The 144,179-nt window shown below is 32.5% G+C and overlaps 12 protein-coding genes across 19 annotated transcripts; 5 read left to right on the top strand and 7 right to left on the bottom strand.

The window, feature by feature from the left end:
• Positions 1-39,921: 39,921 nt before the first annotated feature.
• Positions 39,922-41,397, bottom strand: LOC115704440 (uncharacterized). The gene has a single exon (XM_030631649.2). It carries the CDS (start codon positions 41,093-41,095, stop codon positions 40,556-40,558), a length of 540 nt encoding a protein of 179 aa, XP_030487509.2. The 5' UTR covers positions 41,096-41,397; the 3' UTR covers positions 39,922-40,555.
• A 4,101-nt stretch (positions 41,398-45,498) lies between these two features.
• Positions 45,499-52,485, top strand: LOC115704441 (zinc finger protein BRUTUS). The gene is made up of 14 exons (XM_030631650.2): positions 45,499-45,868; positions 45,975-46,214; positions 47,306-47,500; positions 47,599-47,861; positions 47,971-48,190; positions 48,406-48,574; positions 48,664-49,635; positions 49,756-49,879; positions 49,990-50,211; positions 50,290-50,427; positions 51,206-51,440; positions 51,526-51,585; positions 51,847-51,999; positions 52,076-52,485. Exons 1-14 carry the CDS (start codon positions 45,614-45,616, stop codon positions 52,310-52,312), a joined length of 3,483 nt encoding a protein of 1,160 aa, XP_030487510.2. The 5' UTR covers positions 45,499-45,613; the 3' UTR covers positions 52,313-52,485.
• Positions 52,486-53,032: 547 nt separating this feature from the next.
• Positions 53,033-57,339, bottom strand: LOC115706120 (uncharacterized). Of its 4 annotated transcripts, none has more exons than XM_030633654.2 (5): positions 56,867-57,339; positions 56,123-56,240; positions 55,571-56,004; positions 54,921-55,266; positions 53,033-54,315 (listed from the first exon to the last, which is right to left on the bottom strand). In XM_030633654.2, exons 1-5 carry the CDS (start codon positions 56,899-56,901, stop codon positions 53,251-53,253), a joined length of 1,998 nt encoding a protein of 665 aa, XP_030489514.2. In that variant the 5' UTR covers positions 56,902-57,339; the 3' UTR covers positions 53,033-53,250. The 4 variants fall into 4 exon arrangements, with proteins under 4 accessions (XP_030489514.2, XP_060963800.1, XP_060963795.1 ...); XM_061107817.1 differs by having other exon boundaries at positions 54,921-55,290; positions 56,123-56,228; positions 56,867-57,307; XM_061107812.1 differs by having other exon boundaries at positions 54,921-55,290; positions 56,867-57,305.
• A 93-nt stretch (positions 57,340-57,432) lies between these two features.
• On the top strand, positions 57,433-65,632 carry LOC115706121 (protein GLUTELIN PRECURSOR ACCUMULATION 3). Of its 2 annotated transcripts, none has more exons than XM_061107839.1 (16): positions 57,433-57,590; positions 57,674-57,771; positions 58,468-58,606; positions 58,725-58,753; positions 58,871-58,967; positions 59,056-59,111; positions 59,208-59,315; positions 59,429-59,485; positions 60,925-61,016; positions 61,864-61,948; positions 62,508-62,660; positions 63,310-63,410; positions 64,112-64,270; positions 64,383-64,486; positions 64,672-64,762; positions 65,400-65,632. In XM_061107839.1, the coding sequence occupies exons 1-16, from the start codon at positions 57,529-57,531 to the stop codon at positions 65,472-65,474; spliced, it is 1,506 nt and encodes a 501-aa protein (XP_060963822.1). In that variant the 5' UTR covers positions 57,433-57,528; the 3' UTR covers positions 65,475-65,632. The 2 variants fall into 2 exon arrangements, with proteins under 2 accessions (XP_060963822.1, XP_030489515.2); XM_030633655.2 differs by having other exon boundaries at positions 64,112-64,291.
• Positions 65,633-65,698: 66 nt separating this feature from the next.
• Positions 65,699-67,134, bottom strand: LOC115706122 (uncharacterized). Its single transcript, XM_030633656.2, has 4 exons — positions 66,589-67,134; positions 66,293-66,403; positions 66,091-66,171; positions 65,699-65,932 (listed from the first exon to the last, which is right to left on the bottom strand). The coding sequence occupies exons 1-4, from the start codon at positions 66,832-66,834 to the stop codon at positions 65,858-65,860; spliced, it is 513 nt and encodes a 170-aa protein (XP_030489516.2). The 5' UTR covers positions 66,835-67,134; the 3' UTR covers positions 65,699-65,857.
• Positions 67,135-67,972: 838 nt separating this feature from the next.
• Positions 67,973-70,038, bottom strand: LOC115706725 (DNA-directed RNA polymerases II and V subunit 8A). 3 transcript variants are annotated; one of them, XM_061107859.1, is made up of 3 exons: positions 69,886-69,983; positions 69,509-69,619; positions 67,973-68,736 (listed from the first exon to the last, which is right to left on the bottom strand). In XM_061107859.1, exon 3 carries the CDS (start codon positions 68,617-68,619, stop codon positions 68,185-68,187), a length of 435 nt encoding a protein of 144 aa, XP_060963842.1. In that variant the 5' UTR covers positions 68,620-68,736; positions 69,509-69,619; positions 69,886-69,983; the 3' UTR covers positions 67,973-68,184. The 3 variants fall into 3 exon arrangements, with proteins under 3 accessions (XP_060963842.1, XP_060963835.1, XP_030490306.1); XM_061107852.1 differs by lacking the exon at positions 69,509-69,619 and having other exon boundaries at positions 69,886-70,038; XM_030634446.2 differs by having other exon boundaries at positions 67,973-69,619; positions 69,886-69,970.
• A 3,039-nt stretch (positions 70,039-73,077) lies between these two features.
• On the top strand, positions 73,078-78,946 carry LOC115706138 (uncharacterized). Its single transcript, XM_030633674.2, has 3 exons — positions 73,078-76,519; positions 77,557-77,867; positions 78,175-78,946. The coding sequence occupies exons 1-3, from the start codon at positions 73,647-73,649 to the stop codon at positions 78,543-78,545; spliced, it is 3,555 nt and encodes a 1,184-aa protein (XP_030489534.2). The 5' UTR covers positions 73,078-73,646; the 3' UTR covers positions 78,546-78,946.
• Positions 78,947-81,157: 2,211 nt separating this feature from the next.
• On the bottom strand, positions 81,158-81,931 carry LOC133033856 (secreted RxLR effector protein 161-like). Its single transcript, XM_061108897.1, has one exon. It carries the CDS (start codon positions 81,929-81,931, stop codon positions 81,158-81,160), a length of 774 nt encoding a protein of 257 aa, XP_060964880.1.
• Positions 81,932-87,176: 5,245 nt separating this feature from the next.
• On the bottom strand, positions 87,177-89,338 carry LOC115707792 (small ribosomal subunit protein uS14m). Its single transcript, XM_030635862.2, has 2 exons — positions 88,887-89,338; positions 87,177-87,516 (listed from the first exon to the last, which is right to left on the bottom strand). The coding sequence occupies exon 1, from the start codon at positions 89,257-89,259 to the stop codon at positions 88,936-88,938; it is 324 nt and encodes a 107-aa protein (XP_030491722.1). The 5' UTR covers positions 89,260-89,338; the 3' UTR covers positions 87,177-87,516; positions 88,887-88,935.
• A 2,851-nt stretch (positions 89,339-92,189) lies between these two features.
• Positions 92,190-100,889, bottom strand: LOC115706141 (uncharacterized). 2 transcript variants are annotated; one of them, XM_030633677.2, is made up of 5 exons: positions 95,942-100,889; positions 94,744-95,831; positions 93,261-94,553; positions 92,714-92,831; positions 92,190-92,602 (listed from the first exon to the last, which is right to left on the bottom strand). In XM_030633677.2, exons 2-5 carry the CDS (start codon positions 95,581-95,583, stop codon positions 92,373-92,375), a joined length of 2,481 nt encoding a protein of 826 aa, XP_030489537.2. In that variant the 5' UTR covers positions 95,584-95,831; positions 95,942-100,889; the 3' UTR covers positions 92,190-92,372. The 2 variants fall into 2 exon arrangements, with proteins under 2 accessions (XP_030489537.2, XP_060963765.1); XM_061107782.1 differs by having other exon boundaries at positions 94,744-100,889.
• Positions 100,890-126,038: 25,149 nt separating this feature from the next.
• LOC115706142 (neutral/alkaline invertase 3, chloroplastic) lies at positions 126,039-131,478 on the top strand. The gene is made up of 7 exons (XM_030633678.2): positions 126,039-126,464; positions 126,955-127,745; positions 128,092-128,257; positions 128,357-128,568; positions 130,021-130,514; positions 130,605-130,653; positions 130,922-131,478. The coding sequence occupies exons 2-7, from the start codon at positions 127,035-127,037 to the stop codon at positions 131,246-131,248; spliced, it is 1,959 nt and encodes a 652-aa protein (XP_030489538.1). The 5' UTR covers positions 126,039-126,464; positions 126,955-127,034; the 3' UTR covers positions 131,249-131,478.
• A 5,886-nt stretch (positions 131,479-137,364) lies between these two features.
• On the top strand, positions 137,365-140,360 carry LOC115706143 (serine/threonine-protein kinase D6PKL1). Its single transcript, XM_030633679.2, has 2 exons — positions 137,365-138,317; positions 139,357-140,360. The coding sequence occupies exons 1-2, from the start codon at positions 137,731-137,733 to the stop codon at positions 140,171-140,173; spliced, it is 1,404 nt and encodes a 467-aa protein (XP_030489539.2). The 5' UTR covers positions 137,365-137,730; the 3' UTR covers positions 140,174-140,360.
• Positions 140,361-144,179: the final 3,819 nt, after the last annotated feature.

Here is a 144,179-nt window from a genome sequence, read left to right as displayed (position 1 = left end):
TGTACCAAACGCCACCTAATTAAGTGCTAAACACATTTGAGTAATTCTAATTGAACTAGCTAACCTAGTTAATTAATTCGTTAAAAGTATATAGGAATCGCTATAAATGTAAAAAAAAAAAAATGCTTAAAAATACTAAAATACCATATTGTATTTAGTAAATTTAATGTTAAATTAGACCTCACCTGGACTACTTATTAAAACAGCTTACAGAGAAGAGAAGAAATACAAATAAACAGACTCGATCCTAGGTGGCTTCGCCTCTAGTGGATCAAGATCTAGTAGTTAGTTACAACCGAAATTGTAACTAACTCCTAGACCTTGATCAACCCTAAACTACAACTATAAAAGGAGGACAAGAGCCTTACCAATCTCTTAGTTGAGAGATACCAGAAAACAGAAGCCAGATTTTTCAGATCTGGAAACCAAAAGCTCCAGAAGTTGTAGATCCAAGTGTTCATGCAAAGAAAAAAGAAAAGAGAGTTAGTGAGATAGTGAGAAATCAAAAGAAAAACACAGAAAAGAAATATTGAGTGAATATCAGAAATACCAGTCGAGATTGTGACTTGGATTTCTCACCTGTTTGTAATACTCTTCTCCAAATAGTGCAGATCCTGAGAAACGTCTTCAAGGCGAGCTCAAAAGAGGACGTACCCCTGATTTAGGGCGAACCTCTATAATTTTTGTGTTCTCTCTCTCTCTCTCTCTCTCTCTCTCTCTCTCTCTCTCTCTCTCTCTCTCTCTCTATTTCCTCTCTTTATTGTTTGTGTGTATTGATCTATGTGTTTGAGTGTTTATGGTGTTGTTTGATCATGGATTCTGGGTAAGATCGATCTGTTGATCGAGTGAGATCTCTGGTTCTAGGGTTTGAGAACCAGAGAGAAAGGAGAGAAAGAGAGAGAGTTTGAGAAATGTTCGAATGAGTGAAATGAGCTAGGGTTAGCTCTGATTTCACTTAGTTTTGTTCAAGGCAGAACGACAAATCGTTTGATTGAAACGATTTGTCGTGCAGGTGAATACGACAGAGTCTCTTTGTCGTTTGGTACAAATCTTTAATTAAAATTTTATGGGACAAGTTTGTCCCTGTCGTTTTGATTGAATGCTTGAGTTGGTGTAGGGCATTCTTGGAATTTCACCAAGAAAATTCCTACATTTAAGTATAGACTTCTTCTATTATACAAAATAACAATAATAATAAATATATTAAATAATTTAATTTAATAATTATTATAAAATATCGCTAATTAAATTATCATTAAGTACCACTAATACTTAATAATTATACTATTTTTTAAGGTGTCCATATACATATATAATGACTATTTTTAGAATTTAATATTAGCTAGTCTCATTTATATTTTAATTTAATAAAAATAAATAGGCTTTTTTAAGTTTTATCCAAAAAAAGGTAAAAATATTATAAAAATACTTCTAGCTGGCCAAATAAATAAATATACAGTTCAAATAAAAAAAATTACACAAATACCACTTACATTGAAACCTTCATCTGATGCAACCTTCGGGCTACCACGCAGCAACCCAACGCAACTGAAACGAAATTTAACCGGAAAGAGAATCACCATTAATTCCAGCGACTTCACCTGAGAAGACGACCCGAATAAATCAAAACATGGCCTGTTTCGAATTCATGAAAAAAAAAAGTGCAGAAAAACTACTACGAATCTAAAATTCAACTAGAAATCTAGTTTAATTCACATAAAACTAATGTCCTGACTTTAATTTTCAAATCTATGAAATGTAGATCTCAAAAAGTTGAACTTGAGTTCCCAAACAATCCAACTCAAGTATAATCCAGAAAAAATTACATCAATACTATAATTAAATATTTTATCCTGGTGTATTTTTGTTATTTTTTAAATTTCTAATGGTGAATTTGTTCATATTAAATCACGAAGTGACATGTAGATAGAGTTATGCACGTGAAAATACTGTTCTGATTTTTAATTTTTCATAACAGTTGCATAAACATTTTGCTAACAGTTATTTCTCCACATATTACTATTAAGGTACAAGTAATTATCGATCAGTGACAAAAAAAATATTACTGACAAATAGTTTCTTACATATACACATTTACATTTTGCATTTTTAGTTGCAATTAAGTTGCACGTTAGTTGGCTTGAAACATCTATAACTAGGATTGAACAGATATAAGTTGCACATTTTTAGCTGTAATACTGTTGCATTACAGTTTTAACAACAACCCACAATCCATGCTTCCTGGGATTGAAACCTTCATCTGATGCAACCTTCTGTCAACCACCCAGCAACCTTCGTTTGATGCAACATTCGGTCAACCACCCAGCAACCTTCGTTTGATGCAACCTTCAGTCAACCACCCAGCAACCTTCGTTCGATGCAACATTCGGTCAACCACCCTAGCAACCTTCGTTTGATGCAACCTTCGGTCAACCACCCAGCAACCAGCTAGCAACCTTCGTCTAATTGTGTAAGTGATAATATAAGAGGTATTTTGGTTTTAAAAGCACAAAAAAATATCAATATTATTCATACCTTATGAAAATATTTTTGTAAATAAAGTGTCAATTTGTATTTTGGGTAAATACTATTTTAGACCATGTGTTTTGCAAAAGTTACCAATTGGACCCTCTGTTTTGTTAAATGACAAAATGGACCTTGTATTTTTCAAAATGGTAAAAATAGGACCCTGAGCTTAATTTTTGACAACTTTTTTTTTCAATATAACCAACTTGAAGACAATTCTTAACATGAATAGATACAAAAAATGTAAACAGTTTTGTCATAACACCTTTAGATCGGATTATTATTAAGTTTTATTTTAATAAAAAATCAGTTCATGGTCTTATTTGTACCATTTTAAAAAATACAGGGTCTATTTTGTCATTTAACAAAACAAAAAGTTCAATTAGTAACTTTTGTAAAACATAAGGTTTAAAATGGTATTTACCCTTATATTTTTCATATAATAATTTTAAAATAAATTATACTAAAAAGTACTAACGCTTATAAGTTGCTAACTTTTGTGATATTGTCATATTGAGTAGTAATGCTCGTTCTCACAAGGATCCAGTGGTAGTGAAGTATTGAGTACACAGCTCAACCTTTTGTTTTAATTTAATGGTTTTCTTTTCTTTTGGTTTTGCTAATCAAGCAAGTACTTATATCATGATTCGTTGTCTAATATATACCCAAAGTTTAGTTATATGATTTATCTTTTCAAAAAATCTAATAAAAGTGAGTGGTGCCCATGTTATCCTTACTTTTGTCTAAAAAAAATGGAAAGAATATGCAGTCCATCCATGTTATTTAAAATCCTGACCATACTACTAGTACTGTACTAACCCTATTGAATTATATATTTGTATTTTGTACAATTCTAATTCTACCATAAGAAAATATATATAAGATACTCTTACACCAGACACTTGTCATCAATTTGAAACGCATGTTACATGTTCCTCATTTCTGGGCCTAAGATTCAGATGGGATTCCTTCTCAGACCCATCAAAATTAAATTAACTAGTCATACTAGTTAGTACACACTACACACAAATTTACACTGCAAATTCAGCAAAAAAAAAAAACTTATATTATAAGTATAAGTTGCTTCTAAAATACATCTTGTTAAACAAAATGTACTGATGTATTATTTATCTATTTTGGCATTTAAAAAAATTATTTAATTTAATTTTTTTATAATTATATACGATATAAATATTTAAGATATTACATAAAATTTTTAAAATTTCAAAATAATTTATAATACAAAATATAATTTTCAAATAGTTTTTATTTTCTCACGTGTATAAAATAAAAGAATCTTGTGTACAATAGACTGCTTGAACCGTATTTTAAACGTGTTAAATTATTTTAAATTTTTTAAAATTTTGCAGGATCCTTTAAATAACTACAACGTACATGACTATAAAAAAAATAACTTAATTTTTTTTTTCCTAAATACCGAAACATATATAGAGATATATTTATACATCATTTTTGAAGAAATGCATTGTAAAATTTTTTTAGTTATGTAATATGAAAAAGTAATGTGCATCATTTTATGTAAAGTAATATGCATCATCTACTTAGTTCCAATAATTAATACTGAATTTTTAATAAAATTTCTCTTCGATTTTTATTTTAATAATTAAATGTAGGAAAAAACAGTACTCTCTTTATTTATGCAAATATATAATTGTACTTTTTTTAAGATAAATTAATTCTAATACAACTTTTTATGAAATAATTTGTTAGAAAATTTAAATTTGTAATTTATACTTTTTAAAATATTAATTTCTTTATAGTTTCAAAATATATTTTTTTTTAAAAAAATGAAATTACATCGTTAAATTTTTTGATTTATTTGAAAGAAATGATATTTAAATTTTTTTAATAAATATTAGAAAGCATACATTAAAAAGAAGCAAGTAACATGTTCCTTCAAAAAAAAAGTGAGGGCATCATTATTTATCAAAATAAACTTTTTTTCAAAGGATCAAAATAATCTTTCACCAAACTAATTAAAATGTGTTCAAGAGGGTGTTTTTTTTTAAAAAAAAGTATTTTGTATTGCTGCATAAAAAATAAAAAAGTAAAGGGTATTTGTATTATTTAATAAAATACATATATTTAATTTTTTTTATTGTAAAACACAAAAGTATAACTAAGGTAAAATTATATGTATTTTTTTGTTAATTATAGCTAAAATAAATATTGTCATAATTTTTAATGTATAGGGTATATTGGCGTAACCACTTGAAGCTTGGCTATAAGAGAGTGTATGTGTGTTGAAGTTTATAAATTCAAGTATATTAAGTATTATAATATATAAACGCTTAAATAAAATAAAAATATATTGACGTAACAATAGCATTATTTTTTAATTCATATAATTAGAATGTGTCACTATTAAAAATAATATATATTTTATGCCTATTGTTGTTACTTAATATACGATTTATTAATATGATAATAATTAATTAAGTAAAATTATTAGAACACAACTGTCACTGCAGTGTTAAACTAATTAATTTTCTTTATACACCTAAGAATACCAAAATATATAACAACACAAATAAATGATTTTATTAATTATCATATAAGTATTGCTATTAACATTTTAATTAAGGTCCGTATAATAATACTTTTAATTATAAGAAAATAACTAAAAAAAAAAAGAACTTGCGAAAAATTCGAAAGGACATAAGGTTATTGACGAAAACGGAAAGATATCTTATATAATTGTTTAACGATTTCTTATTTATATATTAAATCAAAATATATAAAATATCGAATATATATATATTAAAATACATAATGATATGTTACTTATAGTGTTTGACTTATTGCCAATTATAGCATTTGTCAATTTAATTGAGAATAATTTTAGAAGTTATATATAGTACTAATTTTCTATATATACTATACAACCCATTGTCGTGTGAGTTGTGAGCATATTATGAGATGGAACCTTATTTACAGTTTAGCTTATAAATCTTTATCACATCATGAGATGAAAACGTTATTTACAGTTTAGCCAATAATTTATCATATAATTTCAGACCTATTGGAAAATGGATAATCACATCATATTTTCCAACCCCAAATATTTAAAAAAAATAAATTAAGTATTTTTTTTCATTTAAGAAAAAAAAAACTTCCTTTCCAACCTTTTTTACCCCTTTCAAAAAAAAAAAAATTTAATAATTGAAGTTTTTCAATCCAAATAAGCATGAAACTTGTCGAGATGCACAATAGTTTTTGGAGCATCTGCATTACTCGGATAGCGCCACCTAATAATTTCGTCTGTTTTTCTTTTTTCCGTGATATTATTATTATTATTATTATTATTATGATTTAGCTAAATGATTATGATTATAATAATCAAAGGATTGTGTTGTGTTGTGTTCCATTGAATAATTAAGATTTGAGATATATTGTGTAAAACCATGAGTGTCTCCCTCACTCATGATAATGCATGCATTAATTCATGTGGTTTTTATTTATTGGAAAAACAATGATAATATTGTTAAGAGGCTAATATCTAGGCACGAAGCCACTAAATGAGGCCATACAAATTATTATTTCTATTTATCCTAAAGCCTATAAAAATATATATTTAGGGTACGTAACATAAATTAGTTAGTAATATTAATATATGCATTATGCAAAGACAGCTTATTACATTATTTTAAGCCTTTTTCTATAGAAACAGAAAATAATAAAGTAAAAAGTTATATATATATAAAAATAAAAATAAAAAATTAATTAAGCACAATATCTTCATATAAATATTGGTTAATTAAGATGGATCATTAAGGACAATTACCGAACTACTGATAATTGTGGTGGTTTTTTAAGTTTAAAAATCTAATAGGCTCGTTGTTGTTAACTTTATATAGGATGGATCACTCTCTCAAAATATCTTATTTTAAAAGAAAAAGTGAGAAAATATCTTGAAAGAGTTTGATAATTATAATAGGTGGAGAAAGCCTGTCATGTTGTAGCTGACCTGGAATCATATTGATTTTTTTGGTACTCATCATATAGATAGGACCTACAAAAACTTGTGTTTATTAACTAGAATATCACTTATTGGATTACGAATGAGAGTCAGTAATCATGACTTTTATTTTTTAAGAAATGAGAATGAAATACACAAGTTTTACAGTACTTATTGATTTACCATTTGAAGTTAGTTCAAGTGACCATAAAAAAGTATGTGTGTTGAAAGTCTTGGATTCGAGTCCCAAATCATGAATGATTATAATATATAAACGCTTAAATAAAAAAAATATAATACTTATTGATTTGTTTCTCTCATTCATATTTTTGTTTTAATGTATTGTCACTTTTATTTTTAATTAAATAATCCAAATATACATATATTTTTAATATGTATTATATATATTTTAAAGTAAATTATGTGGGATAAATTAAATGTATAAACTGAAACATATATGATTAAGTATAAAGTGCGGAATTAATAAATCATATATGCACTATAATTTAAGGATCGAAACACCTCCAGCCATTAAATCTTTGAGCTTTAGTCCCACATAAGCATGATCTGCAAAAGAAACCGATTGATGTGGGTAATCGGGCTTCCTCGCTCTCTCAACTCTCTTTAGATGAAATTTGCTGTTATGAACAGAATGAGTGAGAAGCTCGGGGACCGAGACCCTATATTTATAGGTGAGATACTCCATCAGTATCTGCGCCACATTAATTGTCAGAATATTTTGACAATTAATTCAGGAAATCAAATCAGGTAATGAATATAGAAATCTGACCATATATAGAATATTACATAATTGATTTTGTCCAGATTCAATGAATATAAAATATTCATTTATCAGAAAATCAATTATTTATTTATTTCCTTAAATAGAAATTTATTTCTTTAAATAGAAATATATTTCTTTAAATAAAAATATTCTTATATTCTCCCACTTGGTCAGCATTTAGACTAAAACATTCAAACCCAAACGTTCCTCATTATATAATAAACATATGAATCATAGTGACATGTCCTCATTATAAGTCGAGTATTATCTTCCATGTATTACAATATATTTATTATATAACAATGTACTTAATGTGGCAATGTACTTAAGTGAATAAACCCTAACCCTTATGTTTATTCAGGTCCTCTTACGATAATTTTCTCAGATGAAATTAAGGTGCACATAAATATGAGAAAATATCAAAATTAGAGTTTCATTGAATAATTTTTGGTTGTACAAATATAAAAAACTGCATATAGGTTAACTGAATCCCATATTTACTTTATGATCCTTGAATTTGTGTTACGGTATGCCTTAAGTCAAGGATGTGCGATCACCCAATTCAGTTTGCGTGATTAATGACCACTTATCACGCCTTTTTATGGCTAAATACTTAATGTCGATATGCTAGCTTCGACCAGTACTCTTATAGTTATTAGCCATAAATATTGTAGCTGAATTTATCGCAAAATTTTCTTAATGGCCTAATGAAACTGTAATTCTGAACTCTAGGCCTACTATGAAACTCTATAATACATTATACGAGATGTATCCTCAAAACAATAAATGAATGTGACTTCTATAGTGGAAATAACAATCAAGATTCTCCACAATATAATCTTACTGGTAATCTTAAGGTTGTAATAAAATATTGATTTACGTGAATCAATACAACCAGTGAAGTACGTTAGAATCTGATTGGTTAACTATATTTCCAGATGGTCAATTCATCTTAACAAAATATGTATGAATATGATTTTTAGTATCTTAAAGACACCTCATCACTTTGTATGAAGAATAAAGTGGTTTTAACTTTAGTTATTCTGATACTACTTAACGATCCTGAAACAAATGTAATGCAAAGTCTTATTCAGACTCTTAGGCATACATTAGGCTTCTAAAATAGAAGCAAATGAATGTTCTTAATTTATTCTCACTCCAGATCATTTTTCAGATGCTGGCTCGAGTTGAATTTATCACACTTAAAGATAAAAGTTATATCAGATGAATAATACATAATTTTATTTAATCAGAGATGTTGTGGCTACTCTCTAATTAATTAAAATTATATATATTATTTATATTCCTTATCTCAAAATAATAATTTGAGATATGAATTATTTCAACTTATATAGAAAACTTTTATCATCATTTACAAGTAACATGTTGTCTGCGTATAAAACAAATATTACTCCCACTAACCTTCTGGTATATAATTATTTCCATAATTCTCTTTTCAAACCTTAAGGAAAAGATGATATAATACCAATTTGTGAGATGTTTGTTTTAATCTATAGGTAGACACTTTAAGCTTGCATATGTTCACCACTTATTAGAGGAAAATTATGGCAGTCTGTATACCTTCTCCTCTAGTTCACTGTTTGGAATTGATTAATGAATTAAAACAAGCAACAAATGCCAAGGTCTATAATAGAATCTTTTATAAAAACAAGTGAGAATGTAAATCTCCTTTATTATTGATTCTTATTTCAAAATGAACTTCTTAGCAATGAATATTCTTTTATATCTTTATGTTTCTCAATGTTGCCTAATGAATATTATTGGTGAAAAAACTTATGCTTAATTAATGTTCTCCACCCCATTAGGCAACTTTACTAAAGATAAACTTTATTGCTCTTTAAGATATTCATTTCTTCATTCATGGCATGTTGTACTACAACTTCAATTCTTTATCATTCTATAATTTAATTTGTGTCTCAAATTAATATTGTAGTTGAACTCTTATTGTACAAAATGTAATCACTAGAAAATATTGATCTTATTGTTCTAATAAGTCATCTTAAGGATGGACCAACAAACTCTTAAAAGAGCAAATGGTTCAATATGCATGTTATTTTAGAAATTATAAGCAATTACTAAATAACATAACTTATTAGAATTTTATCAATGACTTGTAGACTATTAATAATTAGTTATGAATTCTCAATAACCATTAACCTTAAGGGTTGTTGTACTAAATCATAATTAATCTAATACTTGAGGTGGAAGTTAATTTGAGAAAATATGAATGATCTTTCTCAGAAACTAGGTTCCTAGATTGATCACTCCCACTAATCAAGTCAATTCTTAATTCCACAATTCTAGTATTGTGAGATGGATAATAAAATATGTAACCCTTAGACCTTATAGCTTTTATGATGAAATGCTTATTTATGGTATTTGGGCCCAGATCTTTTCTTTGACAATTGTACTCTAACTGTATATGGGTATTTATAAAATGTGTATATGTCATCAAGTCGGTTTTCAACCTTATCACAACTCAAAATATTTTTGAGAAACAACTTTGGTTAGAACACGATTCGATATGTACACCCCATTGAAGAGTACCAATAGAGAAAGATTTAGGAAAGTTCGGAGTTTGCTATGTAGGCTCCACCCCATGTCCAAAAAATGCTTAGTTTCTTAAATCTGTCACACACTATGATTTAGGTGTACCAGACATATGTATCGGGCAATGAACCCATGCTTTTAAAGAAACTTTGCAAATGGACTGGGAGTTTATCCATACTCACGAATTTTAATGTAGTATTCTCCATTTTATATTTGATCTCACTATCTTAATATGCAAAATGCACTATTTCTCTACTTAAGATTTAAATGTCTTTGAAACATATAAATCTATACTTTTGTAGAAATATAATTTATGTGAGTAATCATTAAAAAAGAGATGCAAAATTTAAGTCCATGTCTTCAAAATTAATTGACTTGTATGATTTCTAATATGATAGAATTCTAATATGCACCGATTTTGACTTGTTGGAATACATATTCTTAATGAATTTCACACAAGTTCTAATTAAAGTTAGTAAAATCAGTGTAATGAATATCCCCACCATTTACTAACATTTATTCCATTTATAGATATATGTTCCATAATTTTTGGTGCTATAATGTAGAAGAATTCTTATTAACAACACATTTTTTATTGTCAGATTGAACTTGCATATCTTTATGAGTGACATCATTTTGTAGTAAAGACCTCTAAATGTGTCTAATCAAGTTTCAATAGAATCTTGGAACATAAAGGTCTTTGCCAATTTTAAAACAAAGTCACTACTATATTGCTTGTTCCTTAAACTTCTAAATGTGAGAACTTATCTTGTCTGTGGATAAGATTTGCTCACAGTTACTGACTTTCTCAGATTTATTTGTAAACCTTGCAAGAAATTATGAATGTGGAATAACAATCTAAAATAATCCACTGTGTGTTAATGATAATCACATCAACTATATTAGAATGAATTCATACACAATAAATTAAAATTTATTGGTGATAATAGAGTGTGATTTGTTTTTCTTAATTATACAGTGAAAACTGTACATTTTAGATGAAGTTATCAGAATAAATTTTGGAAATTTCTACTGGTATGGAAGAAATTTATGAATAGTGATGTAATAAAATTACATATATAGTTTTGAGGTTTAAATGAATCATGTTTTTACCAATGAATAAACATGCTTAAATATGAAATCTTATTAAACAAAAATTGCCGGTGGGCTAAATTTTTAATTTAATAAGATTAAATTTAGATGTAGATTATGATAGATTTACACAATTTATGAAAAAACTTAAAGTTTAATATTTCTATCTCATTGAAAGGTATGAAACACTTATAAATGTTTCAAAATTTTATACTTTATGATAAAATTATTAAATTAAATCTATATAATTCCCTGTGGGATAAATTAAGAGAATTTAATTTAATATATTAATTATGTAAATATAATTGTAGCGTCCCCGCTTCAAGCCTCCATTGGGCCCTTACACCCACGGAATGAATGACTCTTATACACGAGTATGTCACTTTGGCTGCTTCATGGACTGACAACTGACCCTACAGACCAACAGGAGTGTTTCCAGCGTGCTTTGTCCTCACTCACACGCTTCCTGGGAAGACTTCCCAGGAGGTCACCCATCCTAAAATTGCCCCAAGTCAAGCACGCTTAACTGTGGAGTTCTTTCAAGATGGGCTACCGAAAAACAAGATGCACCTTGTTGATATAGGTAGTACCAATCAATCCATTTAAGCTCTCTTCAACTGTGTAGTCGCATACCTACACAGTCTCAGAATCATCCCACTTGACCTTCCCCAGGCGATGTGGTATTGCACAGCTTACTCGGTATTTCCCCTTACGGATCACGGGACTACTGACTGTCACAATAATAAAATCCATGTAGGGTAAGATTATTATGTTCACATAATTTATGTCCATTATGTGATCTCGATCCACTTAATATATATAATTTTATATAATTAAGGATGCTGTGGCTACTCCCTAATTATTTAAAATTATGTGGTTCATTAGACACCAAAGTATAAACTGAAGATTAAAATTTTACTAAATCTAAAATTGCCTGTGGGCTAAATTTTAAATTTAATAAAATTAGATGAACCTTATGATAGATTTAATTAAACAATTAGTTTAGGAAAATGAAGGTTTATTATCTATCTTTAATTAAATTTGTGATAACACTATTAAATTAAATCCCCATAACTCCCTGTGGGGTAAATTAAGAGAATTTAATTTAACATATTATCCTAATTAATTACACAAATATAATAAAATTCCTGTGGGGTAAAATTATTATACCTATATGATTAATTACAAGTTATGTCCATTGAGGTGAACTTTAATTAATATATAATTTTATATAAATAAGGATGCTGTGGCTACTCCCTAATTATATAAATTATATTTTCACTTTGACATTAGGTATTGGGCTCTACCTAAAAGTAATTTCGTTATTAACATAATAGACAATCACTGAGATTAGTGCTCCTAGTGTGGTCGTCCGAAGATCATTAAAAACCGTTCTAGATATGAGCATTTGTCCCAAGTTCATGTTTTCTTATGTCAAACCACAAAATTACTTACATTTTATTCATATTTTATTCATTTTAGGAAGTTTTATGAATATTTTATGAATAATTTTATAAAGTTTTATGAAACTTAATGTGCCATATAAAATATTCAACCTATCTTAATGTTTGAATATTTCTAAATATATCTAGCACTATAAAAGGAATTTATGTATAGCATTTAAATCATACAAATCAAAATTAATTGTATTAAAAATAAGTTTGCCAAATAAATACAAATTAATACAATTACTGTATGATAATAAATTAAATGCTTAATTCCATAATATATAATTAATTATGCATTTATGACCATATAATATCTTAAATATTTGCACTAATAATTAATTTGTATAAATAAGGTAAATATACAAATTAGTATAATTAATTATATGAAATGAATTAAATGCAAAATTAAAGAATGTACTTAATGGCAGATTATCAATTAATTCAATCAGTAAATTACATAATTGGTAAATAAATATAATAATTACGCACTTGATTGTAGAATAATCAAATATTGACATTCTTAAAATATCACAATTATTGTAATTACATGTAAAAATAAAGCATGTAATTAATTTACCAAGTTAAAAACTTTCCATAATAATTTATTACTAAAGAACATATAATATATAAAGATATATGTTAAATAAGAATGGAAAGTTTAAACAAATGTAATTTAATTGACTAAATCAACAAAAATAAGGAAATAAAATAAAATTCCAAAAATAAATCAAAATAATAAAATTTCGAAATTTTCTTAAATTTTTCTTAATTTTCTTTTTTTTTTGTTTTGAAAAATCTGCCCTGAAAAACGACACGTCGTTTTTTCTACAATGAAGGCTGGCTGCTCACACGGGAAAACGATACGTCGTTTTCCACAAGAGGAAAAACGACACCTCGTTTTATGAATCTGAAGTCTGCCTTAGAAGACGAAAAACGACATGTCGTTTTCCACAGGGGAAAAACGACATGTCGTTTAAATAAACGACAGCAGCAACAATACTTGAAAAACGACACGTCGTTTTCCACAAGGGAAAAACGACATGTCGTTTTAGCAAACGACAGCAGCCCAAAAACTTAAAAGCGACATGTCGTTTTCGAGAAACGACACGTCGTTTGGGTCGTCTTCTTCAGCCAACCCGAGTCATTTTGACCCGTTTTTCTGCACGTGGGTCCGACGGACCCAACCCAAACCCGATCGGTGAAGAGAATTTTGGCGACCAAATTACGTATTTTTAATCCCGAAATGATCCAAATGAAAAAATAAAGAGATCTATGTGGATTTTATGCATCTAAAACACGTAAAAGTCGATTTTAATTCCAATGAAAATGAGTTGGGTCGGCCAAACGTGTTCTTCAATTTTTTTTTTTTTTTAGATTTTGATGTTTATTCAAATCTTTTTCATGCACGAAATCACTCTATAATTTCATATGAATGTGATATTGTAATAAAGATTTAAAATACACACCAAAAATATATATATATATATTTTAAGAAAGAACGAAACTTAAAACTTTATGCATATATACATATATACGTATACAATATATATCACATAAAATTATCAATCCAATATGAAATATATATAATGAAAATATATATAACCATACATAAATATATAAATGTATATATGAAAGATGTATATATATATATGAATATCTTTTATGTATATGGATATATATATATGTATGTATATGAAAGTATATATATATATATATATGAACTTGAATATGAATGAGTATATATAAAAATAAATTGAGTACGAATATATATAATCGGGATTATATAATATGAAGGTATTGTTAGCCCAAGATATGTTTCCAAGAGGGGGGGTGAATTGGAAATTTATACTAATTTCGGTAAATCAAAACTTTTAACACAAAATTAAGCAATTAGCCACTTAATCAAATAAAAGCAAGTAATATGACAAGCAATATACTATGACAAATAATCAAACTTGTAAAGTAAAGAGTTTAAGGATTAGAAAATGCAAACTCTCGATTTTTACAAGGTTCGGTAGAACTATCCCACCTACGTCCTTGGTCTTCAAAGCTATGGACCTAGGTTTGAGTTCCAATATCGAGCCAAGTTAACGGGCTTGACTAACCCTTACAACCGGGGAGTTTTTCACCAAGGTTTTTCCCAAACCTCTCACAATAGTTTTCTTCCAAGGACTATCAACCTCGCCGGATTGTTGAAGTGCCAATCTCACTTTTCTTGGGTTGTTTACAAAACTGGTGTCAACCTCACCTACAACCGAGTTGTTTTTCTACCGGTGCCAACCTCACCTCTCAATACAATGAATATGTAATTTTGAAATACAAAGCAAACTCTCTATAATAAGATGGAAACAATGTAAAACCCTAGAGAGAATTGCAAGCACACTAGAGAAGATAAGAACAAGTTTGGCTCAAGTGTGTGTGGTTGGTGTGTTTATGAAAAGATGATAACTCTTTAGTTTAGAACACTTAGAATGATGTTATATGATGAATAGAAGCTCAACCAACTTGAATTTTTGAGTGAAAAACAAGTTTATATAGTGTAGGAACAAAAACTAGCCGTTTATAGCCGTTAGCACATTTTTCAAAAAGAATCCTGGGAAAAACGGACTACCTATTTTAAAACGGACTACCTATCTGCAAAAAACGGACTACCTATTTTCAATAGGTAGGCCGAAAATCAGGCAAGTTCAAAACTTGCATTTTTCGGCACTAAAACGCGCATAACTCTTTACTCGATTATCCGATTTCAAAAATTCCAATTTTGTTCTCTTAGTTAAAAAAAAATGTGATTTAGAAATTCAATCAAAAGAAATTTTGGACTATCGTGTGAGAAAACTTGTTGCACAAGTTAGTGAGTGGGCCAAAACTTGTACTTATAAACCCTAGTATACTATGCAAATCACTTTAACAAGACTAAAATAAATTTATACCATGTGATTGTTTGTAGTCTTGATGTAGATGAGCTTCCTAACTTGATTTGCATGTTTTGATCCAAAGTTGACTTTTTCCCGAGAGTTGACTTTGACTTTGACTTTCGGGTTGACTTTTGACTTTTAGTTTTTGAAGTCCTCTTTTGGATAGGGTCTTGGATTCTTGATCTCTTGATAAAACTTTTGATCTTATAAAGTATGAAGTAGTTGATATACTTGTTGAATCCACTTCTTTGATTATGTTTGACTTTACCGAGCAAATATTGATACTTTGTGAATTTGCTTGCAAAATGGTCAAGAAAAGATTAGTAACAAATAATAATCAAATATTTGTTTATCATCAAAATAAGTGAGTGATTGACTTTTGGTCAACATTCTCCCCCTTTTTGATGATATCAAAATATTTGATTATTTTAAAGGAAAGAAAAAGTAAATTTAAACATGTTCAGTTTAGCTCCCCCTTAATATATGCATACATTGATTTATACCGTTTTACCTTTGCATATTTATTGTTACCTTTTCTTAACTTGACAAAGCTCCCCCTTAATCATATACTCAATAAACTTGGTAATACTTTAAAGCATAATATGATTAATGCCAAAATAATCAATTCCGATGTTTCTCCCCCTTTTGATTTCATCAAAAAGGGTGGCATAGGAAGCAAGGTCAAGCTAAATATATTTCTTTCCCTTAATCATACAAGATATGACTTGTATCAATGAAGCACAATAGGCAAAGATGTAATATCCAATTTAAAATAGTATTTAATTTTTTTTGTTTGGATATTAATTGTGCGAGGATAATTATCTCATTTATTTGTGTTGTTAGTGAGTTGATATTATTGCTTAGAGTAGTTGTACCAATTTTATAAAGAAAGTTAAAGTTGTATTAACTACGAAAGTAAAATATTATGATATTTTCACGAGTAAGTAATGTTTAATTCAAGCCCGATATGAAAGTCCATTACGTTTTTATAATATATTTATTAGATTTAATTAATTGTACATATAAGTGGTATTAAATAATATTATTATTTGATTAATGTTAGAAAAATCGTAAGTTTAGAGAAATTCGCAGGTTTAGAAACTGTTTTACTAAAATGACCATATCTAGAGTTTTATAACTCCGATTGAGGTGATTCCAGTGGCGTTGGAAAGATAATTTAAAGATCTATAAATTTTATAGAAATAGCTATATCAGAATTCGTAATTTTTCTAGGTCAAAACTAAGGCCTAAAGTTACGAGATTGAGAGCTTACAATTTAAATTTAAAAGTTAGATATTTGTTTATTTAATAATTTATCATATTATTATTGTTATTATATTAATATTATTATTATTGATAAAACTAAACGAGTCAGATAGTATAGGTTTCAACCCTAAAATTATATCGTTCTATTCTTCCCACCTGAGCAAGACTAACCCTAAAATTTTCAAGTCATCTTTCCATTACATCCTTAGCCAAATCTGTACCACTCTTCACTCTCATCTTTGATCACCATCATCTTATGTCTATCGATCCAAGCAGCTTGATGTATTTGAGGTAAGAAACTCTACATTTACTTATTTATTGATCACAATAGGAGAATATTCGTAGGTCTCCTTTTCTTATTTTTCAGAATAAAACATGTCTCAGTAAAACTGCCATATCTCTTTAAATACTCATCCGATTCTCACAATCTTGGTGTCTATAGAAAGCTTATTGAATTTCCCATAATTCTTATGAAGAAAGGTTTTACTGAATCGAAATTTATCTATGTCAAAAATAACTATTTCTATGTTGTTTGTTGTAAATCGTTTTTCATATTTTCTATATAAGTTGTCTCAGTAAAATTCAAATATCTCCCTGAATAATGATCCGATTCTAGCGATCTTAGTACCGTTGAAAAGATAATTCAATTTTCTAAATGTTTTATGAAGAAACCATTCACTAATTATTGATTATTCTAAGTCAAAATTATTGTTTTATTGCTGTAGTTCGAAATCCATTTGTTTCAGGATTTCTAGAAAACTGTTTCGGTATAATACCTATATCTCTTACGTTATGACTCCGATTTTAAAGATTTTAGTGTCATTAAAAAGGGAATTCGATTTTCTAAAACTTTTATGAAGATAGTATTCTCTAATTTGGAATATTTTAGTATCAAAACTTTGGATTTCCGATGTCTACTGTGATTCGTTACTTCATATTCCTTCTCAGAAATAGTTTCAGTAAAACTATCATAACTCCCTCAGTTTTAATCCATACTTCGTGATCTTTATATCATTGGAAAGATAATTGAATTTTCTATAATTTTTATGAAGGAAACTTTTACTGAATTCGTGTAGTTATTGGTCAAAAATAGTATTCTTTCTGCTGTACTGTAAGAGTGTGAATTTTAATGTTAGGGCCTTGACCCATGTGTTATTATAGGTATTAGTGACGAGATAACAAGTTTAAGCAGCGGGATTTGAGGTAAGGAAATTAGATAGTTTTATATGTGTTTATCTGCATAAATTTGGATTCTTTGTGTACTGAAATATGAGTTATGATTATTCAAAAAAGAAATATGAGTTATGATTTGTTATTATAAGTCTATATATGGTACTGAGAATGTGTGGTATGGGCACAATGTTGGTAAATTGATATATAAATTATGGTTGTTATGACTTGTATAATGTTGTATGTTGTATGATGTGTATTGTATGTTGTATGGTGTATGGTGTATGGTGTATGGTGTATGTTGTATGTTATATGTTGTATGCTAACGTCTCAGGTAAAGTGAGGGACCATGGTGGGGTATGATACGGGATAAGGCCGTTGAATGTAGAGATACCTTACCCTACATTTTACTGAGTCGTGTATGAGATTGTTATGGTGGGTATGATACAGTGATGTTACTGTTGAATATAGAGATACCCTATCCTATAACAATAGTAAGGCTGCATAGGCCCAGGTTATTATATGGGCAGATTAGGCCCAGGATATTGTAGGGCCAAGCTAGGCCCGGATTATGTAAGTAATGGCTATGATATGCCAATATTATGGTAATGGCATTATTATTCATAGTATTGATATGATTATGTTATGAATGTGATACTGAGTTATGATCTCTGTATATATGTATGGTGTGAACAATTTTTATGGATCTATATGATAAAGGTTTCTATGTATACAGTTATTTGGTTATGGTTATAAATAAAGTGTATGATATTGCTAAAACTTAATAAATACAGTAATGGTATGTGTGATATTATATGGTATTTTATGATAAGCATTTCCTTACTGAGCTTTTAGCTCACCCCCTTACTTTCCCCCTACAGGTATTAGACAGGGAAGTATGTATAGTGAGCAGGGTCAGTTCTGGTACGTATACTGTGAGTGGCTACGGACGGGCAAACGATCTAGAACGCCGGTGGTGCCTGTTTTATTTTAAGCAGTTGAAAAATCTAAACACAATGAAAATGTATTATTTTAAAATTATTTACTTATCGTATTTTGTTTTACAAATGAAGGATCCTTCTCTTTTGCATTTTGATTTCTAAAATCCATTGTTGTATTTAAAGGATTTTTTTTTCTTTTCAAATTATGCATTTAAAATGGTATTTTTGTAAAGTAAGGCAAATATCGGGGTGTAACAGTTGGTATCAGAGCCGATCGTCCGTTAGCCCGAAGGATACTCACGGTATACATACAGAAGACTGAAAAAGATCCCTCTCACTATTATGTAAGTGTTAGTTTTAATTTTCTTGTTATTGCCATTAATAGTCTTATATGTGATACATATAATTAGAGCCTCATTTGAGGTGGTGCTTAGAGACACCAATAGTACCCTCTATCTCTTATGATTGATTACACTTTTTAGGAAGAAGATGAATATGTTTATATTTCTTCATTGTCTTGAATTGAACTAGGAAGGACCGTGTTCCTTTCTTGAAAATTTAGAATAAATTATATTAGGAGTTCATAAGACTTTATTTGATAAATAGAATATTACTAGTTAAGCTTGACAACATTAAGTTTAGATATGTACATAGAATCTTCTCTTCCAATAATTGAACTCTTTTGTTTCTATTAAATCAACCTTTCTTGTAAGAGCTCACACATGAAACTAGAAGAGCAGTTAGAATCAATGTGAAAGGAACGACCAGTAGAGGTGGGGGCTAAGGATGTGTGTTCCGCTGACCCACAAATGGTTGATGTTCCAGATCGAATCCAATAGTAGTTAAGGCTAACAATCTAATAGAGGCATTGGAAGGAATGTGAGCATGACTAAGACGATTTGTTGAAGAGTTTTCACAGGCTCAGCGCAATAGATCACCAACACTAGTAGTGGAACTTGAAGCACATAATGAAATGTACCAATAGCCAACTAAGTATCGATGCATAGAATTGCACCTGTCTACAAATGGTTAAAGATGAAGTCTCTACACCTAGTTATGAAAGGAAGCCCAACCTATAGGGAGTAGGGAATGATTTAAGATAGTGGATGCTATACTAGACTAGATATGGTATTTTATGAAACTCACTTATTAAGAAAGATGAAAGAATAGACCTATAAGGAGCAAGTACTATCTTGATGGATATTCTATGGATACACACCCCTAAGTTAGATGGTAAGAAGTATGAATATTGTATATGAAGACTTTAGAGAAAAGTCTATTATACAAATTAGTCCAAAGAGGACTATGCCATCACGTAGAAAGGAGTGTAGCACACTGAACAGAATCTAGAATAAGAAGTTAGAAAGAGACCTGATATAATTTTTTTTAAAGTAATGACTTATGAAGGTATCTTGAACACCAAGAGATAAGTAGAGCATCAACAAATATTAGATTACCGAAGGAAAATTGTAAGATTCAAACTCAAGGTCAGCTACTTTGTGAGGAGACAATAAAGTAAAATGCGCATGGTTTCGATAAAGACAATTTCAAAGGAGGAAGAAAAAGAAGATTTAGACACGACTAACAATTTGGGTACAACATGAATGAGAGTCAACACAGAGGACAACTATACAGAACAATTCAAACTGGACAACTTAGAGATCATAGATACATCTTTGTAAAGGATGAAAAAATAAACAACTATAGAAAGTAGATCATAAATTCAAGACTTGAGGAAGAGGGGAAATTAATATTCAAGGGTGACATCCCTAGATTCTAAATACCCATCGATACAACAACGGTGTAGATCATAACTCAAGGAGAAGAGGTTAGGAAAGCCTCACTCAAAGGCAAGAGACAAGTGAGACACAACTAGGACTAATGTGATACATCTACAAGAATTTCATGGAACGACAAGGACCATACGAGTTTTTGTGAAGTGTTGGGATTATGAAATGATCAAGCAACATAAAAGGCACAGAGTATGCAAATGATACTACAATCCACTCATGATTTGCTTTGTGGACAATAGTATGAGTATGTTTAAGTGAATAGAAGCAAATAAAAAAAAAAACTTACAAAAGTGTTAATGTTGGTCAAGAGAGGTGGCATTTCTATGCTATATAGTGTTAAAGGAAAGAATGACATCAGATCTGCCAAAAGTTAAAGTTGTCAAGAGCTAAGAATTCAGACAAATATTTGAAACTTTCTCGACCCAGAGGGCTAGTAATGGAGCAATATCCTAGAGGAACATACTAAGATGGAATAAGACAATAGCCATCGTTTGGAAAATAAATAAAGTTTATCTAATTGGAAGTGAGGAACTTATAAGGAAAGAGAAATGGATGTATATGATTGCATTCATATATGGAATGAAGATGCTTAAGTGAAGTATGGACTTATTTTTTAGGGTAGTTTAGGAAGTACGAGTCAAAGAGCCCTGGCTAAATAATTATAAAAAGTGAGTCTCTAGTAGCAAATCAGATACAAGTGGGGTGTAGGAGGTATAGTAACGATGAACAGAGTAAGGTCTGTTCGGCATGATTTGCCAATTATGTATATAGTATCCTTACCCCGACAACTTGGTTGATTGATATATTATGAGATTACATGATTAACCTATGGTTAAATAGTAAATGATAAATAAATAATTGGGCTACCTAACCTATGTTAGGGTTGAACTCGTTTTAAAGGGTTATTAATGCACTTACGATATTTTAGCATATATGATCTTACTTAACTAAAAGTAGATGGTCTGTACTCGAATGTAAGTTGGTTTTAGATTTTGGAGGTCTTAACAGTGCAATTAAGAAGTTGGGATTTATTTTGTGAGCTATAGAGGTCTACAATATGTAAGACATAAATATGGTTAGAAAAATATATGGTATCATAAATATGAAAGTGATGTTATACCCAGAAGGTTAGTATAATAGAAGAAACGATCATTGAACACAATTACACAAATCTATCAGCATTGCAGATTTAGACTTCATAACTATAGCAATGTAACACCACCTGATGAAATGTGGAGGAAAGTAGGACAAATGGCTGATACTACTGGAAGGATTCCTCTTTGGATAATAGGTACTGTAACTGGTGTTCCGGTGATCGGTTTACTCTGTATTTTCTTTTATGGTTCATATTCTGGATTAGGTTCATCCCTTAGTTAATATTTAGTTAATAAATGATAAAATGAAATATAGATGCTTATGGGCGATATCTAATGAAACTGTCGCTGGAATTGAGATCTCATTCAAAGAGAAGGATACCAAATATCTGGAGTTTCCTTTTGTATATTATATGGATGATCCGATCCGCGAGGACCATGATTGGGAATTGTTTGATCGTCTTTCTCCGAGGAAGAGGCGAAACATAATCAACTTGAGTTCGACATAGCTATTTGAAATCTTAATAAGACTGAATTTGTTATCTCATGTTTGCCTAGCAGAAAAAAAAAAGTTAATGGGAAAAACAAGATAATCTCATAATCAAGTCAACTTGATTGAAAGGAGTAATGGATGACCAAGCAGCATAGGAGAGGTTAGCGAAGAAAATACAATAGAGTGATACAAGAAAGAGACTACAAAAGAAACCAACATCAGTTACCTAGGAAAATGAGAAGGCGTGACGAGTGCAATGAATACATGGATAAATGATATCAAGAAGTGAATGTGAGACAAAAAAAAAAAAGAAGGTCGAAATGGATCATTAAAATATTTATATATAGAAGACCTTTTTTTAGAGCTTACATGTTTATTTCCAAGTGTCATGGAACAAGTGTCTATCGATGAGTGAGTAACATCTATGAAATTGAAAGAATGACACTGTGTAATGTATTGTATAATGTGTTCTCAAGTGACATGTAAGGATGTTCATTTAGAGAATAAATAGTTTTACTCTTAATGGCATGTAAAGATGCTCATGGAAGAATAAATAGTTTCACTCTTAATGTCATGTAAGGATGGTCATAAGAGAAGAATTTTTTTTATAATATTACGAGCATGCTATTGCAAAACTTATGTATTTAAAGCATGTATATGTAATTTATTATGATAGAGTATGTTTTGATATTTAAGTAATGTATAGAGAAATAATAATGCTTAATTAATAAGTTATTTGTATTATATGTTTTATGGATTGATCGACAAGATATAGGTTAAATGCATATTTGTTGGCTCCATATAGTAGATAAGGAGGTTATGCGGTAAGTGGTGAAAGACATGAAGACTCAACACCCCGAGTGTTGGTAAGTTAAATTTCGGGGACGAAATTTCTTTTAAGGAGGGTAGAATGTAATATCCAATTTAAAATAGTATTTAATTTTTTTTGTTTGGATATTAATTGTGCGAGGATAATTATCTCATTTATTTGTGTTGTTAGTGAGTTGATATTATTGCTTAGAGTAGTTGTACCAATTTTATAAAGAAAGTTAAAGTTGTATTAACTACGAAAGTAAAATATTATGATATTTTCACGAGTAAGTAATGTTTAATTCAAGCCCGATATGAAAGTCCATTACGTTTTTATAATATATTTATTAGATTTAATTAATTGTACATATAAGTGGTATTAAATAATATTATTATTTGATTAATGTTAGAAAAATCGTAAGTTTAGAGAAATTCGCAGGTTTAGAAACTGTTTTACTAAAATGACCATATCTGGAGTTTTATAACTCCGATTGAGGTGATTCCAGTGGCGTTGGAAAGATAATTTAAAGATCTATAAATTTTGTAGAAATAGCTATATCAGAATTCGTAATTTTTCTAGGTCAAAACTAAGCCCTAAAGTTACGAGATTGAGAGCTTACAATTTAAATTTAAAAGTTAGATATTTGTTTATTTAATAATTTATCATATTATTATTGTTATTATATTAATATTATTATTATTGATAAAACTAAACGAGTCAGATAGTATAGGTTTCAACCCTAAAATTATATCGTTCTATTCTTCCCACCTGAGCAAGACTAACCCTAAAATTTTCAAGTCATCTTTCCATTACATCCTTAGCCAAATCTGTACCACTCTTCACTCTCATCTTTGATCACCATCATCTTATGTCTATCGATCCAAGCAGCTTGATGTATTTGAGGTAAGAAACTCTACATTTACTTATTTATTGATCACAATAGGAGAATATTCGTAGGTCTCCTTTTCTTATTTTTCAGAATAAAACATGTCTCAGTAAAACTGCCATATCTCTTTAAATACTCATCCGATTCTCACAATCTTGGTGTCTATAGAAAGCTTATTGAATTTCCCATAATTCTTATGAAGAAAGGTTTTACTGAATCGAAATTTATCTATGTCAAAAATAACTATTTCTATGTTGTTTGTTGTAAATCGTTTTTCATATTTTCTATATAAGTTGTCTCAGTAAAATTCAAATATCTCCCTGAATAATGATCCGATTCTAGCGATCTTAGTACTGTTGAAAAGATAATTCAATTTTCTAAATGTTTTATGAAGAAACCATTCACTAATTATTGATTATTCTAAGTCAAAATTATTGTTTTATTGCTGTAGTTCGAAATCCATTTGTTTCAGGATTTCTAGAAAACTGTTTCGGTATAATACCTATATCTCTTACGTTATGACTCCGATTTTAAAGATTTTAGTGTCATTAAAAAGGGAATTCGATTTTCTAAAACTTTTATGAAGATAGTATTCTCTGATTTGGAATATTTCAGTATCAAAACTTTGGATTTCCGATGTCTACTGTGATTCGTTACTCCATATTCCTTCTCAGAAATAGTTTCAGTAAAACTATCATAACTCCCTCAGTTTTAATCCATACTTCGTGATCTTTATATCATTGGAAAGATAATTGAATTTTCTATAATTTTTATGAAGGAAACTTTTACTGAATTCGTGTAGTTATTGGTCAAAAATAGTATTCTTTCTGCTGTACTGTAAGAGTGTGAATTTTAATGTTAGGGCCTTGACCCATGTGTTATTATAGGTATTAGTGACGAGATAACAAGTTTAAGCAGCGGGATTTGAGGTAAGGAAATTAGATAGTTTTATATGTGTTTATCTGCATAAATTTGGATTCTTTGTGTACTGAAATATGAGTTATGATTATTCAAAAAAGAAATATGAGTTATGATTTGTTATTATAAGTCTATATATGGTACTGAGAATGTGTGGTATGGGCACAATGTTGGTAAATTGATATATAAATTATGGTTGTTATGACTTGTATAATGTTGTATGTTGTATGATGTGTATTGTATGTTGTATGGTGTATGGTGTATGGTGTATGGTGTATGTTGTATGTTATATGTTGTATGCTAACGTCTCAGGTAAAGTGAGGGACCATGGTGGGGTATGATACGGGATAAGGCCGTTGAATGTAGAGATACCCTACCCTACATTTTACTGAGTCGTGTATGAGATTGTTATGGTGGGTATGATACAGTGATGTTACTGTTGAATATAGAGATACCCTATCCTATAACAATAGTAAGGCTGCATAGGCCCAGGTTATTATATGGGCAGATTAGGCCCAGGATATTGTAGGGCCAAGCTAGGCCCGGATTATGTAAGTAATGGCTATGATATGCCAATATTATGGTAATGGCATTATTATTTATAGTATTGATATGATTATGTTATGAATGTGATACTGAGTTATGATCTCTGTATATATGTATGGTGTGAACAATTTTTATGGATCTATATGATAAAGGTTTCTATGTATACAGTTATTTGGTTATGGTTATAAATAAAGTGTATGATATTGCTAAAACTTAATAAATACAGTAATGGTATGTGTGATATTATATGGTATTTTATGATAAGCATTTCCTTACTGAGCTTTTAGCTCACCCCCTTACTTTCCCCCTACAGGTATTAGACAGGGAAGTATGTATAGTGAGCAGGGTCAGTTCTGGTACGTATACTGTGAGTGGCTACGGACGGGCAAACGATCTAGAACGCCGGTGGTGCCTGTTTTATTTTAAGCAGTTGAAAAATCTAAACACAATGAAAATGTATTATTTTAAAATTATTTACTTATCGTATTTTGTTTTACAAATGAAGGATCCTTCTCTTTTGCATTTTGATTTCTAAAATCCATTGTTGTATTTAAAGGATTTTTTTTTCTTTTCAAATTATGCATTTAAAATGGTATTTTTGTAAAGTAAGGCAAATATCGGGGTGTTACAAAAGAGAAATTTTAGAATGGATAAAAAGATGAAAGTTCATATAGGCAAAACAAGTTTAAACATTCAATCTACCAAAAAAAATATGTCAAAGACCTTGAAAGGAAGAGATACTGGTAAATAATGGCATAGTTATGATTTCAAATATTTTCTCATACCTCAAGATGATAAAACAAATGTGTTCATGCACTTAAATCAATTAGATGACAAGAATTGAGACTTTTTGGTAAGTTTTTCAAAAATTTAAGCAAAAACAACATATGTACCCAAAATTAGTTTTATGCATCCTTTTTGAAAAATTCTTTTTCCATAAGCTTAAACATGATTAATATGAAGTGTACAAGCTGGAAAAACAGAAAAAGCTTCAAAAATGAGAGATTTTGGCAAGTTTTACTCGTTTTGGTCATAGAAGGTCATTTTAAGCAACTTACTTACCAAAAATTGATTTTATGCAAAATTTTCATGCAAAATCTTTTTTGACAACTGATAAATGATGAAACAAACATGTTCAAACAAGAAAATTAGAAGAATATCAAAAATCCTAACTTTTCGGTAAGCTTTTCAATTTGCTTAAAAATTAGAAATCTACCAAAAATGAGTTCTATGCAACCAAATTGAAAAATTCTTTTTTCAGTAGTTCAAGAATGTTAAATGTGAGGTGTACAAACTTACAGAATTGAAAAATATTGAAAATTGATCAAGTTTGGTAAAAAAAACACTCTTTTAGGTCTTAAAAAGTCAAAATTATGCAAGATAGTACCAAAATCAAGATTTGAGCATTATTTTTGAAAAATTATTTTTGAGACAGTTTATATATGAGTATTTAAACATGTAAAAGCTTTCAAAACAATAATTTTCTCAACAATATGAAATTTTGGCAAATTTCACCCATTATGGCCTTAAAAAGTTAAAAATAAGCAAATGACATACCAAAATTTTGTTCAAAGCATATTTCAATCAAGAAAAACCTTTAGGCATGCTAAATACACTCATTTGGACATGTTCAAACATATAAACATATATACTAGCCAAACATGTAAAAGTTCACATATTCACTAGTTCAAATGTATGTCCAAAGTTCACCAAAAATTTGCATAATGACCTATAATCTGAATTTTTCAGCATGTATAGTTCAAGAATGTCAAAACTCAACTAATCAAAACTTTTATTCATAGAAATAGTATGTGAAATACCAATTAAGCATGTATGCATAAGAGAATGAACAAGAAGGATCAAAAGCAAGTCAATTAACCAAACACGTCAAATTTCATTTTCTTTTCATCTGGGCATCTTAATCTCATCAAAATAAGTAGAATGAATAAGAATGATATTACCGATTTCCAAATTTTTTAATTTGGGTTGTGTTCAAGAATTGACACGCTTTTTTTCAATGCTTTTTGAGACTTGTTGGTAATGTAGGAACTTGGCATTCTTCTTTAAGCATCAACACCCAACAACCAACTTTGGGTTCCTCTTTATTGATACCTACAAAACAAACTTATATCTTTCTTTTTGGTACCCACATAACTTTGGGTCCTTTGATGTTAGTCTTTAAAAACTTTGGTATCCAAATAGCCTTACCAAAATAGGCATTCTTTTTCACATGGCAATAGGATTTAGTGTGACCATCTTGGTTACAATAAGTGCAAGTTAAGTTCAAATTACTAGATGATTTGACAAAGAAATTCCTAAGAAATTTTTGTTTCACACTAGTGTTATATCCTATACCACTTTTTGAAAAAGCACATTTTTGACTCCCAAGCATAATTTCAAAATTTTCTTTTCCTTTTGTAAAATTGTAAACCACCTTGTTTAAATCATCAACTTTAGCTTTCAAGTTTACAACATCTTTTTCAAATAAGGAACAATTTTTGCATTGAGTTTCAATCAAAAACTCATTTTCTTTGACTTTCAAAGCCTCAACTTCTTCAAGCAATAAACTTATTTTCTTTCTTTGAGTTGAGTTCTTAGCAAGCAATTTTTAAAAATCAACAAACAAATCATTGAAGGATTTTGATAATTCATCATAAGACATATCAAGTGCATCATCATCACTTTCACTCTCAAAATCACTTGTATGGTTAGGATTACTTACCTTATCATCAATGGCCATAAAGCAAGTGTTGGCTATCTCATGTTGTTCATCTCCAGAACTTTCTTTCTCGCTTTCACTCCAAGTAGCCATCATTGCCCTTCTTCTACTCCTCTTTCTCAAAGGACAATCCGTTTTCATATGACCGGGCTTTTTGCATTCATAGCAAATAATTTGATCATCTTTTCTTGAGCTCTCCCTTGAGTTACTCCCTTTGTAAAATCTATTTGCATTCTTCTTGAACTTCAAAAACTTCTTAAAGTTCTTTGTGAGTAGGGTTATATCCTCCATATCACTATCACCATCCTCACTAGCTTCACTATCATCATGTGAAGTGGATTTGAATGCAATTGTGTTCTTCTTCTTTTTATCAACTTCCTCTTCTTCTTGAGCATTCATGAAAATCTCATGATTCATGAGAGAACCAATGAGCTCTTCCAATGGTAGAGTTGAGAGGTCCTTGGCTTCTTGGATGGCAACTACTTTGCCTTGGTAGGCTTTGGCGAGACTTCTCAAAATTTTTGTCACCATTTCCTTTTGTGTAAGTACCTTGCCAAGAGAGTTCAAACCATTAGTAATAGTTGTGAAACGAGTATACATGTTAGCAATGGTATCATGTTGTAACATCTTGAAATTTTCATATTGAGTAACTAAAAGTTGAATTTTAGTTTCTTTCATGGCACTAGTTCCTTGATGAGTTACTTCTAACATTTTCCACATGTCATGAGCCGAGGAGGCATGCTCAATATTTTTAAATATATCTCTATCTAGTCCACATATTAAAGCATACTTAGCCTTAGCATTCTTAGACATCATCTTCTTATCATTTTCATTATATGCATCATATTTCTTTATAGTTTCTACACCATCTACAACATGCATAGGAATGTAAGGACCATAACATACAATATGCCACAAATCATAATCAATGGATTGAAGATACGTTTCCATTCTAATTTTCCAATAAGGAAAGTCTACCCCATCAAAGAATGGTGCTCTACTTGTGCTTAAACCTTCTAGCATGTTATTGTGTGAATTGCTTGGAAACGCCATGCTCTAGATTGTGAAATCTAATCAAATAATTTGAGCCCTTGCTCTGATACCAAATGTTAGCCCAAGATATGTTTCCAAGAGGGGGGGTGAATTGGAAATTTATACTAATTTCGGTAAATCAAAACTTTTAACACAAAATTAAGCAATTAGCCACTTAATCAAATAAAAGCAAGTAATATGGCAAGCAATATATCATGACAAATAATCAAACTTGTAAAGTAAAGAGTTTAAGGATTAGAAAATGCAAACTCTCGATTTTTACAAGGTTCGGTAGAACTATCCCACCTACGTCCTTGGTCTTCAAAGCTATGGACCTAGCTTTGAGTTCCAATATCGAGCCAAGTTAACGGGCTTGACTAACCCTTACAACCGGGGAGTTTTTCACCAAGGTTTTTCCCAAACCTCTCACAATAGTTTTCTTCAAGGACTATCAACCTCGCCGGATTGTTGAAGTGCCAATCTCACTTTTCTCGGGTTGTTTACAAAACTGGTGTCAACCTCACCTACAACCGAGTTGTTTTTCTACCGGTGCCAACCTCACCTCTCAATACAATGAATATGTAATTTTGAAATACAAAGCAAACTCTCTATAATAAGATGGAAAACAATGTAAAACCCTAGAGAGAATTGCAAGCACACTAGAGAAGATAAGAACAAGTTTGGCTCAAGTGTGTGTGGTTGGTGTGTTTATGAAAAGATGATAACTCTTTAGTTTAGAACACTTAGAATGATGTTATATGATGAATAGAAGCTCAACCAACCTGAATTTTTGAGTGAAAAACAAGTTTATATAGTGTAGGAACAAAAACTAGCCGTTTATAGCCGTTAGCACATTTTTCAAAAAGAATCCTGGGAAAAACGGACTACCTATTTTAAAACGGACTACCTATCTGCAAAAAACGGACTACCTATTTTCAATAGGTAGGCCGAAAATCAGGCAGGTTCAAAACTTGCATTTTTCGGCACTAAAACGCGCATAACTCTTTACTCGATTATCCGATTTCAAAAATTCCAATTTTGTTCTCTTAGTTAAAAAAAAATGTGATTTAGAAATTCAATCAAAAGAAATTTTGGACTATCGTGTGAGAAAACTTGTTGCACAAGTTAGTGAGTGGGCCAAAACTTGTACTTATAAACCCTAGTATACTATGCAAATCACTTTAACAAGACTAAAATAAATTTATACCATGTGATTGTTTGTAGTCTTGATGTAGATGAGCTTCCTAACTTGATTTGCATGTTTTGATCCAAAGTTGACTTTTTCCCGAGAGTTGACTTTGACTTTGACTTTCGGGTTGACTTTTGACTTTTAGTTTTTGAAGTCCTCTTTTGGATAGGGTCTTGGATTCTTGATCTCTTGATAAAACTTTTGATCTTATAAAGTATGAAGTAGTTGATATACTTGTTGAATCCACTTCTTTGATTATGTTTGACTTTACCGAGCAAATATTGATACTTTGTGAATTTGCTTGCAAAATGGTCAAGAAAAGATTAGTAACAAATAATAATCAAATATTTGTTTATCATCAAAATAAGTGAGTGATTGACTTTTGGTCAACAGGTATATATATAAAAATATACATAATTTATATTATAAATGAAAAACCCCGTATGTATATATATATATGAAACTCAAAATAAATCAAGGCAGAGATATATAATCCGCTTTGATACCATCTGTGGGATAAATTAAATGTATAAACTGAAACATATATGATTAAGTATAAAGTGCAGAATTAATAAATCATATATGCACTATAATTTAAGGATCAAAATACCTCCAGCCATTAAATCTTTGAGTTTTAGCCCCACATAAGCATGATCTGCAAAAGAAACCGATTGATGTGGGTAATCGGGCTTCCTCGCTCTCTCAACTCTCTTTAGATGGAATTTGTTGTTATGAACAAAATGAGTGAGAAGCTTGGGGATCGAGACCCTATATTTATAGGTGAGATACTCCATCAGTATCTGCGCCACATTAATTGTCAGAATATTTTGACAATTAATTCAGGAAATCAAATCATGTAATGAATATAGAAATCTGACCATATATAGAATATTACATAATAGATTTTGTCCAGATTCAATGAATATAAAATATTCATTTATCAGAAAATCAATTATTTATTTATTTCCTTAAATAGAAATTTATTTCTTTAAATAGAAATATATTTCTTTAAATAAAAATATTCTTATAAATTATTCTTTGATTAAAAAAAATAAATTAAGTATTATTATTAGGGTTTTTTTATTTTAGTTTTTACATTTCAATACAATTTTTTTTTTGTATTTTTACAGAATTTCACATAAAAACTCGTATAGCTTTTAAGAGAGCAACTTAAATCGCAACTAAAATCCACATAGATGGGATAATATTCTTTATTATTATTACTCTTTATAATTAAATATTTTAATACATTTTTTTAGGGAAATTACCTTATAAACTATTTTTTTTTTTTAATTTGCGATTTGGGTAGTTCTGGTGGTTTCTATATGTTTTGCTATATGAATTTTGGTTGCGATTTAAATTGTTCTATTAGTTGCTAGATAGATTTCTATATGGAGTTCTGTAAAAATACAAAAAACAAAAACTATTTTAAAGTGTAAAAAGAAGTTTTTTTTTTATTTTGATTCAATAAAAAATAAATATATAAGTTAAAAGTATTTTGTAAAGCCCGCTTAGTTAATTTGGAAATTAGCAGTTGTTTATGATTAATTATGAAATTATTTATAGCTATTTAAATAATTTATTATACTGTTATTTATGGAATTCAGAAATGCATGGTTATGTTATTCAGTAGTTTTCATATTTTGCATTTCCGGTGCCCGGTATTTTGGAACTCGGCGTTTGGCTCAGTAGAAATCACAACTTAGTATGTTAGTAGTTTGGGGACGGGTTTTAGACATTGGGAATGTCGGGAATGGCCGGGAATTTAGAATTTCCCAAAAATACCCCTTTAGTATAATTTATGTGGTTTTAAGGTGGAGGGGCAAAATGGTCTTTTTGCCCCATTAGTGTTTTGTCTTTAGTGACTTGATTATTTGAAAAATAAATGTTATTTGTTTAATTAATGGCTGAAATGAAATAGTATATGTGGCTTTGTTTTCATTTACTCATTTTCACAAAAAACTCAACACTTAGAAAATTTGAGAAAAAGCTTTCAAAACCTCTCTTTCTTTCCTCTCATTTTCGGCCACTTTGGAGCAGCTTGGAGTTGGCTTTTCCTTGAAGTTTTACTTGTGAATCCATCCCTCTTTAAGGTCCATTTCAAGCTAGGTTAGCTCTTGTAACTTCTCTTTATGTTTTGTTGAATTTTGATGAAAAGTTGGTGATGCATGCATGAATTCTTAGTTGTTGTTACTGCTGGGTTTTATGGTTAATTTCTGGGATGTATGTATGTATGTTATTTTGAGGTTAATTAAGCTATTAGAAATGCATGTATAGTACCTTGTTTCAAGTTTAGAATTTCTAGCTCAAAAATGTGATTTTTGGTGAAAATGTTGTGAATCTGTTGCTGTGTTGTTGTTATTGTTTTTAATTGTTTTCAGAGGCTTAGATAAGCTTGATTAAGTAGAATTAAGCTAGTGGAATGCATGATTAGGTGGTTTTGCTCAAGTTTGAGTTTAGAACTCAAAGCTTGAGCTCTAATGGCATTTTTCGTGTTTGAGGTTTCTGGGTTGTTTTGATGCCTTGGATATGTTCTAGGGAAGGTATAGAACAGGTCTGGAAAGTTTGAATCAATTTGGGGTTGAATTGGTTGAGATATGAAAATTTGATTGTTGCTGCCTGCGAGGAACCGGAATTCCGGTTGTGCATCCGGAATTCCGGATGGGGGTCCTGAATTTCCCAGAACCGGAATTCCGGTTGGGCAACCGGTCTACCGGTTGGGGAATTTTCAGAAACCCTAGTTTTCCTCGTTTTTATGTTTTAGGGGGTATTGCCATGCTTTTTATCGATAGGGAAACTTTTAGTTCCTAGTTTTAGTCTCCGGGAAGTGATTTAGCGTGTCACTTATAGCGTTGTGATTTTTATGGTTTAGGAGCCTGTAATCCGCCGCTCAGCTAAAGTTCCAGTCAGGTTGACCGTCACACCTGAATTCGGAATCCAGGTAAGATTAGTATAACAGTATGCATATGTAGATTACATGTTTAGCGTGCATGTAGGAAGCCTATTAGATTACATTAGTTATGTATGTTGGCTTCGAACCATCCAACCCTGTCACGTCGGTACAGGCTGGAGTATGACCAGCAGCCGGAGTATGACCGGTTTGACCGATCAGGCTGACACTTGGTTGGTGGTTCCGTACTATTGACGTATCCCGTCGGTACAGGCTGGAGTATGACCAGCAGCCGGAGTATGACCGGTTCGGCCGTCCCGGAGGAGGATATAGTAACACGTCGGTACGAGTGGAGTATGACCATCAGCCGGAGTATGACCGGTTCGACCGATCAGGCTGTTACGTGTCAATAGTACCGTCCCTATGAACGTTCAGAACTCAGTACCATGTTGGACATGGCAGTAGTGGCTCAGTACCGTGTTGGACACGGCAGTAGCGGGACTCAGTATCATGTTGGACACGGCAGTTAGGGTTATGATCAGGGGTATGGGCGTCTGATCATAACCGGGATTATGTATGAGTATTATTATGCTTTTCTTACTGAGTCTGTCGACTCACAGTTCTACGTTTATGTGTAGGTAAAGGCAAGGCTAAAGCTGATGGACCGTGAGCGAGCTTATGAAGATTGTACATGTCGGGGCGGTTAGGCCTGGAGCGTACGATCATCGGGACAGCGAGGCTGATTTTTGTAACTGGTCGTTAGACGACTTTTATTTTGTGTATCAGTTAAACAGTTAAATCATTTTGTAAATAATTTTATAATCGGGATCCCGAGTCTTTTGTAATATTGTTTTATAAGTTTAATTAAAAAGCAAAATTTTAATTAATCACGTTTTTCCATAAACCTCGTTGATTAGCAACGAGCTGCACAGTATGTTTAAAAATCACGTAATACGCCTATGTTAGTTAGGGTGTTAAATATTTTTTATTTTATTTTATGTATTATATGCTTTTAGGGTGGATTTAGATATTATTTGGAAGATTATATCATTTCTAGTCATATACATATGCTCTACAAAAAATCTTACATTTAGTGACAACAAAACTTGTGACTAAGTGAAAAAATTGTGACTAATTATAAATCATGATTCCTATGGTGTGACTAAAAGGTCCGTGACTAAAGATATTAATCGCAAAAATTACTATTTGTTGTGACTAAATGTATTTTTAGTCACAATACTTATTGTGACTAAAACTAAATTAGTGACAGCTTGTAACTAAATACTATATTTTAGTTACAAGTAACATTTTGTTGTGACTAAAAGTCACATTTAGTCACAAAAAAATTATGTTGTAACTAAAATATTTTCACTAAAAGTAGCAGTTTTTTGTAATGATGCTATTGTTGTAAATGATTTTATTCATTGTTATATAATAGCTATTCTCTCTAAAATATATATATATTGTATATAATTTAAAATTTAGAAATAAAAAATATTTTATTTTTTTAAAATTTGCTACAAAAATCAAATGATTATCTAAGTTAAAGTTATACTTTATTATAATATTATTTAATTAAACATAATTCGTTTAAAAAAGTTTTACATAGACTTAAAATTTTAATTAACGGTATTGGTATTTTTATAGCTTAAAATAATTTATTTTGGTTCTAAAGTAACATACTAACACATAAATGTTAATACTGCTACAAAGAATATTTATATTTGATTATTCTCATTCATAATAAAGTTTTTAATCTAATTTATTATTTTAATCTAAATTGTAATATTACAATAACTATTATTTTTATTGTTTTAATTATGTTTTAAATTTGTTATTTTTATACGGTGTTAATACAAATTTCAAATTTTATAAAAGTTTTTGTTACTGTTAAACTAATTAATTATATAGTATATGTTGATTAATTTTTTTAATTTACTAATTATTGGTAATTTAAGTTTATTTGGATTATTTTTTTTATGTTTGTATATGTTATGTTATAGTATAGTACTTTTTGTTTTGTTTTATTTGTTTTACTTGATGACTATTTATGGATGTTTTCAAGGTCACTTTTGGAGTTACTTACATGAGATAAGTTTTTATCTTTCTTTGCTTTCTTTATGATTGTTTCCTATAGTTAGTTTACTTGATGTTACAAGATATTTTGTAAGAACTCATTCTTTGTTTGGTTATTTTTGTAGGAAAATTTTCAGTCATTGAAGCAGAGAACAGCTATTTTGATGGAAGGAATAGATTGGTCTCTCTTGTTTGTTGGAGATCTATTCATTTTAAGAGTCTGATTGTTTAGTTTTGATCTCAGCTTATTCTAAGTGTTTCGCTTGATATAATGATTTAGACGCTTTCTTAGTTGATTAATTTGGCTAGTTTACTTTCCAGTTTTCTTGAGGCATCTTTAGTTCATGTCTCTGTTCATGAATTAGTTGTGCATACATTTAGGATGGATTGTGAACGAGCTTGGATTAATAGTTTCTTATCATTTTCTATTGATGTATTAAAATCTGATTATTATTAATAAGAGTTTAATTTAAAAAAAAATAGTAATACTGCTTATTCTGATTTTGATTTTTGCAAGTAAATAACTTATTATAGTTTTGATTCATTAATTCGATTGAGAGTAAATTCGATTCGAAGTCAATCAATTCTTAATCATTACGATTATATATAAATAATATTATGATATTTTTAGTTAGAAATATACTCAAAGTGGCATTCTGAAGTTTAGGTGTTTGGAACTAATATGGCCCATTTGAAAGTATGTTAGTGGTATTTTTGGGGTAAGTTGAAAAATACCTTACCAATGATGTATATTAACGGTTTCTATATATTGTTAACTAAGAACAACTAAATTAAAGTATATCTATTCTATATAAAGTGTGCCTATATAATTAAAATTTTTGGTTTATGAGAAATTTATGGGTGATTTTTTATTTATGAGAAATTTATGGGTGATTTTTTATTTTTATTTAATAAAATAATAAAATATTATTTATATATAATAAAATAATAATAAAACCAATCTCATTAATATTTGAACTAATATTTAAGATTATGATGTTTGTTATTTTAATCTTATACTTTTAACTGAATTTAAATGTCTCAAGTATATATATTATATAATGACATATATTTTACTCTCACCGATTAATCTTTTATTGTTCCTCATAAATATAATAGTCTGCATTATTTTTTATTATTATTATAAATTGTTGTCGTTACATATTGAATTTGTATTTGACTTGACTAATCTCAGTGATAGTGTGGTAGTGGCTTTCTTGCAATAATGTACTTGAGGTCGATAGATGATCAATGTGTGAGTAAAGAGCGAGTACAAATAGTATAGGTATTCTTTCTTTTCTCTTTATCTCTTCATCTCCTATCTCTTTGAATTATATTTGTATTTATAATTTTTATTAATTTATTGCAAATTTCAGTGATGATAACATTGGGTTCGAGATGCTTGAGGTTGTATTTTGTTGAAAATACAATAAAGAATAAGAAAAATTGTTACAAATGTTATAAAGAAGACATTTATTTAGTGAATCAATTATAATTTGTGTGGAAATCTCAAATTTTGAGTTATATATGTACTTTCTTTCCATATATAGTTATTCTTCATTAATCTAGTCCTTATATTTATAATGATTATATTTAGTACTATTCATGAAATCTCCATTCTCCCTAAGCAATACATAGTTTATTAGTTTCTATAATTTTGTGCTAATTTTATTTTATATTTTTATGTGCCAATTATAAAGTGGTAATATATATATCTCATATTTTCTTAAGGTAGAGTTTATATTCAATTTCATATATTGGCTAATTGTTGGTACTATCTGGTTCTTTTTTTTCGTAATTTTTTGTCTTATTAAACTAATTATTATACTTTAAGTTACTCATTGAGTAAGGTAAAATAATTACCTTAACCTCTGAAATTTATACTTAGTTATGAAGATTTTGACAACAAAGCTCAATACAATTTAAGTAAAATCTTATTTTCAAGTTTAGCAACAAAATTCAAAATGAAGAAAAAAAAAGTTTGAGCATGAATTTAGTGAAACTATGAAAATTCACAACATATACTGCTAAGATATTTTTTGAAACAATAATAATCAATTCTTATTTTTCAAATTAAAACAATAATTCAATTAAAAAATTATGATAATAAAAAATTAAATTAAATTTAAATGTAAACTATACTTAAGATATTTTTCAAAAAATATATAACTTTTATTTTTTCTCAAATTATCTTAAGAATTATTTTAGAATATGTATATATTTTCACATTATATATGTATGACTAAGTTTTTAAATTAATTAATATAGCATATTATTATTAATAAAATTAACTACGTTAAATAATAGGTATGGTTATATATGTAGAATATTATTAAAACAATTATTCTATAGATTTTAAAATAAATATCAACAATAATTATTATAATATATAAAATTGATTGTTATATCTATTTTCTATATAAAGTGTGCCTATATAACAGAATTCTTGGTTTATGAGAAATTCATGGATGACTTTTTATTTATATTAAAAATAAAATGGTTTATTAATAAAAATAATATAGTTTATGAGAAATTCATGGGTTACTTTATATAATGAAATAAATAAAATAAATCTCATTAAATCTAAAAAAATATAATTGGGTTTTTGCTTTATATATTATATATATATATGTATATATATTGCTAAATAATTTTTCTATTTGTTTTTTTGGCTCGATCAGGTTATAATTGTTTGCCTCCACATCTAAATCTAAATATATAAAATGTGGCTATATAAACGAATTCTTGGTTAATGAGAAATTATTGACTGACTTTTTTTAAAAATATTATCTTTTTTTATATAAAATGTGGCTATGTAACAGAATTTTTGGTTTAATATTATTATTTATTTTTCTGTCAAAATATTAACAGAATATTCTAATATTTGACAGAATATTCTGATTAGAAAATGTTAATTATAATTGATTAATTTTAGATAAATAATCCTACCAAAATTTAATCTAACAAATTTCTCTCTCTAAAGCAAAAATCCCAGCCTCCAACATAACCTTTACCAGTTTATAACCTTAGTTATAATTTCTTAAGCTATATTTTATAATTTTAATTTTCATATTAAAATTTAAAAAATACTAATGAAGACAACATGCTACATGCTATTATACAAAAGTATTACATTTATATATCCCACGATGTTTCAAAAATACTTTTGAAAGTTCATCTTGAATTAATTATTAATATGTAATAAAAGATATTAGTTATTATATTATTACTTCAAACAAAGGAAAGTTCTAGCGGTGCTTTTACTTTCTAATCATCTCTTGGTTTCGGGTAGAAAGTCATATTCATGTGTTATGTGTATGTTAAATTTTTGTTAATAGGCTAGAAAAGAGAGTATAGTCTTACAAAACTTGAAATGTGAACCTGAGTTGTCAGCATATACATAACCTCAATTTTGGCTTCTTTAACCAGCTGCCACACACAAGTTACTTACTCTAAATTTATAACCATTTACAATTTTTTAACACTCAAAAAGTTACCAAGTTTGTTTTCTATAGCTCTACTTATTAAGGTAGAAAAATATTTTTAGATTGACTCCTCTATTCCGTTTATTAAATGAATTGTTTTCAAGTTGACACATTAACTTAAAAATGACACAATAATGACCTACTACAAAGTATACACTTATATTCATTCTATTTATTGAGAATCAAAACTTCAATCTTCTCCACTAGATTAGCCAGACACACACAATATTATTTGGACATAAACACAGGACACAATATTATAACTCAAACTCATAAATACTTAGTCGAAACTTGAATGAATAATGTCACTCTTTTAAGTTTTAAGACTGTATATGACTAGGCAATTTTGGTTATTGTATTATTATTGCTGCTACATAGTTGATCATTTTTAGATTTTTGATGTGAAATTTTGTATTGTGAGCTTTTTACAGTTTCTAATAGACTTCAATGAGTAATAAATTTATATAATTATACTTGGAATAAATTTTGATAATGTTGTTTGGTAGATTCCTATTTTGTTATTAGGTAACATAATATTATTATTCGTTAGGTCTGTCACAATTATTAGAATGAATCAATTTAAAATTCTTTCACTATATTGAAAGGTGAGATTGATTTTAATATGAGCTTAATTATATATTTTATTTTGTATATCTATTGTTTTATTTGAAAACAGGTGAATAAATAACTACACTATATACAACAATTAAGGACATCACTCCAACTACAGAAAGTTGGAAGAATAAAATGAGAGTGTTAGAAAAATTTGAAAAGCGGACAAATAAGAGTTCACCACTCAAATATCAAATACTTAATGTTAGCAGACAAAAAAGTATACAATCAATTAATTTACTGTTGAAATTGTCAATACTCTACTAATAAATGCTATATTTTCCGAATTTTTTCTATACACCCGTTGCAACAAATTATTATTTCATAAATATATATTTTTTTCTTAAAAATGAACACAGGATAATGATGTTGAACCTAATAACTAATAGTATATATATATTTTATTTTTAATTGTATCACTTTTTAATAACGTAAAAAAAAACTAACAAAAAATTTAGTATACGTGCCTCGCACGTAACTTTTTATTAGTATATATATATATATATAAGACTCAATCCATAATTAAATTGCACTACTAGTCATATAATATCTACTTTGTGATGTTAAGCACTTTAAGATGTCTTTTAATTAATATTTCTCAACAGATTAGATGATTATCCATTTCTACATTTTATATAAACTCAACCAAACAGCAAATACAACATTATTATTGTAGATACGTACATTGTATTAATTAAATAATATACAGAGATAATAAACAAACAGAAGAAGATCTTGATAATTAACATCACCCACTAATTAATTTCAATCACAACATACCTAACACATGAACTGATTTTGCAAATTAATTTAACATCTTTTTCTTAAATAATCCTCTTGCAAAAACAATAAACAAGGAGGAGTAGTATTATATAGCATATAGAGTAACATATAGGAAAACTTATTAAAATATTGGAATTTGAGTTAATTTTTACAAAAATACTTTCACACGGAAATTTTTTCAAAAATACTGTGTGTTTATAAAACACTAACTCAAAACAACAGTAGAACAACTAAAAAACACTAATAGAACAACAGTAAAAACTTAACACAGAATATTACAGTATGAAACTTATAAAAAAACACAGTAAAAATATAAAAAATACCGTCTGAAAGTATTTTTATAAAAAAATTACAAAAATCAATATATGTAAATTTTCTTAATATATATGATATGTGAACTAAAATATATTATATACTCATCACCTTTTAAAAGAATAAATCCCAATTTAGATAAATATGATAGTTAAAAATAAAAAATTAAATTAAAAAACAAACCATTAATTAGTTTCCAATTCCATAAGTCAGGTATGGCCCAATCATTTCGAACCACCGGCGGTGTCGGACTTAGTTTCAGCACCGCCGGTGTTAATTGTCTTAACCTTGATCCACTCATTCCTCAAAGGTGGTGGCTCAAATCCTCTAGTCCCCACTGGAGGAGACCGGGGAGGCGAGCCGAGGCTGGAGCTCCTCTTGAGGGTGACAACCCGGGTTTGGATATCATTACCCGATTTGACTCTCCACAATTTGGTGCCTGAGTTTTTTAACACCTCAAAAATGTGATGATCTTGAAATTGTGGGAAGGTTTCCTTAAACAACTCCCTCCTTCGAAAGTAAAGCTCCCTAAAGTATTCCACCACAGCTAACAATCTTGGGTCGGATAATATCCCAAGCTTTGACTCAAAATTATAGTAGCAATAATAATCTTCATCATCATTATTATTGCTATTATGACCATAGTATTTTCCCAAAGTAGCACTTTTTAATAACGACATGTCGTCTTTGACACCAGGCGGGAACCAAGTTCTGTCATCTTCTTCTTGAAGTACCACTTCTGGATACCCTTCCGGCTTTTCCATACAAAGAATATATTTATATAAGCTACTATATATAGTTTGAAAAGATATAACAGATCGATGTATCTCTATATAATCTTTACTCTATAGAATGATCAGAAGAGTAATAAATGAGTTGTACTTGATGATATATGGTTTGTGGAAATATTGAAGATTTTCCACACATATATGTATGTAAGAATTTAATCAATGGAGTGTTATTAGGAGTGCATATATTATAGGAAACGTGAATCCATGTTGTGTTTATAGTATTGAGATTATTAATTTGAATTGGATCGAATTAATTAAGTTAATTATAGAAGATTTTTCAAGCAAGTAATTAAAAAAAGAGTGGGCCAATTCAAGAGCTAGCAAGCTAGGCTACGCGTATAGCAGAAATGAGATCATTATATAGAATGAGTTGCAGATATAATTTGGGTTTCAGCTAAGTCAAATCATACATATCGCCATTATACATTTCTTAAAGAAGTGGCTCACCCTTATAATCTCGAAATGCATAATATTATTACTTGTATAATTTAATATTAATTAATTATTTATAAAATACCAGCTTATAATGGTGTTAGGCACCTAATACCCATAGCAATGCCGTTACAAATTTAGTGGCATATATATCTTATTTTTGGGAAGACTTGGGTCCCTAGAAAATGAATTTTTTCATATTAAAAATTAATAAAAAGGATGTACTCTATGACAAGACAAACCTTCTAATTTCTAGACATATTATTATTATTAATTATTATATCTCCTCCGGCCTCCTTCCATATTATTATTCTTAATGTTTTTTTTTTTTTCTGAGAAAATTATTCTTAATGTTTGTACCTTATATATTACTATTATTATAAAAAGTGTTTGGTATTTTATAACATCAAACACCAATATAATATTCGTGTAAATAGTCTATTAGTTTTTGAAGTCTTAAGTCTCAAACTTTAGTAATACTAATAAACAAACTTCTATATATATATATGTATACTTGAGATATGAATGACTAGTCTTTCGTGCCAAAAAAAAATAAAAATAAAAATAAGAAGTGGTGTACGCAACAGATGACGCATAATTATTGATTTCACTAATAATATATATGCCTGAAGATACATAGAATCAAAAACTTGTTTTTGTTGGGTATATAGACCAGAGATATATATAATTCCAATCCAATGTTTAATGCTGGTGCCTAATATTATTAGAAATATATAGGAGATGATGCATTTATTATTGATAATTTTTTATAATATATAATTATTAATTTATGTAGAATTATTTGATATTAAATTGCACAAATAATGACACTTCAAGAAATAATATTAGGAATCATTTATAAATTATAAGATTGAATTAATTAATGTAGATTTCATGGAGATTGTTTTGGACTGGACACCCATTCAGTACTTTTAAATACCAACCCAAAACCACTAGATCATTTGTACAAGAGATTAAGATCAGTACTACTCTATAAATCAATTCTGACAACCTACGAAATTGTTAGGGCATATCCTTCTTCTGTCAAATAATTAAATCACTTGACAATTATAAAAAAAACAGAATTTCATATATTAATAATTTCGTGCAATCCATCGGCAACCCACAACTCCCATTCCCAATATCACTGCCATTAATGAATTACAAATCAGATTGCTAACTCACACGTACGTTAGCTAACTAGGTGATCAGAGTTGAATTGATCAATAATTTTTGCAGTCTTATATATAATAATAAAAAACAAATACTAATTTACTTAAAGTTGATTTTTCGTGATTATTCCAATATTCTAAATAGGAATATTTGCGGCAGCACTTAAAATTACAACTTTAAGTACACAATATAAAATTGTAATTTTGGTTAATTACGTCAGTATAGACTCCATATAGTGTTAAATTTATAACTAATTTTAAGTTTTGAATTTATTAAAAGAATATTTAAAAAATAATTGATACTATATAATTTCATTCAAACTCAACGAACGCGTTTATGTAATTAAGTATCAAAATAATAAATGAGTTTATGTAATTAATTGTTAAAAATAATAAAATTCATGTGATTGTATGGCTAATATTCTAAATTATATAAAATAACAAAAACCAAAAAAACAAAAGAAAAAAAACAACCCCTAATATAAATAGCTAGTCAAACACATAATGATTCATGAATTGGTCGAATCACTTTTTTTAATTAGTGAGAGAGATCAAAGAAGAAAGAGTTACAAATACACACTTAAACTAGTAATTCTTTTTTATCATCGCGGTCGTTTCATTATTAAAAACAAAATGATAGAGATTTTCTTTTAATAATGCATTAATCATATATGACCATTTATATAGTATAATATAACAAAAAGAGAAGACAATAATCTCATAAATATATAAATAATTCATGATCATCCCGGTGATCTTTATCCTCTTTACCAACTAATAAATTAAAATATTCATCAATTAATTTGTTTCATTCTTTCACATATATTCTCCATCTTTCCTTAGTTCTCTCAATTATAGTACTATATTGGTAATATATATTAGTCAAATATCAATTGACATGTGATTTGACATCGCAGCTAACTACCAAGACCAAGACCGATCAAACTAGTAATGGAGTTCAAAGAAAGACACTATTAATATCATCAAATCGAAAAAAAAAATTAGTGGTATACCATAGTTAGTATGTAAATATCTTAAAGAAATTCTGGATCAAGAGTCGTATGAGGGAGTGCACATTTGAGGAGATAATAGAGCCACGCTATTTTATAGTATATTTATATAAATCTAGTACTATATATATATATATATTGTTTGGTTATTTATTATATGGGTTTTTAGCAGCTTGCTTTGAGCTTCTTGCTCTTGGATTGTAATTTATGAGTCCAAAAAAGTAGTTTCAAATTAACTTATTTAATTTGGAAATTTATACTAAAATTTAATATCCACGCCTTATTCATCAAAAATTTTATTAATCAACTTCCAATAATAATGAAGCCACATATATGCACGTGGCTTTTCTCTATATAAGAACTTTTATTATAAAACCACAAACCATTTTTGAGGTTAAGGAATAAAAAAACCAATATTATCAATTCCCATGGCTAAAGTGCCTACATTTTAGTCAATTCATGGCTACTATATATGATTATGAAAAAAAAGTTGTAACCACTTATTATTTTCAGGATTAAAAGCATTATCATTAATTAGTTTTCTATTATCATTATTCATATATATAAAAGTTTATATATAGATATAAAGTTTTTGGATGGATACATATACATAAATATAATAATTATAACTTTAAAAATTTGCGAGTCCTAAATTATAAATTCTTAATTTGATCAATAATTTCGATCTCTATTCTATATATTTTTTTTTTCATAAATCAAGTTTTTTTTTTCTTAATGGAAAATTTAACTTTATTAAACTCACTTATATGTTGGTAACAAATCAGGCATCTCCTAAATTGAAAAAAGATCATCAGAATATATGGATGCTTTAGCAAATCATATTAGTTAACTCAACAAACCTTTACGTACAGTAAACATTTTGCAACTCAAGTTTTTCATTTTTGATTTGACTTTATGTGTAGTGATAATCTACTTGAAAACTTCATGTGTAGTAGTGTGTCTATATATTTTAAGAAAACAAAACACAACTATCACTTTCGAATGTAATCTTCAAATTTAATTAGCTCGATTATCGTCTTCTTAACTTATTATAACTACTCCATTTAATTTATTTCACTTTCAATTCGTTAATTATTAATCTTCAAATTATTAATGAATCAAATGTGAACTTACTTTTCATTTCGATTCCTAATACAAATGACAACATAATAATGAGAAGTGAATCAATGGCAAGGTTCATGCATAAGACCAAATTAAGACTTTACACGTCCTCATATCATATATAAAAATCTCAGATAATTAATAATATTTGTTATACATATATAAATGTGTTTTTGGTATTTGCTTTTGTTGCTACTACAAAAAACACAATGGTATTAAATTGACTTATTATGCCGGCCGGTACGTATCATCCATGGCAAGACCCATGCACCCGACCGGAAAGTTAGTGCCACCTATCTAATATTATGTACGTAGCTAATTAATATGCCCTATTCATTTCCTTTATTAAAATCTGTTATTATTATTCTTTATAGATAGATAGATAGATAGGTTTGTCGTTTTGTCTTATTTTCTTTGTCCATCATTTTATTAAAATTTTCTCTGTTTTACCAAATCAGCATGGAACATAGCCATGATGAGATCACTTTATTATCACCTTATAAACATTAATATATATAATATTATTTATTAATTTCACAAATATGAGCACACATACATCTGCATCCACTTTATATATAGAATATATAGCAATATATATCCCATAAGTCTCCTATATATATATGGACTACCACTCTTAGAATTGGACAGTCAATATTCAGAGCTACATATATATATACACATATATATATGTACTACTGAAGTTTAATTCCTAGAGACCCCAAGAGAGAGTTATATTTATTCGACCATCTAAATATATGGCCTCATCATCATCATCATTATCATCATCAGCACAAGGTTTGCAGTTTAGGAGTACTATTATTAGTACAGATGATGATTCTCCAATTTTGTTTTTCCTTATTTTCCACAAAGCCATTCGTAATGGGCTGAATGAGATTCATAAATTGGCAACGGCTGGTACCCGTTCTAATGTTGAAATAATTCAAGCCCTTTTGGGGCCTACCCATTTTCTGGGATCAATTTTTATGCAATATTTAAAAGCCAAAGATAAGGTATATATATACATATATAATTAGCATGCATGGTTAAATTTTGGTATTTTGTTTGGTTAATTTGATGAGAAAATTTATATATATATATACATGTTATATATTACAGGTGATTTTTCCAGCTGTCGGTGCACGTGTGAAGAATTTAGATGAAACGTCGTACTTGGTTGTTCAAAACAAGGATGAAAATGATGTTCTTGCTAAATTATTCGAGCTTCTTAATTCTAGATTAACTTTAATGGTCCAAATCCAAATCAATCATGAAGCTACGTTCCAAACAGAGTTAGCTTCCTTGACAGGTGTCTTGAAGTTATTGGCTGTTCAGAATATGGCTAAAGTTGAGGAGCAGGTAAATCATTTGATAATGTGTCTTAACTCTTAAGTAATCTTTAACGAAGTTTATTATCTATTGTTTTAATTTTATAGAGGATATCCAAATCTTTAACTCAAATTAAAACATATATCATATAGTTCTAAACACAAAATGCCAAAATCGATAGACCGAACAAAACACATGATTCCCTCACATTATATGCATGTTTGTGTCTATATATTATATAATATATATATCTACGTACGTAATATCCTACATCACTAAATAAAGTCAACGAGCTTCCCTCCAAAAAAAGTCAACGAAAGAAAAATTAATAAATTAATTGCATGAAAACTTTGTGTTATGTAAAAGATGTACGTACAAGGGTGATGACGATGTAAATTATTACCAACCGATAAAACTTGCATATAGAGTCCAATTTATGGTATATCAAACCATTTTTTTTTTGTAATAATGTTGTTAATATTGATACTTTATTGCCTTTACTATATTCTAATTTATAGTGAGATTTATTTTCGGTAACTATGAAAAACGATCTTCAGAATACAACAGCTCCTCTCAATAAATAAATTATTTATAAGATAAGATCTTATAATTGTTCTCTAAATTACATGATAGAACTCATCTTAATTAAAATATTTTTGAAATTATATACATGCTATAGTTGTATATAATTATAATAATATTATTATACTTCTGAAAAAAAAAATTAATAAAATGCTTTAATACATATTCGAGGAATTTACAAATCAACTATTTTGACTATTAGACCACATTCAAAGGTAAACAACCATTTAACAAAAACAAAAGTTTGAACATCATTTGGTCTATTTTTTGTACTTAATTATAGAATAAGTTTGCTTAACATAATTTGATTTTGAATTTAGAAACTATAGAAGAAATATTATTTTCATTATTATAGTGAGACATAAATTATAATCTTTCTATATTCAATCGCCAATTAAACATTTTATTGATTGTACTCTAATATCAGTACTTTTTTCTATTTGTGTTGACTGATCAATCATTTTTCTCTCTTAATTATTACCTGATCTATTTATCTATTTTGGTAATGAGAACTTAATGAGTTTTAATCATCATGTTAGGTGTTTCCCTTGCTTATTGAAAGTTACTCTCGTAAAGAGCAGGCCTCTTTGGTATGGCAGTTCTTGAATGACATGCCCACATATGTGCTAGCGAAGGTACTTTCATGGCTATCTTCTTCTCTTTCAATTGATGAATACCAACATCTGCAAAACTCATTAACCGGAATTATCCCAAAGGAAAAGCTTCTTCAACAGGTAAAATTTCAAAATTATCCCCTACAAATAAATGAAATTATTTCATATTCTTTATTAAAGCAAAGAGCTAATTATGTACATTAATGGTTTGTGTGAAGGCCATTTTCAACTGGATTAAAAGAAAAGATTTTGATCATGACACCATTTTGAATAATAATACTTTAATGGAAAAAGCAAACTGTGAAAGTGAAACTAGTTCACATCCAGTAGATGATTTATTGCTCTGGCATAGGGCTATCAAAAGAGAGTTGAATGAGACATTGGAGAAGATCAAGAGGATGTATGTTTCTGGCGATTTTTCTAATCGATCAGTTTTCGATGGAAGGCTAAAGTTTATTGCTGAAATTTGCATTTGTCACAGGTATTCTTTTATTTGTATATGTACATGCTTAAGATGAGGATTGTTGGATTGGAATTTCTTCCATGGATTTTGTTCTGGTAGTTTGAAAGTATTGTATTTTTGGTTGCAGCATTGCTAAAGAAAAAGTCTTGTATCCAGAAATATATGGTGAAACTTCAATTTTCCATCAGCATAGTGAAGTAAAGAGTAAATTTAATGAGTTTTGTGATTTGATTGAAAGTGGTGGAGAAAACTCTTCTACTTCAGCTGAGTTTCTTTCAAATCTATGTTCTTGTGCTGATCAGATAACAGAAACCATAAACAAACACTTCTACATTGAGGAAGTACAGGTAATTTTTCCTTAAAGACTCAATAATTTTCTAAATAGAATTAATTTCCATGGTCCAAATAGTAAATGGTTGCGAGTGTTCAAATAGATTGCTAGAGATTCATAATTCTCATAGTTGAAGATAATAACTTAGAAAAAAATTATTGAAGACACTATTTTTCTGAGTTAACATACCTCTTTCATTCCTGAAATTGACTGATCTCTCTGTATGTCTAGGTTATTTCACTTGCTAGAGTGAACTTAAATGTCAAAAGGCAACAAGAAATTTTGTATCAAAGCTTGTGTATGATGCCTTTGAGATTGATTAAACAAGTCTTGCCATGGCTGATTGGAGTGATGACTGATGAAGAAGCTCATAACTTCTTCAAGAATATACAGTTGGCAGGTCCTATATCAGTCTTTTGAGATTTAGACATAATATTCAAAAAACTAATGTTATTTTATTTCTTACACAAGTTTCATTCTTTCATTCAGCACCAGCATCAGATGCTGCTCTCGTAAAACTCTTTTCTAGTTGGGGTTGCAGGGCGAGTAACCAGAGTTTAACTTCATCTTCAAGAGCAAACAGTTTCTATCCTACCGAGAAATTCTTTGATGTTAATGGAGAAGAAACTTTTCAATCACTCTCACCATTTCATATTGCTTTGCCTACTGGAGTAGTCTCCCCTGTTTCCTCCAAAGATAGCAACTCTTTAAGATCTTTAATGATTTTGGCAGATAGAAGTGAGGAACAACCAATAGATATTCTGTTTAAAGTGCATAAAGCCATACGCCGAGACTTAGAATATTTAAGCATTGAATCTGCCAGAGTTAGTGATTATGATGAGACTTTTCTGCATCAGTTCATTGGAAGATTTTCTCTATTTTGGGGTTTGTATAGAGCTCATACTGATTCTAAGGATAATATAGTATACCCTGCATTAGAATCCAAGGAGGGACTCTATAATGTGGCTCACTCATACAAGGTAGATCATAAGCAGGATGAAAAAAAGTTGGAGCATATTTCATATCTTCTTTCTGAAATCTCACAAATTCATACAAGCTTGAAGAGTGTTCGTAATGAAAAGGACTCGAGTCTAAGTACTTTCGGAGACTATGACATTGAATGCATCAGACAGTACCACGAGCTATGTGGTCGGCTTCAATACATGTGCAAGTCCTTAAGAATGATGATAGATCAACATATGTCAAGGGAAGAACTTGAAATGTGGCCATTGTTTAGAATTCAGTTTTCTAGGGAAGAGCAGCATCGGATTATTGGGTTCATGTTAGGGACAACTAGTGGTGAAGTGCTTCAGTTACTGCTTCCATGGGTACTTTCTGCTCTTTCACAGGAGGAACATGATCAAATGATGGAAACATTAAAGCATGTAACAAGAAATACAATGTTCAGTGAATGGCTTAATGATTGCTGGAAAGACACTTCAATAAGAACATTCCCAAATGGTATATTAAATTCTGATATGCATTGACCACTAGAAGAAAGAAAATGTGGCACTTACATAAGATTTATCACTATTTGCTGTATATAATAACATTAATTCTTCTTAACTTTGTCCAATTCAGGTGAATTTCAAAGAAGCATGGGGATCAGTATGTTAAAGCCTCGTAAGAATGGCACTGGAAAGGTTTGTCTAGACTCGGATTCTGAGAATGTGACAAAGAAATACCTACAGAACAGTATGATCAGGTTGGAGCCAAAGAGTTTAATTTCCCTGAAGTTTATTTCACTACTCATACTTAATTAGCACTGAGTTGCAGCTAACTAAAGTTGTGTAATTTTAAATGTTCTACTTGTAGTTACTGGATGGGTGCTCAGCAAAGACTTCCTCAATCATTGAGTTGTAAAGATTGCACAGGTGAAAACTTAAAAGGAAGATTCCCATCGTTTCGAGATCCTGAGAATAAGGTATTTGGTTGTGAGCACTACAAAAGAAACTGCAAAATTCGGGCTTCTTGTTGTGACAAGCTGGTTACCTGTAACTTTTGCCATGACAGTATAAGTAACCATGCAATGGACAGGTAAATTCTTACATTAACTATTAAGCATCAAGTTTTGACAACTTCCTATCTCATTTTATTTTTTGGTGGGGCTTGCAGGAAAGAAACATCAGAAATGATGTGTATGAGATGCTTGATCATTCAGCCGATCGGGCCAATATGCAAGACGCCTTCATGCAGTGGATTTCCAATGGCGAAGTACTATTGCAATATATGCAAACTTTTCGATGATGAAAGGTACATAAATTTGTGATTGATTGGTTCTTTCATTCTCAAGTAAATTCTCCACAAACAATTGCCAAAAAGTAAAAACACCTAAATAAATTGATAACAGTTTCTCTAAGTTTCAAAAGCTATGCCTTATAGGAAGCCTTTGGAAGAAACCCACTAGCCTAAACAGTATGCATAATGTTATAGCAAATATTTTATGCAATGTGATATGGTCATTGATGATAAGTGTAAAGCAAAGCAAACTTGTATAAGAACTGGTCTTAGGTTATAAAGTCTCAGTTTTTTTCATGCTACTAACTCATTAATCTAAGCATTGTTTTCTCGGCACAATAATTAGACGGGTGACTTTCTAATGTATTTGTTAAAGAGAGCAAAACAAAAAGATTTTTTCCCTTAACTTCATAGTTTAATGGTTACAATCTAACTAAAGCCAACATTTTGATATTATAACTTCACATACTAAACCTTATTAGCAATCTGGAATGATGGTTTGAGAAGAAGTGAAAGTAAAACAAGAAGAGGGTGAAAGAGATATTATAACACTAAAGACAGCTTTTTCTGTCATGAAGAACATAGTTTGAGAAGATTAAAAACTTCTTAAAAACAAAGATTTCTGATCTTAAAAGCTTAAAAGAAGACATATACCCTCGCATAAGCTTTTAAACCATTTTTCATGTCTTTCAAGTAATGATAAATTGTTGTAATTTTCTGCTGTTAGCAAAACTGACCTTTCATAAAATGTGAGAGCTTGCATGAAGTTTGCAATGATCTTTTGTCACTACAGGGAAATTTATCATTGCCCATTCTGCAATATATGCCGGGTTGGGAGGGGGCTCGGTGTTGGCTATTTTCATTGTATGTCTTGCAACTGCTGCCTTTCAATAAGATTATTGGATCATGAGTGCAAGGAGAAATGCCTAGAGACCAGCTGCCCGGTCTGCGACAAGTTCTTATTCACATCAACTACAGCAGTCAGAGCTCTACCCTGCGGCCATTATATCCATTCAGCTTGCTTTAAGGTGGTACCTATGTCTGTCTCAAGGCTGATTTATAATATATTTCAATAGAGCACACTCTAATGCATTGTGTTATGCTATCTGCTAGGCATGCAATCCAAGTCCTTATACATGCTTGATCTGCAACCAATCTTCGGGAAATACCATGGTAAAAGAATTAAGTTTATTCTTATTTTCAAAATCTGTACTACTTTTGCATGAAAGGAATTTCTAGCAGAGTTCAGTATTCATTGTTTATTGCCCTTTTGCACAATATCACATGATTCTTCACCAAAAGAAGCATTTTAAATCTTTGGGCAAAATGAGATATCAGTTTTACAAATTTAGACTCTACATTAAGGTTTTGGCATCTATTTTGATTTGCTTAGATGTACTAACATCCATAAAAACGTATTTAACAACAATGCAGAAAGCACCAGCAGAATCAAAAGTTACCGTGGGTGGTGATGGTCCTGATTGGAATATGAAACCATACAGTCATATTGAAAATGGGAATAAGGAAACCTCGCCATGGACTGAGGCAAACTCTCAGAAGAAGGATTTTGGATTAGCAAGGTTTTGGGTAAGGAAAACTGGCTCATTGGATTGTAAATAGTTCTTCTAGTATAACTGTTTAAAACTTTCCCTTTTACTTGCAGACAAACAGGTTATATCCTCTTTTGCTATGGTTTGTAACACCATTTTTCATCACGGGAAAAGCTCAAAAGATTGGAAAAGATTTCCATAGTGCGGTTGAAGGGAACAAAGCAAAAGACAGATTCTTTCTATGTTTTGTTATGGTTTGCTCTTTAGTGGTGTTCTGTGTCATGAGCAGCCTCGTAGTTTTGCTTTGTCTTAAGATTGTGGGACAAGACAAGTATGTTTTACCATGGTAGATTAATTTTCTGTTCGTATCCCAGGAAACTGAACATTTTCTGGTATTCCTGTTTGTTTTTTCAATAAAGTCTAAGAAGAGAAGAGAATAAATGTTAGAGAACTGCTATATGGAATTTGCTTTTGAGATTGTCACCTTAGGAGTAAGATAATGCATTAGTTGTCTTTTTTTTTTCACTCTCTCTTTTCATATGGGTTCTCAGTTCTCACATCACACCTCAACTCAAACTACTAACTCATCATAAAAACAATTCGTAGTGTGAACTATTAGCTCAAACTTTAACTTGATCTTCAATACACGTTGACAGCAGTATTATGTGCAAATTGATCAAAAAGATTATAGCTATGATCATCTGATCTCTACTAATAATATTAGTAAATTTTAGAATAACCAGATACTGCCACATCTAACAAGAATTTGTTATTCCTGTGAAGTAGTTTCTAGATGTTGCAATAGATCATTTTCCATCACTAAGTACAATTTCTCTGATGCATATGTACTGAATTGCATGAATTTAATATATAACTATTGCTTCGTTTGAGTTTATACTTTCATATATGCATCTAGATAGCTACAGTTGCATATCACACCTTCTATAGTCAGCTGCTAAAATATTAAAACCAAGTTAAATCACACCTTTATAGTTCAGCAGAGTATTCATCCACAGAAGAGAATCCTCTGAGAGTTAGTCCAAGCATCACTATGGTTACGCACAAAGGGGAAAGAAAAAATTGATAGTCACAGTAGAATTAAATATTTATATCAGAAATTAGAATCAAAATTATGATGCAGAAACATAAACATGATACAACAAATGGTTTCACTGTGTACAAAAACCTTCTCCCTCTAATGGAACAGAAACTAGAACCTATCTATAAAACCAATAACCAATTCTAAGATACAGTTGGAAAAACTTAAAAGAGTAGATATAGTATAATACTACCTATACATATTAGGTCCAGCTTGATCACTATATAATGGTGATCCATCTACAGGTGACTCATATGGCCTACTGCTACTGGGAAAGGGTCTTAGTAATCCTTCATCTGAGGGTATATGCCGCATTAAATCAGGGAAAGGGGGATAGGGGGGATGGGAAGTATAGTTGTATCTATTGAAACCATTATTCAAGTAAGGATCGTAACGTGAATTTAAAGTAGAAGCTCTTGACCCAGACGGTAAAGAGCCACTTGAGAAGAAGCGATCATCGGTTCGAAATCCTGCTTGATTTTCCATGTAAGGCGTTGAAACAAATCGATCAGGAGCAGTTACTGCAACTCTATTATCAGGATAATATGGTGCTAAGTGAGATCCAGAACTGAGAAAGTTGACTCGTGTATTTACTTCAGCAGAGAAATCAGTTGGTAATCTGAAAAGTCCACTACACCCAGTGGGGATCTCTGTTCTGTCCCCGATTCTTGTATCAAATGGAGATTGTTCAGTGGATTTTTTAACAGTAATTCTGCCGTCTGGTGGCAATCTATTGATTTTCTGATGTAGTGATAACTTTGCCTGTTTGAGTGCATCCAACACACCACCTAAAGCATTAGGTTGGTTGTGAGGTACTAATGCATAGTGATCATTTTGGCCTTCTGAAGCCTCTCTTTCATGGGAACTGCTGCCTAACTCGGATGAATTGCTAACTAAAGACCGGTTGCTCAGTGGCCCATGCAAAGATGGGTCCTGGCAGAGGATTTCTGATGGTTGACAATCATGGTTATCCTCACTCTGTTGGATTCCCCTTTCGCTAGCTGTAGGAAATGCAAATTCTTGAGCTGGAGATCTGGAACCAGCAGAATTGGTTCTGCTGCTTGTTTGATCCTCTACCATCTCAGCATGTGAAGGTGCTAAAATACCATTAGGCTGCAGTTTGGATAAATCTATTTCCTTTGGCTTTGCCTCTTCAGGTTCTGAGATATCTGTCTCATTATTGGGAAGTGTTTGAGGCTTGACCTCATCTCTTTCCTCAGTTATATCTGAGTGGTTTCCAGGGTCATATGAATCCTGCATGTCCCAATAATTAGACAGATATGATTATAAAAGATCCCAAAATGACTGATAACAAAAAGCATTGAAGTTCTTTATTTATCATTACTAAACACTTAATCCAGAATAGAAGCACCAAACAGATGTCTAATTCAAAACAGGGGACAGATATAGATCTTCAGTTGAAAAAGGTATAAATGCATGCATTGCATGGCACCACTTGCCTAATAATATGCTTATGCTTTTAAGTTTCCTTGCAAGAGATAAACTGAAACCAAACGAAAAAGAAAAGGCTGCCAATTGCTGCTTGGAAAAAGAATTCAAAATATATCACATCCAAAGTGCACTTATCCCATTTTGCATTTATTCTTGGTCAGAGCGGAGAAAAAAAATACACTAATATGAATAGATTTATTTGTATTGTCAACCCCAACAGCCCATCGCCAGAGCATATAAATTTGTTTTTATCAACATCAATAAATTTCAGGTGTCATGAGTTCAATTATATGTGTTATGCCTATGTAAGATCTCTGACTACATTAATTTGATTTCTTAATAAACCAAATTTCAGAAAAGGGTGAAATAATAATTATTATGTCATAAATGGTCCTGATATAGCTTACCGGTGTGCTAATGTTATTTTCTCTGAACTTCTCTTCCCATTCATTTTGAGCCTTTTCCATCTCTTCATATTGGTCAATAAGATGTGCCTGGTCTTCTAATGCTTTTTTCATGTCTCTGTCCTTCCCATGGCCATTGACATCAATATGATTATTGATTCGTTGACTTTCTACACCACCAGAAAGAGGACCCTCTGATAATACCTTCTTGCTTTCAGAACATTTTCTCACTGTTCCTGATCTTGAATCTGAGCTATCTAGAACATCTTCTGGTGGGGTAGCACTAGCAAATCCATTGTCTTGAGAATCAAACTTGATAGGCTCTGTTTTGTGCTCCTCAACCACTGTCCTGTGAAGACAAAGCAGTAAACCACTGGAAATTTTTAAGACTAATCAAGGGATGCCGCAGAGCAGAAATCTTGTGCTCAAAGATGAATTTTTTAAATAAAATCTGGTGCTCAAAACGAAGATTCTCTTTCCCAGTGTTTAACACTCTTTTTTATTCATAGTAGAAGCTAGAAAGGCACCTATTACACAAGGGATACTGGAAATTTATAAAGGTCCCATTTAAAGTCTAAGTTCCAGTTACTAGCCTACAGCACATATGACACACTAGCTAAAATCAGTGAAAGAAAGAGAGAGGTCAAACTAACCTTGTTTCTCTGCGTCTTATTTGGCGGCAAGATTTACCGAAATGATGTCTCGAAGAAGAAGAAGAAGAGCCCAGGGATGAAAAAGCATTCCGCCTTCTTGTAGATGGATTCTTGTATTTTTCGTGGGAACGTGGAGACTTACTACGACCTTTCCAAGACAAGCTTCTACCAGATACCGGAGATGCATCACGATCAGAACCAGAAAACTCCTCCAAGTTACTTTGTCTCCTAGAAGTGAAGTGCTCCTCTTGAGTTGGGTAATGATCACCCTCATGGGATTCCCGGTGGGCTTCCTGATCAGAACTTGAATCAAATGCCTCAGAAGTGTCACTAATTCCCTGATTCTCCAAAATGGTGAGGACGTCTACTGTGGCTTTCTCAGCCATTCTTCTTTGAATAGAAACAATTCTAAGTTGTTCCTCCAGCTCCTCTACCTAAGTTGTAAGAAAACAAACAAACATTGTAGCACATGAAGCAAGAACAGAAGTCCATTTCTTTGAGCATCAAATAAAGGTAACTTCGTAGAATTTCCTAGAAAAGCATTCAGCATACCCTTTTTGCGAGTTCTTCAGCTCTTTGTCTAGCACTTTTCGACACAGACCTCTCGGCAAGCAACCGTGCACGGAGGAATTCAATTGTCATAGAGGAATCCTCCATACTAGAATTACTCCTGATTAGTAAACACCCAATTTATTCAAACAAAAGAAAAAACAAAACCAAATACATTCAATAGGCAATCTGAATGCACCACCAAAGGGGGTATATCACAGAATTTACTTTTCTAATCACATGTAAAACCTAACAGAGACATGGGGAAGTCCAGTCCTCCAAAAATAAATATGCATCTTTCTTCATGTATCTATCAATCATGAGAAGACAAAAAATAAACAGTAGAGTATGAAAAGTGCAGAAACACACACACACAACAAAAAATAAATAGTAGAGTATGAAAAGTGCAAAAACACACACAGAGCAAAAGATTAAGAAAAGGTGTTCTGAAATATTGTTTCAAAGTTTAACCATTTCCCAGTTGTCCTAAGGCATGAGTAGCCGTTTAATACACAGAAAATCAACACACATGAGTAGCCGTTTAATACACAGAAAATCAACAAACTTTACAAGAAACATAAGTGTTCACACACAACTAAAGCCACAAAACTACATAACCCAAAGTCAATACAAGGATTTTAGCAGGAACACTTAGAACATGTGTACAAACAGTTCAGAGTATAAAAATAAAGAAAGAAACAAAAATTGCTAAATTAAAGAAAACAAAGATAGAGAGATGATCTATACCTTTGATCTTGCTTTTCGTGATTGGATTTAGGCATTGTCAAGAATTAAACAAAAAAGTCAAAACTCCCAGCTTGAGAAATCAGCGTCTACAACACCAACAAATAAAAGGCAGAATCACTTTGAACTACAGTGAATTCAGCCTCGGAAACAGAAAATTGAACTGTGTAAGAGTCTCATGAAAAGGCAAAAGCAAAAGCAAAATGGAAAGAAGAGAGGATTTGGCCAATCTTGCAGAAAAAATCAAAATAAAAAGAAGGGATATAGACCAATAACCCTAACGGGGTACCCTGTTTTACTCTACACACTATTGAGTTGAGATTGAGAAATAAGACAAAGAGAGAGAGAAATAGAAAGAGTTTGGGTTTGGGTTTTGGGGTCCGTTGAGAATGAACAGAGGAAGCTTCTGTGGGTGACCAACCATTGGAACACATCAATGATGGGGCCAATGCCAGCTAACCAGTGGCAAAGCAGTCAGGTCTTTTGATGTGGGCACACCCCCCCACATTTTATTAATACACTCATCTATTTATTTATTTTATTTTTGTTATAATATAAATATTTTTATTTTCCTATTTGAAAAAGAAAAATTACACTAAAGTCATCAGCTTTGGCAAAATTCATCACTTTTAACCTTATTTCCTCTTGGAGAGTGACACAGGAAAATGCATCACTGGGTTCGAGCTTTGGCTTCTGACTTCCATGGAAATCTTCCACAACCTCGCAGGTAATCCCTTCTCTTTATTGTTCCTTTCTCTCTCAGATTTTTGATCTTCTCGCTTGAAATGATCTTCTTCTTTGGATTCACAGTGGTCATACTGCCGTCAATATTGGAAAATCGAAGATCGTCGTTTTTGGTGGCCTCTTCGATAAAAAATTCCTTAGCGATATCATTGTTTATGATATAGGTACTTCGTTTTTATCTGCCTTTGTAAACGATTTTGCATATTCTTGATTCAATTTTACCTCGGTATGGACTCTTGATTGGCATTGCTCTTTTGACTCTTTATTAGTTTGTATAATTTCTTAATATTTGAATATTTTTATGTATAATTGATTTAATTTAGTATTTCTGGAGTATGCAGTCGAGTTTGTTACTCACTATCACTAAAACTTAACTGCATTCACAGTCCTAATAGTTTAATACATTGACTGCAATTTGCCTAATTCATCGTAAGTGCACGTTACACTAATGTCGACAATTATATCATTGGATGAAAATTGCAAAATGATGAACAAATCAAGTATGGTGATATATTGATTTAGCTAAAATGTAACTGATGTTTGCCAATTTCTTCTAAACTTTATCGTCTAGTGAAAATTCCACAATTATAAACTAATCAAGTATGTGATTTATTGCTTTAGCTATTTTCTCTGAACTAAGTTTTAGGTACTTGTGTTTTTAAGCATTCCTTTGTATTTGTTTTTCTATTCTTTTGAGCAACTTAAATGCCTTAGTTTTTAAACTTTGTTTTCAGGTAATGAAAGTTTAATTTAGTAAGAGGGATAATCCTCTTGTTTTAAGGCAATGTTGATTTAGACTCCGTTAAATGTTTTCTCACTGTGAGGTTTAGTTGGTTTTTGATCTTCTTATTGTTTATCAGAGAAAAGATTATGGTTTCACCCAGAGTGCACTGGCAGTGGCTCTGATGGACAAGTAGGCCCAAGTCCACGGGCATTTCATGTTGCTGTTGCTATTGATTGTCATATGTTTATTTTTGGTGGTCGTCTTGGTAGCAACAGGTATGTTAATATCCTCTATATTTTCTGCTCAAAACTTTTTATCCCTTTTTTTCCCCTCTCCCTCTCTTTGCTTTCATTGAACCGGTGTTAATAACAAGATTGCATATTCACTATTTAGGTTCGGTGACTTTTGGGTCTTGGATACTGGTAAGAATATATTTAACTTAACATGCAAAAGAAAAAAAAAAAGCCTCTCCTTTACAATTTGACTTAATTCTTTTAAGCATCAAGGATCAATTGAATTTGATCTTTTTTTTCTTCCAGATATTTGGCAATGGTCAGAGTTGACTAGTTTTGGAGACTTACCATCACCAAGGGACTTTGCAGCAGCTTCTGCTATTGCAAATAGGAAAATTGTCATGTGGGTATTCATGTATTACATGGTTTTACTTATAAGTTGTTGTAAGGATTCTCTAGTATTTACTTGTATAATTTGTTTTAAATGTCAGGTATGGTGGCTGGGATGGGAAGAAGTGGCTGTCAGATGTATATGTCTTGGACACAAGTAATTATTTTCTCTGTCGCTTTTGATACATGAAGGAGTATGCATATGATCATGGATCTGAAATTAGTTTCTGTTATGCTCTTCTTTATTTTACAGTGTCACTTGAATGGACGGAGCTTCCTGTGACTGGAACATTACCGCCGCCTAGATGTGGCCATACAGCTACCATGGTTGAGAAACGGTTACTGGTTTATGGTGGAAGAGGTGAAGTAGCATAATATTTACTTTTTGGACTTTCATTCATTTAACTAATATAATACAGATTAAGATGGATTCCTTTAGGTTTATACCTCACATGGCTAATGTTACTGTGGTAGGGGGTGGAGGTCCAATAATGGGTGATTTATGGGCTTTGAAGGGTCTTATTGAAGAAGGTTAATAGTCAAACTCCTTAATTATTGTATTTCATTAGTTGTTAATACATGCAAAATTTTCTTTATGATTTTGTGAATGTAAGAATTCTTTTGGTAGATGCATATCTCGTTTTCTTTTGCTAATGTTTTGCTCTGGCTGTTATATGCATCATGCACATATATCATGCAAATACTCTTGTCACAGAGAGCAATATGTATCGTCTATGTGGTATTATGTGTACATTGCACAAATTTGGATATGAATAGCTGTGTTAGCTTCATTTAGAAATTGAAGAAGTACATTTTTTTTTTTGTTTGACTCTATACTTTGAAGGAATTACTTGTGAGCAAGAGTAGGACCAAGGGAGTGCTGACCTCTGGAAGTTCAGGTTCTAAGGTTGTCTGTTTGTTCTTATACAAGTTATTAAGGAATTTGTTTAAATTGTGATAAATATGGTCACGGGGAAGTATATTAGATGAAAACCAGACAATTTGAGCCTTAGATTTTATAAATTGGATTCTAATAGTAGAAAAAAAACATTTGGAAAATAATTTAGTAGGATTATCTTGTTGGTTAGCCTTTTTTTTCCGCCCTATCTTTTCTGTCTTGTCTTGTTTTATTTTTGTTGTTTACACGTTCATTTTATAATGACATTCTTTTTTCCCTTGTAACAATTACATTGACAACCCTGATTTATATTAAAATAGTAAAATTACAAGCAACAGCTGGGCAAAGCTTATTAATAATACATCTCTTAGTGCTGAGAAAAACCTTAAAAATCAATCAAAATTTCACCACCTAGCTAAAATTCATTATTAGGCTATGTTTGGTAGGAAGGGAGGGAGAGTAGGATGGATGGAGAGCTTAAAGAGGATTAGGAGTAGGAGGGATGGAGAAGATAGATCTCCTTTGTGTTAGAATGATGGAGAGAAAATTAATTAGTAAAATTACAAAATTATCCTTTTGAATATAAATATTTATTACCTTTTAAAGGATAATTGTTATATTAACAAATTTGATTTTGTCTAAGGGAGAATGTCTCCCTCCATCTCTTCTCTCCTTCCTTCTCTTCCTCTTGCCAAACAAGAGATTGTGTCTCTCCTTCCATTACTCTCCCTCCACTTCTCTCCATCCGCCCATCCGCCCATCTCTCCCTCCTACCAAACATAGTGTAAATAAAAGTTTTTTGGTCAAAAGCAAAATTTTAGACATATTTAGCCTACAGTGTGTGTTTAATAGAATTTATTTGGTGTTTAACATCAATATTTTTAGCTCACGGAGTATTACTTTAGATTTCATTAATCAGGTGAGGTCACCATGTCAGCATAATTTCCCTATTGTATATGATCCAACTTGCTCTTTTAAGAATTAAATTGAAAAACGAATTGTTTCTTTTTGATACCTACATGTGTCTATTAGTCAACTAAGTCATTTCTTTGAACTTTGTTGTGGAAGGAAGATAGTGAAACACCTGCATGGACACAACTAAAGCTTCCAGGACAAGCACCTTCTGCACGTTGTGGCCATACAATTACATCTGGAGGACATATTGTAATTGACATTTCAGAACTCTTACTATTTTTTTTTTCTCTGCTTATTACAATTTAATTTTGCTTATGTTAATTACATCGAAAAGGTAAAAATTGTGTTATGGTTAGGTTGCAATGATTAATTAAAAGTTTTTAACAGTAGTTTTGGTAAGATCTATAGTTCTTTTTCTGACATAGATATATCTGCCTTTTAAGCATTCTTCATACAACCGTGTAGGCCAGGATAATGTACACTGTTTATGCCTCTTTTCTGCAAGTAACTCGGGCAATAAGCATCAACTATTTTGTTGACCATATAAAATAATCATCATAGACTGGACTGAATTTGAATTTTGTTATGCTTAATTTGCCCTAATGAATCTCTGATTTTATTTAGCCTGCCTAAGGCTGAAATGTTTCAACTTATTTCTTAACGGAAGAGGAAATGTTTGTAATAACTAACCTTTTATGTACTTTGGATGGTGGTATAGTAATTTCTTAGATCCAATCTTAAAACTAAAAGGGAAGAAAATAAAATCGTATAATTAGTGGGGTGGGAGGGCATTAGGTTTATATTACTAGAAAATGATGAACCATGCTATATAATTCCCCACACTTTATGGAGGATAGGAGGAAAGTCATACTAAAGCCTAATACCTATTACCTATATCAAACCTGGTAAACAAATCTTTCTATAAAACTTATCTAGCTTTGTTTAGTCATGTCATGTCACTCTACCAAGTGGTTGGAAACTATTATTGAAGATCGTGCTAATCTTTTTATCATCTATTCTTTTTAAAATGTCACCCGCAAGTGTGTACGCTTGTTAATCTACTGTAACAGAACTTGACTATAATCATTCCTTGCAGCTGCTATTATTTGGAGGCCATGGGACTGGTGGTTGGTTAAGTCGTTATGACATTTATTACAATGACTGTATTGTCCTAGACAGGGGTGAGTAAAATCCATATGGTAGAATTCTGGAAGGTTTTGTGCCTTATATGCCGTTACAAATTTTAATAGCTATCTTTGAATACATAAAGTTCTCAGCTTCCTATATATGCATACATTTTTCATTTATGTATACACACTTATTTATGTGTATAATCTGAATGCAGAAAGTGATTTAAATTGTGCAATAATAGCGAGTATGAAACGCAATTATGCAGCATATGAATTCTCTTTGCATCATTTGTTCTGCTGTCCTTAGAAAGTGGCACACGACTACAGGCCACAGTTAAATGAACAAAAACTTAAAACAGTAATAGAAAGGATAGAAACCTATTGTATTGAAAATGTTAATGCAGCAGAAGTGTTCATCACTTTTCTTATTGGAAACTAGACATTGGTGTGTGCAGAAGATAGTTTTAATGTTCTTTGCTTGTTAATACTCATTGAGTTAATTTCTCTCTTTCTCTTTAGAATACAACTCGTTCTGACTATTAACACAATACTTTTAATTAATTTTGACTTTCCATCTTCTATCTTCTCTTATCTTTCCCTATGTTTCCAGTATCTGCACAGTGGAAGCGCCTATCAATTGCGAATGAACCTCCAGCTGCTCGAGCATACCATTCCCTAACTTCTATAGGTTCACGTTATCTGTTATATGGTGGCTTTGATGGGAAAACAACGTTTGGTGATCTATGGTGGTTGGTACCTGAAGGTAAAAAATGCTTTCCTAATGTCTAATCTTGAATTTGTGTAGACTTCAAATGAGATATTTGACCCTTGGGAGTTTTTACACATGATATGAGGTGTGCCAAGTTTTTATTACGCCTTTAGGCTGAAACCTTGGAAAGAAATTCTTCATTCACTTGATTCTTAGAATCTCAATGGCTTATTTTTTTCTAGCTATTGCTATTGTTGTTGAAGATTCCTAACTATATCTTGTCAATATTAGAAATAAAGTTATGGGAATCATAATTTAAAAAGCATATTTTTCTAATGGATTTAAAAAGTATTTAGTTTACTGGGAGAAAATTCTACATCAGCTTGATTCATTAAATGCTTTAATACTTATATTTTTCAGCTGATTATATGATGGTAATGGTGATGATGATTTCCTTATTATCAGTGGAAATGAAAAGGTGTTTTTAATGAATAGGTCTATCTTTCAGAAGCATATATTAGATAAGATAAAACTTGGAGGAAATATTCACCAATGGTATGAAATAGCCAAGCGTGGTACTTGTTTGGAGGGAGGGATTGTTCAGTTTTAGTGTTGTTTGGTTGCCAATGGTAGATGATTTGGAATTTAGACTCAACTTCAAATAGTTTCTCTTTGTCAGTTATTTTATTTTATTTTTATATAGGGGACCCTATTGCTAAGAGATGGACGTCAATACCAAACAATGTTCCTCAAGATCAACCTGTTGCAACTGGAGAGAATTATGACATGGCATCTAGAATGAAGGTTGCTGCTTTTGATACATAATTTTCTTATTGACTATTAATTAATAATTGTACTGCTCAATAAATAAATAAATATTACTGCTGCTTCATATTTAACTCATAGTTGCTTCCATTTCACCGGATATCTTGTTTTCCTATGAGTTAGAATGAATTTAAGCATTTTTTCATGATTTTTTAAAAAAAGAAATGGAAGTAACGATCATCTTTTTTGCATGATTGAAATCTGATTTTGCAGATTTCTATGATTAAATAATGACCAATCCTAAGCTGAATTGTTTATTATAATAATTTGTTGGTCTGACATAGTTTAACCCATATTCTCATTAATACAACTACTTATTCACAAACCTCCTGTGGCTAGCAGTTTCATTTCCCATCACATGGAAGATCTTTTTTGCTCCGCTTGCTCCTATCTCTCTCTTTTGGCATTGCACCATATTGGCAGATTTGATGTATTATTCTAACTTTGTAACTGATTTTACTTCAAATTTGCCGATTTCCTATATAAGATTTTGAAGTTTTAAGTACCACATAAAGATAAAGATGAAGTTAAGTTGGGTTTTACATTACTTCCAATATACTTGGACCTCAACAATTGCATTTATTTTATGTACACTGTTTGTGCTGTTATTATCCAAAAGGTCTACACTAAATATACTGTTGGTGTTGATTTTCTGAGATGACCCTCTTTTCATTTAACAGGAAGGCCAGCAAGGGCAATCTGCCATCTCAGAGTTACAACGAGCATTAGGGATATCAGCTTCACTGTCTTGTGATAGGGATCCAATTGTAGATGAACTAGAAGATAAAGAATTTACTGAACTAGCATCTAGTTTGGTTGGAGAAACTGTTTCCAGCAATGTAAAACTTTTGCATATTCAGGTTTGTTTTGGTATACATTTATCATGCATCTAACCATCTAAAATTAACTTCAACTTACACCCTTCTTTGTGTGAATATTATGGCAACTCAGGCTCTACGTGAGCACTGGAGAAAAGCTACACCAAGTTCAATACGACTTAAAGAGCTAGGGCCCTTGCTTCGTGACTACCAACGATTGATTACTCGCCACCATTTGTAAGAACAACATCTCTCAGTTCTATTTCTTCTTGATCGTATATGATTTTTGTTGTTGCAATGTTTAAGGAGGGAAAGCCAACTAAGTTCTGGGAACCTTCTGCTCTTTTTCTTTCAATCTTTATTATTAATTTCTACTTATAATTTTATTGATTAATTTTCTTTTTGACAAATCACATTCTCAGCCCAAATGGTGGATCTCAAATGCAGTCCTCTGTGATTACTCTTCCTGAAAAAGAGGCTTATTGCTTCTATCATATCAGAAATGTTCAGCAGGTACAAATTTCTTGGCCTATGTATGTAAATTATTTTCGCTGCTTTATCTAATTACATCCCAACTTGAACATGTTTCTACATGTACATATGCAAACATATACTCAGAACTTTCCGTTACAATAATTTGTGTAGTCACTCATAAAATTTTTCATCTCTGCTTAAATATGTGTCCAAATTCTGTACTTGAAATGGACAAGTTGCTTAAATATGTGTCTGACCATATACAAGTTGCTACAAGTTCATCGGTACTTAATTCTAGTTTCTCACTTTTTTTTGTACTGGAGAAATATATGTGTGGTTATGTAGCCTTAATAATAACATATCACCCTGTACTATGTTTCGAATTCCCCTTCCCTAGTCAAAAAAAAAAAAAAAAAAAAAGAATGCCCCTTCTGTACTTGTTGAGATCAACTTTTTTCTACGAAGTTTACCGTTTGAGCATTTTTTTTAAAAGCTTTCCTTTTTACCATTTGCTGTGTTATTACTGAATGGAAAATAAACTATCAATATAATATTCTTAACTACATACTTGCATACTGATATTTTTCTTTTGTCCCCATGCCATGCACTCGTTCATTTTTATTTTTCTATTTTGCTCTTTACACATTCTTACTGATCAAATTATGGTGGTTTCCAGTTACGAATGGATGACATCAAAAAGCTTCTGGCAGAGTATAAACAGCTGCAACCAGATTTGAGGGTAGAAGTATGAGTGTCTTGAAAGTTTACTCTCATGCTTGACATTTCTATAGATCTTGTACATGTAATATTTGTTCTTTCTACATACTGGCCTTGTTATGGCTTCTACAAATCTTTTACAAACTAAATTATAAATAATAAAGATATCAATATATCAAATCTTTTGATCCATATAGATGCTCCATTTTTTTTTTTAAAAAAAAAAGGTCCTTATAGATGTTAGGCTGAGCCTGTGAGTGAGCCAAACGAAAATTGTATGCTAAAATTTCAAGACAAAAATTTAAGCAGGGAATGTTTGCTCTGCATGCATATGTCCAATTTATTTTTCTGAAACAACATATAATTAAAGAATCATAATCAACACACATCTGAAATGAATAAAATGAACATGTGATCTCATTTTAGAGATGATACGTGCTTGCTCAGCTCCTCTAGCTGCACCATCCTCAGTCTCTCACTCTCAGCCAACAGCTGGTGAAGAAAATTTAATCAAAACAAAACCATTAGCTAATTTCATATACAAAGAAAGGAGTCTTCAGAAATTTGTTGATAATGGAGTCTAGAAAATAGACAATATATACAAACTACTCACACACATATATATTATTTAGAAAGAGAGAGAGCTTTACCTCCTTTAATGTGCTGACAAGCTGAGCCTTTTCTTTACTTTTCTCATTGAACATATCTAATACTTCTTTATATTCTTTCTCCTGTACTCACAAACAAAATAGCATTTTTTTTCATTAAAAAAACAAAAGAAACTTCTCTAAATTTGAATCAAAGCAAGCATTATTATAATTATCAAAGATTTAGTGAGTTTAATTCACTCACCTTTTTCTGGCAGCTTAGTCCAAGAGGCTTTAGCTCTCGATTCGCCATGTCGATTTTCTTCCTCACATTAGCAACTTCCTTCCTTAATGGATCTGTCATTTCTTCTAGTTGCTGCATAATTAACATTCCAATTTCCACTACTTCAAAAACACTACATTCAAATTTAATCTCTAGACTTGACCAAAGTTGCTACTACAAAAGCATAATTGACTTCATCACTATGTGGAACTAACTTGACTTAAAAAAGAAAAAGTCAGCAAAGAACAAAGCTAGAAAATATTGTGTAGTGAACTTACTTCCCAAATCCTAGCTAAGCGTTTAGTTTCTTCTTCAGCACGGCCTAACTGAAGCTCAACCTTTTCCTTCACTTCCATCTTCCTCCTCTCAATCTCTTCCTCTCTGGCTTGAAAAGTTGAAATGGCCAATCTTGATATCTCTTGATCATCATCCTTGATCTCCTCCACTGATTGTCTCCCATTGCTACTCATGTTTCCAGCACTACTGCTACTACTACTACCACCAAAGTTGTTCATTTTCTGCATTTTTTGGGGGGTTTCTTATATAACTCTCAATAGCAATTTAATTAATATCAGTTCTTAACTTAACATCTGTTTCCCATTTTGTGTGTTGCTTTTGCTTCACTATTTAGCATACTTTGTAAAGCAAAAGAAAGATATATCATAAGGCAATTAACAAGTTATATAGTTCAAGGCCTCTTAAGTGTTGTTGTCTTTATCTCTTGAACTTCTTACCTTTTCAGAAAATCCACTACTAAAGTACTTTATAGAACTAACCATCTGATTACTTTTCTCAGTTATTCTTTCTTTTTCATATGTTGAAAGGTGGTTGAAATGTCAAGTAGTTCTGGTTAAGGGAATTTTTATTTATTTATTTATACATATATATAGGTAGGTGGGAGTATAATTTAATGACTGTTCAAGATATGCTTGAAGCAAGAGGAAGTCATGTACATGTTGTAGCTTGACACTTGGTCCTTTTATATTTTCTTTGATTCTTATGCTTGATAGAAATTTAAATAAATAAAAATGAAGTGTATTTCAAGCAATAATATCTATGGTGGGTATAGTTGCACACTAGGTATATATATAATTCCAGTACTAGCTTTTGTTGTTCAGTTCACACATGTCTATATAGCTTGATAATTACTCTAGCTTACTTTCTTTTACCAATTAGTGGGGTAGATGTAGTAAATTTTCCACTGCAAGGTCGATTCCACTAATGTCATACTGCTTCTTGTCAAATTCCACTTATGTTATATTGCTCCATGTCAATTTTTTCATAATATTTGGCCTAATATTTTACTCGATCCAATTCAAAGATAAATCAAATTTTAGAAATCTCCATCCCATAAAACCCAATTATCATATAATTGCTCAGTTTCACATTTTTATTAAAAAAATCCAAGATGTTTGTTTCATGTATATGACATTATTTTCACATACATACATTTAACTAATTAGTCTTCCTCAATAGAATAGAAACATTCCCATAAAAGTCCAACAAAATTAGTTTTCCCATCTACTTTTGCTTCTTTCCTAAATCCCATGCTCAATGTAAACTCCTCCAGTTTTCTTTACAACCTAGTTGAGGTTAATCTAGTGAGTAATTGAGTTAGTCAATAGACTAGTGAGATGTACAATAATCTTATGACACTAAAAAGGCACTTAAAAGAGGATATTGCTTTTAATTAACATTAAATGTGAGTAAGAGAATGAAGCCATTACTCAATATGTCACCAGCTTAAACTTTTCATACAGCACAAACAGAAACTTTGGCATAAACAAGTTTTACACCTTTCTTAGGAGAAGAAACAAAAGCGAACCAAGTTCAACTATTCATTCCAAGAGACCATTATCTTAAACTACTGAATTTTACACCTTCCTCATGAGGAGAAATAGCCTCTGATCAAGTTCATACTTCTTGAAATAAGATGGATCACCCTTCATCATCATCAACAGCCCGCCAAATGAAGCATCTATCTCTGCCTTACCATGATGTCCTTTACCTTCAGAAATCTTGAACAGCTTCCCTTGCATGACATATTCATAGTTATCGGCAAGTGTCTTGCGATTGCTTGGAGTGAAGTAGGCACTGTCAGGTGTTCCATCCTCATTCAGTGTGGGGCTCAACGCCATTGAAAATTTCTCACCTTCCTTCAGTGGGTACACTTCTGTGTTCACATCTAGGTGCATGAACATATCAAACTTCTCACTCTTTGCCTCTATTCTAGTGACTTTGTCAAACTTCTTCCCATCGGGGTTCAGTCGATCAATCTTGAAAACATCTTCAAAAAGAAACTCTGCCATCCTTGAGAGTATTTTCTGATCGAGATTTTTAGGGTAAGATGGTACTTTGGGTGTGGATAGACCAGACTCCCTCAGTAATCAGTTGTTTCTGTGAACCACACTAGACACTCACTTTATCTGATGCATACAGGAAATTTAACATTGACACTTCAGATTACTTGTTTTCACACTTTCTCAACAACTAAACAGATATCATAGTCAAAATACAGTTACTTTCATTGAATAACAAGTCAAAATAATCAATGAGAGAGATATAAATTAGATTCCCCTGCTTAATTGGTATTTTTTTTACAGGTTTCCTGCTTTTTAAAACAAAAACACAATATTGAAGCTGAACATTCCCAACCAACTGAAATAGAAATTGACGAAACAACACAAACCAATGTCCATATGCAACAAATAAACAATTTACAGTTGGTTCTTAGATAATTACACACTACCCAATAACCCATGAAAGGAATACGCCCAATTACAAATACCAACAAGAACAACAAACACAGAAAACAAACCCAAAACCATAAACACTTGAATAGCATTTCTTATTGATAACCAAGCAATATTAATTAAGACTAAAGAAAGATAACAGAAAACCCTTTTAGAAGAAATTGTGGGCAATATTTTCAAGTTTTGGTTCACATAAGGCAATGCAAAACCAATCAGCCCAAAATTTGATTTGACAAATAAACACAAATGTATCACTGATTGGATTAACGTCATTTACTTCATTTTTCAACTTCAATTTCTCAGTAGCCAAACACTTTAGCTACGACTACGAGGGAGTTGTACTAACAAATAATCAATAAACATAATTATTACCAAGGTCCAGAAAGCTCAAAACATATTACTCAATCCCCAAGCCAACTATATCGAATATTATTATCATCGATACCATGTATCACATTCTCCACTTTTTTCAAGCAAAAGTGAAATTATCACACCAAGTATCGAGGAAGAAAATTTGTTGAATGATAAGTTATAATCTGTCTCCCAAAATCATGCCCTAATTCCAAAACAAAATAAAAACACAACTATCATTACTTGCATGTTTCGCTGAGTTGATCATACTAACAAACTACATGGAAGAAACCTAATTAAAATCAAAGAAAAAAGAGCAATTTTCTCACTGCCCGGAAAAAGAAAAAAGAAAAAAAAAGTAACTCCATTTCACCCAAAATTTAAAAGAAAGTAGATGTATGATAAATTCAACAACATGAAGAAAAGAAAGATGAATTCAGAAACAAACTAAGAGAGAGAGAGAGATTTTACCAGGAAAAAAGGTGGAATGCGTTCACTGAGATTTCTCCTATGGACGACTGGTACGCTGGCTTAGACTAAATGGATGGGCATAGCCAGCGTCCGCCCGTTTGGGCCAAAAAATTTAAGGGGTAAGTTGAAAAATGCCTTTTTTATTAATCAATTAATCAAATTTGCCTCTAATTTATATTTATTTGAAATATACCTCTTTTTATATGTATTGTACTCAAAATACCCTGACATAAGAGAGTCACATGGAGAGTATCTTGAAGTGGCAGGGGCAAAATTGGTACAATGTTTAAAAAAAAGAGGTAAAAATGATAGACTTTAAAAAAGAGGGTAAAAATGAAAGATGACAATATAAAAAGGGTATAGAGTGTAATTTCCTCAAAATTTAATTGCTCTTTTTATCGGGTAAGTTGAAAAATACCACTTTTATTAATTAATTGATCAAATTTACCTCTAATTTTATATTTAATTGAAACATACCTATTTTTATTTGTATTGTACTCAATATAGCCTGACATAAGAGAGTCACGTAGAGAGTATCTTAAAGTGACAGGGGCAAAATTGGTTCAATGTTTAAAAAAATAGGTAAAAATAATAGACTTTAAAAAAGAGAATAAAAACAAAATAGGACAACATAAAAAGAGTATAGAGTGTAATTTCCTCTCTTTTTATTATCTAACCAAAAAAAATGGTATATAGTGATATTTTTGAAAAATATATTTTCAATGGTATATAACCAAATTCCTAACTCTTTTGCTTTATACTTTCTCTCTAAAAAAAGGACAAAAAAAAAACTCTTCTCCTATATACTAGGAAGTTGGAAAAAAGAAAACAATGGAATATAGATTAGAGCATTGTTTGAGCATCTCAAATGGACTTGCCCATAGAGTGGTATTTGTGGCACATGTGCATTTTGATCAATATTTCAAACTAATTTTATGAACATTATTAAAATAAGCAATGATCATGTAGCATTATTTATTTTAAAAAATTATTTTATCACCAATCAATTTTTTAGAGAAGATATAATTATAAAATTTAATTAAAAAGTGGTTTGTGGGATCATAACGAGAAATTTTTAAAGTTGCTCACTATTAGAGTAATTTTTATAAAAAAAGATGTCACTTATGAGTGTTGTGTTGCCTACCATTGGAAGTGCCTAGGATTTCTATGTGGTCTTATAATTAGTTAGTAAATCTCTATAATATTTATTAAATTAAAAAAAAAAAAGAAATTCAATATTAATTGCACTATGAATACCCTTTAGAATTTCTCTATAAATTAAGACCAAATTCATCAACATATTTAATATCCTTTGGAAATAGATAAATTTATGTCCATTTATTTATTATGATGGTCAACATTTTTGAATGCCTTGAAAGAAAAATGCACGTTAATATTGGCCTCTTCAATTGCCAGCATTGATTATCAGTTGAGCCCATATTGGACTTCACCTCTTTTTTCAAATATACTTAAAATTTTAAATTCATTTTAAAAATACCAACAAATCTTAGTAACAATACATTTTGTCACGTCACTAAAAAATACAAGAATTGTAAATTAAATAATTTTATTGATTTTAGAAAGAATTTGAAATTGGGACATTGTATTTACCACAAATTAGGCCTATGACCACAAATTAAATAATTCTTTTAAAATTATATTAAGGTATTTTATTTAAATTATCGAGCTATCATATTTAATACATAATTATATATATTTTTGTTAAACCATAATACATAAATATATTTGAAAATAAATATAATACATATTTTATACATACAAATTATTTAAGTATCTTGATTAATTGAGTAAAAAAAAATATAATTAACAATATACACTTATTATTTTATTATTTTTTTTTAAAAAAAAACACTTTTTATTTATTTTTTGATTGAAGCTATTAAATATACAATGCACAATAACATAACTCACTATTGGATATCAAGACCCTAACACACATGCACCTTACATATTGCCTAAGCCTTAGTTCACTTTTTATTTAATAATATAAAATACTTCTCATGCATAATAATATAAATTATTCATCTAAATATAGAAATATCTCACTCGCTGAAACAACCATTACAGTAGAATCTCTATCTAAGAATACATTTGGGACCAAGTAAATTATATTCTAATTGGGATGTTATAACTAAATAGAGTTACACCATAAAAAAAATTAAAAAACCAAAAAAAATATCAATTTGACAATAATAACAATAAATAATCATTAATATTATATCATAATAGAAATATTTTAGAGTAAATATAATTTCATACATGTATTATAATTTAAAATAAAATTATTAATTTTACATAAATAAATTTACATAACACATGTATATATTTTATTAAGATGTAATTATTCTTATATAGAGGTATACTAATAAATTTACATAATACATGTATATATTTTATTAAGATGTATTATTCTTATATAGAGGTATATTTTGTTAATACGGGACTTAGAAAATGTATAACTAATTACAATTTAGAGGTTATTCTTGAATAGAGTATTCTTAAATAGAGATTTTACTGTATTTGTTTTAGATCCAGTCTTAATTTTTTTTTTAATTTTTAATTTTTAATTTTTTTAAGTTTATACATAAAAAGAAAGAAAAAAATAGGGTAAATACCATTTTGGACACTCTGTTTTGCAAAAGTTACTAATTGGACCCTGTGTTTTGTTAAATGACAAAATGGACCCTGTATTTTTTAAAATAGTACAAATAGGACCCTGAATTGATTTTTTGTCAAAATAAAGTTTAATTATAATCCGATCTAAAAGTGCTATGACAAAACTGTTTACATTTTTTGTATCTATTCGTATTAAGTATTGTCTTCAAGTTGGTTGTATTAAAAAAAAGTTGTAAAAAATTAAGCTCAGGGTCCTATTTTTACTATTTTAGAAAATAAAGGGTCCATTTTATCATTTAATAAAATACAGAGTCCAATTAATAATTTTTGCAAAACAGATGGTTCAAAATAGTATTTACCCAAAAAAATATTGCCCAACAAATAAAATATTATTCAACGAACGGTTGAGATCAAGCGACGGAAGAACCAAGAAAAAATAGGTAATAAAAGTTTTTTTGAAGCGATAAAAAGTAATTAAAGAAAGAAACCCGTTCCCCCACGCCAAGGCCGTACCTTTTTAATTTCAATTATTAAAATAAAAAAAGATGAGTTTTTTTTTTATGAAAAAAAAAAGAAAGAGTTTTTAATTTCAATTATACTCACTCCACAGACACACAAACACAAACACAGTAGTAATATACTCAGAAGTTTCACCCAAATTTCTAAATAATCTCAGATCAAAAAAAGTTCCAATTATCACTTCTCCTTCTCTTTTCCTTTCTCTGCCGAATAACAGCTCTCAACTTTCACATCTATCGTAATCGTTCATGGATTCTCTCCACAAGGTTTGTTGAAAATCCTTCTCTTCCATGGGTTTCCATAATTGTTGTCTTTTCATGGTGCTCTCCTCTCCTTCCTCTGATCTCATCTGAATTATTACAGTGTTTTTAGGGCTAGGGGTTTATGCACCTTAAAAGGATTTTTTTAGATCTTTGGGATTTTAGGGTTTTTTGTAACTCTTTGTTAAGATTATCTCTCTCTTTTTTCTTTTTTTGTTTTTGTTTTGAGCGATCTTGTTGAGAAATTGCCTGGAACGTCAAGTGCAATTGCCTGGAACGTCAAGTGAAATTGAAGGTATTCATTGTTTGATAAGCAGAAAGAGAATTAAGGGTTTTGTAGATATAATGGATTATCGGAGTACTGAAGGTTTCGTTAAGCAACCTTCTGACCCAAGATTATTACGCGATCATCAGCGATTGGAATTGGTTCCTCCAGATTCGTATGAGCAAGTTGATCGACGTGAGCCGCCGCCGCCTCCTCCTCCTCCCCTTTGGTCACAGAGGAGTGTCAGCCCTCATGGGTTGCCACAGGATGCAGCTGTGATTCAAAGAACTTCTATTGAAAGGAGGGACCATGGTTGGCCTAATTTGGATCGTGGGAGGACTGCTCGGATCCGGTCGAGATCGCCCCAGGCCATGGTTTCTGGAGGAGATCCTCGGAAAAGGCCTCACTTTGATGATGGGGTTGGTATACCTCAAAAATATTCGCCAACCCCTTCAACTTCTGAGTTGCGGCAGAGAAGTGAATTGATCGAGCCTTCAAATGTAAATTTGAATAATGATAGTGCTGATTTACATGCTAGGCGCGTTTATGGGTACGAACATAGTGATCCTAGCTATAGTAAAGATGAATTCAGTAATATCAGTTTGTCAGCAGGTGATAAACATCGGTCATTAAGTCAAAAGTCAGTGGTTGTAGAAGACTCTATGGAAGCAGGGTCGTATTGTTCACCTCAAAAAAATCTTGGTCGTTCATCAGTGTATGGGGATGCTAGTGGTCACTTGCCATCCTATTCACGTACTATGGACCCTCAACAACATTTTGAGCTTGAAAGACATCAGTACCGGGACTCTATAAATTTGAATAGATTACCAGTAACCCAATCCTATAAAGACGAAGACAAGCCTGCGTTACATACAGGGGATGCCTCCTACGTAACAAGGCAAGGATCAAATTCCAAGAGACTTGCAAGCTCCTCTTTGGGAACATCCAGGAATGAGTTCCTGGCTTATCAAGATGGCCATACAAATGAACTAAAAGGTAGCACAAAGCTCACTGAAGCCGTAGGTTTGAGTGGTTATAAGGAAAGACCAATTTTAGATTTGTCAAGAGACCCTGAAGGGGTTCAGAGAAATCAAATATTTTACCGGAGAGCGTGTAGTCCTGATGAGAACTACATTTTCACCAAATCACATGAAAAAGTAGATGATCATGGATATCCAGATGATGAGTTCCGTAAAATGATGTCTCCACGAGGTGACCCAGACTATAGTCGTGCTCAAATTATTTATGATCATAGAGATACGTCAAGGCCTAGTATTGCACGCCCTGCCATAGACAGGAATGATAATATTGATGATCCTCGTGGATATCTTAGAAAGGGCATGGCTAGCTACAATCCTGCTTTAGAGAAACACTCAGATCCAGACTACATTGACATGAGAAGAAGATCACATATATCCAAGCAGGGTAGAGGATACTTGAGTTCTGGATTTACTCATATTGAGGCTGGCAGGACAGGTTCTCAAGATCGTGAAATTTTGCATTTGGGTGCATCTAAAGGTCATCAAATAGATTATGGTTTTGGGAGTGATGCAGGTCCACAGTTTCAAGAGGAAAGGTTGATTCGTACACCTGTCCCTAAATATGAGAATGACATCAATAGGCATAATGCAAGAGTGCAGAATATGAGGGATGTTAATGTTTATAATCCAAGGGTGCAGAACGCGAGGGATGACCTTGTATATAATGCAAGGGTTCAGAAAGTGAGGGATGAGGCTGAATATGAGACTGAAATGCATAGGCATAGTGCAAGAGTGCAGAATGTTAGGGATGAAGGTGAATATGAGACTGAAATGCATAGGCATAATGCAAGAGTGCAGAGTGTGAGGAATGAAGGTGAATATGAAGCTGAAATGCATAGGCATAATGCAAGACTACAGAATGTGAGGGATGAAGGTGAATATGAGACTGACATGCGTATGCATAAAGCAAGAGTGCACAATGTGAGGGATGAAGGTGAATATGAGGCTGAAATGCATAGGCATAATGCAAGAGTACAGAATGTGAGGGATGAAGGTGAATATGATACTGAAATGCGTATGCATAATGCAAGAGTGCAGAATGTGAGCGATGAGGCTGAATATGAGGCTGAAGTGCATAGACATAATGCAAGAGTGCAAAATGAACATGCAATATATAATGCGAGGGGACAAAATGTTGGGGGTGAGCATAGACTATTCAATGCACGAGTGCAGAATAGGAGGGATGACCGTAGATATAATGCAAGAGTGCAGAATGAACATGCAATTTATAATCGGAGGGATGAACCTGGAATGTATAAATCACAAGATAGAATGGTAAAAAGAAGATATGATATTCAGGAAGATGTAAGCACTTATAATTCTAGAACTACCACTTCAGGTAAATTGTACACAGCCAGACAGTTTCAGGATCTACACGAAACCAATGAAGAGTGGATCAGCGAAGAGATGAGTGATTTATATACCCCCAGAACAACTGAATTTCAGAATAATGGCTATAGGAGGTCTCAGAGGAATTATGAAGGACCAAACCATACTGAAGATTTTGTATCGGATGAGTGGTACTCATCTCAGGAGTTGCCACATGCACGAAAACAGTCAACTGGATACTATAAAAATTATGGTCGACAAATAAAGAGTCATCGAAGACCAGGTTATTCAAGCCATTATAACTCCTACCAATATGATAGGAAAAATCATATTAACAGACAACAGAAATTTTGGAAAAGAAATGATGGATACTATGAAGACAAAGACAACGATGGTAATCCATCTGAAGATTGGGTGGCCCCCGAAGAATCTGAGCCCAATGAGGACTCTGAGGAATTTAAGCAACTGGTACACGAAGCGTTTCTGAAGTATGCTAAAAAGTTGAATGTGAACACATCCGTGCAGAAAAGATACAGGGAAGACGGGAGAGCTGGTAGTTTGTTCTGCATTGTATGTGGAAGAAGGTCTGTTTTCTTTCTAGTGATGTTATTTGTTTAAAGTGGGGCAAGTATTTTCATTATTTGGGTTTAGGCATGCTTTCAAGTAAACTAAGATTATAGAATGGGACTTTTATTTGTAGTTTGTAGAGTTAAGTTTATAATTCATGGTATGAAGATATATTAAAGTGGGTAGTTTAATAGGTATGGTATCATTTAATCTATAGAGCAAAGTAGATTGCACAGAAGATTAATATGTATAGGGGTTGTGAAGTGGGTAATGTTATGGGTATTGGGACCATCTAATCTATAGACTAAAGTAGTTTGCACAGAAGATTATTATGTATAGGGGCTGGGCTGTAAGCTGTTTTTTTCGATTGTTAAACAGATGCAATTACTTATAGAAATGACTATATGTTTGGATTGCTAAGAATATGTGCTGGTGTTTCTAGTGCTTGGCATTTAAAGACCGGTTGGTGCAACTTGAAATTTATTTTACTGCTTGTCCTTGTAGAGGATTGATTGAAACTAGGAAAGTTAAACTTGAGTGTTCGGTGCCCTATTGATGTGGTGATAACTTCAATAAAAAAGTCACAAAACGTGGCCAACAAAACCGTGCTAGGAATATTTTGCGCCTTTTATAGCTGCTTAGTTTGAATTGGTTCTCCTCACAGCCGTGTTATTTCATTTGCTACCATTTTCACCTTTTCTGTGATGGCTTTATAACTGAATACCATTCTCATTCTATCTGTAACGATAATCATATCTGAATGCCATCTCCTTTGCGTATCTTTTCTCATGTGCTCTTTATAAAGACATGCTATAGTGCATACTGTTTTTATATGAAATAGTCAAGTTGCATAATTCTGGTTTTATTCTTGCATCATACACTATGTTTTTATTTCTTTCCGAAACTATCATTATGAATCTTGTGAGATGCAATGTTACATTTTTATTGGTTGTGTTGCATATATATTTAAATTAATGCTTTGTGTGTTATGAGTTCTAGAATCTTCATATTTAAAAACACATGACATACCCCTTGCTCAATTGTGTTGTTATAGTGGCTCAAAGGAGTTCATGGACACTCGGCGTTTGGTAACACATGCTTATATGTCTCACAAGGCTGGGTTGAGAGCAGAGCACCTGGGTCTTCACAAAGCTATTTGTGTTTTGTTGGGATGGAGCACTGTTATTCCTGATGAGACAGTTACGTGGGCTCCCCAGATACTGCCCAAGTCGGAAGCCTTATCCCAGAAGGAGGATTTAATTATTTGGCCTCCTGTCATTATCATCCACAACATTACCTTTTGGGACAATAACCCTGAGAAATGGAAGGTTGTAACCGTTGATGCACTTGAAGCCTTCATAAGAGGTGAGTGGTTTTAGTATTAAAGAAGAAACAGTTTTTAGGGAACACTTAGTCAATCCATTTAAAATCTCGATCATTAGAACTCTGCAACAGTTAATACGAACGTGACTAGATCGAATTTCGAATTTCATTTATGACTCTTTATATACATTTATATGCATACATTCATTAGTACATGATCATTACTAAAAGTCGTCTTTCCTAAAATATAGTAATAGTAGGAAAGAGAAAACAGTAATTTATAAAAAAAATTCTTTATAATATCTTTTTTATAGAACTCTACTGTAAAAGTATATTAATTGAATTGCAGGAAAGGGTTTGATCAGGGGACGAATCAAAGTTTGCCTAGGGAAGCCTATTGACCAAAGTGTCATGGTGGTAAAGTTTTTGGGGACTTTTACTGGACTGGGAGATGCAGAGAAGCTTCACAAGTTCTTCATGGAATGTAAGCGTGGGAGATCAGAATTCGAGTTAGCTACTTCAAACAATGGCACAGTCAGCGTTAATGGTGAAACAGAGATTGAAGGAGGAAAGTTGGAGGAAAATATCTTATATGGTTACCTTGGGATTTCAGAAGACTTGGACAAAGTAGATTTTACTTCCAGGAACACTGGTTTGATCAAGAGCAAAATGGAGATTCTGGACCTAGCAAATGCTCCTGTTAAACCTGAGGAAACTTAGCTGGGCACCTATAAAAGTGAGCAATAAGTAACTTATAATGGTGCAAGAGCAAAATATAAATGGAAGCCTTCTGAGTCTCATCCAACTTTCAAGGACCCCTTACTCTGCCTGCTGATCTAATCTCATGTGCGCTTCTGTAGATAATTAGTATCATATTATTATATCAGAAAGAGAAAAAAAAGTCTCCAATCTTTTGAAGGGTACTTTATAAGAAGATTTGACTTCGTTTTCAGTTTTTCTATAGGAACATCTATATGTTTATAACTAGACTTCCTATGCATATTTCTAGTTATATTTTGAATGGGTAGCTAAATTTTCAAACAAACTGGTTCAGATCAGATATAATCTAATGTATAAGACCCAACATTACATTTTCAGAAAATGGGCTTAAGAGATTTCAATTATACAAATTGGAATGTGATTTTATCTTATTCTTTTGCTATTTTTCTTTCATAAACAAATACAAACCGTGTTTTGTGTTTGTGCTACAATACTGCTTTAGAAATGAATACTCATGTTTTTATTTAATTATTTTCATTTTAAATGTTAGTCAATAAAAATGGATTAGTATTTAAAATTTAAATTATTTTATGTTTTCTGCTCTATTTAGAGAGCAATCCTCTCAATGTTACTTATTATGATTTTACGTTAGTAATTAGTTATTTATAATTTTTGCAAGAGCTTCTATTAAGTTTTATCCAATGTTGAAATCTCAGAATCTGAACTAGTTCTTTGTCATGCCATAATTGTGGCTTTCATGAATGCAATGCATCAATCTCAGAATCAGGCTTTGTTCAAGCTTCTTTTTGTCATATACACAATTCAACTAGCAGCTCATATCAGGTTCTGACCTCCAGGCAACGACCGGAGAATTCTAGCGTGGTTCCGATCTCTCGTGGTGAAGATCATGCTGCTCCACTATAAGAAGCACATGTTCATTGAGAAATAAACACAGAAAATTCATGACCAAAACAATTGCACAACTCCGTTTAAATGATAAAACAACAGATGAAGAAATCAGAATATTAAATGGAAGAAAATTCTCACCAGTGGTACAACAAGGCTTTGATGTTAGTTAGTTCTTGCAAACTACTTGTTAGAAAAAATTTAACATGGTTTTATGAATCAAGACAATTAAGGCATTAAATTTTTGAAACATCTTGTAAAAGTTTTATCTGTCTTCCTAGAAAGTGAGTGAAGCATTGTAATTTTTCTGATCCTAAAGATCTTAAAAACAATATAATTATATTTGACAATTAAACTAAAGTATCATAAAAAATTAATCATTTGGTTATAAGGAAAGTGAAATAAAAATGGTTGTGCCATATGTACTTGAGAACACTAAATTTTGTGATGGCAAAGAAGAGAGAACAAAAAAACTCATTTTCTCAACAATCTCACTGTATAAATAAAGTTCTCTTAGCCAAAACATCTCATTAATGGTTGTGCCATTAGACAAAGCTTGTCTCAACTCAACATCTCAATCCTAAGACTATCACATGTCAGTAGCGGCTCATTCATTGCAGCCTAACAACTCGACTTATGTTCAAGGCCTTAAAGGTTACTAGAAAGAAGTGAGTCAGATTTTTGGCGGGGAGAGAAATTCCAGGCGAGTTGTTGGGATCCAAAGTCCTAAAAGTGTCCAAATCTTTCTTGATGTAGCTATAGGTGATCAAGAAACGACAGTTGGAGTGGTTGTGAGCAGTCGAGTTCCTGTGGCTGGTGAGCTCCAGGCTTTGCTTCACAGTGTCAAGGTTGTTGAAGAGCTCAATGTCAGACTCTTTTTCTAGCTGTTTTTAATAGGTATGCAGTAAATTGGTCTGTTGCTTCTTCCTATGCCAAACTTCTCTCTGTACTTGATAGCACTGGATGTAATGTAGTTTGGATCGAGAATATAATAGAGCTGCCCATGCTCTTGCAAAATGGGACCTAACTTATCCTTGTTCTGGTTTTGTTAATTTTTGGGAGATGATGCTGTTGTGAAAACAATACCTCAGCAAGAACAAATGTAGAACAAGTAAGATCAATGAAAACCAACTATGACAAATGCAGAGCTATGCAGTAATGTTTAAACCAGAAAACATGTGCAATAAAACATAAAGAACACAATGAATTTTACGAGGTTCGAGCAAGATGACTTGCCTACATCCTCGGCCAGAAACAGCCACAACTATGGCTATGAGAATTTTATTGATTGAGCTTCAAAAGAAGGATTACAACTGATACAAAATTACATACACTATGAAGCAATGCTTCTGTAATTTCCTTCTCTAATGGCAGTGATCAAAGGGACAATGTCACACCAGTTTTCAGCACTCAAGACAACTCTCAATCAACCTAAAATTCTCTCTTTCTCACTGTGTAATTCTTCTCCAAGATTCTACTCTGCAGTGTGAAAGAATAGCCCCTTAAATGTTGATGTTGCATCAGTGGTTTACAAAGCCCGAACCCCAACTGTCTTAACTAACAGTTGGTTAAGTTAGTTAAGTTCGGTGAGGGCAAAGATGTCATTTGATATTTGGACAATTATTTCAACAATTATCCACCTTGGACATATATCAAATGATCAGAGGCATAGAGATGAGTTGCAGCTATTCTGGACTTGAGCAATCTCAGGCAGTGAGAATGCTAAGCAAATTCAGACAAAGTCCGAACTTTGCTTGAGGAACATACTTGGTTAGCATGTCAGCAGGGTTTTCTTTTGTTCCAATCTTCTTAATCTGTATTTCTTTCCTTGCAATCACTTCTCTAATAAAATGAAGCTTGATATCTATATGCTTGGACCTTTCATGGTACATGGGATTCTTCATTAAGTGAATAGCACTTTGATTATCACAATGGACAGTGATGTCTTCTCCTTTGAAACCAAGTTCTTCAGTGAAGCCTCTTAACCAGATTGCCTCTTTAATGGCTTCAGTAGCAGCCATATATTCTGCTTCTGTGGTGGATAGAGCCACCACCTTCTGTAGATTCGATTTCCAACTAATACATCCACCAAAAGTTGTAAATGCATAACCAGTGATAGACCTTCTGGTGTCAATACTCCCTGCATAGTCTGAGTCAACATACCCTGCAATCTCAGTTTCAAATTTTCCATTGTCTCTGTACAGCAAACCAACATTAGATGTTCCCTTTAGGTACCTTAGAATCCACTTCACAGCCTCCCAATGTGTCTTGCCTGGATCAGATATAAATCTGCTTACCATGCTTAATGCATAGGCCAAGTCTGGTCTGGTACAGACCATACAGTACATTAAGCTTCCAACACAGGAAGCATAGGGTACATTGTCCATGTACAAATTGCCTTCTTCATTAGTCGGTGCTTGATTTTGAGCAAGTTTGAAGTGTGAGGCAAGAGGTGTAGTGACTGTCTTGGCCTCACTCATGCAAAACTTGTCAATAATTTTCTGAATGTATCCTTCTTGAGATTAGAAAACAAAACCAGGTCTTTGTCTCTTGATATCTATCCCGAGTATTCTTTTGGCTTCACCAAGGTTCTTCATTTCGAATTCAGAGCTGAGTTGTTCTTTTAGTAAGTCAATAGCCTTTCTATCTTTTCCAATTATCAAGATGTCATCCACATAGAGTAATAACCATATAGGAGTCTTGTTGAAGTAAACACAGGGGTCATATTCACTTCTTGTGAATTCTATTTGCAGCATGAATTCATGGAATCTAAGATTCCATTGTCTTGGTGCCTGCTTCAGGCCATATAGAGACTTTTGTAGTAAACAAACTTGATCAGTTTCCATATTCTTAAATCCCTCAGGCTCTTCCATGTAGATTTTCTCTTCTAAACTTCCATGTAAGAATGTTGTCTTTACATCCATTTGGTCCATTTCAAGATCAAACATAGCAACCTTAGCCATCATGATTCTAATGGAAGTTTGTTTTACCACAGGAGAGAAAATGTCATTATAGTCAATTCCTTCTCTCTGATTGAACCCCTTTGCAACTAACCTTGCTTTGTATCTGATTTCTTCACCAGGCAGCCCTTCTTTGTGTCTGAATATCCATTTGCAGCCTATTACTCTCTGTCCTTTAGGTCTAGGTATTCTGATCCATGTTTTGTTTCTTTCTAGTGATCCCATTTCATCATTAATGGCACCAAGCCATTTCTTTCTATTCTTTCCAAAGGATGCCTTCTGTATAGGTGGTAGGTTCACTGTTTTCGATTTCTTCAGCTGCTGCAAGTGCAAAAGCAATGCAGTCAGCATATCCAAATCTTTCTGGTGGTCTTACTTCTCTTCTAACTCTATCTCTGACCAGTTGATACTCTTGAATCTCAGAAGATGATTGTTCTTCCCTTAATTCTTCTTCAGTGCTGTGTTTTCTTTGTGTTGCAGATGTATCCACCTGATCTGCAACTTCTGTATTCTCCTAGTCTGTCTGAAATTCAACACTTTGTTGTTCATGGTTGCTCTCTGTATTGGTAAGTTTCATTTCCATTTCATGTTCCTTAAACACCACATCTCTGCTAATGAAACACTTCTTGTGTCCATCTTCTAGGCACCACAGTTTATAACACTTGACACCATCAGGGTAACCCAAGAACAAACATTTGATGGCTCTAGGTTCTAGTTTGTCTTGTTTGATATGAGCAAATGCAGTGCAGCCAAAAACCTTGAGATGATCATATCTAGGCACTTCACCTGTCCAAAACTCTTGAGGAGTTTTAAACCTTAGTGTTGTTGAAGGGCATCTATTAATGAGGTAGCATGCTGTTTGCAGTGCCTCTCCCCAAAATTTCTTGTCTAAACCAGCACCCTTTAGCATACATCTCTCCCTCTCAAGCAATGTCCTGTTCATTTTCTCAGCAATCCCATTTTGTTGTGGTGTTTTCACAACAGTTTTGTGTCTAGCAATACTATTGTCTTGACAAAACTTTGTGAACTGATCTGAGCAATATTCCAACCCATTATCTGTTCTTAGTTTCTTAATCTTCCTTCCTGTCTGGTTTTCAATTACTTTCTTCCAGTTGACAAAAGTCTGAAATGCTTCATCCTTAGTTTTGAGCAGAAAAACCCAAACTCTTCTAGTGTAGTCATCAATGATGCTCATGAAATAGCTAGCACCTCCAATTGTCTTAGTTCTTGAAGCACCCCAGAGATCAGAGTGCACATAGTCCAGCTTGTCCTTGGTTGTGTGTATTCCTGGAGTGAATTTCACTCTGCTGCACTTACCATACACACATTCTTCACAGAATTCTAGTTCCTTGTCAAGTTTGCCTTTGAGAATTCCTTGTTTCTCCAATTCATAGAGACCTCTCTCACTAACATGACCTAGTCTCATGTGCCATAGTCTTGTGTTGTCCCTATTGCTACTTTTGACAACTAGATTCGATTTTCCCACAACTGTCTTTCCTTGTAGATAGTAAATTCCATTTTTAATGTCTCCCTTCATTACTATTCTAGTACCCTTCATTACTTTCATTGAACCATCTATCTTCACAGTGCAGCCCTTAGATACAAGTTCACTAATTGAAAGTAAATTTCTCTTTAGTTCAGGGACATACTTGACTTCCTGTATGAGCTTGATCTGACCATCATTCATCTTGATCAGTACACTTCCCATCCCTGAGATCTTACAAGCTTTGTTGTCTCCTAGTAGAACTGAACTACCTTCAATCTTCTTGAAGTCACTTAACAGTTCCTTCCTTGGTGTCATGTGAAATGAACACCCTGAGTCAAGAATCCATTCACAACCAGATTCTTGACTTGTCACAACTAGAGCTTCTGCAGACTCATAGCCATCAAAAACAATCCCTGCAGCTCCTCTTTCTTGTCCCTTTTCTCTCTCTAATTTTGCCTTGAGTGCCCTACATTCATCTCTGAAATGTCCTTCTTTCTTGCAGTAATAGCACTGCTTTCCTTGTTTAGATTTTGCTTTGGATTTGAATCCTGAACTGTGTCCTTTGTTTTGATTGTTCTTGTGATTAGTTTTGTTTTGTCCACTTCTGAAATCTCTTGAGTTACTTCTGGTTTTCACAAACAAACTATCTGCTATGCCATCAATTCTTTCATCATTTCTTTTCTGGATTTCCTTTGAGTTGAGTGCAGCCTTGACCTCTGTCATGGTCAATGTTTCTTTGCCATATAGAATCGTGTCAACAAAGTGTTCATAGGTCTTAAAGGCGATCGAGCAACAAGATCTGATCTTCATCTTCTATTTTCACTCCAATGTTGCTAAGGTCTAGGATGATTCGATTGATCTCATCAAGGTGTTTTCTGAGTTCTTTCGAGTCTTCCATCTTGAAAGTGTATACGTTTCTTTTTGTATAGTTTGTTGGCAAGTGACTTCTTCAGATATATTGATGCCAACTTTTCCCATAACCCCAGAGCTGTTTCTTCATTGGATACCTCTCTCAGCACTTCATCTCCCAAACTCAGCAAGATTGCACTATGAGCCTTTGTTTCAATTTCTTTAATCTTCTTCTTGTCATCTCCCAATTCCTTCAATTCTTCTTTATCAATGGCTTGATACACTCGATGAACCGTAAAAGCTTTCATCTTTATTCTCCACAAACAAAGTCATTGGCTCCATTGAATTTGTCTACTTCAAACCGTGCGGAAGCCATAGATTACTTTCTTGATTCAGTTCTTGCAGCAAGAAACCTGAGCTCTGATACCAATTGTTGTGAAAACAATACCTCAGCAAGAACAAATGTAGAACAAGTAAGATCAATGAAAACCAACTATGACAAATGCAGAGCTATGCAGTAATGTTTAAACCAGAAAACATGTGCAATAAAACATAAAGAACACAATGAATTTTACGAGGTTCGAGCAAGATGACTTGCCTACATCCTCGACCAGAAACAGCCACAACTATGGCTATGAGAATTTTATTGATTGAGCTTCAAAAGAAGGATTACAACTGATACAAAATTACATACACTATGAAGCAATGCTTCTGTAATTTCCTTCTCTAATGGCAGTGATCAAAGGGACAATGTCACACCAGTTTTCAGCACTCAAGACAACTCTCAATCAACCTAAAATTCTCTCTTTCTCACTGTGTAATTCTTCTTCAAGATTCTACTCTGCAGTGTGAAAGAATAGCCCCTTAAATGCTGATGTTGCATCAGTGGTTTACAAAGCCCGAACCCCAACTGTCTTAACTAACAGTTGGTTAAGTTAGTTAAGTTCGGTGAGGGCAAAGATGTCATTTGATATTTGGACAATTATTTCAACAGATGCCTCATGTGATCACCATTGTTCTCTAATTAATGAAATTTTCAGAAGTTTTTCAAGTAAAAAATAAAAAAGAAAAGTCTCCTGAACCTGTAAAAACCTTTCGAAAGCTATTTGAGGCCCAAATTCGCTTTCTTAAAGACCTTAAACTCGTTGTTTGGCTACTCATCGACCGAGCAAGTTCTTTTTTGGCTAATGCAGCCTCTATGTTTACTTGTCACTTAAGCTACTATGAGATTGCTTCTCATCTTGACATCAAAACAAGAAAGGCTATAGTTCAATGGTTACTTTCTATGTGATTTTGTATTTGCATCATTGCATGAGTGATGTAGAGTAGAGTAGAGAGACATAGTAGTAAGCAGACATGGTGAGCGAGTTTGGAGAGAAGTTGGAAGATTTTAAGGTGATATCAATTTGTAGAGACAAACAGATGCAGCAAGAGGGCTGTACTGTTGTGTTTGGAAATTATCTTCAATATCAAGAATAATTCCATTCTTAAAAAAGAGACAAGAGAAGATATTCATTTTAAAAAAGGCTAATTAGTAATTTTTCTCCCTCAACTTTGACATGTACTAAATCGTGCCCCCTGAACTTTTTTTGCTGTTAAAAATTTCCCATGAACTATTAAGATTGTTAAATTTAAAGATTTTTGTCTAATTTTAGTAAAAAAATTCTAACATGGATGAAAGTTCAAGGGGCATGATTTAGTACATTTCAAAGTTTGAGGGGCATGATTTGGTAGATATCAAAGTCTGAGGAGCATAGTGTAGTACATAAACAATCACTGAAATAGTAAATTAAATGAAATTAGACAAAAGTCTTTAAATTTAACAATCTCAATAGTTCGGGAGTAATTTTTAACGGCAAAAAAAATTCAAGGAGCACGATTTACTACATGTCAAAATTCAGGAGAAAAAATTACTAATTAGCCTTAAAAAAATTAATGACTAATACTCAGTGTAGAGTTTGTTCTTTACATTAAAATACATACAAACTAGATTAATTTTGTTTCAAAAAAAAAAAAAATTAGATTAATTTGAAGTATAAATATAACTTAAATTTTATTAGCCAAAATTTAAACTTAAGCATTTATTTGCAAACTTAGTATTTATTCCACAAATTACTCTAAAAACTAAAGTGCATTTTTCAAGTTTTTTTTTATAATTAAGTGTAGAATATAAATAATAGATTAAATTGGATAGATTTTTAATTAAAATTTCATAACGTAATCTGTCTTCCATTCCGATTTAATTAGAATGTAATCCAATCCAATCTTGCGACTAAGCATTTAAGTTACCTCTTCTGGGTAGTACAAGCACAAGAGCCCTTTAACTTTTATTTAGGGAAATTTTCCTCCAATTTAGCAAAACATAATCATTAATCAAAAGATAGCAATATATCGTTGTCGACTGTGCTAGCAATAGTTTTACTAGAAAAATTATCATGCGAAGTTGGTAAGCAGATACTTATATTCATGCTAGTGAACAAAAACCCCCACAAGGCTTTCCCATCATGCAAACACCAATACCTGTTCATTGAGAAATGGTTTGTTTACCTTGTGTTATCTTTATGCAATAAATAAGCAGTAGCCCAATGAAAAATATCCCCTAGCTACAACAAACGGCACTAAAATTCATAGTTTCCAAAATCTTTATATAAGAAGGGTTGTTCAACGCTGAACACCACAACAATTAAAAAGGTGTTCTATTCTGTTATACTTTGAGAAGAATTCAACCAAAATTTATCATACGAATTGTTCGCTGTAATCGGAGTATCATCTGCAAGGGAAAAACGAGCACAAAGTTCAGATCATGGTTATATAGTCTATCCAAGAAAAGCAAACCAAACAAAATGTAAAGTATGCTTCGCGAACTTCCAACTTAATGATGATAGGAAGTATGCTGAAGTAGAAAGAACTTTTTTTAACAGGTTGATAACGGCAAGGAAAGACCAATCAAAACTGTTTAAATGACAAGTCTAACAGCTAAAGCTGTGTGGAACAGCCAAGAAATGTAACAGCTAATGTATGAGAAGACACGGGAAAAACACCCAAGCTACAAAAGAACAGAAGTAATAGTCACCATACAAAAGGCGCTATATAGAGTACCATTCACAGCCTTACAAAGTGAACATTAGGCCTACATTTTGCCACAGGGCAATAACTTGTGTAGAAGTGTTACTTCTGACAGCACTAATATTGTTGGATAAAAATCGTCTATAAACTTCATTACCCTTGATCCTCCTGCTTGCTCCGAAGACAAGACTAATAACTGCATATTTATACTAATTCAATGTTCTACCATTTCTAGTTTTCTGCTGATGTTCTACCATTTCTAGTTTTCTGCTGTTCTGAGAGGAAAAAACATACTAAAATTTTTATGTCTAGAATAGTCTCCGTTGATTATTTGTTCTGTGAAACTAAACTCTAAAATTGTCTAATTGGGTCAAAAAGATAATATATCAGATAAAATTTATTACATCCTCAATACTCCAACTAAAATATATACTACTGAAAACTACAGAAACAAAATTTCTTGTATTTCTCATGGACAACTAATAACTGAAGTGTATTTTTTCTCATTCTTTTTGTTAAAGCCAAAACACATGAAAGTATGAAACCCTGGCTCAGCAATCAACAAACCAGATGTGAAATCCAGTTGAAGAAGCATACATTACCTCCTACACATATACAATCTTTTCGAAGAAAAGAATCAGATCAACTCAATTTCAATATTCTTATAGCCTACCTAACAAATAATCACATACAGGGGATTATGTTATCAACATTAATTCAAAGCTGGCAAGAAGGCAGACCTTGTTTCATACACAAAAAACCTATTCATCAAGTAGTTAAGAGCTTAGTTCAATATGTCAATTATCAGGTAATCAGAAGGAATCTCAACATCCACAATGCTATGCTTAATTAAGAGGTTTATCTCAACTACTTGATAAACCACTTCGCCAAAGCAAAACAAATAATTATTTAGTTCTTCAATCCCTACTAGACTAAATTAGCAAAATATCATTACAAATTTCTTTCTAAAGCCTAGTTTCCACAATTTAAACCCTAGCATTTGCAAGAATTACATTCTCAAATTCAAATCAAATCAATTCCCTACTCAATTCGTATTATATAAATAAACATTACCGGCAAAGGAGAAGAAGGAAATCCGGTTCGGGCGACAAAGGCAGCTAATCTACCAGGAGGCCTTCTTGATCCCATTCAACATGCCCTTGTTAGCCAAGTCACGGAAAACGAGACGAGACATGCGAAAGGCGGCATAGACACCGCGAGCGCGGCCTGTGAAGACGCAGCGGTTCCTGATTCGAGTGAAGGAACTATTTCTAGGAAGCTTGGCAAGCTTGTAGCGATTCTCCTCTCGGACCTCATCGGGAAGGCTGGGATCGTTGGATATGGCTTTGTAGAGCCTCCGCCGGAGCTCGAACTGGGCGGCAAGAATCCGGCGATGGTTGTCTCGGAAGTTAGCGTTCTCCTTCCCCACTTCTCGAGAATCCGACATTGCTTTTAGTTTTCAGATTTCAGTTTTCACTACTCTTCTCCTCAATCAATCCCACTCTTTCTATAATTCGTAGGGTTGCTTATTTAACTTTTTATTTTTTATAATATTTGACAATATTAAAATAAAAACTTGTGAAACGACATCGGTTTGGAAAATATGATTATTTTGGAAGGAACGAGTAGTAAGGTTGTGTATAAATTTTTGTAAACTCTTGTCTAATTAAATTAAGATAATATGATGAAAAATGCAAACCAAAAAATACAATGAAAATATAACATGTTCACTCTTTATATTCAGCAGGTTAAAAATAAAATAAACTCCCTCAATCAACCAAACTAATCCGATCAAACTGATTAATAGGATTTATATATACATGTTTTTATTATATATATTTATATATAATATAATTTATATAACTATTTAAAAATTATAAAATTTAAATTAATATGGTATAGTTAAATTTTGAATTCAATTTGTATATATATATTTATTTTATTATTATAATTAACTAAAATATAACAATTGAATGTGAAAATAAAAAAAAAATATTAATAGCTGGTTTAGGCGGGTTAACCCGACTGAACCGATCAATTTTATTGGGCAGGTTACTATTTTCTTTTTTCTTAATTGGATCGGTTGCACTAAAATTTTTGTACTCGATCTTTACATTGAATTAAATAAAATCTAGCATAAACCGACCAAATCGACCGACGTACACTCCTAATGAGTAGTTGTTAAATTTTTGTTTTTTAATTTTTTAATCACATTTTTGTTTTTAAAAATTTTATTTTTGAAAAATAAAAATATGTTCTATAATCTCTTTTATTTTTTAATTTTAAAAATAAAAAATAAATGTGTGTTCTGTAAGCCTTTCTTTTTCTGAGCGAGATGTCCTTTCATGACCAAAAGGACCTGACCTATAGCTAAATTCAGAGTCGTGGTTGGACTCTGACATAGGCTTACCCACTGGCTTAATTGGGCCATGGGTCCGTTTTGGTTGATTTTAGAACTCTAAAAGTACATGTATCACCTGTCTAAAAATAAAAATAATATTGTAGTTGATCATGATATTTTTAGCTCTATTTTAAAGGGTGGAAGACTGAGAGAATTCGGTAAAGATGGTTGGGCTAAGACGAGTGAAAGCAGTGGTAAATTCACAACTAAATTTACTTACCTTCTCCAAGTCGTGGCTTTAGCTCCCCATTGTTCGATTGTGCCCGTACTTTGGAACAAGTTGTGGAATTCCAATTGGAGCATCACAAGATCTTACAGTGGTGCATTCTCTCATATGCATTGCCTGCTAAAATAATTTTTGGGACTAGAATTTTTGGTTTTGACACTATATGTCCTTTGTGTTGCTCGAAAGAGGAAATATAATGGATCATTTATTTCACTATAATGAGTCTGCTTAGCACCTTTGATGTGCATCACCATAGAGTTTAACGTCTAATAGAGAAAACGATGTTTAGGTTTGGGATTGGGTGAATTTCCTTTGGGGACTACATTCATAAGGGTTTTATTGAGAGAGGTAATATGTAAGTAGTGGATTCTATTTGGATGGCTAGAAACGAGAAAGTCTAGTATAATTTTGTAAAACCTTTCTCGCATTATATCCTCTAATTTTTTAAAATTTTACCGAATATTTTGTTTCTAATCTGTCATCTCCCCTTTTCATGTGAGGTTTTTAATGGGTAGTCTGCTCCTATTATCTCATTATATTGTTGTCCTGTTTTTATCCCAATATATGTGGCAGCTCTATCATCGGACATGTGGCAACTAAAGCATAAGACTCGCAGGTGCTCAAGGAAATCTTAAGTAGACTTAGGATTTCAGTAGATATAATCAAATGGTTCCTCTTGGAGCTATGACTTGATCCGGGAGGATCAACCTTTTGTTCATCTTCGGGAGTTGGGCAAAGTCCAGCATGACTAGGCCAGGGTCCCAAAGGTGAACTATTAAAAGACATTAAATGCAGCATAGAAGAAACGTCTACGGATGAATATAAAAAGACATGTCAGCCGAATTAAATTGTTCTTTGGCGATTACGCATATTCAAGGATGTAAGTGACGGCCACATACTAAATTGTCACATCAATCAAAGAATAATAAGGATTTATCTCGCCTAAACCCTATGTAACCTACTACATACACATGTACACCCTATTTCGCTAATTTAGGAACTTGTGTAAGGCTAAGGTGGATACTTGAGACAAGAGAGGTCTTTTTCCTCTATTGAAACAACAATAAATACCTCCTACCACATTTGAAGGGAAATCTGAAAAAATAGAGTAGAATATTCTCGATAAAGAAACACCTCCACATTAAATACTAGTAACTTGTAGACTAAAACTCATTAATACCCCAACTACTTAAAAATACTTGCATTTACTCTCTTAATCTCGATCAACAATATTGATTCCATATTTTTTATTTTTCAGATTATGCTACTTATAACTATCATCTCCTCCTTCCCGTACGACTTAATGGCTGTCAGGTAAGAAACCAACGTATTGAAGTTGTTCGGGTAATGACGAGATGACTAAATTTTTGCAAAACCCTCTTTGCCTTAGTGAGGCAGATACTTATGAACTTTGGAGTCTGCTAGAGCAGCAGGAAATGAGTTCGTTTTAGTGACCTATTGTGAAAGCACCTATTCTAATTCGCCCAACATTATCTAAAGCAGACCTTAAGAAACAGAAAGTTAAATCCAAAATTTTTCTAAAAACACATTTAGTCAAGTTACACAACATTTTTCCCTCTGCACACGTGCAGAAATGAAAACTATCCAAGCAGAATGTTACCGAGTCAGCACCAATAAAAGACGATTAAGACCATAGAGCAAGAAAGTCATTTGGGCCCAAATGTAATCTCCTTTACCCATCATATTCTGCCTAAGGAAATCAACTAAATCCACTTGTACACTATTGGTGTGAGGTTATACTAATAATTAATACAGAATGTACAAGAATACCAATAGAAAAGCTATACAAAATTACAATACTTGCATTTCGCCAAAAAAAAGAAGGGCCTTTAAACCAGCCAGCCACAGAGAAATTATTCCTTCCCCCCTTTGAATTTAAAATTGGGTAATTGTGGTCATAGCAATTTGATTCTCAATCAAGAAAATAAGCAGAAGCAGAAGCACAATTGGGATATAAAGCCATGGCTTCAGCAATTCTCCTCGCCATTGTTGCCTTGTATGTAGCAAGATCTGCATTGTTCATAAGCATCTGAGCCCTACGACGTTTGCAAACTGCTGATTCCATACACCTTTTTGCTGAGATTTGAGCTTTAGTAAGTGAGGCATTCTGTTCATCAACACTGCCTATTTCAGACACCATGGCTGTACATCGTTACAGAAAAACAAATATAATTCAGCAAAAGCTATTATTAAATATCTAAAGGAAAAAACAGACTAAGACCATCAACTTCATGCCTTAAAATTTAAAATTACCGTGAAACAAAAAACTGGATTGTTTGCCTCTTCCTAGTTGGCTTGGTTGTCGTTTAAAGGATCTCTTCCTGCGATATGAAGTCTTTATGGTTGTCGAGGCTCTTTTCATTTCATTACCCTGTTAAAACAACTATCATTATAGTACATTCACAGAAATAAAATTAAACTAGTCAAATAAGATGATGAACAACCGAAGGATAAGGGCGTTCAAATTGACACATGAATTTCTCAAAGAAATTTTTGGTATCCATGACAGAAAAATTAACTGTCATCAGATTCGAACACATGGAATTAGTAGCGGTACAAAAATTCAACAGACACTGTCAGTCGAACAGGAAGTCACTAAATATAACATAATCCAAATCAGAAATAGAATTTTTTAAAAGTAGATATGTAAACTTGAGGTAAACAATTACAACTAGAATAAACCACAACTAATTACACTATTTAACACTTCAGATAACCACACAATAATTCAATGAGTAAACCAGCCAAAATAAACATGCCCAAAAATCAAAAAAGAGAGTATCAGTAATTGAACTTGTACCTGAAAAACCCGAAGCAGTGATGATGCCTTATTCTGCTTCCGCTTTTCCAACCAATATTCATAAACGGCTACAACTACTTCTCTCCCACCCAAATTTTGACATAAACGAATTGCTAAATTAATGTCCGTAGTGATATCAACTTCGTTATAAAAGTAGGCTATCTCTAAGGTATCAAACAATGATTCAAAAATATCCTCTGAAACAAGCTCAGGTATTCCATTATCACTGTTCAATTTCTTTAGCCATGCCTCATCCTCTAAATCCATGTCATAATTTGCGTTCTTATTTGCCAAGGCTCTCTTGACTTCATTGTCTCTCACGGAGATGTATGAATTTGGCCTGCAAAATGGAGCACTACGTCCATCCCAATCAAGTGAGACATCTTTTACCCCAGGTATAGGTATATTCTTAACCCCAGTAGATGACACATTTCTATCAGAACATTGCTTGTAAAGATCCTTGTAGACAAGCCAGTCCATTTTATCAGGAAACTCAAGCTTCCAAGCATTATCCACAGTCCATGTTATAGCATGTGTGAAGCGGTTAAAAGAATTTGGCCTCATAATCTTGTCTGCCTTGAGGGTGAATTTTGTTGTTCCATTTTTCTTAACAGCAATAAGCCACTCTCCTAAAGACGACATTTCTAAACTAATGTATACTCCTTCTTCCCTGTAGCACTTGTCCGATTCAATAACCAGAAGATTTGCAGAGCAGGAGACTGCGTCCGTACTCTTTGTTAATACTGCTTTTGTAGAATTCAATTCTTTCAAGCTTCCACCAGATCTATTATTTCGAAGTGACCTTCGAATCTTGTTATTGGATCCCACAGAAGGAACTTGATTTTTCCTAAAGATACCTAAATCAGAAACTAAAACTCCATTAAAATTCTGTACACTATTTAATGAAGGATTTCTAGCTCTTGCCCTCCTCAGCGAACTCCGCCTTTTTCGTGAAATTAATCCACCCCTGTACTGAGTGCTTCGACTAGCCAACTTGGAAGCTTTAACAGATGGATGTGACAACCACCTGTTATCAGTATGACTTAATTCAGGTCGGAAAATTGCAGCAGATTCCAAAATATTTGTATTTTCATCGTCATCAGACATGCTGTCATCACCATCGAGAATTGCATCATTACGCACAAATGATGGCTGATTGTGTCTAAAAAACATGCATGAATGCATGAAAATAAAACAATGCGGAATTGCAGAAAAGTCCACACAAAATAAAGGCTGAAATTGGATGGATCCAAAAATCTTGCAACTCGCAAAATGCTCAGTCGAAGGATGCTCCTGAAAGATGATTACAAATAATAAAAAAGAAATAAAATTATCACCAAAAAACTTATTAGAGTAAATCCAGAAACTAAAAAAAATATGTTACAATCCAACTATATTCCCATTATATATTCTAAGAACATAGATGGGTGCACCAACTACAAAAATATAGTTTAAAAAATTGCAAAGACATAGAAAACCGTACCAAGGAAGTGGTCATGCCAGATGAAGTGTGAACACTTCGTAAAGGTTCGGAGATGAGAAACTCAAAAAGATCGGTTAATCTCAGTCTGGCCCTCGTCATGTAAACCAAAACAGAATACAAAAAACGAACAGCACAAAGATTCCTATCAAGGGATGAAGCAACAGCAACGTTAATCACCTCTCGTCCATCAGAATGACCAGCTACCACATCTGAGCTCACACCACAATTTAGCTTCCTTCTCTGTCGACGTTTGAAAAGACGCCCAAACCTGCCATCACACGAAACCTCCGATATTGCTCGACTCTCGCAACTTTTCTTCCTCTTTCGGGTGTACACAATTCCATACATTTTATCTGTGTCGTGCACTTTAGCCAAAGCAGCCACAGAACTTTCCTTTGGGGGCTTTTTAGGCGCCTCAAATTCAGCCGCTGTGGGGCTTCTCATGGGCTTATCATTGTCAGACCAGCTATAGCTGAGGCCTCCCCCACCACCCCCTTTGCCACCATTGCTCTTAACAACGTTAAACCAGTCATCCCCATCGTTATGCCTCCTGAGTTTAGTCTCACCAGATTCGGCCGAGAGCCGCCTCCCTGACCTCAACACCCTCGCTCCATCTGCACCCTTTACCACCCCAAACACCCTTGTGGTCCTTCTCATGCCAACCGATGGCATTGCCGCAGGGCCCAGGCTCCCAAGTGCCTTGACTCGTGGACTTACTACCCTATCGCTGGACTCACTGAGCCTTCGAGTCGACCTGCGAGTCAACTCAGCCTCGAACTCGGACGCGTGGACAGACCCAAACCACCCTGAACCCAAAAGCTCAGCACGAACAGACCTCATAATCGGAAACGCAAATCAACCAAGATGCTCTCCAGTCCGTCATTATCTTGACTAACTAGTCGAAGCTCATAAAGATTGAATACGACTCCTATATACAAAAACTTACTTATAACTTACAAACAATCTATTATTTTCTTTTCTTTTTCCTATAAAATTCTTTTAGGACTTTACAAACTGAAAGATACAACAATAATCTTAGAAAGACTCGTATGAAAAACAAGAAGAAGAAAGGTCTGTCCTGAAAATATCTACAAAAGAAAAAAAAAATTGAGACTAAAGATCTAACAGGGAAAGAGACACAGATAAAAATAAAGATAGATAAAGATCTACGATCGGCGAGCAATCGAGACTGACTTACAGATTGTTTGGAAGGAGAGAAAGTGAGTGAGAGTGAAGAAGATGAGAAAAGGAGGGAAACCGAGTTTCTGTGAATCGCGCGGCTAGGGTTTATGATAAAAATCCACAGTGAGAAGTTATGGGGTAACTACTCGCCGACTTATGAGAGCCGTTAGATCTTTAAATTTGACGGTCTAGATCTTGCCTTTTCCGAATATTGGTTCGCTCCAAAGCAAGAGAGAGAAAGATAGTATTCAGCTTTTCTTTTTTCTTTTTAATTAATTAATTAATTTTGAAAAAAAGAGAGGAGCCTGATATTTTATTCGTTCATGTTTGGAGCCAGGAGGTGAAAAGACGATAAAGGGCTTCGACGTGACGTTTGGGAGGGTTGTTAAACGGTGCAATATAATTGGGGGCTTTAAGGTAATTTACTTTATTTGTTAAACTGACACCAGAAAAGGCGGAATTAAAGTCGGTAATTCAGTAAAATTAAGACTTAATATTTAAGAAAATCTATTAAAATTGAACAGGTAAAAGTAAATCCGAAAGAACGCGGTAATTTGTTAAAAATTAAATAAATAAGGGTCAAAACTTAAATTTAGGAACCATTTTACCGTATTTTCTTTTTTTAACCGGAAACCGACTTACTTTCTTTTTTCTTTTATTTATTTATTTGGGAATTATCAAAAAATAAAAGTAAAGGAACTACCATACATACAATTATTGAATTAACTCATAGAAAAAAATAGGTTTTTTTAAACAAGCCATATGAATATATGATGTTAATAAACCAGACAAGAAGAGTGAGATATGAAGGAAGTTGGTATTAAAAAAGGAAAAAATAAATAACAAAAGTCAAGGCCAAGAGAAGAAACAATGTAGCTTATAAAATGAGTAAGCCTTAAAGAAAAGCTTTGACACCCTACTATCATGGAAATCTCTACCCCATGTCACATCCAACAGAGTTCTATACTTATCCTCAGAGATCTTAAACCAAACTTACACATAATAATGGTGACAATATCTCCCCCACTCATTTTCCGTGACTAATACTCCAAAATCACTAGCAAAAGTTATATAAAAATATATATCATAAGGGGCAATCTTAAGCATCCTCTTACAATGTACTTAAACCCCAGTTGACCCAGCCAAGCCCACACTCAATATTCTAATACTGGTTTCAATGGATAATCACCAAAACAGTGCACTTATATAAAGTATATGCTCAACCCAATTATAATACGTTCACGTATAAAGTAATCATATACAAAGAATATGATTGTTTGGTACTAGTTCAAACAATTGGAAATAGTTATGCACTAGTTATAGCTAAGAAACAAACATATGATGTAGGCATTACAGTGTTGATTCACATGGAGATTAGAACAGGGCTTTACAGATGCATAATTAACAATAGAAATAGAATGCCACTTCAAGTACTTAAACTAAGGGGCAATCAGTAAAGTTCGATTACTGTGATACCTAACTTATAATAACAAAAAAGTAAATGGAGGAAAGCATGAAACTAAGAATTTTTAAAACAATTTGATTAGAACTCTACTCTACGTAAGTATAATCATTTATCATTCATCATGAATTGTTTTTCAATATTCTTGACCATTAGGGGGAAGAAGAGTATGTCCTTATACCATTACAGCTGCAGTTCACTTCCTTAACATAAAATTTCAAGATTAAAAATTCAGACTGCTATGGTAAGATGGAAAATATCTTAAGATGTATGAATAAAAGGGAGTGAAGAACTAGCAAATAAATACCAAAGTAATGTGATGTTTAATGCAAAGTTTAAGGCAAATTATGGATAAAGTGTTAAGTGTAAAGCAAAGATATAAACAGCAAATACCATCGTAAAATAGAAGAGGAGCATCAAATGTATGGGAGTCTGGTCCAGTCATGTCACAATGACTATGACTGGACTCTCCTCCTTTTCAATCACTAAAGGTATTCAATACTTACCATTTTAGTGTATGAATGTCAATAGTCTGAGATAAGAATTGAGAAATCCATTTAGAGTCCAAAAGGGATGTCCAATAATTTAACCTGTCTCCACAATTATTAGCACAATAATATTGCAAAGAGATACTTCTTCAATACAAAGAGTTAGTTAACTTGGAGCGGCCAGCAGTTCAAAGGCAAACTTCAAAGTAGGCCCAGATATATAATGCTTAAGAAAAAGTAGATTTAGGGCATTTAAATTCCACATATATGAACCAAAAGAATTTAAAAAGCCAACTTCTCAAAAACTTCTCAAGCTATATTGAAATAGAGAATGAAAAAGAGTAGGAATACAATACAAAAAGAATGAAATAAAAGTCAGCTTTGTCATGAATAATTCTCAAGATCTTAAAAAAAAAAAAATCACTTTAATGGATAAATTAATTGCAGTTCAATATATAGTTGCTATAAACCTGCAGAATTGGATTCTCCATAAGATTATATATATATTTATTATAAGACTTGGGGGCCATAAAGATTAAGAATATACACACACACATATGAGGCTTCATATAAAGGAATGGAAACAAATCATTGAAAGGGCACCACGAATAAGTAGCCAAATTTATACTAGTTCATGTAGTTACTTTAAGCACTTTATAAAAGGCTGCAAACAGAACCAACGCCTTTTATCCTTGGAACTCCAGCTTGGTTTCACAAAATCTTCCAAAATATATTGGAACTTGGAATGATTATATCCTAATGTGAAACTGTCCAAATGATCTTCCGCAAGTGGACTAATCATCATGTCAAATCTTTTGCTAACACAATTTCACCCCACACATAGCCTAGTACTGATGAATTTAAGAACCACCATAGCTAATACTAAAATTCACATCACACTTTAGAAAATCAAATAACACGATCAGATTGCAATAATTTAAGTAAAGATTTAACTGAGTAGGGAGGTACATTCATCTAGATCCAGTGCTTGTATTTCTCATTTAACACCGAAAGTGCTTGTATATTCAATATGACAAGAACAGATTTCCTTATTTACAAACAGAAGGATCAAATGCTGAATTACAAACTCAAATATTATCCCAAATGACTATAAAATCACCCATCTTGCAATTCATTGTTACCTTCTCAACTTCAAGCAAAACAGAAGTTTATATATCCATCTTTAAGCAAAACATGAAAGAAAGACCTAACCTTTTCTCTTTTCTTTTAGACTGTGCTATCCACTAGACGATCCCATATGTTCAAGATCAAACAAAACGTAAAAAATTCTTCCAGGATTACTACAATAGATGGGAAAAAAGAAAGAAGCAGAACTCAAATTAATACTTTATTATCATATAAATAAATTTTAGATTTGCCTCGGTAACTATCTATGAATGTTGAGGATGATAGAATGAAAGATTCATGTCCTTTCTATCCTTTTTGTCATTCATTTAAAGTTTCAGCACAAAATGCTAATAACTCACATTTTTCTTACATATAGGGAAACCCAAAATGCTGTTTCTTCTAATTTTTTTTTTCAAGACTTCCTTGGACAATCTCTTGCTTTTGAGCATATCAGCAGAAAATTAGTAAGTACACACTTTTGACAATCTCTTGCTTCTATTAAACCACAGATGACAAAAGCAATGACTAAGCAAGCAAAGCAATTAAGCAAAATGACCGTATTAAATAATGGAAAGGTCAGACACATAACCGTTGTATGATCAACAACTATTAAAGGCAACAACGAGCAAAAGAAAGACCTCAAATACACCAGCTAATCATTTTCTTCCACCTTCCCTTTTTTGGCAGTTAGACCCTATTTTTAGCCAAAAGACTCTCTTGCTACCACGTATTTGATTCTTACAACTTTCAAGCAATAAGGAACTCGCGAGAAATGCTAAAAGGCACCAAGTGTCATACGATACAATTAAGTATTGGATCTCATACATATGTTTTAATTTAATAATTAATATAAAATAACGCTAATCATTACTAAGCCGCTAGTGCTGGTGGTGCCTAATAGCAATTGTAGGAACTAACCAATGATAGATTCATGGCATACTTGAACTGACCAGTTCTGCTCTCTAAAATAACCATAAAAAACAATGTATATTCCTCAAACTAGAAAAATCCATTACTATCTTCTGAAAATACAGGCTACTACTCTAGCTCGAATTAAAAGATCATTAAAACATAATTGAACAGTCCTATCAACTATATCTAGTTTTTAACAAGTTATACAATATACATATCAAGTATGAATAAAATTATACCACCTCAAACTTTTGGGACATAAATGATGATAATCCAAAAACAATTTGCCAATAAATGATGATAATCCAAAAACAATTTGCCAATAAATGATGAAATTCAAAAAATCTCTACAACATGAGTAATTTGATTAGACAGTTTGAACCTAGTAAACATAAATTAAGCACAAACCCTAGCATACTTCCACATTCAAATATTTCAAAAAAAAAAAGAAAAACCACAACAGCCATCGAATGTGAGGATTCATCATCAATACAAAAGCACAAAAAATCACTACAGTAAAAAGGACATGACATGAGAGATAACCAATACCATCAATGAACCCAACCCAGCCCTGTTCCCAAAAACGAAAAACGAAAAACAAAAAAGAAAGCAAAGACTTTTATCGTTAGAAATCCAAAAGAATGAACTTAATTGTTTCATTAGATGCTAACAATGAATTGAAGAGAGCTGCATAAGAATTAGAGGTGTGAGTGAATATGGAAAAAGTTGAAAGATAGAGAGATATAAAGAAATAATTTGAATTGGAGAATTGAGGATTGAGGATTGAGAATTGAGAATGAAGAAGTTGAGAAAGAATGAAGACCTAAATTAGGCAGAGAGAGATGGAGAGAATCCCCAATTGAGAATGAGGGGAGAGAGAAGCGAAAAGAGGAGGCGCAAAGAAGAGGAGGTCTTCCTTTGCTTCTTCTATGTTCTCATTTCTCTCGTATAAGCAAAAGAGACCGATTTTTCTAACCTTGTTGCTTAAATTTCGTACGGGGTCTATTAATAGTTACCCTTCTCTTTCTTACCCTCAAGTAATTAATAATGGTTTATGTTAAGTAAACCAACATTTGGATCTTATGTTCCATCAAATCATACTTGTTTAATTTGGTAATGTAAATGCTATGATTTATTATTTAAACAAAAAAAAAATAGTAGTCTAATTAGGATTTTACCTTTTAACTCTGATATTTATCAATCACACTTTAAATTTTGGACCGTTAAAAAATTTCTCTGAACTATTAACATGGTTAGATTTAAAGACTTTTGTCCAATTTTATTAATGATAGTCTAACGTATGTCCAAAACGACATCCCGAAGACCTGGGATGGGCACCTAACGCCCAGGTTGGTGTATGGCCTGATGCGTTGGGTTCTAACTATCCGATTATAGTTTGTCTTAAGTATCTGACTAAATTTTTGTATTAAACGAGAGTTACAAATTGTGACAAGTCAAATTCACACTTTGGTATTTCACCTTTTGACAAAATGAAATACCAACAAATTAGTCCTCAATTGAGAAGTTTCGAGTCTACTCGATTTCGCAAAAAAAAAGTGACATCTCCGAAAAATAGTGAACGACTTAACCAAAACTAAGAAATTGACTAAGTGGTGTCAAAATATCACTAAAGCATCAAAAAATACAAGTTTGGCACGTTTTTCACTCATACAGCATCTAGGTTGATGTGAGGATGTCAACATGGGCGCTAGATGTCAACCTGGGCGCTGATGAGTCCATATTTATCTTCTAAATATGACTAATTTATGTAATAATATTCTTAAAGTGATTCTTTAAATTATTAATTAGTTTGATTATAATTTGTTAGGCTATTTTAAAGACTAATCATGCATTTAGAGTCATTTAGAAGGATGTTAGTATATTTTGGTAGAAAATAGTAGAAGTCAACGAGCTCGGTTTTACAAGGCGAAACTTAATTGCAAATTTTGACAACCATAGAAACAGAATTGGACTTAGAGGTCAGCATGAAATTTGTAGATCTCGTTCTTAACTTTTCGGAACATCTCAAATCGTCCAATTTTAAGTTAAATGGAAGAAGTTATGACCAAAATACTAATCTGAACATGTGGTAGAAATTTTTTTGGCAGCAAGTTGTCGTTGCGGCAAGGGGATTCGTGGTTGCAACGGGAGCACGAATTCTGCCAGATTTTGAATTACTATCTTTTTTTAAAACTAAGATATTTTTAGGGGTATTTATAGGACTCTTAGAATTCATTTTTAGCAACTTTTAAGCTACAAAATTGAGAGAGAAACTTAGAGAAAGAGCAAGGAAGAGATGGAGATCGCGGTTTCGAAGTGTTCATCATTATAGTTCTTTTCTTCTCCTTAAACTCTTACTATTTATTATGATTATCGTTATAATGTCTAGTTCTGAGTAGTTTTCTTTTAGTTAAGGGTTATTTCAAAACTCGAGACATGAATTCTTAATTTTATTATTGAATGTTAATTTCTAGTTTCCGTTATATATCAAATTGCTTCTTTTCTTCTATGTTCAATGTCATGATTATTATTTATCTTGTTTAGACGATCACTAAATTAGATTTTACTTTAATCTACCGTCATCTTATGATTACTATTCACCTAATAGTCTAGGTTTCTAAGTGTTTGTGATAAATTGTAATTTTTAATATTGTTAAAGGTATTTTTAATTGTGATGAAAAATAAAACTTAGGTTATAAATGAATTATATGCTTTATTGATTTATTGCCTATGTAAAGTCTTTTTTTGGCAAGTTAGTTGACAAAATAATTTTTCCATTTATGGTAAGATTGGTGTGCATTCATATTCGATTTCTTACCTTATAAATTCGGATTGTAGTTACCCTTTTCCTTGTTTGGAAAGTTGCACTTTCAGCTGAACTTTCCTTTATTGAAAACTTCTCAAAAGAGAAGGAATTCTCTTTTGGAAAGTTGTCTTTTTTAAGGAAACTTTGATTATTGCCTTTTCCTTATTGATTTCGATTGTATCTTGATACAATCAGAATATCTAATCTATTTTTGGCAGGAATCAAGCATTGATAGAAGATCAGACCTGATTTTAGTAAGTTTCCCGTTTCTGGTCAGATCTGCTGCGTCAGCATCCGAATCTGATGTAGCAGATCGTGTTTCTTTTGGAAAGTTTTTGTACAGCTGCTAATTCGAACTTGTGGTTGCCTCTTTGGTTTCTATGTTCTATAAATAGAGCCTAGAGAGCAACCATTCGAATAACCTCTTCCATTATTCATTTTTTGCATTTATCTTTTGAGAGAAGAGAGTGTTTCTTTATTTTGTGAGAGCCTAGTTGTTCATCTAGGTTCTAGTTGTTCTATTTCTGTTCTTACTCTATCCTAGAGGTTGTGAAGAACTACTTGACTGAACAAGAGATTGGTCTTCGGGAGAAGACTTGATAAAGCCTTACTTCGGGAGGAAGTAAGCACTTGGTCTTCGGGAGAAGACTTGTTGAAGCCTTACTTCGGGAGGAAGTAAGCACTCACACTTCAAAGACGAAGGGAGTTCGGGCTTGAAGGTGTTTCAAGAAGTCAGATTCATAAAGTGGATTACAAAGGATTGCGGCAATACTTTAGAGGGAGTCTAAACTTGTTTAAGTCAATTGTCTTTGTAATTTTGATACTTTATTAATTGATTTCATTCTCTGGGCGTGGCCCCGTGGACTAGGAGTGTTCGTGAGAACAACCGATACCACGTATAAATCTCTTGTGTCAAGTGATTTATTTTTACGCAAAATATTTTATATTACGCACTGTTCGGTTTTCTTTGTAGCAGAATTACTTTCTGCTGCTGCAAACACTTACAGTTTTATATTTTCTTATATACAACTGACATTTGCAAAAACACGGTTTTTCAATTGGTATCAGAGCTGGACACTAAACTCTTAGTGTGGTCCTATAACGTGTTTGTGTTAAAATGTCATTTTTTGGAGAAGGAAGTTCAATTTCTAGACCACCATTGCTTAATGATTCTAACTATCCTTATTGGAAAGTTAGAATGAGGGCCTTCATCAAATCTCAAGATGAGATAGCTTGGAGATGGTTCTATCAGGTTGGTCTCTTCCAGTTGAGACAGATTCTTCAGGTAATACTACTATAAAATCTGAACTGGAATGGTCTATTGAAGATGATAAACTTTCTGCCTACAATAGCAAAGCATTGCATGCTATCTTTAATGGTGTAGGTGAGGGTTACATTAAACTTATATCATCTTGTGTTTCTGCTAAGGAAGCTTGGGAGATCCTTCAAACTCAGTTTGAGGGAACTTCTGATGTGAAAAGATCTAGATTTATCATGCTTCAAACTAAATTTGATGAGCTTAGAATGTCTGATAATGAAACCTTAACTGAATTCTATGAAAAACTATCTGATATTGCTAATGAATATTTTGCTCTTGGTGAAAAGCTTGATGATTCTGTTCTTGTAAGAAAAATTGTTAGAGTACTTCCAAAAAGGTTCGATACTAAACTTTTGGCAATGGAGGAAGCTAAAGATTTTAGCACAATGAAGGTAGAAGAATTGATGGGTTCCTTACGTACTTTTGAATTAAATCAACAGATTAAACAAAAGGACAAACCCAAATCCATTGCTGATAAAGGTAAAAGTATTGCTTTGAAAGTTGTTGATAATGAAAATTCTGATAGTGAATGTGATGATGAGATTGCTTTATTAACTAAGAATTTTCAGAAATATATAAAAAAGATGGGAAATAAAAAGAATATTTCGAAAGGTTCAAAAGGTAATACTTTTATTAAACCATATGTTTCTAACAAAAAGGGAATTCAGTGCAGGGAATGTGAAGGTTTTGGGCATATTCAAGCTGAGTGTGCAAACACTTTGAAAAAGAATAAGAAAAGTTTCAATGTCACTTGGAGTGATGATGAAACCGAAAGTGATGAAGATAATTCTGAAAATGTTGCCCTAACTTCTGTTATGACTAATGTGTTGTGTGATTCACAGGTGAAAGCTAGATTGGTATGTTTGAATAATACCACCAAACAAGAGGAATCAGATTCAGATGAGTCTGAAATCTGTGAAGAGTCTCTTGCTGAATCATACAAAGTCATGTATGAAAAATGGATTCAGGTTGCTTCTGAAAATAGAGAGTTGAATAAATTGAATAAAAAATTGTCTCATCAAATTGAAATGTGTGAATTGAAAATAAAAGAGTATGAGACAAGTGTTTGTGATAAAGATGAAAAAATCACTCTCTTAAAGAAGGAACTTGAAAATTTTAAGAAAAATGTTCAAATGCTTAACCCTGGATCTTCTATTTTTGAAAAAGCTCAGAATGCAGGTCAAAGAGGTTTCGCTGGCCTTGGTTCAAATGGAATGGAAAGTTCTGGAGTCACGAAGTTTGTAAAATCTAGTGTTCCAACGAATCACTCTGAGGCTACAAAGTCTGATGTAACAATTCCACAGCCTGTTGCAGCAAGAGCAGTTTCCGATGCTGCAAAATCTCCAGGATTGTCGAAAAGAGTAAGATCTCAGGTAAAAAGATTTGTTCCCACTTGTCATTTTTGTGGTAGAAAAGGACATATAAGACCTAAATGTTTCACATTGAAAAATCTGTTTAAAACAAATTATTTTGATAATTTGGAAAAATCTCAAAAGAAACATAAAGGTTTGAAACAAATATGGGTGAAAAAGAATTGTCTAGCTGGGTTTTCTGATAAAACTGCTGCATCTCAAATGTGGTATTTTGACAGTGGTTGTTCTAGACATATGACAGGTGACAAGGACTTTTTGACTAACATTCGGCCTATGCAATGTGGAGAAGTCACTTTTGGTAATGGCCTATCTGGAAAAGTTGTTGGTATGGGAACTCTAAATTTTGAAGGGTTACCTAAACTAAAAAATGTGATGTTAGTTGAAGGATTGAGGGCTAATTTACTTAGCATCAGTCAAATTTGTGATCAAAGGTTTACTGTTTCATTTGATAGTGATCATTGCTATGTTCTGAATGATGATAATGAATGTATCTTGCAAGGATTTAGATCCAATGATAACTGTTACACTCTAACCCCTGTGTTTACTTGTCATTCAGCTATCAACAACACCACAGATCTGTGGCATGCCAAGCTTGGGCATATTAATTTTAAAAACCTAAAAAAATTGTCAAATGCAGGTATTGTTCGAGGACTTCCCAAGCTTGGTAAGGAAAGTGTTGGTAAGTGTGAACCGTGTCAACTTGGGAAGCAATTAAAAATCACTCACAAACCTGTGTCTGATATCAATACCTCAAAAGTATTGGAATTGCTTCACATGGATCTTATGGGTCCAATCCAAGTTGAAAGTTTGAATGGTAAACGATATATCTTTGTGTGTGTTGATGATTTCTCTCGTTTTACTTGGGTTGATTTCTTAAGAGAAAAGTCTGACACTTTTGATGCCTTTAAAACTCTTTGTTTGAGATTAAGAGTTGAGAAAGGTTGTAATATTGGGAAAATTGTTCGAATTCGAAGTGATCATGGTAAGGAGTTTGAAAATTCTGTATATGATGATTTTTGCAAGTCTACAGGTATAACTCATGAATTTTCAGCCCCCAAAACTCCTCAACAAAATGGAGTTGTTGAGAGGAAGAATCGAACATTGCAGGAAATGGCAAGAGTGATGTTAAATAGCAAGAAGTTGACAAAGCGCTTATGGGCTGAAGCTATTAACACAGCTTGCTATATAATAAACAGAGTGTTTATTCGTCCAGGTACTTCAAAAACATCTTATGAAATCTGGAAAGGTAAGCGCCCCAATGTAAGTCATTTTCATGTTTTTGGTTGTGTGTGTTATGTCTATAGAGATCGAGAGCATATTGGTAAATTTGATGCTAAAAGTGATGTTGGTGTGTTTATTGGATATTCCTTAAACAGTAGAGCTTATCGTGTTTATAACATGAGAACTCAAACTGTTTTGGAATCTGCTAATGTGGTTGTTGATGATTTTAAAGATTTTTCAGAGTTTTCCACAGAAGCCAAGATAGATAGTCTCCTGGATGCTCCTCCAGAAGCAGCAAAAGCAGATCCTGATGCAGCAGAACTCATTTCTGATACTGCAAATGACGAATCTCGTCGTCGCAACTGAGACTGGAGAACCAGAACCGTCTATCTTGACTCATCCAAACATCATCACTGATTCTATTCAGAAAGAACGAAGCACCAGAGTCAAATTGAATCATCCAAAAGATCTCATCCTTGGAAATCCTGAAGAAAGCATGGTAACTCTCAGAAGGTATGTTAATTTAATCAGCTTTCTTTGTTTTGTTTCTCAATATGAACCGAAAAATGTGAAGGAAGCCATGACCTTTGAGGAATGGCTCAATGCAATGCAAGAGGAACTCAACCAATTTGTTCGCATTAAGGTATGGATTTTGGTCCGAAGACCAAAAGGTATAAATGTAATTGGAACAAAGTGGTTATTTAAAAATAAAAGTGATGAGTTCGGTACAATTGTGAGAAACAAGGCTTGTTTGGTGGCACAAGGGTACACACAGGTAGAAGGTATTGATTTTGATGAAACTTTTGCTCCTGTTGCAAGATTAGAATCAATTCGTTTACTTTTGTGTATTGCTTGTATTTTGAATATTAAATTGTTTCAAATGGATGTGAAATCTGCCTTCCTAAATGGTATTTTGAATAAGGAAGTTTATGTTGAGCAACCAAAAGGATTCGAAGATCCTCAATTTCCAGACCATGTATACAAGCTTGAAAAAGCTTTGTATGGTCTGAAACAAGCTCCTCGAGCTTGGTATGAAAGGTTGACTCAATTTCTACTTTCTCATGACTATCACAGAGGTAGTGTGGATAAAACTCTTTTCATCAAGCATATAAAATCTGATTTTATCATTGCTCAACTTTATGTTGATGATATAGTTTTTGGCTCTACATCTAACCATGAAGTGCAGGTATTTGTTGATCAAATGAAAAGTGAATTTGAAATGAGCATGGTTGGTGAGCTTAATTTCTTTTTGGGTCTTCAAGTGAGACAAATGGAAGGAGGTACATTTGTATCTCAAAGTAAGTATGCTAAGAACCTTGTCAAGAAATTTGGCCTTGAATCGGCTAAGCAGGTAAGTACTCCAATGAGCACCACACTAAAATTAACAAAAGATGAGAATGGAGTAAAGGTAGACACTACACTCTATCGTAGCATGATTGGAAGTCTTTTGTATTTAACTGCTAGTCGTCACGATATACGTTACAGTGTGGGAGTGTGTGCTAGATATCAAAGTAATCCTATGGAATCTCATGTATCAGCTGTAAAAAGGATTATTAGATATGTTAATAGCACCCCTGATTATGGAATTTGGTACTCGAAAGATACTAATTCAAATCTTGCTTGTTTTAGTGATGCAGATTGGGCAGGCAATGCTGATGATCGAAAGAGCACAAGTGGAGGGTGTTTCTTTCTTGGGAATAATCTAGTATATTGGCATAGCAAGAAACAGAATTCCATCTCCTTGTCCACTGCCGAAGCTGAGTACATAGCTGCTGGCAGTTGTTGTACTCAACTATTGTGGTTGAAACAAATGTTGATTGATTATGGATTTGAATTGGGTGTTTTGACTATTTTTTGTGATAATACTAGTGCCATAAATATTTCCAAAAATCCTGTTCAACATTCTAGAACAAAGCACATTGATATAAGACATCACTTTATCAGGGAACTTGTTGAAAATAAATCATTGCAATTAGAATATGTTGATACTGAAAAACAATTAGCTGATATTTTCACAAAGGCCCTAGATGCAAGTCGCTTTGACTCCCTCAGAAAGTCTTTGAGAGTTTGCATTGTTTAATTTTATCATGTTCATAATTTTTCTACAATAGTGTTATGTGATTCTTCTCTAGCTTTTAATCTCCTATCATTGTATTTTGACAAATCATGTTTATGCTTTTGGATTATAATCAGTTAGGATCTCATTCTGGTCATACTTTGTGATGTTGTGTTAAAAGGTTCATGTTACTCTTTATCTGTGACTAGGATTAAATAATGTACTTATACAGAGTTGAGCAATTTTTGTTTCAGTCTTGTCAGGCCCCTTGCTGGAATAGAGCTACCCATACTGAGGTGTGAAAGCCATCTGTTGAGTAAGCTGGAACATTGTAATTAGCAACTATGATGAGGATGCACTACCATAGAAAAGGGCTACCTTCAGTATGGTGTGATAGCATCCAGTTGCGGGATCAAATTGAAAAAGGCAAAAATGAAAAATCTTGCCAAGGACAATGATCCTATTTTCACTGCACACACTTATGTCTGACAAGTGTGTTCAAATTTGTAAGTCTCCTCTATTAAAATTAAATTGATAATCCTGGTTCACAATTTTTAGTAACATGCATATCTTTTTCCTCAACATCAATTAAGTATGAGTTATCCCTGAGATACTGATTAGTTATTTTCTTTAAAAGCATAACATGTATTGTATTTTGTCAATTGTCAATGATATTTGATTTCTTTGCTTGATTCGAATCACATATATCTATTGTACACATTGTATTTTATTTTCGGTTTTAATTTAAAAAAAATATATATATAAAAATTTATAAAATAATAAAAAAGTGGGAGGCGAGTGACTTGCTTCATGGGTTAAGGAAACCTTGTGCCTAAATGGTAAGTATCAACATTCATTCTTCTTTGATTTATTTTTGATATGTTTCCATTTAAAGATTGATCTTTTATATGGTAAGGTGTCTTTAATCTTGAAAGATGACTTATTTTTGGAAATATTGTTGGTAATTCTAGTTTCCTTTTATTTTTATTTTTTTTTTTAAAAAAAGGGGAAAGAAGTTGCAAGGAGTGGGCAGTTTCCTTTTGTAATCGTGGGCTGGTGGTTTCTCAAATATGTTGAAATTGGTTTCCTTTTTGCTAAACTCTCCCATGTTTATTTCAACCAATTTTTGTCATTCACTCTCACCACCTACCCGATTCTATTTCTTTGTCTCTCTTGCTTGTTTGCTGTTCATTTTCTCTTTCAGATCAAAATGGTGAGAACAAAGAACCTAGGGCATCCCAAAAAGGAAAATGGTGGAATCTAAACAAGCCCCCTCAAATGCTCTTCTTGCTGCTCCAATCGTCTTGCTGCCATGGAGGAGGTTCAGCAAGAGATGTCCAAGCAGTTGTCCTCATTGATCAAGCTTTATGGGGCATAAGTTTTCTTTCTTTTTGTTTTTGTTGGACATACTTCTATATTTTCATTTCTTTTTGTCTTTGGCCCTTATAGATAAACAAAAAGGGGGAGTAATTGTATACTCAACTGTCTAGGGGGAGTTGAGGTTTGTGTTTGTGTTTGTGTTTGTGTTCATCTTTGGTCAAAGTTAGCTGTTTATTTTGGTTTAATGTTGTGCTTCTCAGGGAGAGTTTTTATGTTTATTTTGCTAACTTTGTTTTGTAGGTGTTTGTTAATTAATAATATTTTGATTATCTAAAGTGCCAAAAGGGGAGATTGTTAGGTCCTTTTTTGGAAATTTAGTTGTCAAAATATTTCTTAATTAATGTGCATTTTATTGAGCATTCAATTTGTTTTTATCAACTCTAAACCCTTTTTCCAGGGGGAGTTGTGTTTAGTACTTGTGAACTATTTGGTTTAAAAGTTAGCATGTTTCTTTGGTTATTGTTGGTTTTCGATTGTGTTGCTCAGGGGGAGTAGTTATTTGTCTTGCTAACTTTAACTTGCAGGTACTTTGTGTTAAAAATTATTTTGTTCATCTAAAGTGCCAAAGGGGGAGATTGTAAAGTCTTTTTTTGGCAAGTTAGTTGACAAAATAATTTTTCCATTTATGGTAAGATTGGTGTGCATTCATATTCGATTTCTTACCTTATAAATTCGGATTGTAGTTACCCTTTTCCTTGTTTGGAAAGTTGCACTTTCAATTTGAACTTTCCTTTATTGAAAACTTCTCAAAAGAGAAGGAATTCTCTTTTGGAAAGTTGTCTTTTTTAAGGAAACTTTGATTATTGCCTTTTCCTTATTGATTTCGATTGTATCTTGATACAATCAGAATATCTAATATGTTTTTGGCAGGAATCAAGCATTGATAGAAGATCGGACCCGATTTTAGTAAGTTTCCGTTTACGGTCGGATCTGTTTGCGTCAGCATCCGAATCTGATGTAGCAGATCGTGTTTCTTTTGGAAAGTTTTTGTACAGCTGCTAATTCAAACTTGTGGTTGCCTCTTTGGTTTTTATGTTCTATAAATAGAGCCTAGAGAGCAACCATTCGAATAACCTCTTCCATTATTCATTTTTTGCATTTATCTTTTGAGAGAAGAGAGTGTTTCTTTGTTTTGTGAGAGCCTAGTTGTTCATCTAGGTTCTAGTTGTTCTATTTCTGTTCTTACTCTATCCTAGAGGTTGTGAAGAACTACTTGACTGAACAAGAGATTGGTCTTCGGGAGAAGACTTGATAAAGCCTTACTTCGGGAGGAAGTAAGCACTTGGTCTTCGGGAGAAGACTTGTTGAAGCCTTACTTCGGGAGGAAGTAAGCACTCACACTTCAAAGACGAAGGGAGTTCGGGCTTGAAGGTGTTTCAAGAAGTCAGATTCATAAAGTGGATTACAAAGGATTGCGGCAATACTTTAGAGGGAGTCTAAACTTGTTTAAGTCAATTGTCTTTGTAATTTTGATACTTTATTAATTGATTTCATTCTCTGGGCGTGGCCCCGTGGACTAGGAGTGTTCGTGAGAACACTGATACCACGTATAAATCTCTTGTGTCAAGTTATTTATTTTTCTGCAAAATATTTTATATTACGCATGTTCGGTTTTGGTATGTAATTACTTTCTCGTCGTCGCAAACACTTACAGTTTTATATTTTCTTATATACAACTGACATTTGCAAAAACACGGTTTTTCAGCCTAGATTAATCTATCTCTATAAATCTTAAAGTTTTATTTAAGTTAAATAAATTGCATGCTTCGTAGATTTACTGCTTAGGTAAAAGAGTTAATTATTATTGAGCGCTTCACCTTGATTATTTGTAATAAGGAGATTGAGATAATTGACTGCTTCAGCTTTATCTACGGGACTAATAGTTTGATTAGAAACTGAAATTACATTCGTTAATATGAATTAGGAATGATTGTTGAGGGTGTCGAATAACCTTTAACTAATTTCTCATATCGTCATCTCACTTTTAATTTGTTTTTATTTTTATTTATGCTATTTTATTCTAAATCTCAAAACCCCATTTTCTAATTTCTGCCATTAATTTTTGAGTAATTAAATAAACATAGTTCTCGTGGAATCGACATTTACTTACAATTATGCTAAAATAATTGGAGGTATTAGAAATAAATATTAGTAAATTTGTTGTGGCTTATGACACGCATCAAAATTTTTGGCACCATTACCGGGTTCTATTGTTTTATTTTATTATTCATATTTAGTTTTTGTTACTAACTTGTTCTTCAAGTTGTGGTTTTAATTTCAGATCTTTCTTTAGAAATATGGCTATGTACAATCAATAATACTGTGATCCATATTATATCTCGCCACAAGTGTATCGATATGATCACTACTACGATACTTACACTTACAATCAACAATGGAGAGATTATTCAAGCACTTCCTATAGTGGGATCAATCAATATATTCAACAAACTTCTTACTATCATCCTGTAGCACCACAAGATCAAGATCATTCTCTTACTAATCTACTCAACACTTTGGTGGCTTCTACTATTTAGATGGAACAAAATCATCCACAATTTCAATAACCTACTCATGTTGCACCATATAGTGAAAAGCCAACTACTGTTGAGCTGATTGAAATGCTAGAAGCTAATACCTTGCAGTTTCAGCAAAGCTTTCAGAAAATTGTGCAGAGCACCCAAAAATCTTTACAAAAGTTAGAGAATCTTGGGGAGCCAATGGAAACATCTATGAGTGGGTATGAAATTCAAAGTTCAAATACTTTACCTGCACAAATAAAGAGTAAGCCAATGGAGAATATCAGTGGCATCACTATCCAACGTGGTACACAACTTGAATTACCACCACACCAAGAAATTAATGAGTTGATTCCAACTAAAGGAGTCAACAATTCATCCCTTGAAGAGTCATCTCCACCAAAGGTTGAATCTCCTACTTTAGTTGGTCCACTATCGTTGAAAGAGTCATACAAACCAATTGTACCAACTTATGTCAATCCTCCACCTTTTCCAAGTAGATTGAAAAAATCTAAGAAAGTAGAGCCCATTAAGGAGATTCCTGAAACTCTTTCAAAAATTGAGATAAAAATTCCATGTCTTGAGGTAATCAAAAGAGAGCCTTGTTGTACTAACATTTTTAATGAGTTGTGTCCAAATGAGAAAAAGTTGAATGGAGATGAGAAAATAAGTGTGGGGGGGAATGTTTTTGTTGTTCTCCAAAAAAAGTTGTTGCCTAAAACAAGTACATTCAATGCACAATTAGTAACACTAGGTTTGATCATTGCATGGTAGATTTATGAGCAATTATTAATAATATATTTTATTCCAATTTTGTTTATTTAAATCTTGGTCCATTAAGAGAAACTCATGTTTTAATTCAATTAACTAATCAAACTAATCCTTATCCCTCAGGGATAGTTGAAGATGTTTATGTGCAGGGTTATAGACTTGTCATTCCAGGTGATTTCTACATCAACTCTATTCGAGAGACTCTTCTTACTCACTACTAAGAAGTTAGATATGAAAGCATGGATACCTATAATAGAATTTAATGGTGCAGTAATTAAGTATAATGTGTTAGATTTCATTAATAAATACATAATGAATGAGTCTTTCTTAGAAAACTTGACTTGAAGACCACATGAGCACAACATGCAGTCGAGCTAACGATGTTAAACAAAGTAAACTTACGGGAGTTCTTCTTACGCTTTTTTTTTTTTTTTAATTTTGCATTGATTTTATTTAATTGAGTCATGAGGACAATGCTTATATTAAGTGTGGGGAGAGATTAACTATCGTGTCTATCCAATTTTTTTTCCTTAGTTGTTTAGTTAGTTTTTTTTTTAGTTTATATTAGTTTTTTTTTCTTTAATTTTAGTCCATGGATTGAGTGAAATTTTGTTGACAATGATTGCTCGTGTTTGATGTTTGATTTTATTTTGATGTCTTATGTATGGTCTTATAGAAAGTAATTTTATTGATGATGAAATTCTTGATTGTGTGGTAGTTATAATTCTAGGAAAATGATAGATTCTCATGATTTATGTGTTTAGCTCATGATTAATTACTATTCAATGGAAGAAATGAATAGGTTTAAAATATAAAATAATCGAAAATAATACGTTATTATGTTGTTTACTAAATTGATCAGAAAAGAAATCAGAATTATTTTATTTTGTTTACATAACTAAGAAGGGTATAAGATTTGACTAAATTGTCATTGTTAAAAAAGTATAATTGTTGAAATTCCGTATTTTAATATTTCCAGTTTGATTATTTAATTAAATGATTAATTAAATGCGGAATAATAAAACTGGTACTGAAAACAGTTTTCTGTAGTTACAGAATGCAACTCTGTAACTCCAGAGAAACCCAGAAAAACAAACAGTGCATAAAAGTAAAAACACACAAGATTTTTGTACGTGGTTTCAACAATCCTTTCAGATTGTTACTAGTCCACGGGGCCACGCCCAGAGATAAGATTCATTAGATCGGTATCAAAAATACAAAGTAATTGACTTATGCATAAATAGACTCCCTCTTATTGTATGCCGCAAGCTTGATGTATTCCACCTACTAACCGAATCTTGATAAAACTCCAAGAGCTCGAACTCCCTTCGATCACCTTGAAGAGTGCTTGAATCCTCCCGATTCAAGGCTTAAAGGCTATCTCCCGAAAGCCTATACAACCATCTCCCGAAGGTTGTGTGCTTGTATCCTCCCGATGCAAGACTTCAAAAGCAATCTCCCGAAAGCTTGTAAATACCCTTCTCCCGAAGGTGCACTGATGTTCTTCTTCGTTGTAGACTTGAATACAGACTCAAGACAATACAAACAACAACTAAACAGAGTAAGAGTAGAACAACTCTTCTCTACAAAACAAAGACACTCTTTTCTTATGATATGAAAGTGAATAAAAGAGTTAACATAACAAAGACACTCTTTCCTTAAGATATGAATATAATTCTAAGTGTATGAAAGAGATGCAAAACCTAGCTACTATAAGATGTATTTATAATGAATATACATCTCATAGACAGCTTACATTCGGTCGGAACAAGACCTCAACCCACTAGAAACTTCCCTAAAATAATTCTTCAATCAGTCCAGGAATTTCCGTTTCTGTACCTACAGAATCGTGGGCAGTAACTACAACTTTCCTTTTATAGAAAAGGAAAGTTTAGCTTCGGTTTTCTTTTCAAGAAACCTGATCTTAGAAAATGGGAAACTCAACACAAGATCAGAATAACAGCTGGTTAGCAAAGAATCAATGTGTAATCAAAACTTACCATTTTTACCTCAATTTCCATAAATAGGAAAGCTAGTCGACTTTCCTTCCAAGTTTAGATTTACACAAATATGGAAACCATATCAATAAATGCCAGCCGAAATATACAAAGAATAATAAAATATTTTTGTCAATTAAATATGCCAAAAATGGAATTAACAATCTCCCCCTTTGGCACTTTGATTGACAAAACATTTTATTATGAGAAAACCTGCATCAAGTGTTAGAAACCAAAGCAAATAGCTTTTTAAAGATACAAGAGTATAGAAAATACTCCCCCTGCATGAAAGCACCCTAACACATAAAACAAGGAACTTTTTTTGGACGGAAAAGCTTACAAACCGAAGGACACAACTTTTTAAACGGAAAAGTGTTAAACCACAAACAAGCAACTCCCCCTAAAACCAAGGGTCCAGAGTTGTAACAAAGAGTTCAATGAATCCAAAAAATAATACTACTCCCCCTTTTTGTCTATCAAGGAGCCAAAGATAACAAAAACAAACATGGACAAAGTCATAAGTTCAAATAAACATTAACAAAAAGCAAAAGATAAAAGATTGAACCACTTATTCATCATCATTGGGTCGGAAGTATTTCATGATGCTGTCCATCTTCCTAAGAAGCAAGGCCTGACTGGTCTCCATTCTTCCCAAACGCAAGTTGAATTCTGCCATTTCTGTAGGAGCAGAAGTTGAAGCAGATGCTGCAGCAGGATCATTTGTAAGACCAGGAGAAGCAAACCGAGCCTTTCTTTGAGCAGCTTTTCCTTGAGGAGGCTTCTCAAGAATTTTGAAAGTGGTTCCAACAGCAGGCATCTCAATTGATTCATTCTCAAGAATCAATTCCTCTTGATCAGATAAAATTTTATAGATTAAGTGAGGAAAAATGAGATTGAGCCTAGGTTTCTTACCCTTTCGAAGAGAAACAATTTGCTCCCAAATCATGTCAGCCAAATCAATTTTAGCACCAATTGAAACTTTATACAAAAAGAAAGCAAGTTCATTTGAAACATTTACCGGATTGGAGCAAGGAAACCAATTGGATAGGGCAAACCTCATGAGAGCAGCATGTTGATAGGTGAGTTGAGACATATGCATGGTGTCGGAGAGTTCAATTTCATTATCACCAGAGAGATAACCGAACACCTTTTGACGATCAAACTCCACATCAGTAGTCTCAATTCCCATAGGCAAATTGAGAGCCTCAGCAACATCCTTCACAGTAAAGGAATACCAGTGTCCTCTGACAAAAACTTTGCCAAACATGAAAGAGTCCTCATCGAGAAACTCATCAGTGATGTTAGCATAAAATTCCTTCACAATTCTATCCACATACCCATCAAAACCGATCAAGGTATCTACCCATTGTCTTTCTTTCAACATGTTATACACTCCAAAAGGCTTATGAGCAATAACATTAAAATTTTTCTCCACAGTAAAATTCCTATTCTCATAGAATTTCATATCTCTAGCATGATCATTATAACAAAAATAATGAGAGTGGGGCTTGAAGTTATCAAGAGAAATACCAGAGGGCCTCTTTCTTTTCTGTGGAAGAACAGGATTTGTAGAGACAATGGGCCTTTTTCCTTTGTCCTTCTTTGGAACAACAGGAGGGACTGGAGCAGTTACGTAGTGACGGGCTCGGTTTACGGTTCTTCACTCTCGGATCCGAATCATCGACGGCGGGAAGATCTTTGGGCACAAATTCTTCACTTGAATCGGACAAGCCACTACGAGATCATGATCCTCCTCACTTTCTTCTGGTTCAGAATCCGAGGAAGAGACCGAAGGGGGATTCTCCTTGAGATTTTTGGCCTTTGAAGATGAAGAAACCACCTTTTTCCCTTTGGATGCAATTTTAGGTTTAAACACTTCAGGCTTTTTAGGAGTGGAAACCTTGGACCTTGTTCGAGAACTCACCGTGGGCAAGGTCACCAAAGCTTTGTCGACATTAGGAACACCATTCGAGGAAGAGGATTTCGACAATGTGTGATCGGATGAATGGGATTCATCATGATCACCCAACCCAGGTGTTGGAGAAGCAATAGGAGAGGCACCAACAAGTGGAGAGGAGAAATTTGCCACTGATTTTCGAGCTTGGGTCTTCGATTTCTTAGCAGACTTCGTCGGAGCAGAAGACGAACCTGAAGCTCCGGTTGCTGGTGCAGGCGGCGCAGGCGGGGTGACCGGAGAAGCAGAGACAGAGCCACGAGAAGGCTTCTTGGACGGTTGAGCATTCTTAGTTTTGCCATTTTTCTTTGAAACCCTAGAACACAACACTCTTTCACTTTGAAAAAAATTAGACCTTTGAGAGAAAAAAGAATGAAAGGAGAAGAGAGTGGTGATCGTGGGTGAATGGGTGGTTAAGCATATATAACATTTCAATTTTAATTACCCAATAAGAAAAAAATTGTAAAAAGGAAAGTAACTTACTTACCTTACTTACCACGTGGGAAGAGGAAAAAGAGGAAACCAAAAAAGGTTTTTCAAATATAGTCAAAGTTTCCTTAAATGGAAAAAGGAAACCAAATATTCCCACAAAATCTAAGAAATAAAAACCCCACCATAACCGAAATTGCCACCAAAAAAGAAACCAAAAATAATTAAATATTTAAGAACAAGTTTCCTAAAATAAGACCAAATCTCCACAAATAAAGGAAACACAAAATAGAGTATACAATTAACACATGTTTCCATAAAATGAAAAACTAAAAGAAAAAATGTACAAGGATTCGAAAAAAACTCGAAAAGAAAAAATATGCCCCCCTTTTTCTTTTATTTTTTCAAAAAATGCCCCCCTTTTTCTTTTATTTTTTCAAAAAATGCCCCCCAAAGAAAAATTACAAATAAAGAACAAGAGAACACACCAAGACACAAAAAGCACTAATTACCACTTAAGAGCAAAATTGTGTCTAAGAACATAATGAAACATAACAAAAAATAACAAAAATTTTTAACAAAGCTCACTTGACAACTCGATCACGAACCTTTTTTTTTATTATTTATTTTTTTTTATTTTTTTGATTAAAAGACAGAAAAATAAAATAACCTTGATATTTTTGCAACTAGAATTCACAATGTCCATTTGTCTTTGTCCCTGATGAAAAAATCAAACTCATAAGAATAGTCAGAAATTATTTTATCAAACTAATGATGTAATAGAATGAGGTCATACCGGTTCACAGGAAAAAATTGACTCCGTCACCAAGAATATTAAAGCACATCAAACAGTATGTAACAGCTTTGTAACACCATTTTCGAGAAGAAACAATTTTTACCACAAACTGTGTCAAGCATTAGTGTGTGAAAGTGTAAGCAGGGAACATTGCCCAATTTGTCAAAAAGACTTTTTCTGATAAATTGTACCCATAGGAGACGCTGTCACACTACCTCAATGGTAGCCCTTTTCAATGGTAGCGTATCTTCTACATAACTCCTAATTACATAGTTCCAACTTACTCAGAGATGGCTTTCACACATTGAGATAGGTAGCTCTATTCATCCAATGGAGCTTGAACACACAGTTTTTGAACAACATTATTCGAAAATGGTAGCTTACATAACACTGTTTGATGAACCTGAATATTCCTGTGAGGAGTGGACAATTTTCCTGACAAACCTGTATGACATCATAATATTACAACATTAACAATAAAATAATGACTGAAATTCTTATAAGGTTGAAATTTTCTTCTAGGACAAAGACAAGACATTATGAACTCTAAGACAACTCAAATATCAAGGATTATGGAAAAATAAAAGCATTAAACAATACAAACCCCTAAGGATTTCCTTAGAGAAATAAATCGGACTGAGTCAAGAGCTTTAGTAAAAATATCTGCAATTTGTTTGCTAGTTTCAACATATTCTAAGACAAGAATTTTATTTTCCACAAGCTCTCTAATAAAGTGATGACGAATGTCTATGTGCTTTGTGCGAGAGTGTTGAACAGGGTTCTTAGAAATGTTTATAGCACTAGTGTTATCACAAAAGATGGTTAAAGTTTTCAAATCAAACCCATAATCTGCCATCATTTGTTTCATCCATAACAATTGGGTACAACAACTACCCGCCACAATATACTCAGCCTCAGCTGTGGACAGAGAGATTGAGTTTTGCTTCTTGCTATGCCATGAAACCAGATTGTTTCTAAGATAGAAACATCCACCACTAGTACTTTTTCTATCATCTGCATTACCTGCCCAATCAGCATCACTAAAGCAAACAAGGTTAGAATTAGTGTCTTTTGAAAACCAAATCCCAAAATCAATAGTGCTATTTACATAGCGAATGATTCTTTTCACAGCAGAAAGATGGGATTCCATGGGATTTGCCTGATATCGTGCACAAACACCAACACTATAACAAATGTCAAGACGACTAGCAGTAAGATAAAGCAAACTACCTATCAAACTTCGATACAAAGTTTGATCTACCTTTACTCCTTGTTCATCTTTGCTTAATTTCAAAGTTGTGCTCATGGGAGTGTTGGTATGTTTGGCTTTCTCAAGACCAAACTTTTTCACCAAGTTCTTTGCATATTTGCTTTGAGCGACAAAAGTTCCCTCCTCTGATTGCTTCATTTGAAGACCGAGAAAATAAGTGAGTTCACCTACCATGCTCATTTCAAACTCCTTTTGCATTTGGGAAACAAAAACCTGCACTTCAGAGTTAGAAGTAGATCCAAAAATAAGATCATCAACATAAGAAAAAATAATATCAAATTGAATGTGTGTGATGAACTGTGTTTTAATAACATTTCCTTTTCTATAACCATGAGAGTGTAAAAACTCAGATAGACGCTCATACCAAGCACGGGGTGCTTGTTTCAAGCCATACAAAGCCTCGTCTAAAACATGATCAAGAAGGTGGGAATCCTTAATCGCTCCATTTTGTTGTCGTGTCTTAGGAGCAGAAAGATTATGAAAAATACCATAAGATTTACAGAATTTAGCATACACAGTATTTTCAAAATCTTTTCCATGATTACTCTTACCACGAACTATCTTACCAATGTTGCAATCTTTTTGAACTTTTAATTTCAAGCAAAGGTACTTAAAAACATCAAAAGTATCAATGTTTTCTCTAAAAAATTCTACCCATGAAAACCAAGAGAAATCATCAACACACACAAAAATATACCTCTTACCATTCAAGCTTTCAACCTGGATTGGACCCATTAAGTCCATATGTAGGAGTTCGAGAACTCTAGAAGTATTCACATCAGAAACACTCTTATGAGAAATTTTCAGTTGCTTACCAAGCTGACATGGTCCACATTTTCCCAAAGACTCCTTACCTAATTTAGGTAATCCTCGAACAATTCCTGCATTAGACAATCTCCTCAGATTTTTAAAATGAATATGACCAACTTTTTCATGCCATAAATCAGTGGTGTTAATAACAGAGTGACAAGTAGCATAGGTAGTGATGGTGTAACAGTTATCATTAGATCTGAACCCTTGCAAGACAATTTCATCAAGAATATTATACACATAACAATGATTACTATCAAAGCTCACAGTATAACCCTGATCACATATTTGACTAATGCTAAGAAGATTAGCTTTTAGTCCATCAACCAACATGACATTCTTCAGTCTAGGAAGCCCTTCGAAATTGAGAGTTCCTATCCCTATGACTTTTCCAACAAGACCGTTACCAAAAGTAACTTCTTCACACTGCATTGGTCTAATGTTCTCAAGATATTCTTTTTTACCTGTCATGTGTCTAGAATACCCACTATCAAAGTACCACATGTTAGTAGCAATAGTTTTAAAACAAAAGAACCTACCAAGCATTTATTTTTGACAACCCATTTTTGTTTTTGTAAAACATGTTTATTTCCAAGGTAATTAGATTTAAACATGTTTTGCATAGTGATGCATTTAGGTCGAATGTGACCTTTTCTCCCACAAAAATGGCAAATAGGGATGAAACGTCTTCCATTCCCTTTGGAATTGTCAAACTTACTGTGGTGTTTCTTTTCTGTAACAGCAGAGTGCTTTGCTGTAGAGACAGAAACCTGCGAGGTGGAAACAGTTCTTCCAGAAACAAAACTATTAGTTTTAACAAAAGTGGTATTAGAATTAGGTTAATTAGAAACATAACCCAGACCAGCATGATTGGTTTGGCCAGATTTTTTGATTTTTTCAAAGATGGTGGAACCTGGATTTAACATTTTCACATTCTTTTTAATGTTATCAAGTTCCTTGGTTAAAGAAATAATTTTAGACTCTTTTAAAGATAGATCAGATTCACAACATTTAAGTTTATCTTCCAACTCATTAATGTTGTTACACAAGACTTTATTATCTTTAACCAGGGAGCGATTTTCAGCACATGTTTCCATCAACTTACCAAACATTACCTTGTAGGATTCAACCATAGAATTCTCATCAATTTCTGACTCATCTGATTCGGATCTAGATTCTTCCTTGTTGTCATTGATCGAGGTATTATTCATGCACATGAATTTTCCTTTTTCCTGCAAATTTCTTGACAAAACACTTGTTAGAGCAACTTTTTCTTTTTCATCTTCACTACTTTCAGAATCATCACTCCAAGTAACATTCAATCCCTTTTTATTTTTCTTTAAGGTATTGGCACATTCAGATTGAATATGACCATACCCTTCACACTCTCTGCAACGAATATCTTTGTTAGATGAAAAAGGTTTAGAGGGATTGTTACTTGAAATGTTACCATTTGAGTTCTTTGAAAAGTTCATTTTATTTCCAACAGATTTCATGTATCTTTGGAAATTTTTTGCTAACAAGGCCATTTCATCATCATTTTCATCATCAGAAACAATATTTTCAGAATCATTGAAAGCAATACCTTTGATTTTCTCATTTGAGAGACTTTGCTTACTCTTTTTCTTGATCTGTCGATTCAACTCAAAAGTTCTTAAAGACCCCATGAGTTTCTCAACCTTCATTTTGCCAAAGTCTTTTGCCTCTTCCATTGCAAGCAATTTTGTGTCAAACCTGTCAGGAAGAACTCGAACAATCTTTCGAACCAAGACAGATTCATCTAATTTTTCTCCCAAGGCAAAAAACTCATTAGAAATATCAGATAATCTTTCATAAAAATCATTTAAAGTTTCAGTTTCTGACATTCTCAATTCATCAAATCTAGTTTGCAACATGGTAAATCGTGATCTTTTTACATCAACAGTACCTTCAAATTGAATTTGAAGGATTTTCCATGCTTCCTTTGCAGATTCACAAGATGTGATTAATTTAATAAAGCCTTCACCAACACCATTAAAAATATCATGTAAAGCCTTATTATTATAACCTGACAATTTTTCATCTTCAGTGGTCCAACTGAGTTCAGATTTTACCTGAGTATTACCTTTTTCATCATTTTCAGTAGGTTGAGACCAGCCTGTAAGAATAGCTCTCCATGCCTTCTCATCTTGCGATTTGATGAATGCTCTCATCCTGACCTTCCAATAAGTATAATTCGATTCATTTAACAGAGGAGGTCGAGAGATAGAGCTTCCTTCTGCAAACAAAGACATCTCACACAAAACAAGTTAAACGGAATAACCTCAAGATCTCACTAAGAATTTAGTGACTTGCTCTGATACCAAATGAAATTCCGTATTTTAATATTCCCAGTTTGATTATTTAATTAAATGATTAATTAAATGCGGAATAATAAAACTGGTACTGAAAACAGTTTTTTGTAGTTACAGAATGCAACTCTGTAACTCCAGAGAAACCCAAAAAAACAAACAGTGCATAAAAGTAAAAACACACAAGATTTTTGTACGTGGTTTCAACAATCCTTTCAGATTGTTACTAGTCCACGGGGCCACGCCCAGAGATAAGATTCATTAGATCGGTATCAAAAATACAAAGTAATTGACTTATGCATAAATAGACTCCCTCTTATTGTATGCCGCAAGCTTGATGTATTCCACCTACTAACCGAATCTTGATAAAACTCCAAGAGCTCGAACTCCCTTCGATCACCTTGAAGAGTGCTTGAATCCTCCCGATTCAAGGCCTAAAGGCTATCTCCCGAAAGCCTATACAACCATCTCCCGAAGGTTGTGTGCTTGTATCCTCCCGATGCAAGACTTCAAAAGCAATCTCCCGAAAGCTTGTAAATACCCTTCTCCCGAAGGTGCACTGATGTTCTTCTTCGTTGTAGACTTGAATACAGACTCAAGACAATACAAACAACAACTAAACAGAGTAAGAGTAGAACAACTCTTCTCTACAAAACAAAGACACTCTTTTCTTATGATATGAAAGTGAATAAAAGAGTTAACATAACAAAGACACTCTTTCCTTAAGATATGAATATAATTCTAATTGTATGAAAGAGATGCAAAACCTAGCTACTATAAGATGTATTTATAATGAATATACATCTCATAGACAGCTTACATTCGGTCTGAACAAGACCTCAACCCACTAGAAACTTCCCTAAAATAATTCTTCAATCAGTCCAGGAATTTCCGTTTCTGTACCTACAGAATCGTGGGCAGTAACTACAACTTTCCTTTTATAGAAAAGGAAAGTTTAGCTCCGGTTTTCTCTTCAAGAAACCTGATCTTAGAAAATGGGAAACTCAACACAAGATCAGAATAACAGCTGGTTAGCAAAGAATCAATGTGTAATTAAAACTTACCATTTTTACCTCAATTTCCATAAATAGGAAAGCTAGTCAACTTTCCTTCCAAGTTTAGATTTACACAAATATGGAAACCATATCAATAAATGCCAGCCGAAATATACAAAGAATAATAAAATATTTTTGTCAATTAAATATGCCAAAAATGGAATTAACACTCCAAGACCCGTGGTTGCCAGATTTGGATTACTCATATGTTACTTCGGTTAATCGTGGGTTGGTCAATCAAAGGGTTTCTAGTCTGTTTTTGGTGGGTGATTTGGCTTGGGACTTGGAATTAGTGGAAGATATGTTTGAAGCTAGAGATAGAAATCTCATTGTTTCTATTCAACTAGTGCTACAGCTGTGAAGGATGATTGGTATTGGTGTCGTGAACCATCAGGTTTCTATACTGTGAAAAGTGCCTATAAGCTATTGCAAGAAACTTCTCCTACTGGTATGATTGTTGAAAACCATGCGAGATGGAAGCTGTTATGGTAGCTTGATGTTCCCCTAAAAGTTCACCATTTTATTTGACGAGCGATCTCAGGATGCCTTCCAACTAAGACACAGCTTAATACTAAACATGTGAATGTGGATTTGATGTGTCCTTTCTGTAATTTAGCTAGCGAATCCATTCATCATGTTCTTCTTCAGTGTGGCTTTGCTCAATCCTGTTGGAGAGTTTCGGGTGTCAACATGGCTGCTGGTTTGGGAGCCGATTTCAGTAGCTGGTTCTTTAATGTGGCTGAAACTCAAAGTCGGGAATTGGTGTGCGAAGCGGCAATGGTTGTTGGAAAATATAGGCTGCCAGAAATGATGTGTTGTGGAATAATAAATCTTTTTCGGCTATGGAGGTGGTTCGGTCAGCTAGAGTTGTCCTTGACCAATGGAAGAATGCTCAATCTCAAAAAGGTGGTGCTTTGTTAGTTAATGATATTAACAATGTATGTGAGCGTTGGAGGAATCCTATGTTCAAAACGGTTAAGGTGAATGTTGATGGAGCTATTTTTGAAGCAGAGAACAAGTTTAGGGCTGGTTGTGTGGCTCGTGATTCCAATGGATGCTTGATTGCAGCCTTGTCTGTGAGCCGTCGTGGCTTAGTCAAGTCAGAAATTGCTAAAATAATTGGGATCAAAGAAGCCTTGAGTTGGATAAAGAAGAAACAATGGACTAATGTTGTAATCGAAATTGATGCTTTGGTGGTGGTTCAAGCTATTAATAGCGCTATTCTTATGCCTTCTCAGTTTGGATTATTAGCTCGGGATTGCCTTGTGTTGCTTTCTTCTCTTTCTAATGTTTATTTGATTTTTGTTAAACAATCTGCTAATAAAATTGCTCATTGTGTTGCTATAAGGTCTTGTTATTTGTCAGATTGTGAGTTTAGTGAGCATGATGCTCCTAGCGCTTTTAAGAATATTGTATATTTTGAGTGTTTTTGAATAAATTCCATATTTGATTAAAAAAAAAAATTAACATAGGTGACTTTGGCACGTAATATTTATGTAGTGTACACAAATATATTTATGTTTTTATTAGTTTATATAATATTAACTATTTATATATTAATAAAATTATTTTAAAATATAAAAAATAAATAATAGAAATTACATTTTTTTTTCCTATTCTTCTTTCTCTAGAACCATGGAGAAACCATCATCACCACCTCAACCAACCCATTTCTTTCACTCACCACCACCAGCCTCCACCACACCACCACCTCAACCTATTTTTCATATCCAAAACATACCATAAAACTAAAAACAAAATCAACCTATTTTTCAAACCACCTCCACCTCATTTTTTTCCTCCCTATTCTTCTTTGTAAATATGCCTTTTAAGTTGGGAATAATGACAAATTTTTCAAAGGCTGCAAATTAAGATAGGAGTTGTGGTGGAGAAAACTCCTCGTATATACATTTTTGACGTTATTTACTTTCCTACGCGATAGAAAGTAAACACAATAAAATCGTGTCCCTATTAATTTATTATCTCTAATCAATTCTCTTTTTATTTTTTTAAAATTGAATTTGTCTTTAATCAATTATTATCTCTCTCTCTCTTTTTTTTTTCTTAAAAAAAACTACCATCATCGTTGAATTATTATTATTTATAAAACTACCATCATTACCATTAGTATCCCAAAAGAAAATAAATAAATATTGTGAAATAAAATAAATACATAAATAAATGACTCAAAAAAAGAAAAAGAAAAAGAAAAAGAAAAAATAAAGAAAGAAAGAAGAAGAAAAAAATCTAACACATGTGGATTGACTAGTCTAATACGTTTGCTTTTCTCTGCGTACGAAACTTTCCTTCACCGTTATTTTTTGGGTTCATATAAAAAATTAAAATTTCCAACTTTGTTTGGCAGACGAGAAAATCTTTTCTCCCCTTTTGCCCCCCTACTTTCACTGGGATCTTTTCATTATTTTCCTCGGCCCTCTGCAAATTGTTCTATATTTCACATTCGGTAAGTGTTTTTGTTTTGTTTTGTTTTTAGCTGAGTTTGATTTCCATCACCAGCTTAGAAGTATTAATTATGGTATATTGTACTTTGCCATGTCTTTTTGGGAATTTCGTTTATCTTCCCTCTTTGCTTGGCACAAATTACTTATTGTGATTTTTGGCAAGTTTTGGCAAGTTTTGGTTTCTAGCTCCGGTTTTGATTTGTATGCGTACGGTTTTGTTGGAGAGTAATTTTGGTTTCTAGCTCCGGTTTTGATTTGTACTGCTTGGTTACTGATGAAGGCAGGTGCTGTTAATTTCTTCGGCTTGAGTTGGTTTTGTATTATTCTGTAAATAATGGGCTACTTTAATTGTATTCGTGTGCACAATCTTGGTGCAGGGGAATGATTTTTAAAGCTTACGATGCAATTAAATTTAGTTTCTCTCTTTCTTTATTATAGAAACGTTTCTTGCAAACATTGTATAAATTACATTTGGGGTTTTGTTTGATTTAGGGGCTGAGGTGTTGGATTCATTGCAAGCTGTAAAGATTTGGTTTGGTAGAAAATATTAATTCTGCTAAACCTTTATCCTGATGGGTTCTACTGAAGCAGTGTTGCAAGTTTTTTCTGGAACAGTACCTTGTCATTTTTTTACTGACTCGTGTTTAAGCAAATTTGATCCCATTACTTCTTCTAAACACCACATAAACTGGATAAAGAAAAGAGTGTCAAGGAATATGCAGTCACTGGCTTGTTCAACTATGCTTCATAGCGGGCTTCGAACTTATCCCTTTCATGGGATAGGGAGTGGTTCATATGGAAATATGACAATGCTTCGTCGCTCTTGGCTTCAGAGTTGCAAGTGTCAACAGTCAGAAAGTGTTAGCGGGCTAAGTGCCGAAGATATAAATGGAGGGTGGTTTGTAGATAGTGCAAAGAAATTGGATACAATCAATGGTGCGGTGAATGGACCGAATGTGTTGGAGTTTCAGGATATTCAACAACTGAAACAGGAAGAGGAGGCTTTGAAGTCTAATGGTGCTAATGGGACAGTTAGAGATGGCTTACATAAGACCTCTGTTGATTCCATTGAGGATGAAGCATGGGATTTGCTACGAGATTCTGTGGTTAATTATTGTAGCAGTCCTATTGGAACCATTGCTGCCAATGATCCGACCAGCTCCAATGTGTTGAATTATGATCAGGTCTTCATTCGTGACTTCATACCTTCTGGGATAGCTTTCTTATTGAAGGGGGAGTATGATATTGTTCGAAACTTTATCCTGCATACACTTCAATTGCAGGTATTTTCACAATTTAGCATGCCTTTCTTTTTTGTTCTTTCTGTAAATCATTTATGAAGCATTCGCTGTCTGGTTAAATTCATGCACTTATTTGTTGTCCTCAATAGTAAGGTGATGAATTCATTATTCTTTGTCTAGTTTTGACATTATTGAAGCATCGAATCATCTAAGTTGAATTTTTTTGTTGCCGACGGATGAATATCTTTATGTGAATTTTTAACCCTATAAGTCTATGCAAATATAATATTTAACAGTGCTCCACGCACCCTAGCTATCTGGTTGCAGGGTTGCCTTAATGTCTTCATAAATCCATAGGAAGATTGGTTTAATACTATACATATTGCAGAGCTGGGAGAAAACAATGGATTGTCACAGTCCTGGTCAAGGTTTGATGCCTGCTAGTTTTAAGGTTCGCACAGTGCCGCTGGAAGGTGATGAATCAGCAACAGAAGAGGTACTTGATCCAGACTTTGGGGAGGCAGCAATTGGCCGTGTAGCACCAGTTGATTCTGGTAACTAAGTTTACTTGACATTAATGACATTCTTTGAATCAAAATACATGCTTGCATTAGTATACTGCTATATTTGTATTCATCTTATGAAATTTTCAGGATTATGGTGGATTATATTGCTGCGTGCATATGGAAAATGTTCTGGTGATCTTTCGGTTCAGGAGAGAATTGATGTTCAGACGGGAATTAAGATGATATTAAAGCTATGTCTTGCTGATGGTTTTGATATGTTCCCTACATTATTGGTGACAGATGGTTCTTGCATGATAGATCGGCGTATGGGTATACATGGACATCCCTTGGAAATCCAGGTAAAAAGTGTGTTTGTGCTTGTGGTTATTTTAATTATCACTCATTATTCAACAATCACGTTCTGTGTTAATCACGAACAAATAGAAATATTAAATTTAGCCATCCAGCTATTAAATGTGGTGTGGAAATGGCGGAATTAGATTAGACCCATGTGTCAGGACTCATAAGCAGGCTGCAGGGGCATAGCAAGCACAAATTTAAAGTTAGGTAAAAAACAATTATAACTAAATATTGTGGGTGCCAAAATGAAAATAAATATTATTTTACCTATAAATCTAGAACAAAAAAAATATATTAAGGGGGGAAGGGTTGTCCACAGTCATCACTTGCTCCTTCTTGGCTCCGCCACTGGTCATGAGGGTTAATTTTGGAACCTTTGATGAAATAATTTCAGAGACGAGGATCAAAAGAGTTAAATTTATTGGAGTTGCTTCATCTTTCCACGATCATTTTCACAGAAAAATCACTTTAAACCCTTTTTCAGTGCAGTACAGCGACCAGAAAGTGAACTCTGATGTTTTAAACTTCTGTTTGTTAACACAATTTACTGGGATTGAAATGCTGCTTATATTTTGCTGAGTGCAGCACAGGAGAATATATTTTAGGAGTCTAAGTGATTGTTTTTGGTTTTTATTGTTTGTTTTCGCGGGTTCAAGTTATATTTGATTATTTGTAAATTTTTACTTGTGTCATAACTAGGTGAAATTTGTAATTTTATTTTTTCCATGTTCCTACAAACTTACGGCCTGTGATTTTTCTGATATTGATTTGAGCAAGTTGATCTTTATGTGTTAGACTGGTGGTGTCAGGCTTAATCATATTTTAGTGCTAGACTTGTTTCCTGGAATTCTGGTATAATATATTTATAACTTGAAGTATATCTTCATTTTTGGTGCTAGTTTTCTCTTATCAATGGCACCTTAAGTGGGCAGACATGAACTTCGGAAATATTAATTTACATAAAGTTTTGCAAGGGAAGGTTTTTTTCCTTTGGTTCCATGGCGTGCTTGTGTTGTGAACAATCGATTAAGTAAATGAGCATCATCAATGGGCTACAGATTAAGAGTTTTCTATCTGATTTGTTTCCAAGAGTTTCAATACATGTATTTGTAGTCCTTGGCTTTTGAAAAATCACTATGACACAAGTTTATAGTCCTTTGCTTATTGGGAGTAAAAACAAAACTTTTCTTTTACTCGGAAAGAATCTACTTTTCACTATAATAGGAAATCTTTTAGTAGTTATCCATTAGACAACAGAATACACTGTAACTCAGTAGATTTGAATTAGGTTGTTCAATTTACCAAATTCTTGCAATTTTTTTTATTTGACAGAAAAACAAGACTTAATTGTCATGTTTATCATCTATAGAATGTGCTCTTTTATGTTTCATTCTCCCATTTTCCCAGTATGATTAATGTATCCTGTTTTATATTATTTCTGGTTCTCGCAGGCACTTTTCTATTCAGCGTTACTGTGTGCACGTGAGATGCTTGCTCCAGATGATGGATCAGCTGATCTTATCCGAGCACTAAATAATCGTTTGATAGCTTTGTCATTTCACATCAGAGAGTATTACTGGGTTGACTTGAAAAAATTGAATGAAATATACCGTTATAAAACTGAAGAATACTCTTATGACGCAGTCAATAAGTTCAACATTTACCCAGATCAGATTTCTCCTTGGTTGGTAGAGTGGATGCCCAACAAAGGTGGTTACTTAATTGGAAACTTGCAACCAGCTCATATGGATTTCCGATTCTTTTCTTTAGGAAACTTGTGGTCCATAGTATGCAGTCTTTCTACAGTGGAGCAGTCCCATGCCATTTTGGATCTTATAGAAGCTAAATGGGCAGATTTGATAGCTGACATGCCTTTGAAGATTTGTTACCCTGCTTTAGAAGGTATGGAGTGGCAGATCATAACAGGCAGTGATCCTAAGAACACGTAATGTCCTAAACTCATTATTTCCATATTCTCATTTTCTTTATATTTCATTAGGCTCTCAATTTCACAGCTTATTTGTTTCTGATGCAGGCCTTGGTCCTACCACAATGGAGGTTCTTGGCCAACACTCCTATGGCAGGTTGGTCTCTTTTCAATTTTATTAGCATGTGTTTTGTTTAGGCAGTCTGCACTGGAGTTAGCTTTCTACGGTCGTTCGCATAAATATATTTTAGACCATTATTTTCTAGGATTGCAAAAATTGACTACAATACTTTTTGAAACATTTATGGTGTTCGAATGCTAAATTTTCATCCCTGATGAACTTGTAGTTTTCTGTCTCTGAATTATTGAATATCCATTGGAACTTCAATGTTATGTGTATGACACACTCTATTTGTCTTTCACAGCTTACAGTCGCATGCATAAAGATGAATAGACCTGACATTGCTGCAAAAGCTGTTGAAATTGCTGAGAAACGGTTGTCACGAGACAAGTGGCCGGAATATTATGACACCAAGAGAGCAAGGTTCGTTGGTAAACAAGCACATCTGTATCAAACTTGGTCAATTGCTGGATACCTTGTTTCGAAAATCTTGCTTGCTGATCCTAGTAAAGCTAAGATGTTGATAACTGAAGAGGATTCTGAACTTGTTAATGCTTTCTCTTGCATTCTTACTTCAAATCCAAAAAGAAACCGTAGTCGAAAGAATTCAAAGCAGACCTACATAATTTGAGTTCTACAACCATTCATTGAGACTCGTTAATAGGTAGTCAAGTGGATTGTCAATGTATAAGATAGGGGGGGTAAGTATTCTCTTTACTTATTGTAAGAGGCTGTCTTTCTTCATATTTATCTAGATTGATATGCTGCTGATAACATTTTATACAGGCTTATTCTTGTATACTTGCAAACAACATTGTATTGTAAAGGATCTGAAATTTTATGATAGCACTTGTTACAAAATTAACTCAGGTGAATACCACCACTAAATTTTATACCCTATATAAATATGAGGAGGATGTTTCAGAAATATGTACTTGTGAAATTTAGTATCATTTTGGGGTTTCCATTCATTATGATTTTGGTCATAAGAGAACAGGAATCATTGCATGACTTTTCTTCCTCCTTTTTACTTGCTAGAGCTTTTAAGATTCTACCATGTTTACTTCTGCCTTTTAAATATTGTTTACAAGTACAAATTTATAAATATATATATATTTTAAATTTCATCACCAGAGAATAATAGAACCTAAATATCCTAGCTGTGCACACAAAAAAAAAAACTTATTTATGTAAAACACAACCATAAGCAAATAGCTTCCTGGCATTTCTGGTCCATAATTGGAGCTAAAACTTCCAAGTTTCAACTCCAAACTTGGGTTGTTGATGCATTAGGCTAATTTAGGATAGGAGTATGTGTTTTTTTTTACTCAAGGCTGAACTCATTTATTAATGGCTTCTCTTTTTTTTCTTCTTAATTTATTAGTCCTATGCTTTTAAGCTGTTTAGCCACCTATACATCACTGCCTTTTGATCCAAAGCTGTACAACTTTAGAAAATAAATATTGAGTTGATAAGATGGATTTCCCAACTATTAGATTAGGTATTGATAGGATGAACTGCTAGCTTTTTTCTGTTTTGCAATAATGGCGATGCAAATGCTGCCACTTTTTTAGTACATTTCATTAACTGCCATTTCTTTTTCCTCAATTAAATGATTATAACCAGCAACCGCTGTTACATTATTGTTATTTATGATATTTATCCCTTCTTTTTCTATTTTAAGGTGAAAAAGCACTCTAAAGCAATATTATTGAGAAATACTAAAAATATATCCTTTATGATACTTTGATGTTTGATGTTTGAGATTTTATCAATGAAAATGTTTTTATTTTTTGAAAAAAAAAATATTCACACTAGATCCTTTAATAATTAAGAATTTTTCAATTTTTTTTTTTTAAAAAATTAAGTAAAATCACATTACATTGTATATTTTAAATTACTTTTTTTTTTGAGTTTCTTTAAAATTTATTTATATATTTAACAAACTTGTCACTATTTTTGAAAAGATAACTCATATTCGGAATTTTTTATGTAATATGTATGGAACAGCATAAGAATGTAATTTCATACATAGTTAATAAATTATACATGTCAATAAATTTCGATGTAAAACTTTTATTATTATTATGTGTGTGTATAAATATATATGTATATAAATATTTAAGCTATAGTAATTGAGAGTATAGGTGTATCTTTAAATACATATACCAATAAATCATAACTTAGATTAATGAAACTTTAAATAGTCTAATTAATGTCCACCTCCTTCCACAAAACTATATATATATATATAATGTATACAGTAACAGTAGTAGTATAAACATATATGTATATAGAGAGAAATAAATATAAAAGACAGGTGGTAGTGAAAGTGAAGTAGATATAAACAAATATGATGACAAATACAAGGTTATGTAGAGGATTAAGACTGTTAAATAAATAAAACTTGTTCTAGAAGGAATATTAATAAACCATGAAAAGGTCAATGATATTTTAATTTAGAGATCCTGTATTAGAGACTAGGCATCCTCTCTAATGACAAAAAGATGAAGCTAAAAGTGTAATCTTGTCCAGCTACTTTTAAAAATAAAAATATAAATGTTAAAAACTTATTAATTAGGATACAGTAAGTGCTAAGTGGTACCTTAATTAATCTCCAATTTTACTTAATGATTGATGTTGACTGAGGACCTAATCTTCAGCTTGATACAACTGTCTCAGGACTCTCAGCTCTAAAACTCTCTTTTACTTGTACAATTAACCCTTTTAACAATGCTCTTGGCTTCTTTTTTTGCTTGTTATTGAAGTATCAACATATAATGAAGTGCTTGGATTATTCCAATAACTTTATGGTAATCTTTTTGTCCCTTTTTAACTTTTTTAGTTTATTTTATTTTATTTTCTATTCTAAAAGAGAGAAGAAAAAAAAACATAAGAAAAGTGTTCTATTATACATGAGACATCATCCCCCAAAGAAGAAAAAAAAACAATGATATGTCCAACTGGTTAGTATTATTGCAGTAAACCAACAAGTTTTGACTGAAAAGCATCTCAGTGTTTTATTAGAGGTCTTAGAAAGTACTACATGTGCCTTTACAGTGATTTTAGTTAATTATTTATATTTTAAGATATTAAAGAAGATAATATATAATTATATATATAATACACATGGTAAAAGAGAAAGGATTACATATTGGCAAGCATGTTCTGTTGGTTTATTGTATTTCCTGTTTCCATAGTTAAAAAAGGATCCCTGTTTTCCTGTTCATTATTAATTTATGTCTTTGAAAGTACTAAAAAAATCCATTAAAGAAATGAGAATTATGTCCTTAAGTTTAATTAAATATTTAATTAGATATTCTAAATGTTGTTTTTAAATTGTAATAAGGATTCAAACAAAGACTCTACTTTTGTTACTTGCATATTGTTGGAAGAAAGCCAGAGAGGATTCATGATGAAAATAATTAAACATTTAAGAAAAATAAATATGTACGTTCCATATATTAATGAATATAATTATGTCTACATAATGTTTGAATATCTCTGTTATCAATGAATTTCTCTTTGACCAATTCTATGGAGCAAGACAAAACAGAAAAAAAAGAAAAAAAAAAGACTATGGAATAAGTGGTTTTGAGAGGCTTTGAATGTTCATCTTACATTTGAAAAAAACTTAATTTTGTGATCTTCAAAATACTGTATATACAAGAGAGAGAGATAGAGAAGCAATTATTATCATGTTCATCAATTCATGAACTAACAACAAATTGTATTTAGTGCTTCAACATGTGGTGGTAGGTCTTGAACTAAAGTTAAAGTTATATTTGTGAACAAATCTTAAAAACAAGTAATATAGATTTATATATACATCTTTTTTCTTTGATCTATATGTATATAAATATATCTTTCAAATTTTATTACCAAACAAAGTAGTCACATTATCTACTTTCTTCAACCTCTATAATCAAAGCTTTGGCCATTCCTTTAATGGTGGACTAAAATCCCACCAGCACCATCAGACTTACACTCATTATCATATTCATTGCCTAAAGAAGAAAAAATTAAATCCAAAATGTTAATTACTCTTATAATTAATTTTAAGAGTCAAGCTCAAAAGATTTCCATGTATTATAGAAGTCAAAATCAGCAACTTAATTTTTTCCACCTAACTAATCTCCAATTTACCCTCCCTAATCATTTATGTCCCATTTTATTTTATTCAATAAAAATATTTTTTGATGTTGTTAAATATATAATATAATTTATATTCACTTCATCGCATTTGTATCCTTATGTTGTCAGAAGAAGTCCATGAGCCAGTTCTCACATATTTCTGTGGGTAACTCTGAAAAAGTTCAAAGATATAAGAGAATGAGGAATGTTACTAAAGGGAAAAAAATAGTTTTTTTTTGCTCGGAAAAGTGGAAAGAATAGTTGTTCACTTGTTTGTTAGGACAGGAAAAGAATAAGTTAGACTCATGACCCATGACTTTTGAACCATCTAAACATATAATAATATGGAAAAATATGGAAATGTACACAATACAGACTTGACACTTGTACCTAGGGGAATTGAATAAATCGATACATCAAATTGTATATTATTTTTTAATATATAATTGGTTCTTAAATTGGTTCTCAAAAAAATCTAATATATCTAACATTCAATTAAATTAATTAATATTTTTATTTAATTTAATTGAGTAATTAGATTTTGAATTGTTATACTTTTTTTTTAGTAAATAGATCCAATTCAATCCAATAGATAATGGATCTAAAATATTGGATACATTTGATCCAATCCAATAAATACTTGATCTAAAATATTAGATAAACCCGCAATAGATAGAACTGATCCAATGATGTTGGATTGATTGGATGACTGAAATTAATTTGATCAGATCGAATTGTAAAATCTAACGTTTAATATATAATTGGATTGAATATAGATAAGCTTAAAAATATAGTCCTATAAACACACCTATACCATATGCTTAGGGTTATCAATAGGGGTGTTCATAAAATAGCCGATCCAATCCAATCTGCACGATCTAATCCAATCTAATCCGCAAAGTGCGGATATCCGCACTTGTGCGGATTAGATTGGATTAGAAAATTTAAAATCCGTACTTGTGCGGATTGGATGTTGATTGACATATAAAATTAACCGATTCAATCAAATCCATACATATTTATAAAAAAATAATATATACAAATAATATTTTAATGTAAAAAAAATAGTAATTTAAAGGTCTAACACATATAATACAATTATATTTTCAATCAAATGTGTATTCTATTCTTATATATAATTTGTTTCTAGATAGAATTTAAAATAAAATTAAATATTTCTTTCAACATATATTTTCTTTTGTTATTTGTTATTTTATTTATTTTAATGTGTTGTTAGAGACATAAAATAACTATAATTTGTTTTATCTTGTTGCTAGTTATGTGAAAAAAAATATTTTTTTTTCATAAATATTAAATAATTTAATATTAAAAAGTGGCAAATCTAAAATAATTGATTCAATCCGCACTTCTGTAGATTAGATTTTAGCTATTGTGCGGATTGGATCTAAAAAATAAAATTCACACTTAGTGCGGATCAAATGCACTATGAACAAAATAGTGCGGATTGGATTGAATGAACACTCATAATTATCATTAATCAAATAAATCAACTCTATAAGAGTACTTAAAAATCTCAAGACAAATATCTTTCCAAATACAAACTCTTATAGGACTAGTAATAGACTTTGTCAATGTATAAGCAACACCATTAAAAACAAGTAAAATGACATAATATAAACCACCATCACCAACAGCTAATAAAGAAATAATATAATCAATAACTATCACACAAAAAGATTGTAAACTATTCATATGCTTATACACACAACACATGATGTTTTAATATCTGTTTTTATAAAATATCATAAATTAACTATAATATAATAAAAAAATTGAATAATAATTTTCACCAAGATGCTAACTCCTATATTCATAAGAACAAAAGGCATGACTCTAATTATTTATTTATTTATTTAATACTCGTTTATCTAATTTAATTTTACAGTGTAAATGTGAATTAATATGTAGTATTGATAACATTTTTTTTTTATTTTGTCGATAGAAAAAATCTCTATTGGCTAAATGAGATTATCAAAATTTATGGTTTTGATGCATTGAGAATAATTGTTATTATTGTACCTTTGCATGATTTGATGGGAGATAGAGAAGCACAATAAGTAACTGCAAAACAAAAGAACAAGCCAAAGCCATCAATTATTTTCTTTTTTCCTTTTTAATCTAGTTTTATTAAGAATACCCTGAAAAATTTAATTTTTTTATTAAATTATATAAAACAAATTCTTTTAGCATGTAATATGAAAGTGTCAACAGTAAAAAAAAAACCCAACTTAGTATTTTCTTCCCATGAACCCTATTGGCATTTTTACTTGCAAATCTCAGTAACATGGTAAAACTAAAGTATTATTAGAAGAAAAATCTCAAGAGGAATATCTTCTGTAAACATATTATTAATTATTTCATAATCATTGTATATATTTATATACACTTTAGGCTTAATGACATTCAAAAGACAACAAAGATATCATATCATGATCAACATACCTATAATTCAAAAGAATTGGTAATGGTATGCTTTAAAAAATAGAAACCACCACAATGTACAACACTATCTTATACATAGATTTATGTCTTATAATATCTAGTATTATATATCTATATACTATGCAATTAAAATTTTTTGTGGTGTACACTTAACCGCTGGCTACATATCATATTCATTATTATAATAGTTGTATGTAAAATACTAAATTCCAAGAAGAAAATATATAAAAGATAGAAATACATAACATATAAAAGAAGGTTTTTAATGGCAATTATGGAATGCAAAACTTAAAAAGATGGAGTCCAGCTATTGGGCCCACATTGGGCCTATAGCAAATCAAAACCGTCCGAATGGCCCATCTTTGAATTTTGCCGGCCCATACTGGTTCAGCTCCTACCCTTTTTAAACCTCTTCCTTCTCGTTCCCTGTTTTCCCACTCTCAACTCTCTTACCTTCTTCAACTTCTTCTACTCTCTCTACTGGATCCACACTGTTCAAATCTCGCCGGGGCCACAATGGACCTGACCGTCGACGATCTCGCCGACGACTTGGACAGTCTAAGCTTCAACTCAACGACGACCGCCACCACCGCCGTCGAGACGAAGCGGAGCACGAGTTCCGGTTCCGAAACGACTACTCGGACGACGTCTTCGAGCTTCTTATCTTCTTCAATTAAGCCGCACGCGCCTTCATCCGATCCTCGTTGGGAGGCGATCCAGCGCATGAGGAGAAAATCCGGCGACGTAGTCGGCGTTGTCGGCGGTGGCGAAGATCTCGGACTAGGCGGTCTCCGATTCGTGCACAGGCTGGGGAGCGGCGACATCGGGAGCGTGTACCTGGTGGAGCTTAAAGGCGGGAACGGGTCCATGTTTGCAGCCAAGGTGATGGACAAGAAAGAGCTCGCGAGCCGAAACAAAGAGAGCCGCGCGAGGGTGGAAAGGGAAATACTGGAAATGTTGGATCATCCTTTTCTCCCGACGCTTTACGCTACGCTCGACTCCGTCCGGTGGTCTTGCCTTCTCACGGAGTTTTGCCCCGGCGGCGACCTCCACGTCCTCCGCCAGCGTCAACCGGAGAAACGCTTCAGCGAAGCCGCTGTCCGGTTCGTACAATTTACTCTTTTTGTTTTTTTATATAAAGTTTCTTACTATTTTAGTTCTCACTGTCTGATTCATGGAGCCAGCATTGCTAATTTGACACTATTCCAAATTTAGACCCAAATAAAAATCATTATTAAATCATTAATAATTAGTTGGCAACTATAAAAATTCATATAATATATAACACTGTATAATCCAAACTTTTATTATTAATATTGATTTTTTTTAAATGCATTATTGGTAATTGATTTATTCTGCATGTTGAGAATAAATATTTATGATATATATTTCTTCTTTATCGGAATATAATTATAGTATGTGAAGTAGAAGTATGTATCGATCGTTGTAGTTTTGTTAAATGGGGTCAGAGGGATTAATTGTGATATAGACTGTATTTTATTGCGAGCCCACATTGCTTTTGGTGGGTCTCACGTGCACTGGAATATTACATGTATATTCATTGCTAGCTCAAAATTAGTGTTAACAAATTCTTTTTAATCATCCTTAAATAAATTTTAATTAAAAAAAAACGACTATTCACATGAAAATGAAGTCAAAACTAATTGTGATCTTATTATGTTATATATATGGAGTGATATATTTTAAGTTTACGTAGACAATTTCCTTTTGCGGGATTCTTGGGTTGTTGTTTCCATTTTTTTCCTATGCATTTTACATTCTCTCATAATTGTTTTTTTACGTACATTACCAAACCAAAAAAAAAAAAACAGCTGCCCTTTACGTGATTATGTGCATTTCAACACGGTGGACCCTGTCGTACCCGATGAATTTTCAATTTCTTTAAAATTAATTATTTCTTTGACTAAAGTAATTAAATAAAAATCAATTCCCATTACTTAGTTCTGCTTACTACCGCTCCCTCTAATTGGGCCAACTAAACTCAGTGTGGGATCCACCTCGCTATTTACATTATTTAATCGTAAATGGGCTAACTTTTTTTCACACTGAGACGCTCCTTTAATGACATTTAATTGAAATTAATTTGACTTAATTGAATTCTTTAATTTTTGATTGGTGAAGGTTTTACGCTTCGGAAGTAGTGGTTGCACTGGAATATCTCCACATCATGGGAATAATCTACCGAGATCTCAAGCCCGAAAACGTGCTAGTACGAACAGACGGTCACATCATGCTCACGGATTTCGATCTCTCCTTAAAAAACGATAACTCCACCTCAACAGCCCAGCTCATCTCCGACCACCACCGCGACACTCCTCCGGTCACCGCCCACTCGTCCGGCGATTACGTCATTGACCCACCACCTTTCGCCACGTCATCGTGCATTCTCCCAAACTGCATCGTCCCCGCCGTTTCGTGCTTCCGGCCGAAGCGCAAGCGAAAAAAGAAGCTCGGTCACGGCGGACCGCCGGAGATCGTGGCGGAGCCGATGGACGTTCGGTCGATGTCGTTCGTCGGGACCCACGAGTACCTTGCGCCGGAGATAGTATCCGGCGAAGGTCACGGCAGCGCCGTCGATTGGTGGACACTTGGGATCTTCATATTTGAGCTGTTTTATGGGGTGACGCCTTTTAAGGGTTTCGACCATGAGTTAACCTTGGCTAACATCGTGGCTCGAGCCTTGGAGTTCCCCAAGGAGCCGAGTATACCTGGCCCAGCTAAGGACTTGATTACGCAGCTGTTGGTTAAGGACCCTACGAGGAGGATGGGTTCCACCATGGGGGCCACGGCTATTAAGCACCACCCCTTCTTTCATGGGGTCAATTGGGCTTTGTTGAGATGTACGTCACCTCCTTACGTCCCTCGACCGGTTAAGTACTCTGATTTTGTCCCTGTCGACGAAACCACAGATAAAGATAATTCTGTAGAGTATTACTAGTCAACAACGTACCCTTTTAAAAAAAAAGGATGGGGATCATGAGAAGATAAGGAGAGGTTCACTAATACAATTAGTTTGTGATTATGTATGTATATTCTCTTACACACCACCAAAATTCATATGGAGACAAAATCGACCATGTTTATTCTAATAAACAAATTAACAACGTTGCTAATCTTTTACTAAATTGATAGTTTGCTATTAGCAATGTTGCTAATTTGTTAATTGTTATGGTTTGAGTCGAGATTTCCTTTCCGATCTCGCAACTTGAAAAGAGCACCATTTTTGCATTGGGTTTCCAACTTAGATTAGAGAAGGGGAAAAATTGGTTCGAGTGTTTTGCACTCTTTAATTAAATTTTGTTGTTGTGGAACATAATTATTGGGAAGGGTGAGAGTGAGAGGGGTATGTAGAAAAATAGATATCATATTAGTCTATAGCTTGTCTTATTATTGAAATTATTGATTTGTATAGTTTATTGTTTGTTAATTGTGAATTGAAGAAAGAAGAGTTAAACTCTTATTAGTAGTTTTGGGTAAGGGTTTGCGTGGTCTGAAGCCGGCAATCCACATGGAAAAGGGCGTGGCCTCGGTTGTTGACCCAAATTATTAGGCTGGAATTGAGATTAGTTGTTCCCTTCCCTTCTAAAATCTAGATTCATACCCCACTCACATGCAATTGTTTTTACTTGAGAAACTATACGTACGCCGTATTATAAAACGGGCTAAAGAAAGAGAATAATATTCTTTTTTCTCAATCTTTTTTGTGGACTTGTATCAATCACTTGTAGCTACAATGTACTAACATGTTTGTTCTTTTGTGTTTGTCATTTTTCTTTTTGGTCTTCATGTAATTTTGTGTGATACAATCAACTTTCAATTTAACATTCTAAAATTTAGTATGCCTTTTGTGTTATCCATATACACAATATTTAACTTAATTTTACAATTAATCATCATCACATTCTATCTTCTCTAGTAATAAGAAGTTTATAGCATGCTTTATTCCAAGTAAAGAAAGAGTAAAAAGGTTTCACGCCTCATGTGAGTCACGAGATATGCCCTTCTATTTCATCGAAATTTACGTGTGCAGATACTTTATACATGCTCTTTTTTTTTTTGGCCTTGACCTTTTCATAATTTTAAAGTAATAAACCTTGTTTCTTTATTTGCTACTCAAGGATATGGGAGTTACCAAATCTAGGAGTAGGAGCATCAAAACTTCAACTGGGCTAGTTAGTTTCACGAGATTTATGAAAACTCTAGTTTATAGCGTTGAAAATTTTATTTTGATTTTATTCATTCACATTATTGTCAATATTTTGAATTTTTGAACCTTATCTTGAGCAACAGATTTTTATTTTTCTTTTGTCTGGGAAAAGTTGGTACACAAAAAGCAGAAAAAGAAAATAAAAATAATAATAGATAGGTGTGATAATATAGAAAGGAAAACGACCAAAGAGAAGGTGAGGGTTTGAGAAGTCAGAAGTGGACAGGAACAACGGAACATTCAATCGACACAAACAGCAGACAAACGAACCAAAATGAACACTAACAGATTGCTAAGAGACAAGACACTGAAAGCTTAGGTTCAAACTAACTAACCCCATTTGTTGTCACTTCTCATCACCACCATTAATCTTTCATTATTATTCCTACCACATTTCCATCCGATTAGGATAATGTTTTTATTCTAACTGAATCTTCTGAAATTTTCTATGTGTTGAGACTCGAGTTTGATGAGTTTGAGTTGAGCTAAGGTTATAAACAAGCCCTGATCACTTGCTCAATTCTGAATCTTAACTAACAAGTATCTACTTTGGGCTTCGTAACCAAATGATCACCTTGTTTTGACTTTGTGATAATATTTATAGCCACACGTTTAATTAATATTAATAATAAATAAAAAAGTAGATTATGTAGCTGTAACTGCAATGGAATTGGCTTAGTTAGTTAATTAATTTTTTTTTTTGAGACATTTCTAATTTATGTTTGTTCCGTAAAGAAATATTTATTTAAAATAAAATATTTTTAAGTAGGGGTATAGTATTGTTAAAAAAATAAAAATAAAAAAAGAGTATTTGCTTCGTTACTTAATGACGGAGCTAGGTGTCGAAGGCTGTCATGAACCCCCAATTTTTTTTTTTAAATATTTTGAAAATAACATGTAAATAAATAATTAAAAATAAAAATAAGTAAATTTTTAGTTTTTTGTATTGTCATCATAATTTTTTTGCACGGGCTTCATCATCGTAATTATTTATCGAGATTTTTAAAAATCGAATTAATAAAAAATTAAGCTAAGAAAAGATGATTTTAAAGTAAAGAAGACAAATTTTTACGTGGTTGGGACGTTAATGAACTTTAATTCACAAGTCAATATTATTGAAGCTCTTTGAGTATGGAGTATTATAGACAAGTGGTCCTCCAAAAGTTTGCAACCCTTAGCCTAGATTTAAATCGTAACCATTTGTATGAAGGGGTAAAGTCCTATTTATAGGCTAGAGTCAGGTTATTGGGTAAATTCAAACTCGTTAGGATTTTCATGAGTAAAATTAAACCCACTAATGGGATAAAATATATTATTATATTAACATTGGGATGGTTAGGTGAGGCCTAGTTTGTAAGATAACTGTCATCTGTATGGAGTAATATCATTTGATGGTACTGACAAGTGGGCATACGCCAGTGATGGTGTACAGTAAATGTTCGGGTACTGGATGTTGGAAAAAAATGTATGTATAGTTTTTTGTGCTATGTGCCTTTCCCAAGTCTGACATAGGGGACAAGCCCTTGACTATGTGGGATTCAATGTTAGAATGGTGCCATTTAGGACAACACTCGGATACCTCTTCGATTGCCTATTCTGGACTACCCTGTGAGGTCGTCCAGATATGTTTTATTAAGTCTTTCATTGTCTGAATGAGTTGCTTTTCTGGGACCAAAAAGGGTCCAACCTTATAGAGGTTAGAGCTAGCCTATAGTTAAATTTGGACCCGTGGTCAGGCTCCGTCGTGGGCTGATCCGCTGGCTTAATTGGGCATATGAATGGGCCCACCTTAGCTGATTTGGGACCTTAAGGGTATATGTATAACCTATTCGGAAACACGGATAACATTTACCCCCAAGTCTTCACAAAATATTTGAGTAGACCCTTTCACCCTTACACATTATCCAAGATTTTTCAATTACGATAACTTTGTAAGCCATAAGGAAATTTTGTAGTTTGCGTTGGGGAGCTTAGAGTATAAAAATGTCAACATTGAGGGTTGAACCCAGACTAGAGCCTCTTGCTTTTTATTTTTTTGACTTACTGTGTGTTTTTTGTTATGTTTGAGTTGACTTTTTTTTTGTTTCTCTTTTGCAGTCCGTCCTTATACATACAAGAGGGACCTTTTGGACACCTTCATGATGAATGTTGAGAGTTGGACCAGTGCTTTGGGAGATGACCCAAAAGAGCGTAAAGGGAAGCTTTCGAGCTCCAGGGCATCGAGTGTCAAGTCAAAGGCCCAAGAGACAACATCTCCTGTGAACATAGAAGATGTTATGGTCAATAAGAACATTGCACTTCTGGCACAACCTGCCATCCCTTTCCAATAGGTTCCTTTGAGGGATCCTCCGACTCCAAAAATAGTCACGAAGACAGCTCCCATAGTTGTTTTTTTAGAGAAGAGTGTTGCTCCGAACAATGATGATGATGATACATATATGCTTGTCTTCCTTTGTAAAGGCTAGCATTGGGTGTTGGCAATGCAAGCAAGAAGGAAAAGGTGGAGGCTTTGAATACTTTGGTAACCATGCGAAGAGAAGAGAAAAAGGAGGAGAGCAAGCCAAGAGAACCAAAAGGGCCAAAGTCAAAAGAGCCTAAGCAAAGGGCCAAGGAGACAGAGTCTTGACCCAAGGATGCTTTAATCGCTCCTTCTCTTCCAATTAAGCTAATACAACAGGATGACAAGGACTGAGTTTTAAACTAGGAGAGGAGCTTATTGATTTTACGAATGTAAGAG

This window comes from Cannabis sativa, chromosome 1, assembly GCF_029168945.1.
Source record: "Cannabis sativa cultivar Pink pepper isolate KNU-18-1 chromosome 1, ASM2916894v1, whole genome shotgun sequence".
Lineage (NCBI taxonomy): Eukaryota > Viridiplantae > Streptophyta > Magnoliopsida > Rosales > Cannabaceae > Cannabis > Cannabis sativa.
This window is presented reverse-complemented; position numbering and strand designations above follow the sequence as displayed.

Coding starts and splice junctions, on each gene's coding strand:
- LOC115706141 (XM_061107782.1), bottom strand. CDS start 95,583: ATGAGGTCTGTTCGTGCTGAGCTTTTGGGTTCAGGGTGGTTTGGGTCT. Junction 94,554..94,743: donor CTGGCATGACCACTTCCTTG/GTACGGTTTTCT, acceptor ATCATCTTTCAG/GAGCATCCTTCGACTGAGCA. Junction 92,603..92,713: donor ATCCAGTTTTTTGTTTCACG/GTAATTTTAAAT, acceptor AACGATGTACAG/CCATGGTGTCTGAAATAGGC.
- LOC115706122 (XM_030633656.2), bottom strand. CDS start 66,834: ATGCAGAAAATGAACAACTTTGGTGGTAGTAGTAGTAGCAGTAGTGCT. Junction 66,172..66,292: donor GACTAAGCTGCCAGAAAAAG/GTGAGTGAATTA, acceptor TTGTGAGTACAG/GAGAAAGAATATAAAGAAGT. Junction 65,933..66,090: donor TTGTCAGCACATTAAAGGAG/GTAAAGCTCTCT, acceptor TTTCTTCACCAG/CTGTTGGCTGAGAGTGAGAG.
- LOC115704440 (XM_030631649.2), bottom strand. CDS start 41,095: ATGGAAAAGCCGGAAGGGTATCCAGAAGTGGTACTTCAAGAAGAAGAT.
- LOC115706725 (XM_061107852.1), bottom strand. CDS start 68,619: ATGGCAGAGTTTCTTTTTGAAGATGTTTTCAAGATTGATCGACTGAAC.
- LOC115707792 (XM_030635862.2), bottom strand. CDS start 89,259: ATGTCGGATTCTCGAGAAGTGGGGAAGGAGAACGCTAACTTCCGAGAC.
- LOC115706142 (XM_030633678.2), top strand. CDS start 127,035: ATGGGTTCTACTGAAGCAGTGTTGCAAGTTTTTTCTGGAACAGTACCT. Junction 128,569..130,020: donor GACATCCCTTGGAAATCCAG/GTAAAAAGTGTG, acceptor TGGTTCTCGCAG/GCACTTTTCTATTCAGCGTT. Junction 130,654..130,921: donor GGCCAACACTCCTATGGCAG/GTTGGTCTCTTT, acceptor TGTCTTTCACAG/CTTACAGTCGCATGCATAAA.
- LOC115706143 (XM_030633679.2), top strand. CDS start 137,731: ATGGACCTGACCGTCGACGATCTCGCCGACGACTTGGACAGTCTAAGC. Junction 138,318..139,356: donor TTCAGCGAAGCCGCTGTCCG/GTTCGTACAATT, acceptor TGATTGGTGAAG/GTTTTACGCTTCGGAAGTAG.
- LOC115706121 (XM_030633655.2), top strand. CDS start 57,529: ATGCATCACTGGGTTCGAGCTTTGGCTTCTGACTTCCATGGAAATCTT. Junction 59,316..59,428: donor ACTGGTTTATGGTGGAAGAG/GTGAAGTAGCAT, acceptor TTACTGTGGTAG/GGGGTGGAGGTCCAATAATG. Junction 61,017..61,863: donor TTACATCTGGAGGACATATT/GTAATTGACATT, acceptor CATTCCTTGCAG/CTGCTATTATTTGGAGGCCA.
- LOC115704441 (XM_030631650.2), top strand. CDS start 45,614: ATGGCCTCATCATCATCATCATTATCATCATCAGCACAAGGTTTGCAG. Junction 48,575..48,663: donor CAAGAATATACAGTTGGCAG/GTCCTATATCAG, acceptor TCTTTCATTCAG/CACCAGCATCAGATGCTGCT. Junction 50,212..50,289: donor AGTAACCATGCAATGGACAG/GTAAATTCTTAC, acceptor TGGGGCTTGCAG/GAAAGAAACATCAGAAATGA.
- LOC115706138 (XM_030633674.2), top strand. CDS start 73,647: ATGGATTATCGGAGTACTGAAGGTTTCGTTAAGCAACCTTCTGACCCA. Junction 76,520..77,556: donor TGCATTGTATGTGGAAGAAG/GTCTGTTTTCTT, acceptor GTGTTGTTATAG/TGGCTCAAAGGAGTTCATGG. Junction 77,868..78,174: donor ACTTGAAGCCTTCATAAGAG/GTGAGTGGTTTT, acceptor ATTGAATTGCAG/GAAAGGGTTTGATCAGGGGA.
- LOC133033856 (XM_061108897.1), bottom strand. CDS start 81,931: ATGAGTGAGGCCAAGACAGTCACTACACCTCTTGCCTCACACTTCAAA.
- LOC115706120 (XM_061107812.1), bottom strand. CDS start 56,901: ATGCCTAAATCCAATCACGAAAAGCAAGATCAAAG. Junction 56,005..56,122: donor CTGAAGAACTCGCAAAAAGG/GTATGCTGAATG, acceptor CTTACAACTTAG/GTAGAGGAGCTGGAGGAACA. Junction 55,291..55,570: donor ATAAGACGCAGAGAAACAAG/GTTAGTTTGACC, acceptor AAAAATTTCCAG/TGGTTTACTGCTTTGTCTTC.